The 144,179-nt window shown below is 46.3% G+C and overlaps 1 protein-coding gene across 1 annotated transcript; it reads right to left on the reverse strand.

Moving 5' to 3' along the window:
- Positions 1-27,975: 27,975 nt before the first annotated feature.
- Positions 27,976-102,476, reverse strand: SDC3 (syndecan 3). Its single transcript, XM_036744584.1, has 5 exons — positions 102,396-102,476; positions 37,530-37,647; positions 35,538-36,229; positions 34,218-34,497; positions 27,976-33,852 (listed from the first exon to the last, which is right to left on the reverse strand). The coding sequence occupies exons 1-5, from the start codon at positions 102,444-102,446 to the stop codon at positions 33,686-33,688; spliced, it is 1,308 nt and encodes a 435-aa protein (XP_036600479.1). The 5' UTR covers positions 102,447-102,476; the 3' UTR covers positions 27,976-33,685.
- Between the last annotated feature and the right edge of the window lie 41,703 nt (positions 102,477-144,179).

Raw genomic sequence — 144,179 nt, forward strand, 5'->3', positions numbered from 1 at the left:
CACTCTGGGTATCATTTTCCTGGGCTTTAAATACTACAACAAACTCAAAGTAATGGGTTCCCCAAACTTCACACAGCTAATAAGATCTTTCTCTCTGTCATCACTCCTTTAATTTGGAGCCATATGTGTGTGCATGTGTTTTGGGAGAGGAAAAGAGAGTATGCTAATGTTTCTGAGTCTGGGAACAAAAGGTGAACCTCTTTGATGGCCTGCGGGTTGGAGGTCACCTGATGGTTTCCATAGAAGGAGTGAAACCAAACAGCTAATGTCTGTGATGAATATTCCTGATTCCAAGTCCAGTGCTCTACTGTGCCACCTAGCTGACCCAATATTTCTGTGTCTGAGAACAATAGCTGAACCTCTTTGGGGATCTGTGGATTGGGGGTGACCTGGTGGTTTCCGTAGAAGGAGTGAAGCCAAAGATATGGAGCCAGTAATGTGAATGTAGCAGCTGCTTAGGCTTTCCCTTTGGATTTTCCTTAAGATTCTAACCTGGACAGCACCAGATGGGTAAAGGAAATTCGTGGGGCTGGGAGTGAATAGCCCAGAACTGTTAACATAAAGGGAATTTCCAAAAGGTGATGAATTATCATACTGAGCAGGGCATGTAACACTGAGCAACTGTGTTGCTTCTTGACAACACACCAGGCAGATACACTAGAAAGGGATACTGGAGAAGAACCACATGAATAATGAGCTTGTGGCATGCTGGGACTAGAAGATTCTTAGGATCTTGCCACCAAGGAGTGCTATGTCACAGGAGCAACATCTACCCCACATAGGCTGGGCTAGGTTTTTCCTTAAGAGATATTGAAAATCCTCAAGATTTAATAAGTCTAAGGGACTAAGGCTTGAATTACTGATGTAGCTTCCTGATGGCCCAAGTATAAGGAGTCAGAAGCCCTACTGTCACACTCAAAACATTCTTCTGTTCAGTATACCAGCATGCTTAATGCAGAGGCAGAAAAGGTAAACCCAAATGAATCAAGGCTTTCATGTGATTTTATGATTCTATGACATGACATAGAGATGTCTGCTAGAATATAGTAGAGTTAAATGAATTCTTAACTGGATGGATGGCCAAACCCAAATTTTAGTCATTAAATGGTTAATGTCAACTTGGAGGGAATGGAAGGCTACAGTAATCAGTATTTGGCCCTTTGCTTTCCACATTTTTTTAATCATGACTTGTATAAAGGTTGTTGTTTGTTCTTCACTTTCAAAGAGTACCAATGATATCACGATCTTGGGGTCAGGGAACAATGCACCTGGGTGATGTATTGACTTGTGCATGAATTATATTTAAGTGAGACAGACTTGCTCAAAGTCATAGGCCTCACTTTCTCTTCCAGAGTCATCCAAATCCATTTGCAAGACAAAAGTCAAGACAACTGGCAATGGCCCAGGTTTCCGTGGTTGCCCTTGGCTTCATTAATGTATGACTGAGCTCTAAGCACTCCACAGTGCCTGCTTCAGCCACCTTCATGGCCACTGAAACAAATTGTTCTTATCTGCCCATTCCACACAGGGGAAGTCTTTACATGCTTGGGTAGCCATACCCCTAACTCACCAACTAGGCTGATGCTTGTTGGTTACCCTTAACCTGGTTTAGTCCATTTGTGAAGGTGGTTTAACCAGGGTATGACCACTGTGTATGCTACAACTTCTTAGAGCCACAAGTGAGAGTTGGGTGACAGGTGGATTCCAAAGGTAAATGGGCAGCACTGAAAAGAGCTCAGCAAGCCCTCACACCAGAGGTGCTAGTGCTCCCTGATTCCCACACACACCCTAGAGAAGATAGATAGTGCAGTGGATACAACACCGGACCTGGCATCAGGAGGACCTGAGTTCAAATGTGACCTCAAACACTTAGTAGCTGTGTGACCCTGAGCAAGTCACTTAACCCTGTTTACCTCAGTTTCCTTATCTGTAAAATGAGCTGGAGAAGGAAATGAGAAACCACTCCAGTATCTTTGCCAAGAAAACCCAAAGTGGGGTCACAAAGAGTTGGAAATGACTAAAATGACTGTATGAAGACATAGATAGTATGATTCCATAATTTGCAGATGACACAAGACTAGAAGGGTTGGCTGTTACTCTAGATATCAGAAGTATCTTGACAAGCTAGAATGAAGAACTGCATATAATAAGAGGAAATTCATTTGAGATAAATGTAAAGATCTATGCTTGTATTAAAACAAACTCAACTTAAGTACAAGACAGGAGAGGCCTAAGTACATGGTGACTCATCTGCAAAAGATCTCAAGTGTTAGTAAACCAGAAGTTCAGGGTCACAACATGGTTCCATTAAGAGATATATGGGGGCCCTCTTTTCCTATATGCCCATCCTTTCAAGACTCTTCAAGCCTCTCCCTGAAGAGGCAGGGAAAATTTTAGGAAAATTTAAAAAATCTAACAAGAAAGACATCTGCCTAAGCAGATTTTTACCTTTACATTAATGGCCCTATATTTCTGGCTTCACTCCTCCCGTGGAAACCATCAGGTCACCCCTAAACCACAGACTCCCAAAGAGGCTCAGCTTTTGTTCCCAGCATGCCCTCTCCCTACCTTCAACACACACGTACACACATGCCCTTTTATATATATATATACATGCCCTTTATATATATATATATATATATATATATATATATATATATATATATATATATATATATACACACACACATACCTATAGCTCCAAGTTAAAGGAGTGATGGCAGTGAGGAAGATTTTATTAGCTGCATGAAGTTTGAGGGACCCAATGCTTTGGGTTTGTTCTAGTATTTCAAATGTCTTCCCTCACCCCTGAAGAAATAGTGAGCTGCTCACACATGACAAGCAGCACTTGTCCTGCCTAGGTGACCCTGGCCATGGCCCTTGGGCCTCTGGCTGCCACATCTGCTTTGTTTCTTACCCTGAACATAGGTACTCAAACATTAATCCTGAGATGGATGTTTCCAGCCTTGGAGGCAGCCTTGTGAGTTCATAGGAGTTCAGGGTGGAAGGAGAGTGTAATAGACATAATCAGGGGAACTCCCTCAGTCAGTCTTTCCCAGAGTACACCCCATTCAGCATTCCTGGAGCTGATTTCTTCCAGTGATGTATTTGTCCTGCCTCTTTCTGGTAGGCCATGTGTTGTCTCAGTGCTAAAAGCCTCAACACTTTGGAAATGATGCATCAAGCCCTGGATAGTATCTTGGTCCCACTATCACCTAGATAGCTTCAGAAGAGGTGTGTTACATCAAATCTGCCTTCGCCAGGCCAGAAAAAGTCACCCATTCAGCAGGTCTTAAAGACAGTGACCCTGATTTTCTTTCTAACTTTGTTTTCCTATTTGCCAGTTATATCAGAACCCTTCTAAAGTCTATCTCAAATTGCTCACATATGGCAGCCAGCACATGTCCTACACAAATGAGTCTGAGACTGGGCCTTGGACCAGTAGTTTCCTGCTTTGTTTCCAGGCTTAGAGGTGACCTTGTGAGTGTAAGAGTCCAGGAATTCCTGGCACCCTCAGGAGCTGATTGGCAGCAGGAGGAATGGTCTGTAACCATTCGTTTCTTGAAGATGACCATGGACAGGAGGAGGATCCACAAGTCTTGGCCTAGCTTGTCAGAAGACATGATCCTCCTGAGAGATATTCAGATAACACAGGGTGAAAGTGAAGGTGGAATGCCGATCAATTTGACAATCTCACAAAATCTCTGACTTTTTTATATTTTAACGCAGAAAACAGTTGTAGTTATGTTACTGCTCCTACTTGTTTAAGTTTTTTGTTAACGAGCACTTGTGAGTCTTTTATGTTAAATATGTTTTGGGGAGGAGGAAAGAAACAGTTGTGTTATATCTTAAAATAAGGAGAGACATCATGTCTAAAATGAAGGCAGTGATAATGCAATCATTTTCTTTAATCATACCACATTGGGACTACCATGTTCCCTCCTGACTCCTAGGTGCCACATTTTAGAGAAGATATTGACAAGCTACAGAGTACCCAGAGGTGGGCAGCCAATCTGGTGATGATACAAAGACCAGGAAGGTCACTTGAAGGAACCAGACATGTTTATCCTGGAAAAGAAAAGGTCTTGGGGGCAGGGGAAGGGAAAAGAGAAGAGGAGATCATGATTTCTCCCTACTGAAATTTCTCATGGCACTTTGAACATCTCTTACACTTATATTCTCCTTTATCACTTATATTTGTACACCTGACATTCCTATCCCCCTTCCCTATTATACTGCAAGTTCTCTAGGGTCAGGAATGCTGATTTAATATTTTAATCTCTAGCACCTAGGACAAGATATTGTATGCAATAGGCATTTAATAAATATACACTGAATTGAATTGAATGTAATTCATTTTACTTGGGAATGGTCCTGCCCAGCCATTCCCCTTCCCTAACTTCTGTTCTGCCTTCCTTCTGCCATCATCCTTCGTGTACTTCTTTGCCTGCTCCTCCATCTTTCCTTTACCACCTCCCCAGCCCATGTGAGAAATGGATAGAGCCTCCTCGGTATTCCATTGCCACAGAAACTCTGGTTCCGTTTGCACAGTAGACTCTCCCAGTTACTTTTAAATGAAATGGTCAATGTTGCCCATCCCTCCTTGGGAGAAATTGTTGGGGAGGACAGGTCACACGCAGCTATCTGGATAATTGAAATTGCCCATTACTGTTATAATACATTTCCATTCCAGGTTTGTATCTGTTTCCCAAATTCCTCATCCTTTTCCTCTTTCTGTCCTAGTGGTCTGAATATTCCAATGACAATATTCCTTTTTCCGTTCCATTCCATTTTCCATCCCATTGGTCCTCATATTCCCCACCCCCCTCCTTGTTTCCTGGATTTCCTCTTATAAGTACATCTTCTTAATATACAACGCTATCCCATGCTATCTAATCCCCCTTTACATGTTCTTTTCCTTTGGCATGAGGAGTCACATGCCATGCAGGGGCTTCATCCCTCTAGTTTCAGTGCTACCTGTGATCAGATTTGCCCCCTAGCATTAGCGCTTCTAGTTCATTTTGTTTGTATGCCATACTTCACTCGCTTGTATAGAAAGAACTAAGTCCATAGTCTCCTTTTTCTCGATTTCACTCCTTTGAACTTCTTAGTGTCTCTACTGCTCCTCTAAACTGTGGCTATTCTCTAGGGATCTAGTTTGGTGCATATACATAAGCAACTTTTTATGTCTTTCTTGATTTTCAACTTAAGCCTCTTTGATTAGATTTGTTGGACTCTAGACTAATATATTCTTATTGACTCTTGTCAGGTGCCCTCCATCCCTGGCCAAGAACCTGTCACTCTTTTATTTTAAGCCATTGTCTCTTAAGCCAATTATTTTTTTAATTTAATTTAAGCCAATTTCTCTTCTCAGACACTCAGACACCAGATTCTTCAACAACTGTTCATTTCTTAAACCCTCATTTCACTTCTGAAACCTTTACCTGTAATCTACACCAATGCTGAAAGCACCACAGATGCCCCTAAGGCCTTTAGTTTCTTGCTCAAGATTTCATAGTCTTTAGCAGCACTTCCTAGCTTCCTTCTGGCAGTTACATTTATGCCCAAGGAAATTGTAGGAGTATATGGTAGCCACAAGTCTCAGGAGACTCTGTAACACCTTAGATCCATACCCCAGAAAGACGGTTGTTGTTCACTTTTCAGTTGTGTTGGCCTCTTCACGACACCATCCGAGGTTTTCTTGGCAAAGTAGAAGTTTTCCTTTTCCTTCTCCAGCTCATCTTACAGAAGAACAAACTGAGGCAAATGAGATTGAGTGACTTGTCCAGGGTCACGCAGCTAGTAAGTGTCTGAAGCTACATTTGAACTCAAGAAGCCCAGCATCCTGTGCACTATGGTGCCACCTAGCTGCCCTAGAAAGACAGTAGCCCTTCCTATTATTACTGCTAAGATCCCTTCTAATTCTCACATTCTCTGACACCATGATGCTGTATACTCTTTGAGGCTGCTAATTAATGCAGTGGATAGAGCACTGGGACTGGAGATATGAAGACCTGAGTTAAAGGCAGCTTCAGACATTTACTAGCTGTGTGACTTAACTTCTCTTAAGTCACTTAACTTCTCTCTGCCTCAGTTTCCTCAACTGCAAAATGGAGATAATCATATCATCTAAATCCCCTCCCAGGGGTTGTTGTAAAGATCAAATGAGATAATGTTTGTAAAGCACTTTAACACAGTGCTTGGCACACCACAGGAGCTATACAAATGCTTGTTTCCTCCCTTCTGCTACAATCATCAACATACATTAGCATTTGCATGGTAAAGTTTGCTAAAGACTTGACAAATATGATCTCATTTTATTATCTCTATTTTACAGATGAGGAAACTGAGGTAAACAGAGGTTAAGTGACTTGCCCGGGGTCACAAAGCTAGTGAGTGTCTGAGATAGGATTTGAACTGCATATACCTAGGGTCAGATTCAGAGGCTCTCCTACGAGGAGGGAGATTTAACTGAATCGAAAGTGAGCAATGACTATGGGAGTGAAGTGGAACACAGCGGACTTCCACAGAAAGGGATGGAGCGGAGTTAAGTTGAGAAAACCACTCAGTGTCCACACCAACAGTATCCGCATCACCGTTTCCCTCCTCTCCCCCTCTGGGACCGCCTGGTGCTGCTCAGGAGGATCTGTGGAGATGAACCAGCCAATGTTGACACTGCTGGACCCCCACCACAAGCCCTGCATCAGGCGGGAGAGGGAAGAGCAAGTGAGCGCTTGGGGTTGTCTCATCAGGGTGAAATCATCCCCCCGATTCTCATGAATATCCCCCTGCCTCTCTGCATGCCAGCCCTCAGGCTCAGACCCAGTGCAGCCTGGCACTCTGCCTCAGCCTCCCAGGAGGCCACCCACTAGAGCTATTCCCAGTCCAACCACAGCTGCTGTCTGCAGGACTCACTCTGCTCTTCTTAACGATTGCTCTCCATCACTTGGGTACAATACATAAAGCACTTTGCTATTCATTACCCCATTTGAGCCTCTGGGAGTACCTCTGGGAAAGAGACCTCCATTTGACAGATGAGAAGACTGAGGCACAGAGAGGATACACAACTTTTTGATGAGTGCAGGGCAATTTAGTGGCCAAGGGGATGCTAGCCCAGGGTTCTCTCTCACATGAAATGAAGTCCAGCAGGACCCTCCACTCCAGAGCTCTTATGTCTTTCCCTGATGAGCTGACCACTACCAGTATGACCCTGGGCAAGTCATTTAACCTCTGTCTCAATTTCCTTATCTGTAAAATGGGGAGGATAATAGCAACCCCCCCCCCCATGGTTGTGGTAAGGATCAAACGAGATAAAGTGCTTTGTAAACCTTTGGGTGCTACATAAAAATGCCATCTGGGGTTTTCTTGGCAAAGATACTGGAGTGGTTTGCATTTCCTTCTCCAGCTCATTTTACAGATGAGGAAACTGAGGCAAGCAGGGTTCAGTGACTTGCCCAGGGTCACACAGCTAGTGTCTGAGGCTGAATTTGAACTCAGGAAGATGAGTCTTGCTGATTTCCTGCCTATGGCTCTATCCACTGTACCATCCAGCTGCCCTTATGTAAATGCTGGCTGTTATTATTATGACCAGCCCAAGACCTGGGTTGGGGAATAAAAGATCAGGATGAGGCTTATTGACCCGTAGAGAGATTGTTCTAGAAGGAAAGCTGGCCACTTAGCACCCTCACCACCCTGATCCTCACTTAGATGGATGAAAGGGAAGGAGAGAGGGGAGAGAGACACGGGGAACTGAGCAGACAAGGCAGTCAGGCCCAGGGACAGGAACGGCAATGGGGAGCCCCAGCTGAGGGGTGGAGCAGGGGAAGAGCATAGGAAATAAAGGAGAGGTGGGTAGAGTTTGGGAGCCTGGGGCTAGGGACCAGCACCTCAGCAAGGGGTGAACTGAGGATCTTTGGACCGGATTACCTGGCTTGGGGCCAGCCCTGCCTCTCGGTCAGCTATTGCAGCGCTGTGGGGGGGACCATTGGCTGAGAGATTGGAGTTTTTTCCCAGTTTCTACAACAAGGAGAGACTGAGAGAATGCCCCTTTCTGCCATGAAGGCCACAGGTGTTTCCGAAGATGCCTCCCCCCCACCACCCACCCACCCAGACTCTCAGTGACTTTGGTCAGGGACATCTGCAGCAGGACCATTATGGTCAACAAAGCATCCCTAAGTTCAGACTGTGGGGGCTCCTGGGAGGTACGAGACAAAGACAGCAGGAAACTGCTGACTGGGCTCCAGTGGAGGAGGCTGCTGGACATCTCAGTTCTTCAGGCACAACTGAGGAGCTTTTGTGAGCCCCCCCGCCACCCGCCTGCTTCCTCTCTTAGCCAGAGGTTTCCAAGGAAACCACCAGGACCATGAGCCAGGGCCAGGAAGTCCTGGCCCAGGGCCCAGGCTCCTCCTGTCCCCCCAGCGTGGAGGCACAGAGAAGGCGAGGGTGCAAAGGAGACCAGTGAGGGGGGAGGGGAGGGACACAGGGGACAAGAGAGGGGAAGGAGACAAAAATTTTAAAAAGGCAGCGTCTCATTCTCCTTCACCCATGCCAAGCTCATTCCCACTTCTGCATGTGCTTTTATCATGCTGTTCCCTTGCTTAGAATGTCCCTGCCCCTGCCCGTGCCTACCCAAACCCTACCCATCCTTCAGGCAAGTTAATCGCTACTGTTTTAGCCTCTTTCCTTGACGCAGAAGAGTTCAGACAAGAAGAATAGCACACAAGTGGTTAACAGGAAATTGAATCTCCAGATGAGCCCGAGAAAGAGCTCCTCATTAAATTCAAGTCACCAGGCCCAGACAAACAGCCTCCCAGGGACGGCAAGCGCTGCTGCTATAATGGTTGGACCACTGTCAGTGATATTTGAGGAGTTATATAAAAGAGGAGAGGAACTGAGTGACTGTGGATCTAATTTTTTAAAGGGGGAAGGAGGATTCTGACAACTTTTGGCCCATGTACTGGTAAAAGCCTAGGATGGATTATCAAAGGGATGGTTTGTCAGACTTCTGAATGAGAAGCAGTGATCACAGGAAACTAGCATGGGTTCACAAAGAAGAATAAATCACGCCTGATCAATCTCATTTCCTTTTGAGGCAGAGTTGCTCTCCTGGCCCACAGCAAACTGAAGAGGGAGCAAGGTTAACATGGCATCGGAAAGTAATGTTTTCTCCCATCCCTACTCTGTCCCTTAGCTATACAGTTCTTTAAGACTCCTGCCTCCTGGAGAAGAGTGGAGAAAATGTGCCCTCCTTCCTTCATTACAGAGGTGGGGACCTATGGATGTGGAATGTTGCACTTTTGATGCATTGGTTTGTATTTTTTCTGCCTTTTTTCTACTTAAAATGTTTGTTACTGTGGATGGCTTGCTGGAAAGCAAAAGAGAGAGGGACATATTCTGAAGGCAATGTGATTCTAAAATGAAATAACATAAAATAAGTTTTAAAATTTTTAACAGATTTCTGCCTTGCCCTGTGTGTTTGTTTGCCCCCTATAGCCTGGTTTGACCTGGCACAATATCATTTTTACCCTTGAGCCAAGACCTTTTGCTCCAGGAAGAGCCTTTCCTCCTCTCCCCTAAACACTTCTTCATTGCCCTAATCACCAGCAGGAGGGAGATGTTTAGGGCCACCTCATCTCAAGCCCAAGTCAAAGCAAAGGTCTTCCCTGCCCGCAGTGCAAATCATGGCCAAGCTGCCTGCTGCCCTTCATCCCTTCCAGCTGGGGCTTGTGATGCCTCACACTCCAGACCTCCACCAAGCTGACTGCAGGCCAAGGAGCTCTCAAGCACAGAAAAGCGATTGGCTGTGCAGGAAGGTGGAGTCCGTGGCCCTGCCTCCCAGCTCTAACTTGAGTTCCCCAATGCCTCTCTTTCTCCAGGATAGTAGGGGCTTTGGATCAGTACTTCTGATCCAAGGTGAAGGTTACAGTTACACACACACTTGCACACACACACACCCCTCTGCTCCACCCCCCAGCCCAGGCTAACACAACCTTCCTATGATCCCACTTGATAGGACAGGCTGCTGAATAGAGGTTTCACCGGGGGAGGATTAGTCCCTAATGAATAACATGGAATGCCTAATTTAGCAACTGGCAGCTGGGTTGCACAGTGGATAGAGTGCTGGTCCTGGAGTAAGGAAGACTAATCTTCCTGAGTCAAATATGGCCTCAGACACTTACCAGCTGTATGACCCTAGGCAAGTCATTTTACCCTGTTTGCCCCAGTTTCCTCATCTATAAAATGAGCTGGAGAAAGAAATGGCAAACCAGTCCAGTATCTTTATCAAGAAAACCCCAAATGGGGTCAGGAAGAGTCGAACATGACTGAAATGACTGCACAACAGCAATGTGTCAGGTAATTAGCTAAGCAACAAGGATACAAAGATAGAAATAAAACAGTCCCTGCCCTCGATGAGCTTACATTCTATCAGGGCAGGGTGGGGGGAACATGTATGTATGTAAGCATTGGATTCAGAGTCAGGAAAACCTGGATTCAAATTAGCCTCAGTTACTTGTTAGCTATGTGACCCTGGGCAAGTTGTTAAAGTCAGCCTCAGTTTCCTCCCCTGTTAAATGGGGATAGTAATAGCACCTACTTCCCAACGTGGTTGTGAAGATCAAATGAGGTAGTGTTTATAAAGTGGCTTGCCAACTTCAAAGTGCTTTATAAATGCTAGCTACTGATACTGATTCTGGCAGTTAGATTTTCCAACCACCTCTGCCAATGTTATGGTATTGGTGTGATAATGTATGCCTCATGTCACACCACCAGTCCGCCTCCCCTTTGCTAAGAGGCAAGCTTCACCGTCAAGTGCTCTGAAGTCAGGATTGGCCACTGCATAGTCAGAGTTCAGAAGTCTGCAGATGGTGTTCTTTCCATCACTATGGTCATCATTTAGCCCATCTCAGTTCTGGTTACTTCTCTTTTCACTGGTTAACATAACCTTTGCAGTTATTCACTTTCAGCTGGACCAAGGGTTTCTGCCTCATGAGCAGGCACAAGGTGTCAGCCTTCCAAATTGGCAGGGTTCCCTCCATCTCTGATGGGCTCCAATATCTCCACTTGTGCCTGCACATATACATGTTGCCCCCCCAACCCCCACCCCAAGATTGCTGGGCAGCATTCTGTGTCTATCTTAGTAGCCTGGCAGCAGGCCACCCTAAGTCTGTCCACCATTGTATAGTCCAGAATTTGGAACAGCTGCCAACTCCACGTGGTATATTCAATGTTGGTATACTAAATGATGTGAGGGATGTGCCTCAGCTAAGGCCCCTATGGGCTTAGTGCAGTCTCTGCCCTCTCAGCTCCATCCCAAGGTATCAAGTAACCTCGGATGTGTTTGAGGGAAATCTTCCTTCTCAGGCCTCACATCTCCAAGAAATTAAACCTCTCTGGTGCATCATGGCATCATGGAAAGTATACTGAATTTAGAGTCAGAAGATCTGGATTCAAATTCCATGTCAGATACACTCTAGCTGGTTGAGGAGGGTGGCACAGAGAATTGGAGGGATCATGCTTGGAAGTGTGGCCTCAAATGGGAGGAGATGCTGAAGACTTTTGAAGGGAAGACTTTTGAGGATGACCCTGTACAACTGTCCCCTCCCTCTGCTGCTGGGGATGCTGGATTTGTCACTGTCAGTTCACAACCTGAAGCCTTTTTATATATGCCCCAGGAACTGTAAGGCAAACTGACACTCAGTAGAGTTTGGCAGCGAGGGTGAGCCGCCAGAGCAGAGGTGAGTAGGTTTGGGGCCACCAAAAACAGAGTGGGACTGAGAGCCCGCTATGAGCTGAGGTTCTAAGCAAAGGGAAGTGACTGCCAGATGAAGCTAGTGCAGTAGCTAGGCAGGCTGCTTCCTAACCACCACCCCTCTCCCATCCCACCACACTACACCCCTCCGCCATTCCAGGAGGACGAGGAGGAGGGTGTTGGAGTGGAACAATATGGCTTCGAGTTGGGAGTTCAAAGCTGATGGTTGCTAGGATAGGTAAATGAGAGTTATTGCTGACTTCTCATTGGTCATCCTGGTTATTATGTTTTATTACTTTAATTAAATATTTTCTAACTACACACAGAGTCTGAGTAACTAGGAAGCACAGTGGGGAGACAGACAAGAGCAGAGTAGTTTTCCTAGTAGAATAAGGACTGGAATTTAGACCTGTTTGGGTAAATCTACACATAAGCACCCTGGATTAAGGAGATAGGAGACTCACAAAGGACTGAAGCTAAAGGGGAAAAGGCTGTATGGGTGTCAGAGAGAGCTTGGTGATTATCTCAGAGGATCCTCTAGTGTTGGATGGTGCACTTGGCAGGTGGGGGATGAACCGTTGACTCATAGACCCTGTTCCTTACTATCGAATGTTTTGCTGTTCTTGTTCTATTGTTTTCAGTCATTTCTGACTCTTCATGACCCCTTTTGGGGTTAGTTTTCTTGGCAAAAATACTGGAGTGATTTGCCAGCTCATTTTACTGATGAGGAAACTGAGGCAAATAGGATCAAGTGATTTGCCCAGGATCACACAGCTAGTAAGTATCTGAGGCCAAATTTCAACTTAGTCTTCTTGATTCCGGGCCAGGTGCTCTATGTACCTCGCCACCTAGCAGCCTCACTATTAAATAGGGTCAGGTTCATAGTACCCCATGGTAACCATGCATAAATAAGTACAATACAAGGGAGAAGGTGAGCAGGACAAAGGAAAGCCCCGATATCTTGTAAGAAAATGTGGAAAATAAGATAGCAATTCCAGCTGGGGGCAGGGGTCAGTTAAAGGGTGACTTTATGGAAGAAGTGGTACCCAAGCGGACCTTGAAGGAAGAGGTGTTTCAATAGGGAGGAAAGAGGGGAAGGCCATTCTGAGCATGGAAACAGCCCTCATGAATGAACACACAAGTGGGGGAGAGAGCAGGGAGTAGGGAACATCCAGTAATCTTGTCTGGCTAGGACAGGGTTCCCCATCCCTGGGCTAGGAAGTAGAGTACAGCAAGGAAAGGTAGGTGAGAGCCAGACTATGGAAGGCCTTGGATAGCTGGCTAAAGAGCTTGTATTTTATTCTAAAGATATTTTATCCCAAAGGTTTTTGAGTAAAGAGATGACATAGTCAAAACTGTACATTATGAAGACTATTGTGATAGCTTTAGGAGAGAGGAAAGACTGGAAGCAGTGTAACTCATTGGCAAGAGCTGATAAGGGCCAACACCAATACGGTTGACAGTGGATATGGAGAAGAGGAAATGGACAAAAGAGAGGTTTAGAGGTAGAATGGATAGGACTGAGCAACTGATTGGATTAAGGGGATCAAGAAACAGAGAAGAGTGAAAGATTACTCCAAGATTTCACTACGCTGGAAGGACCAACACAAATAAGCAAGCTGAGAGGAAGTATAGATTAGGGAGGAAAACGAAGAGTTTAGTATCAGTCATGTTGACCGGTGATCTTGATGTAGGTGTCCAATGGGAAAGTGGAGATCTGGTCCTGGAGCTCAGAAGAGAGTCTAGGGATGGGGGGTAGATTGCGGAGTCATGTCAATGCACAAAGGTGAGTACCATGGGAGAGCCGAAGTCATGGGAGATTTCAAGAAAGAGAGGATAGAAAAAACAGGAAAGAAGGCTTGGAGACAGGGCTTTAGAAAACATCCAGAATTAGAGGATGATTAAGGGACAAGCATTTATTATGTGCCAACTATGTGCCAGCTCCCAGGCTAGGTGTGGGAAGAGAGGGAAATTAACCAATCCCTGTCCTGAAGAAGTTTATATTCTACTTGGGGTATTGTTTTTAGTTCAAGGGGATGGGGAAGAAGGGAGGGAAGTATGTGCAATCATGTCAAATGCTACAGAAAGATCAAGGAAGATAGAGTCTGAGAAAGAATCTTTTGAATTTGGTAATTTTGGATTTATCTTGCATTTATTCAATACATATTTATTGTGTTTATATGTGTTTTTCAAAATTATTTGTTTATTTTAAATGTATATTTATTTGTAAAAATAAATATAAACACAAATATAAACAAATAATACATATATTAATGTATTATGATTATTCTGTATATATGTATTCTGCATATACTCATAAATTATATTATGTCTCCCCAAAATTAATGTAAGTACCTTAAGTTCAGGGACTGTTTTGTAATTTTTTTTTATTTTCAACACTCATTTTTTGAAATTTTGAGTTACAAATTGTTTCCTTCCCTCCTGCCCCTCCCCCACCCACTGAGAAGACAAACAATATGATATTTATCATAAGTGTGAAGTCATGCAAAACATAGTTCCATATTAGCCATGTTGGAGGAAAAAAATAAAGTGAAAAATTATGCTTCAATTTGCATTCACAGTTCATCAGTTCCCTCTCTGGAGGTGGATAGTATTTTTAATCATAGGTCCTTTGGAATTATCTTGGATTGTTGTCTTGATCAGTGAAGCTAAGTCTTTCATGTTACAGCACTGCTGTTACAATGTATAATATTATCCAGGTTCTCATTTCACTTTGCATCAGTTCATATAAGTCTTTTCAGATTTTTCTAAAACCATCCTGCTCATCATTTCTACATTCCATCACAATCACATACCACAACTTATTCAGCCATTCCCCAATTGAGGTGCATCCCTTCAGTTTTTAATTCTTAGCCACCATGAAAAGAGCTGCTACAAATATTCTTCTACATATAGACCCTTTTTTCTTTTCTTTTTTGTCTTTCGGATACAGACCCAGTAGTGGTATTGCTAGGTCAAAGGTTATGTATAGTTTTATTGTCCTTTGAGTAGAGCTCCAAATTATTCTCTAAAATGGTTGGACCAATTCACAACTCCACCAACGATGCATTAGTGCACCTATTTTTGTACATCTCTTCCAGCATTTATCATTTTCTGTCATGTTAGCCAATCTGATAGGAGTATAGTGGTACCTTAGAGTTGTTTCAATTTGCATTTCTCTAATTAATAGTAATTTAGAGCATTTATCAATTGGGGAATGGCTCTTATTTTTATAAATTTGGCTTAGTTCCTTATATAGTTGAGAAATGAGGCCTTTATCAGAGAAATTTATAAAAAAAATTTTCCCCAGTTTCCTGCTTCCCTTCTAATTTTGGCTACATTAGTTTTGTCTGTGCAAAAGCTTTTTAAAATTTCATATAAACAAAATTATCCATTTTTCTTCCTGTGCCCTCTCCATAGCTTGTTTGGTCATAAATTCTTTCCTTATCCATAAATCTGACAGGTACATTTTTCCATGCTCCCCTAATTTACTTATGATATCACCCTTCATGTCTAAATAATTTATCCATTTTTATTTTATCTTGGTATGCAGTGTGAGATGTTGTTCTATGCCTATTTTCTTCAACACTGCTTTCCAGTTTTCCCAGAAATTTTCATCAGATAGTGATTTTTTTGTCCCCAAAACTTGGATCTTTGCATTTATGAACACTAGATTAATATAGTCATTTAAAATCCATGTATTGTACATCTAATCTATTCCATGGACCCACTACTTTGTCTCTTAGCTGGTAACAGATTGTTTTGATGATTACTTCTTTTCATATAGTTTGAGATCTAGTACTACCAGGCCATGGCCAAGGACTATTGCATTTTTGATTTTGTATTGCCAGGGCCTAAAACAGTCCCTGACACAATAAGTACTTAATAAATGTTTATGGATTGAGTTAATTAAGGAATTACCTTGGAAAGAGGTTTTTTCAATGAGTAAGGTAAAAATTGAGGTTTCAGGGTGTTAAGGAATAATTGTCAATGAGGAAATTGATACAGCAAACTGAGACTATTCACAATTAAAGGGACATATAGAATTGGACATATAGATACATAGAATGACAATTTGATAATGTATCAGGGCGAAGAGAAGTTTAGAAGGGGGAGGTTGTTTGCTTTTTAAGGACAGAGGGAAGCTTGAGCCTCTGTTAGATGATAGTTTGTTTCCATCATAGTGGAATAAAAGCTGAACATGAGTATTGTATTTAGTCCAAGGTATCAATCAATCATTCAATAAACATTTATTAAGCATCTATTATCTGCCAGATACTCTGCTAAGGAAAAGCAAGCTAAGTCAGAGTTTGTCCCAAGAAGGACGACGGGGATGTTGAGATGACTGGAGACCATCCCGTGTGAAAAGCAATTGAAGGAACCGGGAATTTTTAGCTTGCAGGGGGGAAAAGTCTTAGGGAGATGTCTGATTCGGGTATCTGATGGGCTATCCCAGAGAATGGGAATTAGGTTAATTCTTCTTGGTTCTAGAGAACAGAAAGGGGAAAGTAGCAGAGACACAGATTTGTGAACAATTGGCATTTTTCAAAAGTGTAATGGCTGAATGGGCTGCCAGCATCAGAGTTATTAAAGCAGAGGCTGGAAGACCACTTGAGTGTGTTATAGAGAGGATTCTCCAACTCTCAGATGCTGTCATACAATATCGAGGGCCACTGGATGTTAGAGGTATCGAGGTGGCCCAGTGGAGAGATGGTTAGATCTAGAGTGAGGAAGACCTGAGTTCAAATCCAACCCCAGACACTACCTCCACCATACCAGTTGTGTGACTCTGGGTAGGCCCCCTAATTCTGCCTCAGTTTCCTCTTTTGCAAAATGGAGATGATAATAATGGCATCTACTTCCCCCTGGGAGGATCTTGGGATGATCAAATGAGATGATATTTGTAAAGTGCTTTGCAAACCTTAAAGCACTATGTAAATATTCACATTTTAATGATTATTAATGCTAATTATTGCATAATTATCTAATGTAATAATTATGAATAGTAATCATTACATAATTTATATTGGTACCAATTATTACATAATAATGAATCACCTAGTTAATTATTACATAATTAGTATACAATTATTACGTAATTGGTATTTATAATTATTATGTCAGATAGCATCAAATCAGAGATTTAAAAGTGGAAGGGACCAGAAAGCCATCTAGTCCAAGTTCCTCATTTAACAAATGAGAAAACTGAGGCCCAGAGAAGTCAATTTGCCCAAGGTGACACAGCTCATAAGTGATCAAGGTGAGATAGTAGCCATCATAGGCATATGGCTTTGTGACTTCTTCCACCAGGGCTTAGCAGCTTGGGTTGAAGGAGATGGTGATGGTGACCCATTGTTGATGGTTATCAGGGAAGGAAGAAGAAAAGGACAAGGAAACAATGGTTTTAAGCCTGAGCCTGCAGTGGGCTCCCTTCTTCAGTCATTTCAGTTTCCAGATACACTAAGACTCCCAGTGAGGGCAGAATGTGGGGCCTCTGAAGCCTCCCCTTCTACTCCCAGGCACCTGAGCGTCCCTGCCATGCCTCGTGATTTTAGAGGTCACCCACTTAGAGCGACAATAAACCCAGGCCACTGTCTTCCTGCCCTGCTCTGGTTGGAGGCTGCATCATGAATGGGCTGCTCTACACAACTCCATGCAGTAGATGGAGAGAAGGCCAGCAGCCTTGCCAAAAGAGATGCAGAGAAATACTGGAGAAGTCTCTTCTGGTGACACAGAGCCTTTGGCCACCGCAGGGATGATAGGACATCCCCTGGTAGGCTTAAGCACATGAAACTTGGATCCAGTCCAAGAATACAGTTGGTGAGCAGCTGCTCTCCAAACCAGAGTCAGACTGACCCCCATCTATCACCCTTTTGTTACTTCCTCAATGGTTCTGATCTTACTATAACCATATTAGTGGAGAGAAGCCATCATGGCATAGCAGGTAGAGAGTAATGGACTTGCAGTTAGAAACACCTGAGTTCAAATCCTGTCTCTGATATTAGCTGTGTGACTGTGGGCAAGTCATTTAACCTCTACCCAGATAACTTCCACTGAGGGTCACAGCAGGAATAATGATAGATTTGGAGAGAGCTGGGATTCAAATCCTGGTTTTGCTACTTACTACTTATTAGGCAAGTCACCCTACCACTGGGCCTTCTCTTCCTCATCTGTGAAAGGAGAGGCCTGATCTCTGGATGGATGATCCTGTGTTACAATCACCTACTCAGACATCAAAGGGATAAGATCTGTGTTGGTGGAGGGAGTTCCCATACCAGGAGTTTCCTGAGTTAACACAGTTACAGATCCCTTGATGGCTAAGTGTAAAGAGCTCTGACCAGGGAAGCAGAATTCCAACCCCTTTCACAGACCATGGGTAAGTCACAACCTGTCTGAGCATCGGTTTCCTCCCCTACCAGGTGGAAATAATCCTCACACCACCTACCTCATAGAGTGACTATGAGGAATGGGCCCTGGGGTGCACTAGAGAAGAGAGAGATAGCATCCTTGTTATCCCCATTGTTCACCTGCCTGTCCCCTCTCCCCTTTGAGACTCTCTGAGTGATAGTGTCTTACTCACCTTTGTATGTACCCCATGGGGCCAAGCATAGCCCTTTGCCACCCCCTCCCAGCCAGTTGGCATTCCAGTAAGTGTCTGTGAAATGACTCAGAGGTAATCAGTGAATGGTTGGGGTAAATGGAGAGGCAGGTGGAAGTCGAGAGAATGTTCTATTTGGAGTCCAAAGACCTAAGCCCAGATCCCAGCTCTTCCACCGTCTAGGTTACTAATCATTTCATTTCTCTGATCCACAGTTTCGGCTGTCTGTCAAATAGACTGGACCACATGATCTCGAAAATCTCTTCTAATTCGACATCCATTGGTCCTATCTCCCTAGCCCATTCTGCCCCATCCTTCCATGGTGCCCTCTGTAGTACCAGTTCCATTGTTAATGAGCTGCCTTTCATATCAGAAAGGCCCTTTTCCACTGAAAATTACATTGTATCTCTTTTGTATTTACTTATATGTGTACTGTTGTTTCCCCCGATAGAATGTAAGCTCCTTAATGACAGGAATTACTTTGTTTTTATCATCCTCTCTCCACCACCTGGCACAGTAAGTACCTAATAAACACTTGGTGCATGAATGAATGAATGAATGAATGAATGAATGAATGAATAAAAGATGAAAGAGGCAACTGGCAGGCCAACACAGGACCAGCCTGAACCTCTGGGGCAAGTGATGGAGCTACCTGCCTCGCTCAGGGGCCGGTGACCAGGGTGAGACCAATCAGGGCCAGGGCAGCCACTGAGTAGTTATGTTGGCATCAAGGTCCAGGATGACATGTGGAGGCCATAGCCAGTGAGGAGACCAGGTCACAGAACAAAATTCAGAACAAGAGACCACAGAGGTCATCTAGCCCATCTATTGTATGTAGGAAGAAATTGAGGCTTGGGGGAAAGATTTGCCTAGAACTACGGGCCTAAAAAATAAGTGTCAGAGCTGGGATTTGGAAGCCAGGGTCCTTGTCTCTATACTACCTAGTCCTGGGAGACAGTGCAATTCCCAGATGAAAGTCAGTCTCAGTTTTCCTTTACTAGGTCTGGGTCTGGTACGCAGCCAGAACAAGGCTGAAGCAGGAAAAGGCATGAGGGCTCCTGGCCTTTTCAGCTGGGAGACAACTCATAAAAACTGGACTCATAGAAACTCATCTTTTTCTCCACTTTTGTATAGTGTTTTCATTCCTTTTCTTTCTTAATCAAAGCATCTAGGAGGGAGAGGAAGTGATAGGATGCCTATCTTGTCTTGACTTAACCATAACCATGTCCCCAGAAAGAGGGGACATGATTGGGGCCGACAGAAGGGGAAATGCCGGCGATGGCAAGCTGGGAAGAGCAGAGACTGTTCCTTGGCTGCCACCTGGAGCTCCCTTCACTGGGGCCCTGCTCAAGCCCACCAGCTGATGAGATGGAAAATCTGAGGCCCGGGAGCTTGGGGGTCTGGCTGGGAATGAGTCTCCAGTTCCAGTCTCCGCCTTTCCGGCTGGGCTAGACCCCCTTTAGAGGCCCCAGCAGGGGCTGCTGTGGTTTACTGTGGAATGTCTGGAGCCCCACATCTTGCCTGCTTAATGTCTGGGAAAACGTCAATCGCTCTGGATGGGGTGGGGAAGTATGGCGGGTTGCAGGGAGGCAGGGGAGAGGCACAGACAGAGGTGTAGAAAGACACGATTCAAAAGGGAAGCGGGATGTGAGGCAGAGAGATAAACCCAGAACAGCTGAGAGCCAGAGCAGAAGGTGGACAAAGAAGAGACAGAGGGATAGAAACGTGGAAAACAAGTGAAAGTAGAGAAGCATTGGTTTGAAGGCTGACCCAGGACTGGAACATAGTATAGAGGCCTGGCTCCTGGAGCCCTGAGCAATATGTTTCCAGGGACTCGGCTAATTATTGCCCCCTCATCCTCTGTTTCCAGAGAAAAGTCCAGGGAAGATCCAGGACTCCCATGCTGGCTACAGGATGGTGTGCCTGGTAATGCATTGTTCATGTTTAAGTCAGAGGGCAGGAAGGTGGTGGGAGAAACGATAGTATGAAGGAAAAGGAACCTTGGAGAAAGGAATGGAGAATTTTAGGACCAGAATCTCTGACTAGACTGAAAGTCAGAGAACCTCGTCTTGTCCCACATCTGACACTAACTAGCTGTGCGACCTCAGGCAAGGCAAGCCTTTGGGTCTTTTAGTCTCTGGGTCTCTGCAGACTTAGGGGATAAATTAAAGCTTATCTAAGGTCCCCTCCAGTTACAATAGTCTCTATGTCTATGATTTGGAGGAAGAATCCCATCAATAAAGTGGTGGAAAAGGGTGTATTAGAGGACAAAATCCTGCCCAGGAGCCTCTCCCTGTGACTGTGTCCCACTCAGGAACCAGCTAGATGCAAAGCAATGATTCCTTTTACTTTGGATGAGAATTGCTTGTCTAGACAGATGTCCCACTTTGTTCCAAAGGAGTTCTGCCTCCCATTCCTTTGGCATGAGTTAAATGTCTCCTGGGACTAGGGGCTAAAGAGATAGGAACACCACCATCAGTTCTCTCACTAGTGCTCCAAATTAAGGCACAAAGGAATGGAGATTAGTAGAAGAAGGGTGAAAGACAAAGAGATGAGGGAGAGGCAAGATGGAAAAAGGAACGTTACCATTCCCTTGGTATATCCTGCACTTAGATATCGAGGATAGACCCATAGTAAGCCCATGGAAAATATCACCAGTGCCAATGTTGGTGACAGAAGCCCTTTGTAAGGGTTCATCTTCTCTAGTTGTCATAATTAAAGAGTAGGAGGCACCTCAGAGCTATTCTCTGGCAAGAGCCAAAAGTCTGATGTAGAGCCAAATATTATCACCAGCCACAACCCCTAGTAATCTGACCCACCCACATTAGTATCCCAATTCCTTCCTGCTGCTCAAAATGTGTTTCCCAGTCCCCATCCTTTCATGAGAGGCATGGTCTTCACATAGCCATGTATCCAATGTCCATATTCCCACCACAGGGCATGCACTGCTTAACACCTCAAGGAATTCTCAAGTGTCAGAAACAGACTAGATGATCATAGTTTGACTTTCCCAGTTCCAAGCAGCAAGGTTCTCATTGAACAATGTCAGCCAGGTCCAGTGTCAGTTAAGGCCAGCCTTACACCTAGGCCAAATGAGCCCCCAACTGCACAATGGGACTGGAGAGGCAAGCTTCCCCTGGAAGTCTGAAGATCAACTTTCACAATTTTCCCTGGGCAGAACTCAAGCTAAGATGATTGAACAAAACATTCCAGCTCAGGGGTGGGGGAAGGAGAGTGGCATGCTTGATTCTGCTCATATGGGAGAAAACAGGCAAAGTGAAGGTCAGATCAGTTGGGGAGATTAAGCCAATAAGCCCTTCCGAAAGGTATATTGAAGGCAGGAGTTCCCCATAACCCCCCTGATGAGAAGTGGTCTCAGATACTATACAATCTTGACTGCTTAGAACCCTACACCCCAAAACTAGGAGGGCTCAGTGATAATATCCTATCCTGGTGACCACCAGCGGGTACTCACCTAACCATTCTGAGACCTGGTTCCCTCATCTGTAAAATGGGAATAATTATAGTACCTACCTCCCAGGGTTGCTATGATGAGGATCAAAGGAGAGAACATATGTAAAACACTTTGCAAACCTAAGAGCATGATATAAGTTATATTTAAATTGCAGCCCAAGCTCACACTGCAAGGATTAGAACCCAGGACCCGGGCCACCCAAGTTCAGAACTTTCTCCCATATCATAAAATGTGATGAATACTTTAAGGAAGGAAGGTAATTATTATCCTCACTTTACTAATGAGAACACTGAACTAAGGGAAGATGAATGACTTGTCCATAGAGCCTTCCATAAGAAGCCTTGCAGAAAGTCACAGGATTACCAGGATCATAGATCCCAAGCCAGGAGGGACCTCAGGGGCCATCTCATCCAATCTATTCATTTTAGAAATGACAAAACTAAGGCCAAGGTAAATTAAGTGACTTGCCCAAGGCAACACAGACAGTATCATGTAATCTCCCCCTGCTCTGAATATTCCTATAGCAGGTTATCATTATCAAATCAAAGAATATTACAGCTGAAAGGGACCTTACAGATGATATAGTTCAACCATGTCCTGTTTTAGAGGTAGACACTGAGGGTCAGAGTGGCACATTGTCTTGGTCAAAGGCACACAGTAAGTTGCAACCTCACAACTTGAGCCTAGATCCTCTGAATATGTGTGCTTTTGTCCACGTGTTGTCTATAGAGGAGATTCCTGTTTGGGTACCAGTTGGATTAGATAAACCCTGAGGTCTTTCCAACTCTGAGGTTCTGTAAAATGTATTAAAGGAATCTTGAGAGCATCTGAGGCTGTGTCCTATGGAGTCACAAAGGATAAAGAAATCCTTCCCTAGCTTTCCAGTCCCCAGTATTAGTCTCCACTCTTAAGATTATGGTGGTTGACCCACTGACTAGCTCAGCACATCAACCCAGGCAGGACTCTATCCCTTGTCCCTGAGATCAGAGTGTCACCATTGTTCAAGCTATGAGTTGAGATGATTGGCCACACCAAGCCATGAATGTTTTGTGCCCTGATCAGTGAGGGCAGAGAAAAGCAGGACATGGAAGTCAGAAATGACCTCATAGCCACCTAGGGTCAGAGCCAGCACTAGAAACCAAATGTGCTGACTGTCTTCTGTTTCTTCTACTACGTGATATGTTCAGATAATAATAATAATAATAATAACAATAATAATAATAATAATAATAAACTAAAACTTGAAGATTTATAAAATGCTTATTTAGAGTTGGAAGTGACCTTAAAGGTCTAGTCCAACCCCTTCACTTTACAGAGAGGGAAACTGAGACCATGAGAGGTCAGATTAGTTGCCCAATGTAGGTAATAAGGGCAGAGTAAGATTTGGAACTCAAAACCTGTGGCTCCTAAGTTCTTCACTTCCTCCTACATCACAAAGTCTCACAACTGCCCACGAAAGTAGGTAATAGATATTCCCATAAGTGTAACCCACTTTTTGCAAGGAGCCTTTCGTGGTCCTTAATCTTAGTGCTTTTCCTCTGAGATTACTCCCAATTTATCTCATCTACAGCTTGTTTGTACATAGTTGTTTGCATGTTGTCTCCCCCATTTGACAGTAAGCTCCTTGAAGGCAAGGACTGCCTTTTGATTTTGTTTCCCTAGCACTTAGCACAGTGCCCCATTCATAGAGGCACTTAATTGACAGGTTGACTGACCAAATGAAGGCTCTAGGAAGTTAAGAGCCTCCTAAGCAGTCATATAGCTCAGAAGCATCATAGTAGGCAAGATTCCAACGCTGGCCTCTCCTGACTCCAAGTCTATGGCTCTTGCCATTATGCTACCAACAAGCATGACAATGAAGCATGATGCGAGAGAGGCGATGACCCCATCGTATTCAGTTATGGTCAGAAAACATCTAAAAAACTGGGTTTAGTTCTGGGCACCATATTTTAATAAAGATATCTGACAAGGTGGAGCAAATCCAGAGCGACGTACCTGGGCAACGGAGGGAACTAGAGACCATACCATATGAGGATGAGTTGAAAGAACGAACAATGTGTTCCTCTGGAGGACTTAGGAGAGACCTGACCATTGTCTTCGAATATTTTGGAGAGCTGTCAGGAGGGGGAAGAATCACACCCCCCAAAAAAGAACTAGAACCAAAGGGCAGAAGGTAAAAGAAGGCAGATTTCAACTCAATAGAAGGAAGAAAAAAACTTTCTTACCAATTAGACATTGTCCGTGAATGGGAAAGAATGGAGCAACCCAGAGAGGTCACTGTTAGAGAATGACCTCCCAGTTACTGAGGGTATCCAAGTAAAGGCTGGGAAATAATGATAGCTGGCATTTAGAGAGAAAGTGCTTACAGATATGACCTCATTGGAACCTCACAACAACCCTATGAGGTAAGCTCCATAGGCATCATTCTTCCCATTTTACAGATGAGCAAATTGAGTCTCAGCAAGGTTAAATGACTTCCCAATGGTCACACAGCTAGGAAGTGTCAGAAGCAGGATTTAAATTTGGGTTTCTCCTAACTCCGAGATCAATACCCTTTCTGGTACACCACGATTCAGCCATAACATAAAGAGGATTCCTATACTGGGTGGGAAAATGGGACTTGATGACTCAGTTCCCTTAAAGTTCCTATGATTTGGAAATTAAACAAGACCCCATCCTACCCATACCCTTTCTCCCATGCTCAGCCCCCACACTAGGTCCTACCACAGTCAAGTCTGTGTTTCCAAGCATCTCAAGTATTTTAATCGTGGCTCCTATCATTACCATTCCCCTGGACCATAGCAGCAATCTTGTAATGGGTCTCCTTATCTTTATCTTCTGGCTCCTCCAATCTTCCGAGCCTATTTATAGCTTCTGTAACATTTCAAGGTTTACAAAGCACTTTCCACATGTTCATTTGATCCTGACGATTACACTGTGAGATAAGCATTGCATGTGTTACTCGTCTCATTTTACAGGTGAGGAATTTGAAGCTAATGGAAGTGGTGGGACTTGCCCATGGCTGCAGTGACCAAAGTGAGATTTGAACATGGATCTTCACTTCATAGCCAGTCATCTTTCATTCTGCCACAGCTGCTTTCCCTCACACCCGAGCCACACAGATCTTCCTCATGTCTCTCCAGCAATGTTTTCCCTGTTCATTTCCATGTTCAAAACTCTCCATTGGCTCCTTATGACCTACGGAATCAAATTTCTCTGCCTGGCATCCAAGGCCCTTGTAGTCTGGAGCTATTCTATCTCACACTAATCCCCCTTTGCAAATGGGAACTACTTGACAAACACACACACACACACACACACACACACACACACACACACACAATACATCCTACATCTCCTCTCTTGGGTTCAAATCAAAGCTCTGACTCTTATTAGCTGTGTTGGATTCTTATTAGGGAGGTCACTTCACCTTTTTTGACTACCCATTTCCTCATTTGTAAAATAGGGCCAAGATGACTTGTTTTCTATTATGTTACAACTTGTAATATATTGCATAGATTTTTTGATATAATGTTTTTCAGTTTCAGTTTAGTTTTCTTATACCAACACCATGAGATAGGTAATGGAAGTATTATTATCCCCATTTTACAGATAAGGAAACTAAGCCTAGGTTAGATTATGTTCAGTCTCCCTACCTGAACATCCCACCTCCTTTGGTGGTTATGTCCTTAATGATACCACCACTTTCCATATACAGTGTTCCTAATGTCTGGACACATAGGAAATGTGGAGTTATTGCATTAAGTTCATGTGAATCTTGCAAAGTGCATCAACTTTTGCATCACAAATGATGGAAATCATATTGAAGATGTTATTTGTTAATATTCCAATTAAATAAAATGTTGTTGAAAATTTCATTCATTTCATTTCTTGAAAATATGCATTTCTGCCTATGTGTCTAGACTTTAGGAACACCTTGTACAAGTCACCATTGGCAAGATGCTACTACTAACTTCCATCCACTATACATCTTTCCTTGGGTTATCTACAACTTGGATTCTTCTGAGATTGTGGAATCCATGTTGAACAATCACATCATACTCTTGGTGTTAAAAACATGGACTGGGGGGGGGGGGGAGTGGGTGGATACAAGTTGCTTGGGGTCATCAAGAGCATTGCTTAAGTTCCCAAATGGGATCCAGCCTAATTTCTTCCTCCTATACAATTATGGATCCATCTCATTGTTCACAAGTAGCACCTATCCAAAACAGACCAGGGAGTGGGGAGAGACACAGAGAAAGAGAGAGAGGGGGAAGGAGGGAGGGATGGAGGAAGGAAGGAATGAAGGAAGGAAGGAAAGGAGGGAGGGAGGGAGAAAGGAAGGAAGGGAGGGAGGGAGGAAGGAAGGAAGGAAGGAAGGAAGGAAGGAAGGAAGGAAGGAAGGAAGGAAGGAAGGAAGGAAGGAAGGAAGGAAGGATATACTAACTCAATAGCCAATCTATGTTGTAATAGGGGTAACATGTTTTTCATCCCCTTTACATTGTGGCTGGAGGGTTACCTAACTCTTTTGAAAACATGTGGTTCTCATTTGAGACGTTCTAGCATTCCAGAATTCAGTGTGATTAGCACAATAAAATCTACAAATAGCAGTGCTAGGAGAACCTCACAATGAATCAGGAATCCCTAAACATGCTCTATGCTTGACAAACATCTTAGGGGCACTTGATTATCGTCCAATGAGATCATGGAATACTATCTCTGTAGGCTTTCTGTCCTAGGATCTTGCATGTTTCTTTTAACATATACATGGGGGAAAACATGGTTTGAGGAGAGCCTTTAAGGATGTTTTTTTTTTTGCTCTACTGAGTCAGATGCTCTTGAAATCAAGAAACAAATATCAAGATATTATATTCTCTATGCATTTGTTAGTTGGATGGTCTTAAGGTGTGATCTGCCTGATAAAAATCAGCTACAAAAAAGCCCATTTCTTTCTCACACTTTCATTAAGGCTACTTTCAGGGCCTGTACAAACCATTATCAAAATTTATTCTATACGTGAGAAAGCAGGTATATGACGTTAGTAGTTGCTCAAAGCTCCTTAATTGTTTTGGGTGAGGAGAAGGAAGTAAGACTGTCTAGGGACTTTTCCACTTTTGGAATTTTCCCCTCTTTTCCCCCAAGTGCTTTTAAAATTATTTTGTCTGTAATACAGCTTTATTCTGTATCGTATTTGGCCATATCCCGCCATTCACCCTAACTTCATTTTTTTAGTTTCACAAAGTACAATCAGGCACAGTGAAGTCCAAAAGTGGTATTCCCACTGTGTCACTGATGAGGATATAGATGCGGAAATGAAGGCATACCTGTTCACCTCTATTTATTGGTCCCCTTACTGTTTTAATTTTTGAAATCTCCCAGAATGTACAGTTTAGCTACATCTAAAACCAAGTTCTCAGTAAATTGTATCTCGGGGTGATATTGCTTGTTATCTTTCTCTATACTATTCTGTAAATGAAGTTGTGCTCTATAGTCAGAGTTGTCCTTGGCTACAAGTCTTCAGCTAATGTAGTTTCTTGGGTCCTTCATCCACATCATGGTGACTTTTGCCTTAATTAAAACCTAAGAAACAGCAAGAGTCAGAGTCCATGTTCTTTTTGTCCATTTCCCACTTTTTTTAGAACCAATGACTTGATTAAGCAGATCAGAACAAACTTCTGTGAATTCACGCACTGACTTCTCATCACTGATTCTGATCTTTGTTCTATGCAGTTCATCTTGAAATGAGCATGTTGGTAGCCTTTAAAAGTTCCCTGTCTAGGCATTGTCTCTGGAGTTCTATTAATTTCTTGTGTGTGTGTGCGTGCATGCATGCGTGTGATATGAAGCTTGGTACTCATCACATTCAACTCTTTCCAACTCTCTTGAAGAAAGCATTCATGACATAGGCTTCTGAGTAATCTACAATACTTTCCTTCATTCTTTGAACTCCAACCAACATTTCTGACACTGTTGCTACTATTCTCCCCTGTGCCCATCTTTGCACTGAAGTCACTGAGTATTAATGTATAGGTGAACAGTTGCAAGGACCTCAACAGCTTCTTCAAACAGATGGCAGTCCCTAAGCAGCGATTCTCTTCACAGCTGTTGGTTTGCCGATTCTAATCACAAGCACTGCAAAGTGAGATGACCAAGTATTCTGTGAAATCAATGCCTTTATTTAGCTCTCCAAGAACCTAGAAGCCATTCTACTAATTACTGCAACTATCTTATATCATCTATTTTATTTATAGCAAGATTAATATGGGTATGCTTAATAACCTGCATTTATATAGCTCTTTTCGGTTTACAAAGCATTGTTCAGCACATACGATTACCCCCACTTTATAGAATGAGGCTCAGTGAGTTTAAGTGACTTGCCCAGGGTCACACATCTAAGTGTCAGAACAAGGATCTGAATCCAAGTGTGGCCTTTGTCTAAAATTAGCATCCTTTCTCTTACAGCACACCGCTTCTCAATCTTAATGAACAGATTACTCTAATAATTAGAGTATCAAGTTTTGGGTCATTAAACAGAAGTTGCACACAAGCATTAGTTTACAGAAAAGCTTGAAAACTGAGTGATACTCAGCATCTCCTGCCCACATTCTCCACCACCCATCACTGAAGGAGATGGAGGCCACACAGGACCTCATTTTTGCTTTGGGTGTCACTATGGCCAAAAATATCATTGTCTAGTAGCTGGTCTTCTAGTAATGAGCCTTTCACGGTAGAAGCAATGCTACATAGTGGAAAGAACCAGACTTAAAATCTTGGCTCTTACACTTGGTGCCCACATGACCTCAGCCAAGTCCCTTCATCACCTCTCCAGGTCTCAGCTTCCTCATTCTTCTACCCATCCTTTAAACCTTAGCTCTAATGCCACTTCCAGGAAGCCTTCCTTGATCTCACCAGTTGAATACAAGCTTTTCCTCACTTCCCTTTGTTGCACTTTTCAAGGTTTACCTTCTAGTTGGAGTCAAAGCCCCCCAGTAGATTCTTAAACTCCATGGAAAGGAGTGTTCTAATCTTTTCTCTTCCCCAGCAGTTAAGGAGTACTCTGTAATGAATCGGTGCTTAATAAATGGTTGTGGAACCCTAATGGTTCTCAGGAGATAATTATTTTCCCTTTTTTTCCTCAGGCTCTTCTAAAAGCAAAAGTGGCACTGGTGGTCCCAGGGTGTTGCCTTAGAGGGAGGAGTTGAGGCACATGGAGGCGACTTCCGGTTAGGCTGGCAGGGAGATAGATGTGAGGTCAAGGCCTGGAGAAATGATTCTGATGCTCACCCCACTCCCAGCCAGGGAGCATCCTTTCAATGACTTATTTTATTTCTTCTTATAAATGGGCACAACACAGAAAGAATTAAAAATAATAATAATGGTACCATTACAGGATTGGGCCATGAGCCCAGGCCTTGAACTAGTTTCCCCCCCACATAACAGGGGAGGGTTCAGTTGGTCTCTTTCTCCTTTGTTATTCAAAGGTTTTGGCCATAAACTCAGGACAAAAACGGTTAACAAACAGGTTGAGTGGGAGGGATATAGATAGGGTGGGGGGAGGGGGTTTCTGCTCTCCCCTTTCTTCCACCTGGATGCACAGACAATTGTCCCTCCAAGCCCCAGGCCCAGGGATGGTTCTGTAGAGGGAGAGCCCTCAAAGAGGGGTCTGCTGCATGAGACACAGTTCCTGTTAAAAATATTTACATGCATTCACTATTTGGGGGGAGGGCCATGGTGCCAGCTCCAGCTCAGAAGGCTTCTTCAGGGTGAGCACCAGAGTCTGGAACTCTCAGAAGCTCTCAAGACTGGGGCCATGTACCCTGAGATCCTCGGTCCCCAGGTCTTTTGGCGATCTTGCTATTTGTAAATCTATACAGGCTTCTTCAATTCCTATTTACAAGGAGAGCAGCCTGGGGTCACTGCCCCATGAATGGGGAGAAGAGGAAAGGGTGGCTATGGAAAGCAGAGGAATATATGTCCTGAAATTGTGGATGAGATGCCCTGAAACAGAAAGGGTGCCCCCTAGGAAATGCCGAGGGGCACCCCAAAAAGCAGCTTTTTCCAGCAGCTGCCTTGCTAATAGTTGAGTCTAGTGGGGACAGGAATGTCTGCTTCCTGGCAGGCCTCCCAACCCAAGTTCTCAGCATCTCTCAGGCCCTGAATCCAACACCCACTGACTCACAAGGGGGCCCCAAGCTCTGGACCACAAGGCTCTCCAGCCCAATTGGCTTTCTCTTCCACCTTCCTTTTCCTACTGGGCACTCCACTACGGACCATTCCTGTCAGTTTCCAAGGACCCCTAGAAATGGGAGAAATGGGTCACCAAAGATGGCCTCATCAGGGAGCATTGTTCCTGGGGTTGAGGGGCCCAAGGTTGTAGAGTCAATGACCCAATTCCTTGAGGGTTTCCTCCAGCCCCTAATCCATCAACTCTTCTTACCTAGAAGAAGTTCTTAGGCTATATGAACTCCTCTCTAACTAGACTGCCCTCATTACAGACATAACTCACTCTGGCAACCAGCTGCCTACAGCTTCTCCCCTGTTTCCCCACTCCTAAGATACCCTCCCCAAACCAAACCCCTGCCTAGAAATGGGGTCAAGGTATAGGGTGATTCATTCTAACAGGGCATATCATACTCATGGTCAGATAAAGGAAGGGGAGGTCCCAGGAAACACTAACGGTAGCTTGACCCCTCTCCACACTCTCTCCACCAGTTTTCTGGGAGTAGTATTACCTCATCTTTATTTCTCAGGGTCCCTTCCCATTTTTATCCACAAGGCTACATGTCAATTCAGCCTTGGGAGCCAGTGGCGATGTGGCAACTTTAGAGACCAAAGAGGAAGACTAGGAAAAGGTCACTAGTATAAGGACCCAAAAGGGGCAGCTGGCACTCAGGCAATACTATTCCCTGAAACTCTACCCTCAAACACTTGGGGACCAACTTTTTCCCAGCTGAGCTCTGGCACTCCAGTGAGCTCCTAGCCTGAGGAGGACTGGCCCCACTAGACATCTTGGAGATGACACTAGACCCTTTCTCAAGCCCTGCCAACCTTGACTCTCCTCTTCCTATGGACCATGGCCCTATAGGTGGGTGGTTGGGGAAACAAGACTGATGGAATAAGGTGAGTACCAGTGCTAAGAGTGGGCAGGCCATGGATCTATTTAAAAAGAGGTTATGGATAGGAGTCTACAGGAGGAGATGGACCAATATCTAGAGACCCTTCCACACCTCCCTCCTGGGATCTAGCCCATCAACTCAGGCTTCCATCTGGGCCTCAGCCCAGACTTTTCTCCTTGTTCTTGTGTGTCCCCAGATGCTACAAGCCTCTCCCCATTCCCCATCTGCACACTTCAAAATTCACCAAGGGAATGGCCTGCCTCTGACTGGGCTGGGAGGAGCTGACAATGCAAGGGGGATGAGATAAATGGGACATTAAAGGTTAGGATGAGAGGCGAATAGTCCAAAAACCAGAATTCCATCCCTGGAATTCCTTTCAGCCCCTCCTCCCCCAGGAAAAAACCCACCTCCCCCAAGTTTGAGCCAGCCTGCAACAGGCTCCATGCCCCTGAAGGAAAGTGCATCCATCGAGAACAGATTGGCTCCAGCGTGAGGCCCACAGGTGACGATGCTATTCCAGTTTCTTGACTGTCAGCATTGGACGGCTCCCCTTGGAGCCCAGGATTCTGGTATGGGGGCCTCCAACAGCAGGTGCTCTCAAGAGATGGTGGGTTTCTCAGTTCTCTCAAGGAGGCAGAAGATACAAACTATATGGGCCAGGCTTTGTCTATGAACATGGCACCCACTCCCAGAGTTACAAACAAGGTCTGAGTATGGAGATGGCTGGGGCAGGGACAAGGAAGAGTGGATCTCATAAAACAGGGAGCCCACTGCCATCAGAATCTCCACCAAGCACAAGCTCTGGGGCAGAGACCTCACAAATGGCTCCTGGGAGCCCTATGGAGAGAAGGTACCAAAGGGCCTTGGGACGATCAACAGTCTCCCATAGGGGTTTCCAAAAAGGAGGTCCAGTGTCCACATACAAGCCAAGAGGCAGCAGGGCTGGGCCAAAGGCTAAGGGCTGCTCGTGACTCTATCCAGGCAGGCACTAAGTGGCTTCCAAGAGTTGGCAGACACATAGGCCCATGAACTGGGTGATATGGTAGGAGCCAGCTTCACGTAGGAAGTCAAGGGCCTGAGGCCATTCCTGGGAAGTGGATCAGTTTCAGTGGAAGTCCTTCCTTCCCCATCTCCATGCCCTTCCTGGAACCAACCCCAGTCCATGAGGGAGGACGTCTGGAACTGGCAGACTAGAAGCACCCATATGACTCCACCGCAGCAGTCAGGCCCTTGGCATCTGATTCCTAGGTCCACCAGGAGCATCCCCTTCCTTTCAAATTCACAGGATCATCCCTAAAGTGTGGCCTGTCAGACCATTCTTCCATCCCACCACCCACCCTGGCTCTTCCCACTGGCTCCAGGTATCCAGGGAAGGGGTAAATAACCTGCAAGAGCAGAAAGAGCTAGAAGGCAGGCATTAGAGCCTTCAGGGAAAAGCAGCTTCTCCACTCCCCCCTTTTCATCTTTTCTTTTAAAAAGAGATTCCCCAGCTGTCTGACCAGAGCATGTGAGAACATGTGGCTGGTGGTACTGACTCAGGGTATATCAATGACTCGTGTGTGGAAGAATCCTGTTGGGACACATGATAGTATGGCTGGTGGGCCTGGTGTATGTGACTTCTGTGACTGTCTGCATGCTGGGTCATGTGAATGATATACGTGGCTGATTGTGACAAAATCGTGTCTGGCAAATGCTACCCCTTGGGTGGCTGCCGTGCCTCGAGCAGAATATCTCTGCCCAGACACTCCCCCCACCCTCACCAGCTTGAGCCACAGAGAGAGTCTGTGCCCAGTCCAGCAAGGGAGATGGGGGAGGGAGAGAAGGAATGTCTCCCCCTCCTCTGGAGAAGGCTTAAGCCAGCCACTCTCAGGCACTCTTGGCAAAGCCACAAGCTTGTTAACCCTGACGCTGGTTGGCACTGAGAGGTAACTCAAGGTTAGGTCTGAAAGAGCCCCAGGAGCAGGGGGAAGAGGCAAGGGAGGGTGGAGAGCCTCCAGGCTCCCCACTCACTCCCCTCTCCCACTACCACCCCTCTTCCATTTAGACTCTCTCTTCCTCTTCCTCTTTCCTCCCCCCAACTTCAATCCAGCACTGTCCACAGGGCTCACTTGCCATGGCCAAAAGATGTTCCGCCCAAGAGATGGCATTGGCTGCCATGGGTCCCTAAAACCACTAAGCTAAGGGTTCACGGCCCCACGACAAAAGGTGCCCCGCTGCCAGTCCAGGAGAAATCTCCCAGTCCCGATGAGAAGGCCATCAAGAGCCCAAGGGAGAGGAGAAAGCAATTCCCAAGTCTCACCCTCTCATTTATCAACCAAAGAAAGTTCTGTCTGACTCTTAACTTCTCCCACAGATAGGAATCTGGCCCAAAGTCCCCGGAGCCCCAGCCTGACTGGCCATTGGCTCCTCTGGAGCCCAGCTCTGGCCTGAAAAGTGGGAAGGGATGCTGATCAGAGCCCCTCTAGGAATAAGTGGGGTCTGGGGTAGGGGGGAATCCCAGTTCTATAAATGGGAGAGGGGAGGCTGGCTGCCCCCTTTCCAAGGTCCTGCCCCACGCGCCAGAGAGAGGGCATGAGGGTTCGTGGACAATGTCTCCCTGCACCAGCAGTAACTTGGGTCCAGTGCAGCAGAAGGATTCAGAAGACTCATAGTTCTGTCCAAGGGGTAAGCAAAAAGGGGGAAGGAGAGGAGAGGAAGACTGAGGAGAGGGAAGGGAAGAGGAGGCAAGAGGAGGCAGCAAGGTCCCTCTAGGCATAGAACTCCTCCTGTTTGTCCGGCTTCTGGTATGTGACGCTGGCCTGCTTCGGTTCCTCCAAGGTATAACTCCCTTCGTCCTTCTTCTTCATGCGGTAGATGAGGAGTGTGACCAGAAAGGCAGCAAAGAGGGCTCCGACCACCCCACCCACAATCACCGCTGCAGGGAAGAAGGAAGGAGCAGGGCTTAGGACTGGGGCCCGGGAGGCTGGAGTGAAGGAGGCGGGAGGTCAGGGGCTCAGGGACTGGGAACCCCAGGTTCTGGTTCTTGCTGCCATATCCCCCCAAGTGCAGTAGGGACCCCCTGGTTTGAAGAGGGACCCTGAAGCCTGAGCTAGTGAGGATCCCCAGGGAGAAAAGGGAAGAATGTGAGTGAATGAATAATGAGCGAAAGAATGAAACACTTAGTGAGCACTTTTAAGTTCTGGGGACACAAGGACTCCATCCAGCCATCCTTCTTTCTTCTCCTCACTCCTATCTCCTGTCCCCCCATTCCCTCCACCCCCGACCTTAGCCAAGCCTTACCTACTAACACTTCCTTCCTCTCAAGGATATTCTTCTGAGGCAGCTGGGCTGCTGAGTTGCCCAAGTCGATGGTGTTATCAAACAGGCCTGGCCCAGGCTGTCCGTCCTTGGGCTTTATTCCTGCTGAGGTGGTAGTGGTCTTTTCACCCACTGCCACCACTTCATTGTCCAGCTCTGGCTGGGTGATCCCCTCTTCTGGGGGCTCCGAGTCCCCACTGGGGAATGGTACCTCTGCCTCCACTTCCCGGTTTGTAGCCAGTGGGGCCTCTGGGGTAGGGGTCTGCAAGGGATGGAGAACAAAAAGGGAAGACTGTGGGCAAGGGCCTCGCAGGATTGGCTCAAGGCTCTGTCCTCCCCCCAGCCAGGAAATCTTCCACTAGGCCCTCACCTCCCCATGCCAACCAGGAAGGACAAGTTCTCTCTCCCCACCCCGAAACCTACAGACACCCCCTGTGCCAAGCAGAAAGAACAGAGAGGAAAGAGAAAGGAAGGAGAGGAGAAGGAGGAGGAGAAAGGGAGAGAAAACAGCCAGGAAGAGGGGAACAAAAGGAGGAAAAGAAAGAAGGTACATGATGGGGTGATATTCTGTCAGATTCTGTTGTAAGAAGAGGTTCTATTTGTATCACTGAAAAGTGATATTGATGTAAAAAAAAATACACAATGAACCATTTTGAAAGGGAAAAAAGGAAGTCAAGAAAGGGATGGGGAGAAAAGAGAGGAAAGCAGGAGGGCTAAGAGGGACAAGAGATGGGAGAGTAACACAGGATCACAGACTGGGAGTCAGGAAGGTTCTTAGGGGCTATCCAGGCCAACAGTAGGGGACCTGAAACCTGCAAAGGCCAGGTAACTTGCCTGAAGTCACATACATGGTAACTTACAAAGCTGGGATTTCAAACCCAGCTCCTTTGGATCCAAATCCAGCAGAAAAAAGAATAGGAGAAGGAGGGATGGACGAGAAGAAGGACAGAGGGTAGCAGAGGGAATGGACCAAGGAAGAGTCAGGGAAGCCCATCTGGCAAGCAGGGACTGTGCCCATGGCCAGGTGGCAAACGCCATGCAGACAACAGCAGACATGTGTTGGGGCCCCATCACAGTGACTGGCGGGAGCCCTCCCCCCAGAAGAAGAGGCTGTGGAAATATCAGCATCCTCACCAAACAGCACTGGCTTCCCAAAAAGAGCCCGCCTGTTCGCCCCCTCCCCGCTCACCATCTTTAATCCAGCCCAACCCCCATCCCTTATTCTTTTATTCCAAAATCTCTCTCGATTTGGCTTTTTCTAAATCCCTATTTCATCTCTAATCCCCAACCCTGTTCTCCCACCTGTGGCACCTCAGTGGGCACCAGGGCATCAGATCCCAGAGCTACAGTGCTCTTCTCGAAGACACCTGGAGGCTGAGAGGTTTCCGGCTTCGGCAAGGTGCTTGGTGTGGCGGTGACCACCAGCTTCGGGGTGGGGGCCTCTGTGTCCAGGCCAGAAGCCACTGCAGAGAGGGTGAGTGTGGCAGGGGCTGTGGCCTGGGCTGTAGCCTGAACTGTGGCCTGGACCGTGGCTGCCACCGTAGCTGGCGGAGGAGGCAGGAGCTTGGGGAGGGCCGTTGTCTGAGAAACTGGCACGCTGATTGTAGATGGGGGGTATGTGGGGATGCTAGCGGTAGTCGGGATGATGTTAGTGGTAGCAGTGGCAGTAGTGGCCACGGCTGGGGCCACAGTGGCCACAGCTGGAGCCTCGGTGGCCACAGCTGGGGCTGCAGTGGTCACAGCCTCTGTGGCTGTGGCTGTGGCCACAGTGGCAGCAGCGGCGGCAGCAGCAGTGGGAACCACTGACACCTTGGTCACTGCCAAAACAGTTGTGGCAGGCTTGGGGGTGGGGCTCTCCGATGGCTGCATCTCAAAAGGGGTGCCCATGGGCTGGATGGCACTTGTGGGCAGCACAGCTGGGGTGGTGGACAGGGCAACAGCTACATTGGTACTTATCCGCACAGCCTTCTCAATCCCAGACTCCTGCTCAAAGTCTAAAAGGTTAGAAGAAGAGAGTGGAATGTGGAGTTAGTGGAAGCCATGGCTTTTGGGGCAGGGGGGTGCAGAGAGGTTTGGCATTTTCTAACCCACCTTTCAATTCGGTCTCCCTTTTGATAGTATTGCAGAGAAGGGAATATGGTCTTTTCCGAAGGGTCCCTACCAGGCTGAGGAGCTGATAATGCATTCCTGGGAAGGGCCTGCTCCCTCCTCTCTGCTTACCAAAATTCAACCCATCTATCCCCCAAAGCCAGACCCCCACCTCTTCCAGAAAGCCTTCCCTGATTACCCCCAGTAAGGCTGCACTCCTACTGAGCCTTTTTCATTCTTTCCTGTGTGCCCCATCACTCAGTGGGCGCTAGGCACCTACTGCCTGCTATGTTAACCTTTCATGGGCAGTTTATTTCTTCATCTAAAGTTTAAGCTCGTAGAGAGGGAAAATATCTATACCTGGAGACCTAGACTCCAGTTCCAGCTATACCACCAACACTGTAAGTGTAGGCAGCTATAGGTGGTGCTGGGCCTGGGAGCCAGGAAGACAGACCCAAGTTCACATCCAGCCTTAGACACTTACTTAGACACTTACGACAATCGCACCTTAATGAGCATCTAGGAGGCACAGTGGATAGAATGCCAGGCCTTGAGTCAGGAAGATTCACCTCCCTGAGTTCAAATCAGACACTTACTACTTGTATGACTCTAGGCAACTCACCTAACCCTGTTTGCCTCAGTTTCCTCCTCTGTAAAATGAGCTGGAGAAGGAAATGGCAAACCACTCCAGTATCTTTGCCAAGAAAACCCCAAATGGGGTCACAAAGATTTGGACATGACTGAACAACAACACAGGGTTGCTGTGAGGACCAAATAAGCTATTTATAAAAGCATTTAGCAAACCTTAAAGTCCTATATAAATGCATGCTATTGGCCTCATGATTTCTTCCATGTGAGGATGTAAAGAGCTAGTTTCCTCGTCTGTAAAATGGGTCTACTAGCTAGTTCACAGGGCTGTGGTGAGGCTCATATGAGGCTCTTTGTAAGCTCTAAAGGTCTATGTCAGTGTCTGTTACTGCTATCTGCATCCCTCACAGCACCTAGCACAATGCTAGGCACACGGAAGGACACACACAGCACATGTGTGCTGACTGGCGGAGGGGATATGGCTAGGAGCCAGCAGCTTCCTAGACAGGCCAGGCTGAGGGGTCCCCAGCAGCCCGGAGATGGCCACAGCAGGAGGAAAAGGAGAAGGAGGAAAAAGTGGAGAAGAAGGAGGTGGAGGAGGAGAGGGACTGAACTTACAGCCAGAGCCAGAGCCCGAATAGTGGTCATCTAGCTCATCATCTGGGAAGGAGTCGTCATCCCCTGATCCCTCCAGGTCCACTGGCCTCTCAAAGTTCTCACTCCGCCATCGCTGAGCCTAGGGAGGAGCAGAGGGACAGAGCTCAGCACCAAGGAACCAACCAGGCAGTCAGCGGACACCCAGGAAGGCCAGAGGCCACACAGCCACATACACATGGTAAAGAACCAGGGCCTGGAGCCACCTCTCTGGCCCAACTGAAAATCTCATGGTACCCAGAACAGCAGACCATTGTTCAACCCACACACATACACTTACGGCAAGGATACCAGGGATGCTGCTCAGCCCAGGCCTCCATGGGCATGGTTCAGCACCCTGATTGGGTCAAATTTGCTTCTCACCCAATTACATACAATCACAGGCCCTCATGCTTTCCATGACCAACTCCCTAAGAACAGGTCACTAGCTCAAAGGATTTACTAAGCCCCTATTACACATCCCAAATCCCTGTGCTAAGCACTAGGGTTAAAAAGACAAAAAAAATAAATAGTCCCTTCCCCCAAAGAGCATATACTCTAATTCAGCAAACAGCATGTGGAAAAATAAATAAATATAAACTACTTCTTCATCCATAAAGTGCAATCTATAAAAATGTAATTTTAGGAGGAAGTAGCAACTGGAGATGACTGGGGGGGGGGGGTTGGGGGAGATTAGGAAAGGTCCTGTAGAGAAGGAAGCATTTGAGCTGAGCTTTGAAAGCAGTGAGACAGGATGGAGGGAGACTCAGGCTTGGAGAAGAGATAATTCAAAGCCACAGAGGTGGGAGATGACAACAGCGAGTAGACCAATGAGGAAAAAACATGGCAGCACTGTACCAAGGGCATGGCAGACAAGGCCAAGAAGTGGGAAGCAAAGGGGTGATGAGGGAAACTGGAAAGGAAGAATAAGGTGGGGACCAGAACCTTGAAAGGAAAGAAATTTCTGGGCGAAGAGAAATAGGAGACCCCCAAAGCTCTTGTTGAGAGGGAAAAAGGAAGAAAGGAAGAGGAAACCCAAGGAGACAGGATGGACAGCAGGCATTTCTCCCTATAAACCACACTTCTCCCAGAAGATCTCACAATACCCAAGACTCAGGACTTTCCAGAGAAGCTGTTGCTTTCCCATGCCCCCCTCACCCTCTGACAGCAACTACGAGAAGCCAGAGCACAGCCTGGGCAGTCTGCCCAAGAAGGCAAGAAATATCTGGACTGGCGGTCAGTAGATGACGACATCTGGACTGGTCTCTCTCCATTTCTCCGGAAAGGCACTGATTATGGACTCCATCTCAGACAAGTGAAGGGAGTAGAGAAGGGGAGGGAGGAAAGCTAGGGGAATCCAGAAGGAGAACTTGGAGCCTGGTGTTCATAAAAACTTGGGAGGTAACACCCCCGCATCCTGTTCTCATCTTTCCACTGACTACATCCTCCAGTCCAGCCTGAATCAGGGAGCTGGGGCAGTGGTCTGGGCACAGTGCTGGCAAAGTGGAGGGCAAGGATCTGATCCTTCTATGGTCCCCTCCACCCCACACCAATTGACAAGACTGAACCCTAACCATAGATACAAACAAATCTGCTCTTCCCAGGTCATTCTGCCCCCCAGTTTCAGCCAAAGACTGGGCCATAACCCTGAGTAAAGTCAAGTCCTGTAGTCAAGTCAATACCTAGCTGGACCCTGGTCCCAGAAGGAGCCCTAACCATTCGGGGAAAAGACCCTCCTGAGGGCAGACTAGGCCCTAATGCTAGACCAAGATTCACCTCCTAGGCTGGAGATAAACTGAGATCTTCACCATGGACCCCAGTGGTCCTCCAGCCTATCCAGGCCACAGACTGACCTCTTACCTATCTAGACCACAGACTAAGGCCTAGCCCCAGTCACAGTTAGAGCCCTAATGCCAGAAACAGAATGCACCTAACACCAGATCAGACCTTAACTGAGCCCTAACCCTAGACACAGACTGATCCCCTGCCCTGCACACTGAAGCTGGAGTCAAGAGGACCTAGCATCTGTCCCTCATTACCTGTGTGACCTTAGAGAAATCTTTCAGTCTCTCTGAGCCTCAATTTTCTCATCTGCAAAATAAGGTGATTAGATTAGATGAGGCCTCCAAGGTCCTTTCCCACTTCAGATCTATGAGCTCACAATTCCCTATACCAGACACAAGATTAAGCCCTATTCTTACTAGCTGTGTGACCCTGGGCAAGTCCTCCTCTGTAAAATGACGTTAGAGCCTTAAAGTTTGTAAAGCATCCTATGTATGTCATCTCATCTGAGCCTCACAACAACCTTTCTAGGTAGATGCTATTAATATCCCAATTTTTAGATTGGGAAACTGAGGCACAGAGAGGTTAAGGGTCACAAAGCTAGCATATGCCTGAGGTAGGAATTTGAACTCAAGTCTTACCAACTCAAAGTCCAAGGCTCTATCAACTAGGCCACCTGCCTGATCTGTAAAGTGAGGGATTGAACTTAATGACCTCTAAAGGTCACTTCTAAATCTAGCATCCTATCACCTAAATCAAAGACTGAGTCCCAAACCCTCAACTCAGACTGAGCCTTAACCCTGATCATACAATGACACTACCACACGCTGAGTCTGGATACAGAATCATCACCCATTCTAGCCACATGCTGATGCTTGGCCTGGGATAGAGTAAACCACTCTAATCCCTGCATACAAACCCCTAAGACTCTCTACAGACTGAGCAAGTATCCTAGCTAGGGACTGAGACCTCCCCCCAGAACCAAAAGTCCCATCATTCATCCAGTAAATATGATGATTGGCCCCACAGGAGAGAGTGGAAATAGCCCAGGGAAGGGAAAGGAAAAAGCATTGATATAAAGCCTACTATGTGCCAGGAACCATGCCAAGCACTTCTTACAAATATCATTTGATTTGATCCTTAGAACAACCCTGGGAGGTAGGTGCTATCATCCCCATTTTATAGTCAGGGAAACTGAGGCAGGCAATAGTTAAGTGACTTGCTTGGGTCACAGAGCTATTAGGTGTCTGAGTCCTGATTTGAACTCGGGTCTTTCTGACTCCCAGCTCTTTATTCCCCCCACACCTGGAGTCATAATTCAAAGAAGACACCAAACTGCCAAGGTCCAGGGCATCCTCCCCATAGGTGAGAGGATGCATTAATTATCAGTAGCTAGAACCAAGTCATAAAGCCTCCCTACCCCACTAAAGGAAAGAGTACTATTTCATGAATTCACTCATTCAATAATTTACTGACAGCTTGCTAAGGCTGTAAAACTCTTTCATGTTTTGATGTCTGGAGGAGAAAATGAAAATATATTACTAGCTGTTCCACATGCCTCCAGCTGCTCACGCCCTCCCTCCCAAACTACCCGGTATTTAACTATGCAGTAATTCTTGGTATTTATTCTTTTTTGTGAAAGCACCTGTCTTCCCCCATTAGAATGAAAGCTCTTTGCAAGTAGGAATTGTTTCACTGTTTGTATTTGTAGCCCTAGTACCTAGGACAGCACCTAGCGCACAATTGGTACTTAAAAGCTTGTTAAGGGGGCAGCTAGGCAATGCAGTGGATAGAGCACCAGCCCTGGAGTCAAGGATCTGAGTTCAAATCCGGCCTCAGACACTTGACACTTACTAGCTGGGTGACACTGAGCAAGTCAATTAATCTTGATTGTCTTGGGAGGAAGGGAGAGAAGGAGGGAGGGAGGGAGGAAGGAAGGAAAGCTTGTTAATTGATGGATAGGGAAAATGCAAGGAGATGATCTTTTCTGGATGGGGGTAGCACAGGATGTTTCATGGAAGAAGTGTCCATCTCCAAACTATATGCCCCTTCACTGGCCACACCCCAGGCCTTCATCTCCCTCTCTAGGTTTACCTGTTTTCTTTCAAGACTCAGCTCAAATCCCACTTTCTGCAATAAGCCTTTCTCCACCCATCTCACCCCCACCCCCCACCTCCACCAATGTCCTCCATCTGGGATTATCTCTCATTATCCTGCATGTATTTTGTAAAGACCCTGGTTATTTACATGTTGTCACCTCCATTAGGGGCAGCTAGGTGGCACAGTGGATAGAGTTCCCAGGTAGGAATTCAGGAGGACTCTTCTTAAGTTCAAATCTGGCCTCATACACTTACTAGCTGTGTGATCCTGGGCAAGTCACTTTACCCTGCTTGCCTTGGTTTCCTCATCTGTAAAATGAGCTGGAGAAGGAAATGATGAACCAGTCCAGTATCTTTGCCAAGAAAACCCCAAATGGGGTCATGGAGAGTCAGATATGACTGAACTAACTCCTCCATTAGAAAGTGAGCTCCTTGCAGGCAGGGACCCAGTTTCTTTGTATCCCTAGGGCTTGGCACAAAGTGCTAAGTAAACACTTGCTGTTGATGGTGATGATAATTAATCAATAAACATTTAGGAAGCTCCTACTATGTGCTAAGCTCTGGGGATGACACCATGCAAACAAATATATACAAAGCAAATTATATATGGGATAAATTTGTTGCTGTTATTCAGTCACCTCAGACTCCTCATGACCCCATTTGGGAATTGTTTCACTGTCTGTATTTGTAGCCCTAGTACTTAGGATAGCACCTAGAGCATAACTGATACTTATAGGCTTGTTAAGGGGGCAGCTAGGTGATGTTGAAATGAAAACCCATTTGGTGTTTTCTTGGCAAAGATACTGGAGTAGTTTCCCATTTCCTTCTCTAGCTCATTTTACAGATGAAGAAACTGAGGCAAACAAGGTAAAGCGACTTGGCCAGGGTCATACGGCCAGTAAGTGTCTGAAGCCAAATTTGAACTCAGGTCTTCCTGATTCCAGGCCTGGCACTCTATCTACTGGCTGCCCCAATGCGGGATAAACAGAAAATACTTAATAGAAGGAAGGCACAGAATTAAGACGGGTTGGGAAAGGCTTCCTATAAAAGGTGGGATTTTATCTGGGACTTAAAGGAAGCCAGGGAGCTCAATAGTTGGAGTGGAAGAGGGAGAGCATTCCAGGCACAGGGGAGAGGCAGAGAAAATGCCCAGAGTCAAGAGATGGAATGTCTCCTTCATGAAACAGACAGAAGGCCAGTCTCACCGGACTGAAGAATATGTGTTGGGGAGTAAGGTGTAAGAAGACTAGAAAGGTAGGAGGGGCTACGTGATGAAGGACTTTGAATGCCAAATAGAACATCCTGTATTTGATCTTGGAAGTAATAGGGAGCCACTGGAGTTTACTGAGTAGGGGAGTGACACAGTCAGACCTGTCTTTTAGGAATATCACTTTAGTGGCTGAATGGAGGATTGACTGGAGTAGGGAGAGACTTGAGGCAGACAGACCCACCAGCAGGTTACTGCAATGGTACAGGTGTGAGGGGATGAAGGACTGCACCAGGGTGGCAGCAGTGTCAGAGGAGAGGAGAGAGGCTACGAAGGTGAAATAGACAGACCTTGGCCACAGCCTGGATATGGGGGGGGGGGTTGGGGCGCGAGTGTGAAGAGTCCAAGATGACCCCTAGTTTGTGAGCCTGAGGGACTGGGAGGATGGGGTTGCCCTCTACAGTAACAGAAAAGGTAGGGGGTTGGGGGGGGAAGAAGTTTAGGAGAAAAGATAATGAGCCTGTTTGGGTTTAAGATGTCTTATCATTTAAATGAGGCCTTGAAGAATGGATAGGATTTCAACAGGTGGAGAGTGGAGGGAGGCCAAGAAGGAGTAAATGTATAAAGTAGGAAAGAGAAGTTTGAGTCCAGGGAAAGAAGAGCAGCCTGAAGGATCGGAAGGCATGGGAAAAGTCTGATGCAGACACAGAACGCTCAAGGGCCCACCCCCAGGTCTTAGACACACATACAAAGGTGGAGGCTGAGGACAGAGAGCTGAGTGTGAAGACAAAATGAGGTTCCAGGACCTGTAAGAACAGTATCAGGAATGCCAAAGCATCAGAAGGAGGAGAGGCCTGTGGGACATAAGGGCAGCAACAAAGGTGGGGTTGGGGTTGTTGTTTTTTTTCAGCAGGTCAGAGACCACTGCCTCAGGATAGCCAGACAGCAGAAGTCGGAGCAAGCTCAAAACTAAACCAACCCAACCCTTCTCATCTCTCACTTTGCCTGTTTTCTCCACGGATTGGAAAGTATAAAACAAACACACGGTTAAGTGATTTCTCCAGGATGAGCGAGGAGCTGGGAAGTGGTAGCCAGCTGCCCTAAAAGGTTTCATGTCATGAGACCTCCACCAGCGGCAATCCCCAGCACTGAAAGAAAGGGATGTGGTTGCTGAGCCATTGCCAATCATTGAAAATTGTAGAGAACAGACAAGGCCCTGTGGGTTTGGCAAAAGGCAAATGGAGGCCTGATTTTCAAGAAGAGGAAGAGGGTGGGCTCTTCAGACAATGAGCTAATAGCCTGATTTCTATTCCTGGCAACCCACTCGAGTCCGTTATGAAAGGGGTGCTCTCTGAACACTTCTGAAAGCACTTAGAGCCAGTATGGGTTCATGAAGAACAGATTGTACCTGACTAACCTCATTTCCTTTCCTGTTGGACTCAGTCACTAGACCGACAGAGCAAGAGAAGGGCATGGGTGCAGTACACTTCAATGTCAGTAATGGTCCATCAGCCATATCCTTGTGAATGAGAAAGAGGAAAGAGGAGAGACAGATACAGATGGATACAGAAGGAGGGGGCACAAGGAAGGAGACAGAGAAAGATGCAGGCAGACAGACAGAGATGGGGGGGGCAGGGAGACAGAGACAGAGGGAGGACAAAGAGATGGGGGGGGGGGGGGGGAAGGAGGGAGAGAGAGATGGAGGAGGGAAGGAGAGGAAAGATAGAGTCAGAGCCAGAGAAAGACAGAGACAGAGAGAGACAGGTAGATACAGAGACAGGATACAGAGACAGACAGGAAGAGAGGGAAAGAGAGAGATAGACAGAGCCAGAGAAAAAGAGATGCCATCCTGATAACAACCACACAAATGAAGAGAACAATGAACGGTAACTAGGCTCAGGTTAAGTGTAACTTGGGCACACAGCCTTCCCTGCTGTTAATGAATGGTAAATTCTAACAGTGAAGGACAGCAAATCCCACTCTCTTGTCTCGCTCCTCCCTCTGTGTGTGTGTGTGTGTGTGTGTGTGTGTCTGTCTGTCTCTCTTTCCCTCTGTCTCTTTCTCCCTCTCCTTCTCTCCCTCTGTCTCTCTCTCTCCTTCTCTCTCTCTCTTCTCTCTCCTCTCTCAATGTCTCTCTCTCCCTCTCCTCTCTTCTCTCTCTCTCCTCTCTCTCTCTTCTCTCTCTCTCTCTCTCTCTCTCTCTCTCTCTCTCTCTCTCTCTCTCTGTCTCTGTCTGTCTGTCTGTGTCTGTGTCTGTCTGTCTCTGTCTCTGTCCAACTTACTCTGCTGAGCTTTTGCGGGGAGCCTGGTACACTTTGTTGGGATGTGTTCATATTTATCTGCAGTGTCTGAACCCATCAGATCTCTGATTTCATTGCCATTGGGGACTCCCAGTGAAGAACCTCCTTCTCCCAATCCTGATGTGCACGTGCTCGGCACCCTGTAGTCCCAGAAAGTTTCCTAGGGGCACTAACAGGTTAAATGGCTTGACCAGTCACACAGTCAGTGTGTATCCAAGGTGACACTTGAACCCAGCATGCTAAGGCTGTGCCATGATGCTATTCTAGGTACTATTGTTATCATTGTTCAGTCATTTCAGCTGTAACTGACTCTTCATGACTCCATTGTCGGCTTTCTTGGCAAAGATCCTGGAGTGGTTCGCCATTTCCTTCTCCAGCCCATTTGACAGATGAGGAAACTGAGGCAAACAGGGTGAAGTGACTTGCCCAGGGTCACACAGCTAGTAAGTGTATGAGGCCAGATTTGAACTGAGGAACAGGACCTAGAACATTGTAGTTACATTTATTAAAATATTTGCACACTATCTGACTTAACTGAACCAAAGAGTGGTGCTGGGTGAATAGATGTCACACTGGAGAGATCCCGGGGAAGGGACCTGCTCTTGCTGCATTCTGGTCAACACTTACATCAACAGTTTGGATGAAGGTATAGATGGCTCGTCAAATTTTAGAAGATGAGTAGGGTAACACACCGAGACAACAGAATGAGGACCCTAAATATCTGGGCCAATGACCAGCCTGTCCTTGACGTTAGGAATTCATTTCTAGTGAAATACTGGCAAACAAAAGAGAGCCTGGGTTCAAGCACAGCCTCTGAGAATTCCTACTTTGGGCTGGTCATTTACCTTCCCTGGGCCCTCATTACTTCAACCATCAAATGAGGAGATCAGAATAGATGGCACCAACATCTTTTTCAAGCTCCTGGATCAATAATCCTGTGATCCAGAGAACTGATCTACAGAATAGAGTAGAAACAGGATAGCAGCACACACAATGACTCCATCCACATAAATGAAAAGAACAGAAAATGGAAACTGAGCACTGGGTGATTCTCATCATCCAACTAGGCCTCCAAGAAGAGAAGGAAGAGTGCGGTGCCCTCCTTCCCTTTGCAAAAAGGGGCAGTTAAGGGCATGGAACACTGCACAGACCACCGCACTGTGTGAAAGGGCTCAAGCTGCTTCATTTCCTCTCTCAATCTCTGTCTCTCTGTCTCAGTGTCTATCTCTCCCCATCTCTCCTGTCTCTCCCCTTTCTGTCTCTATTTCTCTCTGTCTTTCCTCTGTCTCTCCCCTCTCTATGTCTCTCTTTCTCTGTCTATCCCTATCTCTTCTATGTCTCTGTTTCCTCTCTCTCTGTCTCTCTTTCTCTTTGTCTTGTTCCCTCTCTGTCTCTCTGTCTTTCTCCTGTCTCTCTTTCTCCATCTATCCGTCTCCTCTCTGTTTCATCTCATCCATCTCTGTCTCTGTCTCTCTGTCTCTCTCTCTCTCTGTCTCTGTCTCTCTCTCTGTCTCTCTCTCTCTCTCTCCCTCCTTCCCTCCCTCCCTCTTCCTCCTCTGCCTCTCTCTTTCTCTATCTATCCCTGTTTCCTCTTTGTCTCTTCTCTCTGTCTCTCTGCGTCCCTCTCTGTCTCTGTCTCTCTCAGTCTCTCCCTCTCTATTTCTAGCTAAGTGGGGAGAGGATATATTTGGAAATGAAGTAAGGCACCATAAAAACAAAAGATCTCAATAAAATTGTTTAAAGAGAACAAAAGCGTGCTCCTACACTTAGGTTGGAAGAAACCACCTGTAGCAGTACCGGATGGCCAAAGGAGAGCCCCTGTGAAAAAGCCCTGGGCAGTTTGCATGGACCACTCCATGGCAGCTCCAAATGGCAATGCCAGCTGAGCCTTCCTGCACCAAAGCACACTGGGTGACATCCCCACTTCCAGAACCCCTCACACCTGATGAGCTGGTAGTCAAGGGAAGAAACAAACAGCCTGAATAATCACTGGCTGAAGCAACTGGGGATGACGAAACTCGGGGAGAACATGCGAACTGAGCAACCCATTGACTTGGAGATGGGAAGGCCCCGAGTTCAAATCTTGTCTCCAGTACCTACTGTGACCTTAGGCAAGTTATTCTGGGCCTCTGAAAAATTGAGGAGGGGGGAAGGTGGACTCAGTGACTTCTAAGATCCTTTTCCAGCTCTAACTCTATGATATCATGATCTCAGCAGTGAGGACCTGGAGTGGGAGGGTGGCAGCAGCAGGAGGAGAAAGGGAACAAATGATGATTTGATTATCGCTCTAGAGCTGGCAGGCATCTCAGTGGCCAGCTGGTCCAACCCCCTCACTTCACAGAGGAGGAAAGTGTGACCCAGGGAAGCGATATCATTGGCCCAAGGTAGTAAGGGGTGGGATCTGAACCCAGGTCTTCTGACTCTACCACCAGACTCTCTTTCCAATATACCAGCCCACAGTGTTTGCCACCTCTTCCAATGATATGGCAGAGGAAGAATCAAGAGGGTCCAGTCATTTGACTGGCTAGGAGATTGGGGAGGAAAGAAAAGATGGCACCTCAGGAGCCTGAGATCATGGCCCCAGAGGTGGAAGGGCCTCCAAGCTTCAGAATGTGGGAACCTGTATGAAGAGTGGTACCACTCACAGAGACCTCCGATTCAGAGAGATGTCCTAGGGGGCAGTGGAAGATGCTCCATCGGGGTCCTATTGAGTTTGGCTGGGCTGGCCCCCCCAACCCCCATTCTCATTTCTACTTCTGTTCCTACCATTCGCTCCCGCTCCCACTTAATGATAGGTAAGGATCCTTCCAGTGGAAAATTCTTAGAGATTCCTCAGTGGCTGTGTTTTCCTAATCCTTGAAAGGTGTTTGTCACAGAAGGTGGCAGAGGAAGGAGAGCCCTCCCATGTCTCTTGAATGTTCAGCCTCTGAACCGAGTGTTCACAAAGCCAGACTAGATCTTTGCTAAGGTTTCCAATGCAGCCAGGCTCTCTCTGAGTCAAGCCCAAGGGCTAGGGAACCCCAAGGCAAGACACAGCAGGATCCTACCAAGCTTAGCTCTCTCCAAGCGGGGGATGGGGAAAGGGGTCCTCACAGGGGGCAAGGGGCCAGGAAGTTATTAACCCTGAAAGAGTCCAGCTCCCTTCCCTCAGGCTCAGTAATGAATTAATCAGTATTTACTTGCTGGAAGTGACTCATGGAGTGGAACAATTAGCATAATTGCTCCCATGACTAATTGCTTTGATTACTGGGACTTCCCACTTTGGAGTCATCCCGGGAGCTGGAGGGCTCCCCACACACACCTTTTATAACCAGGGTCCTGGCCCCAATGTCCACAGTGGGATCCTGAGGCTGAGGAAGAAGAGAGAGGAAAGGACAGTCCTGGGGCCCCCAGTTCTGAGGTTTCTCCTGTCAGAAAGTATGAAATGTCAGAGCAGGAAGAGGCTTCAGAGATGATCTAATCCAAGCCCCCCGCCTCAATTTACAGAGGAGGAAAGGACACCCTAGAAAGAAATGGTGGCAGCAGCAGGCCCCAGCTCTCCTGCTAACCAGGTCAGAGTTCAATGGACTACCCTACCTCACTGCTCCTTTACCAGGAAGGGAGGGAGAGAGCGATAGGCTAGCAATGCAAGGCAGAAGGTGGCAGATTCATCAGTGTTTGGGGGGATTTCTACATTCAGAGCACATAGTCACAGAGAGAAAGACATACTACACACACACACACTCATACACAGAATGACAAAGAGATACTTTCACTATGACATACACATGCTGCATATGGTCACACACACACACACCCTACACAGACTTGCAAAGATGTACTCACACAAAGACACAACAGGCTGCACACAGGCACACAAAGGTATACAAAAACTCATAAAAGCCCACTCACACACATATACAAATACTGAACAATTCATAAGTGAATACCACACACAGGTGAACCTAAACTTACATAATCACAAACAAGATAGATGCTCTCAAGTATACACACTTGGAGGCACATGTGGTATGCCCCTCTATACAACATATTGGATGTGCATTCAGTGTATTCATGTGTGTATGATGGAGAGAGAAAGACAGAGACAGAGAGAGAAACAGAAAGAGAGAGACAGAGAGAGAAAAAAGAGAGAAGAGGAGTGAGGGAGGGAAAAGAGAAGATAGAGAGGAGAGAAAGAAAGGGAGAAAGAGACAGAGAAAAGAGAGAGAGAGAAGAAAGGAGGGAAAGAGAGAGAGAGAGGTGGGGGAAGAGGAAAGATGGAGAGAAGAAGGGAGGGAGAGAGAGAAGAGAGACAGAAAGAGGAGAAGGAGAGAGAGAGAGAGAAGAGGAAAGGAGGGAAAGACAGAGAGAGAGAGGTGGGGGAAGAGGAAAGATGGAGAGAAGAAGGGAGGGAGAGAGAAGAGAGAGAGAGAGAGAGAGAGAGAGAGAGAGAGAGAGAGAGAGAGAAGAGAAGAGAAGGGAGACAGGGAGAGACAGGGAGGAGGGAGGCTGCAGGGAGAGAAGGTATTTAACAGCCATGAGTAGCAGAGAAAAACATCAAGCCTCCTATGAATCAATCAGTCTCCACTCAGGTAGCTCTCACCTAGATACTATTAATCCCCATCCCAGTAGCCCCTGACATGACAACAGTTGCCATGACGACCATCTCCTCCATCCTAATGACTGGGAGCTGAAACTCCCCACAGAGCTGAGAAGGAGACTACGAAAAAGGGAGAGATCAAGAGCCAGGGGACAGAAAGGGAGGATGAGGGACAGAGGAGAGACAGAGGAACAGGAAGGAAGGTCAGCAGGAAAGAAGAGGGAATGAGAGCAAAAGTGGGTCAGAGGAATAGAAGAGAGAAAGGAATAGAGGCAGGGCCACAAAGAGCCACACACATCTCTCTCCTCTCCTCCCCCCCCCACCCAAGAGAGGGGGGAATGGACAAAGGCATCAAAGGGGAAAGACATGGGGGAGGGGGGAGGGAGGGAGACAGGGGCAAGAAAGGAGACAGAGGGAGAAAAAGGCAAGGGGGAGAGAGATGGAGGGAAAACGTGAGAGAGAAAATGGCAGAGACAGAAGTAAAGCAGGAGAGACAGAAGGTAGAAAAGGGCCTAGAGAGCGGAGGGTGGAAACAAAAAGGCAAAGAAGGACAGAGGGGTGGAAGGAGAGAGGGAGGGGGAAGAGGGAGTTCTCAAAGGACAACAAAAGGCACAGGTAGGGACTGAAGAGAGAGGGAGGGGGACATGAGGACGGAGAGATGGGTGAGAGTAAGGGACAGAATGTGGAATGGGAGAGAGCAGACAGAGATGAGACAGGAGGGACAGACAGACGGAGGAGGGCAGTGAGGGATGTGAAGGCCCAGATGGGTGACATTGGCTGTCAACCTCTCTGGCCTCAGTTTCCCCATATGAAAAAATGAGGCAGGACTAAATGACCTCTGAGGTTCTTTCCAGTTCCAGATCTATAACCCTGTGATACTCTGGCAGAGGGATGGATAGATGGAGGAGAGAACAGGAAAGAGATGGAGGAGAATTAAAGAGAGGATCAGGAGGAACTGGGAAGGAAGGGACAGAAGAGAAGAGAGAGACAGAACAGAGGAAGGAGAAGAGGACAGGTCACCGAGGGAAGGGGAAAGGACAGAAGGAGGGAGTGAAGGCCAGAGGGAGGGGAGGGATGGGCGGGGGGGGGGGGGGGGGGGGGGGAGCTGTGTATGTATGCATTTGTGTATGTGTGAAACAGAATGATCACACATCTTAATTTAGCGCCACACACCCATCAAACAAAGATAAAATAAGGCAAGAAGAGGTGCCAATGGTTTTCCAAATCCCTATCCCATGGGCCATTACTCCCCAAACAAGCAGTTCCTTTAAGCATGAAAGGAAGAGATGCAGCCAGGACTTGGGAAGGGGGGTGGGTGGAGGGGAGGGCAATGAAAAGGGCAGAGAAAGTGGAGAGCCAGGAACAGGAACAGGGAGCAATGATCATCAGGACCAGTCAGATGCAGGCCAAGTTTCTTTAAAGGCCAGGAAAGTGGGAAATAAAAGAATGACAGAACGTCCGTGCTGGAAGGGAGCTCAGAGCCCATCTTGGCCAAGTCCTACAAGCTGGTGAGAATCCCTTCCTACAGTAGGCCCAACAAAAGCACTTCAAAATAATAGCTCATATTTTCCAGGGAAGTCAATAAGCATTTATTGATCACTGACTGTGTGTCAGGTACTGAGCTAAGAGCTGGACATACAAATCAAGCAAAAAGAAGTACAGTCCCTGCCCTCAAGAAGCTTATATTGGAGCTGGAGAGAACCTAGGCCTTCTAGTCCAGCCTCCTCATTAGCTGCACTCAAGCACCCTCCCCATCCATTCTCTCATTTGGCCTCCACAACAAGCCCCTGAGGTCTGGCCTCATTGTCCTCTTTATCCATGAAGATACTGAGGTTCAGAGAGGTTATGTGACTTTCCTCTATGACAAGATCTCAGAGCTGGAAGAGAGCTAAAAAGGTATTTAATCCAGCCTGAACCCCAGTACAACACCATAGAATGGCCATCCAGTCTTTACTTGGAAATAATAATAAATATGCCGGATCTTGACCCCAGACCGTTGACTGTGCCCTTTCCACCACATCATGCTGAAAGGCCAATGTCAGTCTGGGTCCTTGAAAGGCCATCTAATCCATCCCCCAGTCTCTAGACAATATGGTGCCAAAGCCTGGCCATGGAGAAAGGATGTGGCTCAGGCTTCAAGCTGCAATCAAGAGAGGTGGGCAGAAGCCCAGGAGATGCTGGGGTGGGACTAGGGAGTAAGACATGTGCTTTATCAGCCTGGGTCCTAGCCTGGGCCCTAGCTTCGGCTGCGAGACTAACTACTGTGCAAGTTATTTTATCCTCTCAGAACCTCAATTTTCTCATCTGTAAATGATCACGTTCTCTACCTCACTGGGTACTGCCCAATGATTATAATAGATGGGACACAAGGGATAGGAAGCCACTTTGGAAACTCCTCCCACACTTAAGAGGTCAGGGTCAGGCTAGGCCAGACTTTAGATTCCAAAAAATGCCATATGAAATAGTAGAACTTCTCACTTAATTTGCACATGTGATTGAATGGATAAACCCCCAAACGCCCCAGGAGTACCTGCCCCTCCCCCCCAAGTTCCTCCCCTCTCTGCTCTTTGGAACTGAACATTAGGCCCCTTCACCAGATAACAACCATACCACTTCCCACCCTCCTACTCCCCATGAATATCAGTCCGCTCAAGACTTCACACATTTCTCAGCATACCCAGCTTGTTTACCACGTACAATATGTGAACACACATACCAGCACATAAGACCTCATTTCTTCCCTTCACCAAGCTGACTAGTTTCCCAGTTCAATAAGGTCCTGTCTTCCACCTTTGAATCCCTTGCCCCCTTGCCCTTCTGATGTTCACATCTTGGGAAATCTTAACCAAGTCCTACTTCCCCCCACCCCCCATCTTCTTTCTCTGTTCCTAACCTCATCTACTGAACGCTATGGCAAGTCAGGGAATCACATAGAGAGGAGTCCACTACAAATCTGTTATCTAACTTCAAGTGGGCCCTCCAGGCTAAACCGTAATCCTTTTATTCATTTCTGATTAATTCACTCTAACACTCCCCAGAGAACAGCTGTTCTCTCTTCTTAAGCCCCAATCCCAACCCCGAGCCCCCCTCTCTACAGAGGAGCTCCCCACCTAGTTTACTGAGAATGAGGCCATCAGTGGGAGAGCCTTGTCTTCGTGTCTCAGAATGCCTGCCTTCACCCCCATCCTCTCCTCCTTCATTCCAGTTTCCAAGGAAAAAGTGGCCCTTGTTCTTGCCCAGGCTAACCTCTCAGTGTGCAGCCTTGAATCTATTCTTGTTGCATTTTCAAACTCATCATCGTCATCAGCTCCTTTTCAGGTGCCTGGAAACATGCTTAGGTCTTGCCTATCCTTTACCCAAACCTTCTCTTGACCCTGTCAACCTCTCAAGCCATCATCCAACCAGATCTCTCCTATTTTGACTACCAAACACTTGGACTCACTTCCCTCCTCCTCACTCCCCCAACACCTTGCAGAGTGGCTTCCAACCCACCACCCTACTGAAACTGCTATGGAACCTCTTCATTGTTCAGTCCAACGTCTTTTCTCAGTCCATATCCTGTAGTATTCTTCACTGTTGACCAATCCCCCTGTGTGGGCACTCTCCCTTCCTCCCTGGGCTTCTATGAGATTACTCTCCTCTGGTTTCCCTCCTTCCGATATGTACATTCTTCCTTCTGAGGCTCCTTCACTGGTTCATCCAACGACGTGCATCCATCATCCCTAATATTCTGTCCTTGGCCCTTTTTCCTTCTCTCTTTATATTCTCTATAATGATCTCATCTCTCTCATGGCTTCAATTATCACTTTTCTGCACATGACTTTTCAATTTGTATGTCCTACCCCAATCTCTCCCCTGGAGTTTCACATCCAAGCAATTGCTGGGCACCTCCATGGAGATGTCCTTCTGGGCTCTCAAACACAACATGCCCCAAACTGAACTCCACATGCCAGTATAGAGGAACACATCCCTCCAGAAGCCTCTCCTTCTTCCCAATATCCCCATGTCTGTTTTTCTATGGTTCTGCGCACCATCAATCTCTGGGCTATCCAGGTTTCTACACACACACACACACACACACACACACACACACACACACATTACCCCTACCCTCCTCTCTCCTCACATCTCCACTACCCTAATTCACGACCCTGTTACCTCTCATCTGGACCACTCACTGTCAGTCTCCTACTTGCCCTTTCTGTCTTTAGTCTTTCCCCTCTTCAGGTTACCCTTCACAGAGCTGCCAAAAAAATTTTTCCAATGTACAAGTCTTACCGTTCCATTCCCCTGCTAAAAAAAAATATTCAGTGGCTCCCTATTGCATAAAGGAAAAAATGTACTTAAAATAAAATTAACCTGACACTTAAGGGCTCCCCATCTTAAGACAGCTAAATGGAACAGCAGACAGAGTGCTAGGCCTGAAATCAGAAAGATCTGAGTTCAAATCCAGCCTCTGACAATTACTAGCTGTGTGACCTTGGGCAAGTCCCTTAATTGCTGTCTGACCCAATTTCCTAAACGATAAAATGAGGATAATCATAGCGCTTACCTGCCAGAGTTGTTGTGAGGATCAAATGTGGTAATATTTGTAAAGTACTTACTTAGCATAATGCCTAGCACATAATAGATACTTAATTAATGCTTGTTTTCTTTCCTTCCCTTCCTTCCAAATCTGGCTCCAACCCACCTTTCCAATGTGATTTCACAACACCCCCTTTCACATATTCCATGTTTCCGTGACATGGATGACGTGAAGTTCCCTAATGTTGACCCACGGTGCCTGGAATGCACTCCATCACTTTGATCAATCCCAATCCTTTTCTTCCTCCTAGGCCTTGTTCAAGGGCCACTCACTCCATCAAGCCTTTGCTGACACCTCTGAGCTCCAAGTGGCCTTTCCATCTTCAGATTTTCCAACAGCACTTTTCATAGATCTCTCCTTTGTCTCTACCACGATTTAACTTTATATTTTTTATTGCTTGCCTTCTCAAGGGGTGGGGGAAGGCCAGGAGAGAGGGAGAAAATTCGGAACTCGAAATATTTTTTTAAATGAATGTTAAAAAAATGTTATATGTAATTGAGAAATATTTAACAAAATATATTAACTTATTTTATACTTACTAACTGTAATTTATACTAACTATACTTACTAATTGTAATTACTTTATATTTACTCATTGTAATTGCTATACTGACCAATGATACTTACTAACACGTATGGATGACACATCCTGTGCGGTAAAGGGCTGCACCATCTTTCACATTTGTACCCCCAGGCCCTAGCACAGTACCCTGCACAGAGCCAATGCTTAAGAAATTTTTATTGAAATAAACCGAACATTAACATAATCCATTGTATGAAAGAAACGATGTTGCCCTAAAAGGAGACTTGGGTTCGAATGCTGTATATGTCGCTTACTAGCCATGCGACTTTGGACTTGTCTTCTCTAGCCTCAGATTCCACATCTGTAAAATGGAAGGATTGAGCTAGAGGGTGGAACCTCTTAAGTCCCTTTCTGGCTCACATCTGTGATCTTGAAACATACACATACTGTACACACCCTGACAGCTCTACACAGTGTTACATATGAACCCTGATGTGCACTACACATGATACATATTTATACACATGACCCGTAAGATGTACTCTCTACATACACCCCGCAACCCTAATACAAAAATAGCTACACACATAGAGAGAGAGACAGATAGAGATACAGAGAGGCAGAGACAGAGAGAGAGAGATACACATATAACACACATCCTTCCAAATGCATGCATGCCTAGGCACCTTCCTGATACAAATTTAACAGATACTCAAACTCACCTGTGCTGCAACACACACACAGCTGCTACAAATAGCTACATTTACACATCCCTGCAAATATGTAACAGGCAAATTCTAATGTCGTCTACAGGCCCATCCTGATCCATGAGCCTAGGTACCCAGATCTCCTCCAGGGCGGGTCAGAGAGATAACCAACATTTGTGTTCAGGAGCAGGAAGGGACACTGATGGAAAAGAAATGTTTATCTACATTACGAGAACCTGAACACACACACACACATTACACACACAAACACACACACACACACACACACACACACACACACTCCCTTGCACTCCTTCCTGGAGATCCAAATCCAGGAATCTATCTTTCTACCACTCTTTCCTGACATCTCCACACCCTCGGATTTTAGGACACTGGAGAGGCCAGGGACCCTAGGTCAGGGCAGGGTTCAGACACCAGGGTTCTCATTCCTGGCCCTCAGAGGCCCTGCATACAGCTCACCTCCTAGAACATCCTCCCCCTTACCTGCTTTGCTTAGTGTATCTAAAATCCTACCCTACCTGCAGAGGCTCAGCTTAGCCCCACTCCCCCAGAAAGCCTTCTTTCTCTCATCTCACCCCATCTTGCTTTTCTCTGAACTCCTCTGCACCTCCTGGCTCTGTCCCACAATTCAGTTTGGTCCTTAATTATTCCAATTCATATGCATGCTGTGTTTTTTTTATCTCCTGGCAGGGGTGTGAGCTCCTGGAGAACAGAAATAGACTTCACTCCCCAGGTCTCCGGTCCGGAGCCGGCTGTGCAGGGCGCCTCATAGCTCAGGGGGTACCTGGTACCTGATTCAGTCTGACCCAGCTTAAAGTGCCTTCCCTACCCCACCCCCATCCCCCATCCTGAGGACCAGGGCTCCCCTCCTGCTAGCACCCTTTCTACCCCCCACCCCAGGCACACAGGTGCTGAGTGAGATCAACAGGAATGACCATAACTACAGTTCCCGACCTGATCTCAGAGCAATTCCCAGCTTACAAAATGCTTTTGTCGTCAGTCCCTAATTTGGTCCTCACCCCAACCGGAGAAGAGGATGATGATAGATATTTATATAATACTCTGAAGTCTGCAAAGTGCTTCACAAACATGATCTCATTCAAGGCTCACAACAACCCTGTGAGATGTGTCCCCATTTTACAGATAAGGAAACTGAGAATCAATCGACAAGCATTTATTAAGTAGCAATACTGTACTAGTAGGCAGTCAGGTGACACAGTGAATAGAAAGCTGGGCCTGGAGTCAGGAGGACCTGAGTTCAAATCCAGCCTCAGACACTTATTAGCTGTGTGACCCTGGGCAAGTCACTTCACCCTGTTTATCTCCATTTCTTCATCCATAAAATAAGCTAGAGAAGAAAATGGCAGCTAGACAGCTCAAGGCAGCTAGGTGGCTTAGTGGATAGAGAGCTAGACATGGACTCAGGAAGACCTGAGTTCAAATCTGGCCTCAGATACTTATTAGCTGTGTGACCCCGGGCAAGTCACTCTAACCTCTGTTTGTCTTAATCCTAGAGAAGGAAATGGAAAACCACTCCAGTATCTTTGCCAAGAAAATCTCATGAACGGTACTGGCATGCTATGGTCCACGGGGTCATGAAAAGTAGGATACAACTGAACAACGACTGTGGTAGTGGGCGTGGGGAGGGGCGCAGGTAGAAATACAAGAGTGATGTAAGAGGACAGTCCCTGCCCTCCAGGAGCTAACATTCTACTGAGAGGCAACATGTCTGTAGAGAAGTAAGGTCTATGATAGAAAGAAAGGCCTGCATACCCCCCAAATATTTATAGCTGTACTTTTGTGGTGGCAAGGAACTAGGAACAAAGTAGACGAACATTAATTAGGGAATGGCTAAACAAACTGTAATACGTGAATACCATAGAATATTACTGTACTGTAAGGAATAATGAATTTGATGAAGATAGAGAAGCCTGGGAAGATCTACATGAACTGACGCTGAGAGAAGTAAGAAGAACCACAATGATGGAAATAGAAAGAACACCACAAAAACAATGGAAATTGAATTCTGTAAAATGATAACGACCAAGTTTGGTCCCAAAGAAGAGATGATATAAATCGAGAACCTTTTTTTCTTTATAGAAGTGGGGGTCATAGGTGTGGAACACTGAATATAATGTTAGACTTTTAGATTTTAGTTTTGCTGAATTTTTTCCCTCTCTTTTTTATTCTTTTTTATACTCACACACGTAAATATCTTTGAATTTGAATTCAGCTCTTTGTTTCATTTCAGAAGCCTGGACCACCTTCTTCAGGAGATGAGAGGTGGGGGAAAGGGGGACTGGGTAAGAAAGGAAGCCCATAGGGCCAGAGATTGAGGGCTGGACCTTTGACATTATCTAATCCACTCCCCTTATTTTAGTGATGAAGAAATAGGTTCAGGGAGGCTTTTGGGGAGGAGTCTGAAGGATTTGAGATCCACTCCCATTGCCCTTTCCTCAGGGTGACAGGAGGGGAGGCTACCCCTTCCACCATGTCCCAGAGGGATATCCTTAACTGGTGAGCCAACCCAGAGCCTACACCCCTCCTTTACCACTGCCTCCCCTAATGCACACACAGACCCCTTCTGTAGTCACAGACCTATAGGAGGAATGCCAAGATGATCCAATGCAACCCTCTCATTTTACAGAGAAAGAAACTGAGGCACAGAAAGGGGTAAAGTCAGCAGAAGGCCTAAGTCTGGAACCTGTACAGCTCCTTCCTACTTGCCCTGGGCTTTCCCTCTCCAGCCCAGGCCTAACACACAGGTATATTTTGGCAGTGGTGTGATGGAGGAGGGGGAGGGAGGCCAGACAGCTGCAAGGCTGGGAATCCAGATGTTCCCAGAGTCCTCTAACAGACAGGGCCAGGCAGTCTGGAGCCAGCTGGGGCCAGCCGTTGGGGACCAACAATGGAAATGAGGGGGAAGCCTAGGACCCCACACTCTCACTCTCTTCCCTGCCCCCTTCCTCTCAGCCCTGAGGATGGAGACTGGTCCCAGCTCCTCTTCCCACTGACCTCTGCCTGACTCCCATCTCCTTTGCTGAGCTCAGCCGAGTCCCTAGCCCATAAAACAGCCTCTCCTATTCAGCCCTGACAGGCAATAAACAGGGACGGATACACACACACACACACACACACACACACACACACACACAAATCCTAACACACCAAACTGAACACATACCCCAACACACACACACAAACGCCCAAACACACTCACTTCTAACCCACACATGAATATTTCAACGTACAAATGCACTGTGACAAACCCTCTGGGCCTCGGTATCCTCATCTGTAAAATGAGGAGGTCAGCTTCCATCTCCACATCTGTGACCCTATATACACCAACATCCTTCTCCCAACATACACCCTCAGTGGAGGTACACCCAGAAGCAGAGACACCAAAATATTCGTGAACCAGTAGAGTTCCCTAAGCACCTCCCTCCAAAAGCCCCATGCCCTTACATGCCTAATACTGAGATGAGCCCCAGAGAGAAAGCAGGTCCGACATACAGACACCCAAAGCCATGCACCCACACTAACACACACGGCCACTTTATATCTGCAAACCCCCCAGGACACACACATACATGACAATCCACACGTGGACAATGGAGCCTTAGTCTGGGAACCAGCCCAAGCTTATAAGAAGGACATCTGGACTTGGAGAAACCCAGTTCTAATTCCAACCTGGACACTTCTAAGTTACATGACCTGGGGAAGTCATTTCTCTCTAGGATTCAGGATCTCCTCCCTTCCCTCTCTCTCTGGAAAATGAAGTGATTACATGGTTGGATTAGACTCAGCTGGGGGGGGAACCTGTAGCCTCAAAGCCAAATGTGATCCTCTAGGTCCTCAAGTGCAGCCCTTTGACTGAATCCAAACTTCACAGAACAAATCCCCTTAATAAAAGGATCTGTTCTGTAAAACTTGGACTCAGTCAAAGGGCACTTGAGGACCTAGAAGGCCAAATGTGGCCTCAAGGCCGCAGGTTCGCCACCCCTGGATTAGAGCACTCTAAGGTCCTTCCATGTCTAAATGTACAACTAGTGGATAGTGTGCTGAGCCTGATGTCAAGAAGATCTGGGTTCAAATCCAGCCTCAGGCACTTACCAGCTGTGTGACCTTGGGCAAGTCACTTCACTGTCTGCCTCAGTTTATTTTCATCTGTAAAATGGGTTCAATAATAGCACCCATCTCACAGAGTTGTGAGGATCAAATGAGGTAACTGTAGAGCCCTTAGTACAGTGTCTGGCACATAGTAGGTGTCATATAAACGAGATAATTGTAGAGCCCTCAGCACAGTGTCTGGCACATAGTAGGTGTCATATAAACGAGATAATTGTAGAGCCCTCAGCACAGTGTCTGGCACATAGTAGGTGTCATATAAACGAGATAATTGTAGAGCCCTCAGCACAGTGTCTGGCACATAGTAGGTGTCATATAAACGAGATAATTGTAGAGCCCTCAGCACAGTGTCTGGCACATAGTAGGTGTCATATAAACGAGATAATTGTAGAGCCCTCAGCACAGTGTCTGGCACATAGTAGGTGTCATATAAATGAGATAATTGTAGAGCCCTCAGTACAGTGTCTGGCACATAGTAGGTGTCATATAAATGAGATAATTGTAGAGCCCTTAGTACAGTGTCGGGCACATACTAGGTGTCATATAAATGATAGCTGTCGTTATCGATCTGAAAACCTCCCTGTAGATCCCACAATCCCGGCCGGGTTCCATCACCTTTAGCCCCTTCTCAGCGTTGGTGAGTCCCATCGGGACAGAGCAGAGGCCAAGACCTTCTGTCCTGCCCTGTTCCATCCTGTTCCTTCATGGCTTCACTATGGGGTCCACCTACTCCTCCCCTCTCTCAGTTCACAAGGCCAAGGTCACCACGTGACGGGGAGGGACGGAGGGCCCTCTTCTGCCTTCTCCAGCCTCCCTCCTTAGACGCTGGCCCTCTTTCCAGCTCCTCACCACCTGCCTGGCCCCATCCTTCTCTCCCCACTCCCAAACCCCAATAAAACACAATCTCCCACCACTGCCAAGGAGGCTAGATGGGTTCCCATGAGACTCTGGGAATGGGAGTCCCCATGGCAACCAAGCAGGACCTCCAAGAAATGCCCTCCTTCCCTACCACCCAGTTCCATGACTGCCTGGGCAAGCAGGAAAGAGGCTGGCAGGCAAGAGCTGGGGCCCATCCCAAGCAGATGGAGGGAAGAGACGGGGGGAGGATGCAGAATCTCCTACCACTTCAGAACGCCAGCAGTCTGTAACTCCTCAAAACTTCAGACAGCTCACTCGTATACCAAGGAGCGCTGGCTGACTCCAGGACCAGCCCAGACCCCTCATGCAGCATACAAGGGGCAGGTCTAAGGGTCCTTAGGGGATCTTCCTATCCATAAGTACTAATATTTCCGCAAGACAGGTCAAGTAGAAAGACTACTGGAATTGTGAGAAGGGCCCTGGGCTCTTCCCTTCCAAGGTGGGTGACCCTGGGCAAACCCAAGCTGGGCCTCAGCTTCCTCAGCTATAAAATGGACACAGTAATACTCATAGGACCCACCTCGCAGGGTCATCGGGAGGAGCAAATGAGTCCACGTACACAAAAGGCTTTGTCGACCCTAGCGTGTTACAGGAATATCAGCTGTTGCTTTTATTTATTGGTTGTTTTGAGGTGGTTGGGGTACAGGTTTGTGAGTTCATCGAGGCAACTCTCTCTAGCAATGCAGATCAATGTCCACTGTGCGATTTATCTTCTTAGACAGTGGCCTGGGGCAATGAGTAAGTGACCCGCCCAGGGTCCCATAGTCAGTACACCTCAGCAGTGGGATCTGAACCCAGATCTTCTTGACTGCGAAATCAGGTCTCCAGTTACTCTGAAGGAAGGAAGGGAAGAGGGAAGGAGGAAGGGAAGAAGAAAGGGAGGGTTGATTTAGCTCACTGTGCTCCATGCTTTATAAATATCATCTCATGTGATCCTCACAACAATGAGGTAAATGCTTTTATCCCCTTTCTACAGCTGAGGAAATTAAGGCAGACAGGGATTAAGTGACTCGTCCAGAGTCATATATGAGAATGAGAAAGTACGTGTGAAGGGAGAGAGCCAAGACGGGTGAGACACACACAGTGGCTAGGACAGAAAGGGAGACACACGGCCTCATGCTGCATCTGGTCTGAGCCCGGGAGCCAGGCACACCCCCTCGGCACCCAGGATCCCTGCACAGAACTAATCATGCCACAAACACTCCTAATAAAATCAAGTATAATTAATTCCGCTGAGTTTTCTTCCCCAAAATTAGCCAGACCACAGAGCTGCCCCCTGGTGCCAGGGCCCCCAAGGTACCAGCCCAGTCTGTCCTGAGGCTGTGGCACAGGCAGGTTAGTGGGCACTGCCCAGTGTGCCCAGCCGTGAGTTGGCGGGGGTGTAGGAGGCCAGAGGGGGAGAAGGTGACATGAGCACCACAGAATACATCTGCCAGCTGAGTTAGAGCCCTTCTAAGCCAGAGAGGATGACCCACTTTTCCCTTCGTCCCCTTCCACGAACACCCTGGCAGCTAGCCCAGCATCCTCAGGACCAAAAGCCTCTGACTGGCCTGCCAGCCAGGCTCTTGTCTCTGCTCTGGCTCTAGCACCAAAAGGACCCCAGACCCAACTCCACTGGATCTGGAAGGGAGAAAGGGAGTGAGGTGAACTGCCCATGACCAACAGTCAAACAGAGGCCCAGAGAGTTAGGGTATTTACCCAAGGTCACATAGCAACTTCACTGATAGTCAGGACAAAAGCCCAGGCCTCCCACGTGGTCAGCATGCTTTATAAACTATAATCACTCTACAAATCTCAGTGCTGATGAGAACAGAGGTCATCCCACCTAGGAGCCCCCAGCTCAGTCTCCAGGGCCCAGACACTGCTGATGAGAGGCAGCTGCCACTGCTACCCCCCTCCTCCCTCCTGTGAGAACACAGTGCCCTGCACGCTCATCAACTCCATCCCAGAGACCCTAAACGAAGCCACAAGAATGTGTCCACACACTGCCAGACTCCCCAGGGAAGCAAGGCCCAGTCTGGGCTCCTAGGGTAAGAGATGGGGGCCAAGCAGGAAATAAGTCAATGGAGCTGACACCCTGGGAGTACCCCGCTTGGAGAGACTTGAAGGTGAGGGGCATGGGGGAGGAGAGAGAACACTCTCTCCAATGCTCCTTACCACTCTCTTGGCCCCCCTCAAGCTGGTTGCCCAGAACTTTGGGAATAGGAGGAGGGGTGGGGAGGCTTGAGTAAGCCCTTTGGGAGTGGGGGGAAGGGCAGAGGCAAGGGACGGGGAGGAGGTGTTAGTTGTGCCCCCAGGGGGCCGCTGCTAAGGATGAAGGCTGAGGGTTGGCTTCAAGGCTCCCTGATGTAAGCAGCCCCTCGAGCCCCAACATCTGGGAAAAGAAGGACCCCAGGAGACGGGGAAAAACAGTCAAAGGTCCCCACACGGGGCCTCAGGGAGGGGGAGCAGCTCAGGGAGCAGCCACAGCTAGGACTTGGCAGGGGCCTCTGCAGTGTCAGCTGACCCCAGAGAGACCACTCTTTTCTCTCCTGCACTGTTTCCATACAGATACAAACATTGTTTTCTCCTCTTCCCAGCTTCCCCTTGGGCTCAGATAACAGAAAACACTTATCTGGGCTGCTCTGGCTGCCCTGAAGAGAGAGCTGAGAGCACTTCCCAGAGCGGCTCAAAACCTGTATCCTCAGAGTACCACCTCCATTACCTCTAACTGCCATCACCACTGCCTATATCCTGATCACCCCATCAGCACTCCCTCTAACCCCCCATCACCACCAGTACCCCCATCACTACCGCCTGTACCCCCATCACCATGATCTCTGACCCGTCATCACCACCGCCTGTACCCCCATCACCACTTCTGTCTCCCCATCACCACCCCCTGTGCCCCCATCACCACCACCTATATCCCCATCACCACCGCCTGTACCCCCATCACCACCACCTGTATCCCTATCACCACCGCCTGTCCGCCATCACCACTGTCTGTCCCCCATCAACACCACCTGTCCCCCATCACCACCACCTGTATCCCCATCACCACCTCCTGTATCCCTCTCACCACTACCTGTATCCCTATCACCACCACTTGTATCCCTATCACCACCTCCTGTATCCCTATCACAACTAACTGTATCACCATCACCTCTGACCCCCCATCACCACCCCCTATGCCCCCATCACCACCACCTATATCACCACCACCTATATCCCCATCACCACCACCTATAACCACCTGTGTCCCCATCACCACCACCTCTAACTCCGCATCGCCACTGCCTTATCCCCATCACTACCACCTGTATCCCTATCACCACTGCCTGTATCCCTATCACCTCTGATCCACCATCACCACCACCTCTGACCCCCCATCACCACCACCTGTATCCCCATCACTATTACCTGTATCCCCATCACTGTGGCCTATATCCCCACCACCACCACCTCTAACCCCCCATCACCACCACCTCTATCCCCATCACCACTGCCTGTATCCCCATCACTGTTGCGCGTATCCCCATCACTGTGGCCTATATCCCCACCACCACTACCTCTAAACCCCTATCACCACCACCTCTATACCCATCACCACCGCCTGTATCGCCATCACCACTGCCTGTATCCCCATACCCATCGCCTCTGACTCCACCATCACCACCACCTCTATCCCCATCACTGTCACCTATATCCCCATCACCACCACCTCTAACCCCCCATCACCACTGCCTATATCCCCATCACCCCTCCTCCAGGAAGGCCTCCCTCATCACCCCCTCCCAAGATGTGTTCCCTTCTTTGTCTCACCTCCCACTGCATTGTGTCTGACATCATCTGTACCTTCGACCTCATATGATCACAATACAGATTGCCTTCTCCCTATTACAGGTGTGTCTGGACACATCTTACCCCCCAATAAGCTCTTCAAAGGCAGAGGCCAGGTCTTCACTCCCCATGGTTTCCAGCACAAAGTAAACAGGAGCTTAGGAAATATTCATCGAATGAATCACCATCACCTCTGACCCCCCATCACCACCACCTCTGACTCCCCATCACCACCCCCTGTGCCCCTATTACCACCATCTATATCCCCATCACCACTGCCTGTATCCCAATCACCATTCCCTCTAACTCCCCATCACCACCACCTATATCCCCATCACTACTGCCTTTAACCCCCTCCATCACCACCACCTTATCCCCATCACCACCACCCATATCCCCATCACCACCACCTGTATCCCCATCACCACCACCTGTATCCCCATCACCATCGCCTGTATCCCCATCACCATCGCCTGTATCCTCATCACCATCACCTCTGATCCCCCATCACCCCTGCCTGTATCCCATCACCACTGACTGTATCCCATCACTACTCCCTCTAACCCCCATCACTACCACCTACCTGTACCCTCATCATCACCACCTGTATCCCCATTAATACCACCTATTCCCTAATCATACCATCATCACTCCCAGTTGGCAGTCACTCATGCAAAAGTGTTCACAACCGTCCACAGAAGCAGCTAACAACAAGGAGGAGGGGAAAGCCAAGGACTATACACACCCCCCCATCAGGTGTCAAGGCCCCATATTCTCCCTCAGCTTCCTCCCCTCCAAATCCTCCAAAAAGAAATAAGGGTCTAGGGGCCCCTCCCCTTGCACTGAAGCCTGGAGCCCAGCCAGGGTATACCAACCCACTGGGAAGAGGCCAACATGACCCTACCCACCCCTCAAGGCCCCTGAAACAGTCCTAGCCCCAGCCCTAGGCCCAAGGATGGGCCCTGGAATGAATGGAGGGAGGGCAACTGGATACCAATAATGAGCCTTTTTCATCTCAAAACCATGCAAGAGGCCATTAGTCTGGACACTCTAAGAGTAAAAAGGTGGTTACAAAGATCTCCAATCCCTAGATCAGATCCATGACTGAATCCACAGTGAACATCCAGTCCTATGCTAAAGGCTGTAAGAAATCCCTTCACTCCCATCTCTGCCCTGCCAGGCTTTCAAGGCCCAGTTCAGAGCCCCTCCTCCAGGAAGGCCTCCCTCATCACCCCCTCATTGAATGAATAAATGGACTAAGGAATATTAAGACTCAGTTAAAGCCTTTAAGGAGGTTACAAACCACAGGTAGAGATGACAAGGTAGCTTAGTGGACTGAGAAAGATTTAGTGAACTTCAAATCAGAAAGACCCAGGATCAAATCTTGCTTCTGACACTGGTTGTCAGAAACTATGGACAAATGGACAAATCACGTCACCTTTGTGAGCCTCAATCTACTCACCTGTAAAATGGAGGTGACACTAGCCACCTATTGTGAGGCTCAGATATTACTAGGTGGCACAGAGGAGAGAAGTGCCAGACACAAAGAACACCTGAGTTCAAATCCAGCCTTACACACTAGCTGTATGACCCTGGACAAGTCACTTAACTCTATTTGCCTCAGTTTCTCCATCTGTAAAATGAGCTGGAGAAGGAAATGACAAACTCCTCCAGTATTTTTGCCAAGAAAACTCCAAATGGGGTAATGAAGAGTCGAACACAACTTGAAATGACTGAATAAGCTTCTACCTGCATCACCTGATCGCTCTCTCTGGGGTACCAGTGAGCCCCTAGCTGAGAAACCAAGTAACTTTTTCTTTTCAGTCCCCATCCTCCCTGACATCTGTGACTTTTGACACGAGGGACCACCCCATCCTGGAAGATACTCTCTCCTTCAACCGGTAAATCAGCAAGCAATCATTTATTAAATGCTTTCAATGTGCCAGGTACTGTGCTGAAGATACAAAGGAAAAATGACCTTTCACCTCAAAGGAGTTCACAAGCTAGTTCACTTCGGGGTGCCTAGGTGGCACAGCAGATAGAACACTGGCCCTGGAGTCAGGAGGACCTGAGTTCAAGTCCAGCTTTAGACCCTTACTAGCTGTGTGACCCTGGGCAAGTCACTTAACTCTGATTGCCTCAAAACAAAAGTCTAGTTAGCATCAACAAGACCACACTCAGCTGATTTTCCTTCTACTTCTCTCCACTCCTTCCTCATTCCCCTCTTTCGTTAGATTCTTTCCTCATCAACAATTCTCACCCAATTCAATACCCTTTAATGTGGGTGCAAACAGGATTTAGAGCTTAAAGCCTAAAAGGTCATCAAGCCCAACTCCTTTATTTTACACATGAGGAAACTAAGGCCCAGAGAGGTTAAGGTACTTGCCCAACGTCACGCAAACATTCATCCAAAAAGCCAGGATTTGAACCCAAGTACTTTAAATCCAGCCCTCTTTTGACAGCACCATGCACTTCCTCAATGGGTCTGTCCTGAGTCCCCTGCTCTTTTCTCTCTACACCATCTCCCATTGGCAATCTGATTTACTCTGAAACACCCCCCCCCCATTTTCACCTCTACGTGGATGACTCTCGAATCAGTGTCTCCAGTCCTAACCTTTCAACTGAACTAGAACCTCACATCTCTCACTGCTCATGGAACATCTCAGCAGCCCACCAGCAATTCAAAATCCTGCCTGCACAGTTGAGTTTATTCTCATTCCACCAAACCAGCCCCTCCTTCTGATTTCAGGGCTTCTATGTGTGACACTGACATTTATCCATACTCCCATGATCATAGCCTTGGGGTCTGTCTTCATTTGTCTTTGTGTCCTAAGATCCATCCCAGCTCTGACATTATATTAGCTATTCTAAGAGCCCTTCCATCCCTGACATTCAGTGTTCTAAGGGCCCTCCCAGCTCTGACATTCTCTATTCTAAGGCCCCTCCCAGCTCTGACATTATCTGTTATAAGGGCCCTTCTATCCCTGACATTCTGTATTCTAAGGCACCTCCCAGTTCTGACCTTCTGTGTTCTAAGGGCCCTCCCAGCTCTGACATTCTCTGTTCTAAGGCCCTCCTAGTTCTGACATGCTGTGTTCTAAGGGCCCTCCCAGCTCTGACATTCTCTGTTCTAAGGCCCTCCCAGCTCTGACATTCTCTGTTCTAAGGCCCTCCTAGTTCTGACATGCTGTGTTCTAAGGCCCTCCCAGCTCTGACATTTTCTATTCTAAGGCCCTCCCAGCTCTGACATCCTGGTTCTAAGGCCCCTCTCAGCCCTGACATCCTATGTTTTTAGGGCTCTCAAAGCTCTGACACTCTTGGTTCTAAGGCCCTCCCAGCTCTGACATTCACTGTTCTAAGGCCCTCCTAGTTCTGACATGCTGTGTTCTAAGGGCCCTCCCAGCTCTGACATTCTCTGTTCTAAGGGCCCTCCCAGCTCTGACATTTTCTATTCTAAGGCCCTCCAGCTCCCGTCTAAGGCCCTCTCAGCTCTGACATCCTATGTTTTTAGGGCTCTCAAAGCTCTGACACTCTTGGTTCTAAGGCCCCTCCCAGCCCTGACATCCTGTGTTCTAAAGGCCCTCCCAGCTCTGACATCCTGTGTTCTAAGGCCCCTTCCAGCCCTGACATCCTACTGTAAGTTCTGAGGACCCTTTGGGCCCTTGACATTCTATGAGTCCTTGATACTAACTGGGCTGGCAAGAGAAAGAGAGAGCTGGAGAGCCCTGGGCGTGAGAGGTGAGAAATGAGTAGAGAGGCTTTGGGAAATTGTATATATAAATATGCAAATCTGATGCAAATCAGCTTGCTGAGTCAACAGCTGCAGCCCTTCCTGACACTAGCTGGTCTTGAGGCAGGGAAATCATTGCACCTCCGGGTCTGACAGGGAGCAGAAAACAGGCTGGGAGGACAGAAATGATGGCCAAGGAAGGCAGGGGAGGCAAAGGCTCTCTATCCCCTCGCCCCGGCCTCTGCGACCAGGTTCCCACAGCACCAATTGATGGTAGCCCCTGACCCCACCAAGGGAAAAGGGAACCCACCCACATACTCAGAGATAAGGCAGGAAAAGAGTGCGATCTGCCATTCCTGCTGCACCCAAAGAAAACACTCTCCCCTAGCTCTCCCATCTGGGCTTCCCCTCCCCCACCACAGAACAGCCTGGTGGAGTCATGGAGGCAATTCTGGGCTTGAGTTTTCAAACCCCACCTCAGATTCTTAGTTAACTTCTCTCAACCTCAGTTTCCCAACCTGCAAAATCAGTAGATTGGACTTGATGGTCTACTCTCTAAGGTCCTTTGCAGCCATGGAACATCTATGGTCCCCCATTACAGACACTATGAACAGCTTCAGTCAAGCAGACATAGAATGCTGGGCTGCACATTGAAACCCACCCACCCAGGCCCAGGTGCTTTCCCAAGCACAGCCATAACTGAGTCCACCAGGAACAGGGCTTCCTAAGAGATCCTCCAGTCTTGGGGGGAGGGGGAGAGGGAGAGGGACAGAATCCAAGCCTCCAACAAGGGGTGGGGAACCTTCGGCCTTGAGGACTGAATTTTGGTCAAAAGGCCAAACTTAAGGATCTAGAGGGCCACATGTAGCCTCAAGGCCACAGGTTCCCCACCTGTGCTCCAAGCCCTTTCTAAGACTTCTCTTTTTTTATTCCCTCGGATCCTCCTCTAGGTTTCCCTACCAGACTCCTCTCACTTTACCCTGACCCGAGTCCAACCTGAGGAGGACCCCCTGCAAAAACACAGCTCTGCCATGAACCCCTGGATCTATCACCCTCTTTGGAAATCCCAGAGGATGTATCCTGACCCCTTTCAAAGGGGACTAAACACAGCTGCGCCCACACACATACACACACACACACACACACACACACACACACACACACACACACCTTAGACACAAAAGCAAGAATAACAAAAACCATACATAGGGAGGCAGTGCCCTGGAGCAGAGATGCTCTGAGCAGACCGTAAGTCAGCAAACAGACAGAAGCATCCAAATGACATCCCCACTGAAAGAATGGGCAGGAGAGGAGGCCCCAACAAGTCCCACCAGAGCCCCACTGGTCCTTCCCCTTCTGATTCCACATCCCTACTTCTCCTACTGCTCCTCCGACCCGCTCCTCCCCAGGACCCTCCTCAGTCTTCCTCCCCACTCGTCTATCACCCCCGCCCCCAGTCTCCAAAGCATGCTCAGGACAGCCGCCACCGAAGTAACTCTCCTAAAACACAGACCTAGCCCCATCACTCCCCTGCTCTACAAACCCCAGTGGCTCCCTGTCACCTCTAGAATCAAGTACAAAAGCTGTTTTATTCTGAAAGCCCTTCACAACCTGGCTCCAGCCTCAGACTTTACTCCTCTTCATAACTTCCAACAAACTGGCCTTGCAGCTGTTCCTCCCAACCCCATCTCTTACCTCCATACCTTTGCTTGAGAGCTGGGACTGTTTTGTTACTTATCTTTGTATCCCCAGAGATTAGGACAAGATCTGGCACGCAGCCGGTGCTACAGCATCACAATGCTATCACTTATAAAGGGCCTACTAAGTGCTGGTGCTGTGCTAAGGAGGAATCAGCTGATTTGAGATCATGATTCCAGAACTGGAGGCAGATGGGGGGTGGCAGAAGGTGTTATACACAGAGGCTGAGGTGAAGTAGGGGCAGGGAATAATGTGAAGCTTGGCTGGGGCCTTCCTGAAACCCTGGGCCAGATGAGAGTCACCAGGAGGACTGGAGGAGGGGGGGAGCCAACATTCCAGAGACGGAAGGGTTAAAACCTCTAGGATGTGGTCCCTGGTCTGTATGGCAAGATGGGGGCAGGGAGGGAAGTGTGCCCAAAACAGCATTGGCAGTGCCTACATCGCAGGGTGGTTAAGAGGGATGCATTTTAAAAGGGCTTCAGAACCGAGATCAATTACTACTCAAACCCACAGCCAATGGCCAAGGGCCAGGCAGGAATGTCATCCCTAAAGACAACCTCAAATGGTCAGAGATGCTTCCAACACCCCAGCTTCCTCTAATAGCTGGCCCAGAGCCTGTCTTTGAGAATTTATCTACCTTTTTCTGCTTGGAGCTGATACCCAACTCCTAGGGGTAAGCCTTGCCTCGTCCGAGAAGGATGGCCTGGCATTTGTCGTAAAATGAACTGAAGTCTTTATTTCATTGTTGCAGGAGAGGCCAGGATAGGTGAAGGCAGAAAGGACTGTGCGTGACCATGTGTGACCATGTAGTCAGTCACTTAATCTCTCTGAGCCTCAGTTTCCTCAGCTGTAAAATCAGGGGGTTGGACTCAGTGGCCCAGGATCACACAGCTACTGAGTACCTGAGGCAGGATGTGAACCTAGGTCTTCCCAGCCTGGCTCTCTAGACACTACCCCAATGAAGGTCTTAATGAGAAGACTGGATGACTATTGGTTAGGTGTGATGCAGGAGAATCTTGGGAGGGGGTGGACTAGATGATATCTGGGGTCCCCCTCACCCTCTTTGAGACGCTATGATTCTGGGAAACCGGTGCTGTGCCTGAGGCGGGAATGCCAAGACACTCCTCCGCCACCCCCCACCCAAAGCTTCCACAAAGTCCTTTCTGTCTCCTATTTCTCTTCCCAATCCAAGGAGCCCGAGGCCTGACGCCAGCATCCTGGCTGGAGCCCACGCCATCTCTTAAGGCCACCCAAACACAGACTCTCCCTGCCACGGGCATATGGACACACCACTGCCTCCACCCAAGGCTGAGGCCAGGGTGAGCACAGGCCATTTCACCCATCATTGGGTCTCTATGTCCTAATCATTCGTGACTTTGTCAGGCCTGGGTTGTGACCACCAGGGTCGATGGCTCACCCTTAGCAGGGGTGCAGCAGGGGAGGAAATAGAAGCCTCCTAAGATGAAATGCCTCTCTGGGTCTCAGCGTATTCACCTAATAAAATGGACAGAACACTACTGCCTCTCATAGGGCCATCAAAGGAACCAAAACAATGAGATGACCAAGTTTCAGGCATTCGAGAGGTGCTCGGGCATATCTCCCATCCCCCAGTCTCCAGGCCAGCTCCCTTTTTAGGAGCCTCTGGAGAAAGTACCCAGATGGGAAAACAGAGCGTGAGACATGGAACCAAGACCTGTGTTCAGATCTCACCTACTACATACTAGCTGTGTGACTTTGAGCAGATCACCTGACTTCTCTGAGCCTCAGTTTCTCTAGCCACAAAGTGAGGGTAAAAATACTCGCAGTCACTACCTCAAAGGGATTTCTGTAAGGCTCACATGCAGAAATTTTTGTAAAGCCCTTCACCAACCTTAGGATCTATCCGTTCTTATCACTTGTCAAGGTTTGTGGTGAAGATCTATTGAGAAAATAGCTACGGAAGTAAACACAATCCCTGGGGGCAGCTAGGTGGTGCAGTGCACCAGCCCTGAAGTCAGGAGCACCTGAGTTCAAATCTGGACTCAGACACTTGACACACTAACTAGCTGTGTGAACTTGGGCAAGTCACTTAACCCCAATTGTCCTGCCTTTCCCCCCTCCAACACACACACACACACACACACACACACACACACACACACACACTCCCTGGACCTAGAGCTAGGAGGGGCTTCAGAGGCCATCCAAGCTAGGGCTCTAGGAGGAAACTGAGGCACAGAGTGCATGACAGTATGGTAAATCTAAAGCTGGAAGGGACCTCAAGGGCCAGCTAATCCCACCCCCTCATTTTACAGGGAGGTGCCATGACTCAGGCTCAAGGTCATGCAAGCAGTTAATGACAAAGGCTGGATTTGAATCCAGGTCCTCTGACTCTAAATCCAGCCTTACTTCCAGTGCCTCATGTTACACATTAGGAAGTGTGGCTATTGTCAATGATGGGTGAAATGGCCTGGGCTCACTGTGTAAATGTCATTTACCACCATCATCATCTTCACCATTACTCAGTTGTACATCCTGGTTCTTCTTAAGCTTAATGCTGTCACTCTGAGATATTTATCCCGCCCACAACTTGTTTGATGAGAGCTGTTTGCATGTTGCCTCCCATTAGACTGTAAGCTCCTTGAGGGCAGGGACCATCTTTTACCTTTCTTGTATCCTCCGTGCTTAGCACAGTGCCTGGCACACAGCAGGTGCTTAATAAATGCTTGTTGGCTTGACTTGACTAGCTATCGTTACAACTGGAAGTCCTCTCCAGCCTCCTAATTCTGTTCCTCTTCAGCCCATTTTTTTTCTCATCTCCATCCTCTGAGTGATCCTAGCTAGGCAGGGAAGGGGTGGCCCTCCACTGCAGGCCCCCCAGCCTTTTGCTTAAAAGGATCACTCAACTCTTGCTCCATTTCTTCCGGAAAATGTCCAACTTGCCCTTGGTCCCCTGCCATGGCCCCTGCTCCTCTGCTTCTGTAGGGTTCCAGGATCCACCCCCCACCCCCACCCCGACCTCTAGCCTGGCCGCTGCTCAGCAACCATTCTCAGAATCCATTTCTGCTTTCTGTTCTCAGCTCAAAGGCCCATCTGCCCTGAGGTTACCACATGGAAATTGAGCTGCTGGGCCTTTTGTTTGTCTGGAAAGGTGATCAGGGTCACTCCTGTCCCCTCTGTCAGTCTGGTGAAGGTGAAAGGCCCAGGAGGCAACCAGAGACCCCACACACACATACATCTATACACACACACACACACACACACACACACACACACACACACACCCAACCACCTCACACAGCCACAGAATACACAATGTCAGATCTCGGAGGAGCTTTAGGAAATAGGAAATAGAATAACAGAGAGGGAAGAGACCTTAGAATACAGAATGATAAAGGGGCCTCAGAAATAGATGTCTAGTCCTTCATTTCTGAGAATGTGTAGAGGGCAGTGATGTACCCAAGGTCACATATGAGCTTGCATCCCAGAGGTAGCCTAGAACCTGGTCTTCTGACCTCCAGCTCCAGATTTTCTCACTGTAGGATGCTCCTTCTGAAGGTTCAAAGGTGACCCAGGCCAGCTTCCTGCCTGCAGACCAGAACAACAGAGTAATATGGAAGGCCTACTCTCTTCTTTGGAAAGATTTCTGAAGCCATCAGCTTCCATAACCTCCCTCAGTGGGCCGAACAATCCCCATGACCAGGCAAGGCAGTTTGATACAACTGGAGTCTGGGCACCTGGATTCAAGCCTTGCTTGGAAGCCTGTGTGACCTCCTGGGCCTCAGGCTCCTCATTCATAAAAAAAAGGGAGTGGGAGTAGCTGGCTTTTCCATCCCTTCTAGATCAGAGATCTGATGCTTTCTCCTGGCTCATGTCTCACTCCTAGAACTTGGGTCCCTTTGCAGTTAGGAAGCTAGACACCTTCCTAGTAGAGGCAGCAGGTCCCTTAGGAGGCCTCAGGCAATCTCAAGGGGGGAGGGGGGTGCTGTTCTTAGCTTCTTCTGTGTCAGGGACCCGTTGGGCAGTATCTAGTAAAGACCAAGGTCCCCCTTCTCAGAACAATGTTTTTGAAAGCTCAATATAAAATACATGAGATTACAAAGGAAGCCAATTATATTGAAATATACTTATCACGATATTAAAAGCTCCAAGTTCACATATCCCCTAAAATCTATCCATAGACCTCTGGGAGTCCATGAACCTCAGGCTAAGAACCCCTGGTCTAATACAGCCTTTTATTTTACAGATCAGGAAACTGAGGCCTAAAGAGAAGACATGACTTACCCAGGGCTACACTGTGAATTCATGGCAGTCCTGAGGCTGTTACTCAGTGAGGGCCGGCCTGGTCTCCTAGACCTGAGGATTCTTGCCTCCCTTACCATGTTATAGTAAGGGTCAATGGAGATCACATATGCTCCTTAAAGTGTACAGACAGAGGGGGAAGGGGCCTTAGAAATTATCTGGTCTGGGGACTGTCAACCTAGGGTCCCTGGACCCCCAAGGATCCTTTGGATAGATCTCAAGGGATCCAGAAACTTTGATGAAAAAGGAAAGAACAATTTATTTTCACTCTCATCTAACTGAAATTCAGCATTTTCTTCCATTATGAAGGGAAACTACAAACATTATTCTAAGGATGGCTCCACCAGACTGCCAAAGGGATCCATGAAGTATGAGCTCGCGCGCATGCACACACACACACGAATGTGCACACATGCATATATATACACATATATGTACGTGTGTGCATACACACACGTACATATGCACATACACACACACATACACACATTAGGAACCCCTAGATTCTAGTCCAATGTCCTCATTTTACAGATAAGGAAACTGAGGCTCAGTGCCCAAAGTCACCCAGGAAGTGGCTGAGATGGGATTTGAACCCAAGTCCTCTCACTTCAGATCTCACTATCTTTGTGTGCTTTACAGAGAGAGAAGGAGGGGAGGTTGTGTTATTATTTACATTTGTTTCTCTTGGACAGGATTGGCGCCTACTGGGGGTAGGAACCACGTCCTCTCCCCCACAGCATCTAGCACAAGCAAGGCTGACTTCTAGAATCACCGTGTAGGAAGAGGACCAGAGTGAAAACTTAGCCTGTGGAGGTCCTTCTCCAAGGTCCCAGACTGTCCCTCTGACTGCTCCCCCCTTTTACCGCTCCTTCCTTAGCCCAAGCATCCAGGTCCCAAGGGGAGTCAGCTCAGCTTGTGGCAAACCAGTCTCTCCTTCACCCGGTTCCCCACTTCCAAAGCAAGTGCTTACCTTAGAGCCACCAGGAAATGATTTGCCCAAGGTCACACAGTTAACAAGTAACAAAAGCTGGGCCTAGAGCCAGGATCCCTGGCTTCTACCCTGGTGCTCTCTCCACTACCATGCCCGGGGTTCCCACCTGGGTTCCCAGGAGGAAGCTGAGATCAGGCTGGATCACAAAGGGGAATATGGAAAGAGTTGGGGGGTTCAGGCAGGGAGACAAAGCCCACGGACACTAGTCCCGGCCACTCTCGATGGCTACTACTAGTGAGCTGGATAATCACCTCTAAGGAGGCCAGGTCAGCAGGTCTGCCCCACCCCCACCTGGTCTGGGTCCTATTCCTGGGCTCAATCAGCCTCATGGGGATTAGAGGAGGGAGGGAGGAAGGCAGAGAGAGGATTAGAGCTGGGATACAGCTAGCCAGAGCCTTTGAACATGGGATCAGAGGCTGGCTCCCCCAAACACAGAACCATGGGGACCCCACAGATGCTGGGACACCTGTGTCTCCTCACTCCCCTAGCGTATTTGTGATGAACCAAGGAGGTAAATGAAGTTGTGGAGAGGCCTCTGGTGGTGTCTGTGTTTGCTTAGCACACCTTCAAGCTCCCCAACCAAGGGCTGGGATCATTTTTATGTCTCCCATCTACCCTCCACCCACCCCAACACCTCTCAAACACAGCAATCAGCACAGAACTGCCTCAGTAAGCTTTTGCGGCTGGCCCAGGTGGGGCAGAGGTGGGTATACACACATGGGCACAAAGGGGGAGGCCTTTACCTGGCAGCTGGGGGTATGTGGTATCCTGGTCTCAGCAGCCACAATGACCCAGTCACCAAGCCTCTGTCCTCTCTCCACAGTTACACACAGTTCACACAATCACACATTCACCCAATCCCCACCACTCCCTACAGACACACACACACACACACACACACACACACACACAGAGCCATATCTCCACATATAACTACAGTTCTCCATATATACACTTTCCTTATCTCACATACATCTAACACTTCTCACAGTCCCCACAGATACAAGCTCACCAATACTCCAGTCACACATACAAACACATATACATACATGCTGCCCTACTCCATACTCATCCACTCTGTCTCCCTCTCCTCTCTCTCACCATCTCTCTCTCTGTCTTTCTGTGTCTCTGTCTCTGTCTCTCTCTGCCTCTCTGTCTCTGTCTCTCTGCCTCTCTGTCTCTGTCTCTCTCTCTCTGTCTCTCTCTGTCTCTCTCTCTCTCTCTTTCTCTCTGTCTCTCCCTCCCTCCCTCCCTCCCAAACACACACACAGATGGTGGATAGCAGTTTGAGGGGAGACATTAGAACAAGAAAGCCAGTCCAGGACACGCTTAACCTCCCTTCAGGCATTCAGTTTTGTGATCCGTGAACAACTAAGGCCCTGTAGAAATGGGAACCAGCCACTGGTATCAGCATGGTAATGATTCCCATGTAAAAGTCCTCCTCGGATAAGAATCATAGGCTATGGGGGTGATCCTGGAATTCTCCAAGACTGTGTGCTCCTGGGGCCGAGGAAGTGGAAAGGACAGTAGTTCTAGAATTAGAAGCCCTGGATTTGAATGTTGCTGCCGCTGCTAGATGGTACAGTGGATGAGAGGGGCGAGCCTGGAGTTAAGAAGCCCTAAACTGAAATCTGGCCTCACTTACTAGCTGTGTGACCCTGGGCAAGTCACTTCACCTGTTTGCCTCCGTTTCCTCATCTGTAAAATGGAGATGATAACAGCACCTACCTCCCAGGGTGGTTGGGAGGATCAAGGCAGCGCCTGGTACATAGTAGGTGCAATTAAGGAAGTGCCAGATAGGAAAACAAGCTGAGCAGGGCTCCTATGGCCAAATCGAAGTGGAGGAGGCAGGATAGGGATGGCCGGAGGGTCCAGCAAGATCCTCCCCTCCCCCCATGTGAGGCATTTCCTTAAGGATATTTTGAGACCTATTTTCCCCAAAGGAGCAGCCCAGCTGGGGAGGTCCATCCCCAGGGGGGCAGAGATTCCTTCTAATTCTGCCCAGTTATGTGGGCAAAGGGATGGAAGAGCCCCAGGTATTATTCTCCCCATTTTACAGGTGAGACCATAGAAGGTGAGGACAGAGGTGACCGGCAGCACGCTAAGCCAGGGCTTCCCAATTTCAAGTCCAGAGCTCTCCTCCAAGAATGCAGAGGCCTGAGCTGCCTCAAGGGAGGGGACCCCCACCCCCATCTTCTTGAGGGCTGAGGTGGAGGGTCTCTGCAGGTCCAGAAGGTGACCCACCCCAGCCTACTCCACCAGGCCCGGCCAAGTGTTTGGGACAGGAGCCATGCCCAAGCCCAGCCGTGGCCCCCAATCCACACAGCAGCCCCACCCAACCATCCTGGGCATAGCTCAGCTCAGTTCAGACACAACAACCCCAGCAAACTTGGAAGGCCTCTGCCCAGACAAGGAACCAGGCCAGGAGACATACCATCCTTTCAAAGAGAATTAGAAGGAAAAGGGATAGAGATATACAAAGGAAGAAAGGAAGCACAAAGAAAGGAAAGGAGAAACAGAGAGAAGGAGGAATGAATGAAGAGGGATAGAGAAAGAGAGGAAAGGAAGGAAAGAGAAAAAAAGGAAGGAAAAGAAAGGAAGGAAGGGAGACAGATCCAAGAGCAAGGAGAGATAGAGACAGAGGGTGGAGGAAGGAAACAGAGAAAGAGGAAGGAGAAAGAGGAGGAAAGGGAAGAGGAGGCAGGGCTGAAAAGCAAAGAAGGGAGAGCTGGAGGAGGGGGAAGAGGCTAATAACACATCTCTGCCTCCAATAGCTCCATCCTACACACCACTGACAGATTAATCTTCCTAATGCACTGCTCTAATGATCACAGAACCACAGAGTGTCAGAGCTAGAAAGGGCCTCAGAGACCATCTACTGTAACCAGAGGAGGAATCCCCCTTGTAACATCTAACCTCTGCATAAAGACCTCCAGAAGTGGAGGAGGGGCCACCCCCTACCCCCACCCCCACCCCCAGGCAGCCTCTTCCACTCGGGAACAGCTCTCTTAGCTTTATCAAACACGGAGCCTAAATCCTCCTCTTTGTAACTCTCGTCCATCATCCCTAATTCTGCCCTCTGGGGCAAAACAGAAAACAGGCCTAATCCCTCTCCCTATGACAGCCCTTCAAAGACTCCAAGATGGATACCGGCCCCCCACCCCCACCCCAGTCTTCTCTTCTCTGGCTTGTCAACATCCTTCCTGAAATTTGCTGCCCACAACTGAACCCAAGAGTCGAGAGGTGTTCTGACCAGGGCAGCACACAGTGGGACCATTTCTTGATGCTGCCCCTTGGGCCTATATACAGGTGTGGGGAACCTGCGGCCTTGAGGCCACCTGTGGCCCTCTAGGCCCTCGAGTGCAGCCCTTTGAGTGAATCGGGTTCTGTCAAACAGCCGCACTCGAGGACCTAGAGGGCCATAGGCTGCCTTAAGGCCGCAGGTTCTCCAGATCATATTACCCTTCTCAGTGGCCATACCGCACTAATGTACAAATGTAGAGACATCTCCACTTCAAATGTTCATGTGGACTATGGGTGCTGGACCTGTGGTGAAGCCTTCTGAGCTCATATTGGTCTGATCAGCCACAGTCGGACACACTGTACCTTGACCCCAACACAGTGATGTCATTTTTGGTCCTCTTTGAGAATGAAGGATAACAACCAACCAACCACAACTGTTGACTCACATTGAGATTATCTGTTGTTGTTCAGTCATGTCCAATTCTTCATGATGCCATTTGGGGTTTTCTTGGCAAAGATACTAGAGGGGTTTGCCAATTTCTTCTCTAGCTCATTTAGCAAATGAGGAAACTGAGGCACACAGGGTTAAGTAACTTGTCCAAGGTCACAAAGCTCGGAAATGTCTGAGACTGGATTTGAATTCAGGTCCTCGTGATTCCAGGCCTAGGCACTCTACCCACTGCAACACCTAGCTGAGATTGGAGGACATTAAACCCACTCCACTCCTATTTTTTTCAGACACACCAACATCTAACCACAGTTCCTCCCTTGTCTCATTTCTATTAAATGCAAAAGTGTCTACTACCATGTGCCAGGGCATTGTTCTGGCCCAAGGCAGAAATGCCACAGGCCCTCCCCTCAAGGAGCTTACATAACTCACACACAAAAAAGTAACCTTGGAGTCTATACAAAACCATCCCTTACTTTGGTGGATGGCCGATGGCTAGCCAGTATGCTCCCTGGTAGACTCCCAATGTCAGACACTGGTGGCAAACCTATGGAAAGACATGGGGAAAAAAGGCTGCCCTGTGTGGGCAGACCTGAATGGGCTGCATCCCCAGAGGGAAGATCTACAAGATCAGAGATTCCCCCGGAATATTGTGAGAAGACCAACTCATAGGAAGGCAGATAACACTAATGGAGACAGGGGAAGGGGGGAAGGGCAGAATCAGGGAAGGCTCATAAGAGATTTGGGGCTGGTTATCGAGCCCAACCCCCCACTTAAATGAGGCCAAGAGAAGTCCAGGGACTTACCCAGGGTCACCCATCTAGCAAACGCAGGCCTTGTGTGGAATAAAGCATCCAAGCTGCTCCTTGTGAAGGAAATTAGGATTGTATGAGGCCCAGAAGAGGAGGCTGTGCACTCCACACCCAGCAGATCACAGAGTCAGGAGACAGCAAACTGGAATGGAGGCTGTTTGACAACGGAGGGAGCAGTGAAGTGAGACGGGGAGGGTAGGTAGAATATGGGGAAACCATATTCTAGACCTGCAGAGTGGGCTTTTTCTTTAATCCAAATATAGGACTTTATATTCATCCTTATGAGATTTCTTACTAGATTCTGCTGTTAGAGGGTGGGGCCGACCTAAACGGGCTGCGATCTGCTTCTGAAACTCAGTTAAAATTTGGTAGGGAGGCTTACTCTAATATCTAGTTCTTATCACACTTGACTCTCACAACCACCCTGGGCCCACCAGAATCAGGAGGACCCAAGTTCAAATTCAGCCTCAGGACTTACTAGTTGGGTGGCCCTAAGCAAACTACTCCACTATCTGCCTCACTTTCTTTATCTGTAAAAGGGGGGGGGATAATAATAGCCCCCGCCTCCCAGAGGTGTTGTGAGGCTTAAATGAAAGGCACCTGACATATATTGTTGTTCAGTCATGTCTGACTCTTTGTGACCCTGGGTACCAATGCTGCGATTTTCTTAGAAAAGAAACTGGAGCTTTTGGGCATTTCCTTCTCCAGCTCATTTTACAGATGAAGAAACTGAGGCAAACAGGGTTAAGTGACTTGCCCGGGGTCATAAAGCTAGTAAATACCTGAAGTACAATTTGAACTCAGGCCTTTCTGACTCCAGGCCCAGCGCTCTATCCACTGAGCCACCTAGCTGCCTTCAACCACATACAAAGTAGGTACTATATAAATGCTAGCTATTATTACTATTAATATTACTAGCTAATCTTTCAGTCTGGAGTCATTCACAAATGTGAGAAGTCCAGATCTAGAATCTAGATCCTTAAGTGCGGCTTTTTGACTGAATCCAGATTTTGATTTGTTCGGTAGAATCTGGATTCGGTCAAAAGGCCGCACTCAAGGATCTAGAAGGCCACAGATTCCTCACCCCTGATCTATGTTCTCATCCAGGTCACTGAAAACACAGGACCGAGGACTGACCCCTGCAGCACTCTACTGAAGATCTCCTTCCGAGGTGACGCTGAGTGACCAGTCATCACTGCGGTGCTTTGAGTCTGTCCATCCAACTAGTTCTCAGAAACCAGCTAATTTTGCTACTATCTGCCCCACTTCGCTTTGCTACTACTTTGCTCAAATCCAAGTACACCCTGTGTTTATGGAATTCCTCTCTTCTGCTAGTCTGGGCAACCTGTCAAAAAGTGAAATGAGACTCTTCTGCCATGATCCCTACTTGACAAAGCCAAGCTGGCTCCTGGTCATCATTACAGCACTTTCCAAATGCAAATAAACCATCCCTTCCATGATACATTCCGGGATTTTGCCAGAGATTAGAGTCAAGCTCACCAGCCTCTATAAGTCTGCAGGCTTCTCTCACTTCCCTTTTCAGAAAATTGGGGCATCCATCTGTCTCCATTTTGCTGGAGTGTCCTCCTGTCTTTCAATGCTTCTCCTGTTCTCTACAATCTCCCGAAGACCTCTAAGAAGGGTTCAGCTACCTCATCCACCACTTCTTTCAGAGCTAGCGACAAATTAACTGAGAACAATGTGATGCCCTCTTAGCACATCCCCACTTAGTTTGTAATGCCAGCTCCCTGTTAACCGTCTTTGTTCTATCCTATCCCAGTCTAAAGATTATACTCCTTCGGGCAGCTAGGTGGCGCAATGAGTAGATCACTGGCCCTGGAGTCAGGAGGAGCTGAGTTCAAATTCGGCCTCAGACAATTGACACATTTACTAGCTGTATGACCTTGGGCAAGTCACTTAACCCCAATTGCCCTGCCTTCCCCCTTCCCAAAAGAAAAAAAAAAGATTAAACTCCTAGGCAGAGAAAGCAATAAGGCCAGGACCCGTGATTTTATTTGTACACAGAGATCTCCCGGTGAGGAAATTCCTCTATCAGTGGAGGTTGGCATCTTTTCTACCACATAAGAGTCTTAGAAAGTTGCCCCAAGCACCGAGCAGTGTCCTATAGCCAGTGTGTGTTAAGAGTCAGGATTTGAGGGTAGCTAGGTGACACAGTGAATTGAGCACTGTCCCTGAAGTCAGGCGGACCTCAGTTCAAATCCAGCCTCAGACACTTACTAGCTGTGTGACCCTTGGGCAAGTCACTTAACCCTGATTGCTTTAAAAAAAAAAGAGTCAGAATTCAAACCCAGGACTCCCTGGCTCTGAGGCCAGCTCTCTATCGACTACATCATTCCGCCTCTCTAAGGAGAGAGGGAGAGAGCACAGCAAATGAAGATGGGAGTACCTTCTCCTTTCAGTCATCCATGACTGCTGTCCCATTCCTTGGCCTGCCTCTCACTTCCAAAGCAGCTTTTCCAAAAGCTCTCTTGCTTGTCCTTGGAATTCACGGCAGCTTCTTGCAAGACTGCGGCATTCTCTTGTCATCATCCTGTTCCTTTTGTTTCCACTTTCTTTGCGAGTCTTTTTGAAATCTAAGTAGGTCCCCTGCTCCAAAACCTTCTGTGGCTGCCCACAGCCTCTGGGATCCAGTCCAAACCCCTTCTTTGCTCTTCAAGGGTTTCCACATACATCTGCCTTTCTTGCCTTGTGTCCCCACTGGTCCCCTTCAAATACTCCACAGCCCAGACAAACTATCCTGCTCACGACCGCCCCGACCTGGGCGAGCCTCCCAACTGTGTGCGTCTGTGTGAGCCACCCCTCCTGGCTGGAATGGTCGCCTCATCCCTCGCCCCCTCCCCACACACGCCCCACACCTTAACCTGGGGGAGTCCTTCCCTTTCAGCAAAGGTCCAGCTCCGGGCCCTCCTCCCAAAGCCTTCCTTTACCACAGGATGTGACGGAGCATGGAAAGGGCCTTACTGCTCAGCCAATCCAAGCTCACCATTTTCTAGATGAAGAAGCTGGGGCTCTGGCAGGTTGAGATTTGCCCACGATCACAGAGGTAGCACAGCTGGGACTCAGTGCCATCCTGCTGACCCCACATCCCCCATTCTTTCACTGGCACCATGCTCCTTCCTCCCAACCGAAGCAAGCCTTCTCTCCCAAAGCCCTCGTGCCCCCCTGGCCTTCCCTGTGCTACCAGCATCTTCGAACTTTGAAGCTATGAGCACATGAGCCTAGTCCCTTCCCCCAGCCCCACCCCAACTAGACCAGAAGAGGCTTAAAGGCATTTTGATCTTCGGATTCCCAACACCCAGCACAGGACACAGTGTGCTTAATACAGGTGAAGTGAATCTGTTGGAAGTGAAATTGATGAGAGGGAGAAGGAAAATAAGAAAAGGGAAGGAGGAAGAAATAGTGAAAGGGGAAGGGACGACAAAGGAATGAGATGAGAGCAAGAAGGAGAAAGGAAGAGAGAGGAGGAGGGGAGGTGAGAAGAAGAGAGAGGAGGGAGAGGGGAAAGAAGGAGTGAGAGGAAGAGGGGAGAGGAGGGAGGGAGAGGAAAGGGGAAGTGAAAGGAAGAGAGTGGAGGGAAGAAGGGGGAGTGGAAAGGGGAGGTAAGAGGAAGAGAGAGGAGGGAGAAGGGAAAGGGGAGGTGAGAGGAAGAGAGAGGAGGGAAGGAGGGAGAGTGGAAAGGGGAGGTAAGAGGAAGAGAGAGGAGGGAGAGGGGAAAGGGGAGGTGAAAGGAAGAGAGAGGAGAGAGAGGAGGGAGGGAGAGGCGAAAAGGGAAGTGAGAGGAGGGAGGGAGAGAGGAAAGGGAAGGTGAGAGGAAGAGAAAAGAGGGAGGGGGAGGGGAAAGGGGAGATGAGAGGAAGAGAGGAAAGGGGAAGTGAGAGGAAGACAGAGAAGGGAAGGAGGGAGAGGGGAAAGGAGAAGTAAGAGGAAGAAAGAGGAGGGAGAGGAGGAAGGGAGAGGGGAAAAGGGAAGTGAGAGGACGGGAGAGGAGGGAGAAGAGGGACAGCGAGGAAGGAGGGTCAGGGGAAAAGTGAGGTGAGGGGAAGACAGGAGGGAGGGAGAGGGGAAAGGGGAAGTGAGAAGAAGAGGGAAGATGGGGAGGAGGTGAGAGAAAGAAGGAAGGAGGGAGATGAGGGAGGGAGAGGGGAAAGGGGAGGTGAGAGGAAGAGGGAAGGAGGGAAAGAGAAGGTGAGAGGAAGAGAGAAGAGGAAAGAAGAGGTGTGAGGAAAAAAGGAGGAGGGAGGGAGAAAGGAAAAAGGAGGTAAGAAGCAGAGAGAGGAAAGAGGGAGAGGGAAAAAAGGAAGTGAGAGGAAGAGGGAAAAGAAAGGAAGGAGGAGGGAGGAAAAGGGGGAGAGGGAAGCAAGAGGAAGAAGAAGAAAGAAGGGAGACAAGAGAAGAAAGGAAGAGAGAAGCAGGAGGGAAAGGGAGGAGAAAGAGAAGGGAGAAGAACAAGAAGAAGAAGAAGGAGCAGCAGCAGCAGCGGGAAGGGGAGGAGGGAGGGGGAAGGGGAAGGGGAGGAGAAGGGGGGAGCAGAAGGGGGAAGGAGAAGGGGAGGAGGAGGAGGAGGAAGAGGAGGAGAGGAGGAGGAGGAGGAGAGGAGGAAGAGGAGAGAAGGAGGAGGAGAGGAGGAAGAGGAGAGAAGGAGGAGGAGAGGAGGAAGAGGAGGAGGAGGAGGAATCAGAGAAGGGGGAAATGATGGAAAATAAAGGAATGCTGATAGGCCCATTCTCAGCCAATAATGGCTCTAGAAGCCTAAGGCAGCCCCTGCCCTCAAGGTGCTACTTGGGAAGACCAAACTCACCCTGGTAAGTCAGTCAACAATTCCTCTCCCTCCTCTCTCTTCCTCTCACCTCCCCTTTCCACTCTCCCTCCTTCCCTCCTCTCTCTTCCTCTCACCCCCCCTTTCCCCTCTCCCTCCCTTTCCATCTTCTCTCTTCCTCTCACTTCCCCTTTCCCCTCTCCCTCCTCTCTCTTCCTCTTACCTCCCTTTTCCACTCTCCCTCCTTCCCTCCTCTCTCTTCCTCTCACCTCCCCTTTCCCTTCTCCCTCCTCTCTCTTCCTCTTACCTCCCCTTTCCACTCAAACACCTCCTGTTTGCTAGGCCCTGGGATACAAAGACAGAAAAGCCATCTCTGCCCTCTGGGAGCTGATAATCCGTCAGGGATGAGAACAGAAACAAAAAGAGGGCTCCAGAGAACTGCCTGTAGTCAGTGTATGCATGTTTTAATGGCCCAGGATGGAGAGGGAGGAGAGGGCTGGAGCAATCAGGAAAGGCTTCCTGGAGGAGGGGGGCTTTCCGCTAAGCCTAGAGGGAAGACACAAGGCATGCGGGGAGCATGGCGGGCAAAGGGTATTGCAAGTGTGGGCTATGGTCCCGGAGAAGCCGTGAAGACACAGCATGATGTAATGCCACTGTCACCAAGCCTGCCCTGTCCCAGGAGTGATTAAGTCATGGTGCGCTCAGACCCACAGCACCTCAGGATCCAGGGAGATGGCTCATCCTTCCCTGCAGTGCACCTGCACTCCCCGGGGACTACCACCGAAGCTTAGTTATTTATCTGTGCATCCCCAGCCCACTCTCAGTGTCTAAGACTCAGTCTTCCAAGGAAAAGGCAGTGAATAAAGGCCGAATTCTAGGGAGGCCCAACAGGTGGTGGGAAGACAGGAGGATGACAAATTCCAAGCCCTGGCGGGCCCTGCCTCCCCTCCCTGCCAACATTCCTTCCCCTCCCACACACAAAGGCTTCCTTGGAGAAGTCTCATTTGTAGGCCTCGGCTCCCTCCAGAGACAAAAAAGAGGAGCCTTCCTATAGCCCATGTCCTATAGCCCATGTGCTATAGCGCATGTCAGGTGCTTGGTCAGCCCTAAGGCCCTCGTGGCATTACAGCATTCCTCCTTACCTCCCCTCCCCCGGGGCCTCTAAGGCTACCCAAACCCTACCAAGCTCAAGCCTGATCTGGTCTAGATGATGAAAGAGGCTTCCTTGAATGCTCCAGACTGGGAATCAGGAAACTGGGGTTCAAATCCTAGCTCTCTCAAATCATTTGGCTATCTTGGACAAGCCCTTTCCCTTCTCAAATGACTCAGTTGTAAAATGAAAAGGTATGATAAAATACTCTCTGAGGTGCTCTCTGTCTAAGATGTTCTGCGTTCTGACATTCTGTGTTCTAAGGGCCCTTCCAGCTCCAACATCCAGTGTTCTAAGGGCCCTCCCAGTTCTGACATTCTGTGTTCTAAAGGCCCTTCCAGCTCCAACATCCAGTGTTCTAAGGGCCCTTCCAGCTCCGACATCTAGTGTTCTAAGGGCCCTCTCAGCTCTGACATCCAGTGTTCTAAGGGCCCTCCCAGCTCTCACATTCTATGATCCTAGGACTGTCCTCTGGCTAAAGAGCCAACACTCAGTTAGCACTTTCAGTTTGCAAAGGATTTCGCATATATAACCTCACCTGAGTCTCACAACTACCCTATAAGACACAGGTTGTTCTCATCCCCAAATTATAGATGAGAAAATGAGACTCAGAAAACTTAAACCTGTCCAGGATCACACAGCTAAGTGACTAAGGCAAGATCTGAACTCAGGTCTTCTGATATGGAGTCCTGGACTGCCACCACTACACCCTCTAACTGCCTCTGGAACTAGCAATCTCCTTTTTACCTTTCCTATAGCACTTTCTTTGTAAGGGGCAACTAGGTGACACCATGATGCATACATAGAGTATTCAGCCTGGAGTCAGAAAGACCTGAGTTCAAATGTGGCCTCAGACCCCAGCTGTGTGACCCTGGGCAAGTCACTTAACCCTGTTTGCCTCAGTTTCCTCATCTGGAAAATGAGCCGGAGAAGGAAATGGCAAACCACTACGGTATCTTTGCCAAGAAAACCCCAAATGGGGTCACAAAGTCAGACACGGTTAAACACCTGGGTTCAAAATATCAACTATATAAGCATAAATAGGGGGAGTGTGGCTAGAGGACGGCTCAAATGGAAAAAATCCTTAGAGCCACAAGGTCACTGAACTGACAATACAGCAGACACTCAAAAGCTAACCTCATCTTAGAGGCATTAATAAAAACAATGTTCCGAATGAGGGATAAGGGGAAGACCTCATCTGGAATACTATGTTGCATTCCAAGCAATGCATCCTGGGAAAGGTGAAGATGCTGGAGAAGAAAGCTGGCCAGGATGGCGAGGGTGAAGGCCAGGCCCAATGAGGATTGGCTGAAAAGATTGGGGATGTTTAACCAGGAAAGGGAGAGGCAGGAGAACTGCCTTCAAATACCGGAAGAGCTGTCCTATGGGAGAGGATGGGAGAAGATATCTAGTCCTCCATCTGTTGGACGCCTGACCCCGCTGTCATGTCCTGGACAGTTGAAGGGACTCCACCTGGTCTGCCCGGCTTCTGAGGCCAGAACTTGAAGCGATGGGTCGTAGTGGTAGAAAAGGGAGATTTCATCTGGGGGTCTTGAAGAATTTCCTAACGATTCATGCTGTCCAAATGTGAGATGGGCCACCTCAAGGGATGATGGATTCCCCTTTCTTGGACGTGGTCAAATCAAGGTTGGATGGTGACGATTCAGGTTCAAGCAGGAGTCAGGCCAGACTGACCTCTGAGGCCACTTCAAGTCTAAGAGGCTAGGAGCAAGTATACTCTCATCCCTTCCCTCCCCTCTGAATGCCTTTCAACAGAGGATCCCAAAGAACCCTTTAAAAACAGATTCCTCAATCATGACCTCAACCTGGTAGGGCTGGGAGCAATAAGCAGGCATATACATTCATCACATCTACACATATACTCACATATATACAGCATTACCATAGCCTGGAATGCTTCCTGGTTTGGCCATAAGGCTCAATCAGAACAACCAAAACAAAGAAATATCTATGAAGCCCCTACTGTGTGCCAGGCATTGGGCGAAGAGCACTGGGGATTCAAAGAGAGGCAAAAAAAAAAAATAGTCCCTGCTCTAAAGAAGATCCCAATTGAATGGGGAGACAATATGAAAGTAAATAACCATGTAGGTAATACATACATATACATATACATATGTGGTGTGTAAATGGTTACTGTGCATATATATTGTATTACATGGTTATATATACACAGATCATACAATAACTGTTGTTCAGTCACGTCCAACAGGGTTTCCGGAGGCAAAGATGCGGGAGTAACTTGTTATTTCCTTCTCCAGTATATCTAACAAATTGAAAATAATCCCAAAGAGATTGTGATTTTATGTGTATGTGTGTATATATAAATATACGTACATACGTGCATATACACACACATACATACATGTACATATATGTATATCTGTGTAAATGGTTATTACACATGTATATCATTATATACCATACACGTACATGTATATGATAAATTGAAAATAATCTGAGATTATACGCATACTATGTACGTATAGTTATTGTGTATATATAGGATTACATGGTTACATATATATCTTACACACATGGTTATTGTGTACATGTATTATCACGTATCATATATGTACATGTATGCGATCAATTGTAATCAAAGAGCTTATGTACATACCATAAATGTATATGTATACAGTTATTATGTTGGATTCTATATATAATATTGTATTATATGGTTACATACACAGAGAGACAGAGAAAGTGTGCGTATGCGTGCGTGTGTGTGCGTGTGTGTGTGTGTGTGTGTGTGTGTGTGTGTGTGTGTGTAAAATGAAAATAATCCCGATGAGAAAGCACAAGCATTACATGAGACCAGGAGGAGAGGCTTCTTGTAGAAAGGGGTGGGGGTGGATTTTTGCTGGCACTTGAAGGAAACCAGGAGGCAGAGACAAGTCAGGAGAGAATTCCAGGCCTGGGGAACAGCCAGTGAAAATGCCTGGAGTCTGGAGATGGAGTGTCTTGGGTGAGGAACAGCAAGGCGGTCGTGGATGTTACTGGATCCCAGAGCATGTGGAGGGCAGTGAGTTCTAAGAAGACTGGAAAGGGACCAGATTGTGAAAGGCTTTAAAAAGCCAGAGGATTTTATATTTGATCCTGGAGATAACAGGGAGCCACTGGAGTTTAGACCACATCAGACCACTTTGGTAGCTGACTAGAAGATGGACTACAGTGAGGAGACCTCCGGAACTTGGAACATTCCACCCCCTCCATGTTCCCAAAGGGAAGGAGAGCAGCTCTGAATCTCCCAGGACCCGGGCTGAGCTTCCTACAAAAGGCACCCAGCCCCCACACGGCCCAGTTCTACACCAGGATCAGTTCACCAGGCCCTTGGACTGGAGGAGAGGAAAGGAGACTGGAAGAAAAAAATCACCCACTGGCCCCCTGGTACCCTCAATTGAATTGGCAATCAGCTTGTTGCAATGACTTTTTTTGAATTTTTATTTTTTTTCTCAACTTAATAAACAGCGAATAAAATGATCATTTCCATACACATGGTGGAGTAGAACGGAAAGAGAGGATTGCATGTGAAGCCGAGAATCTCTATTATGTAGAGCTTTGCAATTAGATTTTCCACATCCCTCCCACCCTAGCTGATTGCTTTTAAATTACCCTCATTAAGGCCCAGCCTGGCTGTCGGGACCAAAGGCTCAGGAGGGGAGATAGAGAAGCTTGGGGTGCCCAACCAGTCTAGTAAGTGTAGAGGAGGGAGGTTTGGGGCCAAGGTCTCAGCCGTCACCCTGGGCCCGAAAGACTGAGGCTAATGAGGAGGGGGGCCTGAACCTGCTGCCCTCCCCTCCCTCTGATTGTCCTCATGAAAAGCCAAGCCAAAAGCAACCTCAGGGGAGAAAGCGTAGGCCCCAATCTCTGGGGGCAGAGATTTCCTAGTGCCCCCCCAAAAAAGCACTACTTTTAACTTCAAATTGGGTTCAAACCTTTTGTCTAAAAATACTGGCTCTAAGACCATGGGCAAATCACTTCACCTCTCTGAGACTCAGTTTCCCTCTGTGTGATTAATACTTTGTCTACAATACAGGGTTACTGTGTGGGAGGTGCTTATTGAGACCTTAACGTGGTAGCTGTTTTTACTTGGCATTTGTGGTTCAGCGGGCAGACCAGCCCCAGCATCCCTTGGGCCTGTGGTTTTCCAAAAGTCTATGATTAGGTCCCTGATGGTCAAGGCTTGGCCCCACCTTCCATCCTACAGAAGGCCACGTTTCAGGCTACTCTCTGCTTAGCCCATGGGGCTGGGGGGAGAACAGGAACGTAGGGAACATCAGGAGATATTTCAAGGTTTGGGGGAAGAGACCTGTCTTGTGGAGGGACATACAGCCTGCTCTCCTGTTGGGCCGAGTTGTGCCAAGGGAGGGGCTTGCCCACACCCCAAATAATCCCAATATGCTATCTTTAGGCTCGGAGTGCAATTAAGAGGGGCAGGAATGGAAAGGTGGGGCTGAGATGGGGGAAGGCCACACATCCCCTCTGCTTCAGCTCCAGGCTACAGAGGGGCAGCCTAGACAACATTAAAACTCTCTTCCAGCTTCTAAGGAGGTTACTAGAGGTCACCTAGTCCAGCTTCCTGGCTCCAGGCATTTAGCCTGGGTCTGTTGAGGAAGGGTGGCATAGGAGAAGCAGATAGGGCACTGGGCTTGGAGTCAAGTTAGACCTAGGTGCCAACTCCACCCCACATACTGGGATATCCTGTGTGACCCTGAACAAGGAATTTCTCTGTGACTCAGTTTTCCCTTCTACAGATGAGGGGGTTGGTCTCCATGGTCTCCAAGGTCCCTTCTGGCTCTAAATCTTTGGGCCTATGATGTGTGGGACCTAATGGCCCTTGAGAAGAAGACACCCCACAACCTCAACAATGAGTTCCATCCATCTGGGAAGGTGGCAAGTGCTTGTTTAGGTATAACCTCAATCTGGCCGTTATAGTTTTACACCCAGGCCAACCCCCTTGCCCTTGGGAGGAGATTACTCAAAGCTTTTAAAGCCTTCAGGGCCCCTGGGGTCCCTTTAGGGAGCACCTTCCCCTCTACACACAGTTCCCCTTCCCCTCACCACTCTCTATCCCAGGGGTGGGGAACCTAAGGCCTCAAAGCCACATGTGGCCCTCTAGGTCCTCAAGTGCAGCCATTTAATTCACTTGAGGACCTAGAGGGCCTCAAGGCCGCAGGTTCCCCACCCCTGTGCCTATCCCAACTCCTAGAAATACCCAGGCTTTGGCACCTAGGTGACACAGTGGATAGACTGCCAGGCTTTGGAGTCAAGAAGACTTGAGTTCAGACCCTTACTAGCGATGTAACCCCGGGCAAGTCACTTAAACTCTGCTTGCCTCAGTTTCCCCATCCAAAAATGGGGATAATAATAGTCCCGACCTCCCAGGGTGGATGTGAGGATCAAGTGAAATAATATTTGCAGCGTGTAGCGCAGTGCCTGGCACGTAGTAGGAGCTTTATAAAGGTTAACTACCGTAACCAGTACTGTTATGACGATTCTTATAGCCTACGGAACATTATCAGTAGGAAGAGGGCCTGAAAACGTGAAGGCGGCGCTAGAATTCTCACAGATCACAAGAAGTGACGCGCATCACATGCTTTAAGGTTTGCGAAGGACTTGACATGATTCTCTCGCTTGAGTTTACGTGATATATATTCTGCACATATTTATGTATGTGCATATTGTCATGTCATATTGGAGAAGGAAATGGCAAACCATGCCAGAATCTCTGCAAAAAAAAAAAAAAACCCGAATGGGGTCACCAAGAGTCAGACACCACTGAACAACAACCAAACGGTGTCTGTTAAAAGAAGTTCCTCGAGGGAGGACTGTCTCCCTGTGTCTTTACATCCATCCCCATCACCTCCAACAGTGCCTGACATATAGTAGGTGCCTTATAAATGCTTACTGATTAATATGAATCCCTCAAACCTAGCACATAGTAGGATATGGGCTATACCTATTCCCAGCACAATGCCTGGCACATAGTAGGTGCTTTATAAATGCTTGCTGATTGATATGAATCCCTCAAACCTAGCACAGTGCCCAGCACATAGTAGGTGCCTTATAAATGCTCACTGATTGATATGAATCCCTCAAACCTAGCACATAGTAGGATACCTGCTATCCCTATCCCCAGCACAATGCCTGATATATAGTAGTTGCTTTATAAATGCTTGCTGATTAATGTGCATCCCCCAAAACCTAACACAGTGCTTGACATATAGTAGGTACCTTATAAATGCTCCCTGATTAATACGTATCCCCCAAACTTAGCACATAGTAGGCTATGTGCTATATCTGTCCCCAGCACAGTGCCTGGCACACAGCAGGTGCCATCTAAATCCTGGTTGACTAAGCCTCATAAGAAGCCTGTGAGTCGAGCATTACCCTTATTATCTCCATATTATAGATGAGGATGCTTTGGGGTGAGGAAGGTTCACCACACAGCTGGCGTCAAAGGCAAGATGTGACCCTCGAGGTCCTCCTAACTCTACTAGGGCCTCCTATTTAAAAAGGCAGCCCTGACATTTTGAGAGCACCTCCAAGTTCATAGAGTGTTTCAACGGTGTCTCATCTTCTCTCCCCAACACCTCTGGTAGGTAGGCACCATGAGAGTTATTATCCTCTTCATACACATGACTAACCTAAAGCTAGGATGGGTTACATTCACTGCGCATCCCGCCCAAGCCCAAAGACCCTCTAAGCATCAGAGGCAAGATTTGAACCCAAACCTTCCTGACTCCCAAGTCCAGCGTCGGACTCACTGAGTCATGCTGCCTGTCTTCATGGGTAATATTATGTGGAGGGATAATGATAGAAAATGAGGCAAGGGGAAATGGAACTGGGTGAGGGAGTATGCTGTTTGAGGGGATGTTATCCACGTGGGAGAGCCTGAAAACCTGGGGGGCTGCTTTCCTTGTGGGAACATCCGGGAATGTGGGGGGTGGAGGATCATTATCTCTGCCAGAGAAATGGAGAATGTATAGAGAACATTATTCAAATGGTAGAGGGCAGGAATGTGGGAAGGAATGTTATGGGGGTGAAGCTGTGATGGGGAAAGGTTTGCCCAGCCTAAAAGAGCCAGGCCATGGCGGGGGTGGGGGGCAGAGAAGAGCTGCTGGGACCGGGGATATTGGAGCCATTGAAGGATTAAAAAGGACATTAAATGCCAAATTCCCAAGGGATCAGCCCTGAGAGAAATCAGCCCCTCTTCTGCCCGATTCCCAACCAAGTCCCAGATTCCCTCCTATCTGTATGGCAACCCACCATCCCAGAGGTATGGCCTACCTCTAAAGACAGTCTAGCCTGGGGTCCCCAGTGCCCTGCCCCCTCACTATTCCCTTCCCCTATGTGGGGTGGGCCAGGGTAGCCATTTCTAGACATGTAATTAGAGGGAAGAAAACAGCTGGGTGAAAGCCCAGAGCCCAGGTGGCAGTGGAGCATCAGACCACAGACCCCCCACCCACCCAGCCATGTGGCGCCTAGCTCAGAGTAGGGCTCAGATGTGGCTTGGGCCCTGGCCTCTGACTCTCAGCTCCCTGGGGATACAGGAAGGATGACTATAGACCTATCCAGAATCCTAGCAAGGCCTCCTGAAGGCCTGCCTTTATAACAGCCACTGCCCCCCCACATCCGTGACCTCCAGGGGTGCCCCAAATACCTGTAAGGATGGAGTCCAGACTCCTCTGTCTGACATTAGAAGCCCTTTACAACCCTACCAGACTCAGTCTTGATGTCCTCACACTTAAAATGGAGGGCTAGACAGAATGGCCTTAAAAGGTCCTTCCAGCTCTGAATCCTACAAAGTTGGGGGGTTAGACTAAGCGTCTCTTCCAGTTCTTACATTCTGTGTTCTAAGACCCCTCCAAACTCCGACAGTCTGGGTTCTAAGGGCCTTCCCACATCTGACATTCTGTGTTCTAAGGGCCCTCCCAGCTCTGACAGCCTGGGTTCTAAGGCCCCTCCTAGCCCTCCCATTCTGGGTTCTAAAGTCACTTCCATCTCTGATAATCTCTGTCATATCTCTACAACTTCCTCTCTCAGTCTTCTCTCCCCTATTCAAACTCAGGACTCCAATCAAACCAGTATCCTCCTGATCTCACACAGACACACACACAGACACATACAGTCACACACACACACACACACACATTCTCTCTCTCTCTCTCTCTCTCTCTCTCTCTCTCTCTCTCTCTCTCTCTCTCTCTCTCTCTCTCTCTCTCCTTTGCTCAAGCTATTTGGCCAAATACCTTCTGCCCCACCTCACACCCACCCCAATCCCTGCCTTACCAAGTCCTACCCATCCTTCCTCCAAGAACCTGCTTTAACCATTTTGGCCCACACTCCTCTTTCCCCACCCTGTCTTCCCTAGCACTTAGCTAGATACAGTTGGTGGTAGAGCCTAGGCTAGAACCCACGGGCCGATACAGCAGACTCCATCACCACCACCACCATCCCAAGCTGCATCCCCTGGGCTGACTTGCAGTGGGAAATCAAAGCCAGTCTGGAAGCCTGACTGTGGTCCCATCTTGCCTGAATCCAGAGGGACAGCCCAGCTGGTCTCTAAAGGAGTTATTCCCAATCCTTTGCACCTCCTGCTGTGGAAGGACCAGAGTCACAATGCCTGGAGGTCCCTCCCCGTGGGTCCCTCCCCAGCTTTGTTTCTCAATTTGGAACCCTAAATAATTACTCTTTGTCCTTGTGACTTATGTCACTGTCTTATGTACGACTCCCTGGGTGAACTATGAGTTCTCTGAAAAGAGTGCCCACGTCCTCCTTGGCCCTTCTCCTTCTCCCTAGCCTCAGGCTGTCCATACAGCAAACATTCGGTAAATATTTAATGCTGGGACAAGAATTGGGATGTGGGTGGGGGGAACTAGGGCAGAGAGCCCTGGGCAAAACTTTCAAATCCAAAGTAAGCATCACTTTGGGTTCAATGGATACTTGTTTGGAGTCCCTTGGTAACTACTACTCCTGGCTCCTCATTCCTCTTCTGTTCAATGCTTAACAAATAAATAAGAATATATCCAGCACCTACTGTGTGCCAAGCATGCAAAAACAAAATTCCCCTGCCCTCAAGCAACTAGTGAAGGAACTTCACAGCATGTATACAGAGGAATAAACATACACAATATAGACAAGGCAAATACAAAATAATGGGGGAAGGGAGGGATGGTAGAAATTGCTGATCGCTGGGGGGAAGCAGGAAAGGCTTCCTGTAGGAGGTGGTCTCTGAGAGGAACCTTGAAGGAAGCCAAGGATTCCAAGAAGCAGAGGGGAGGTGGGAGAGCATTCCGGGCACAGAGCATGGAGGCAGGGGAAGGAATGTTGTTTACATGCTAGGCAAGCAGGCCAGTTTGCGCTAGAACACAAGAGTACATGAGGGAGAGAAACAGGAAGTAAGAAAGAGAGGATGGAAGTTGTAAGACTTCAGGATTCTGATGGATGCCATCGGTCAATCAGGACTTCAGAAGCCTGAGGGCGAAATGTGCTTCGATCTCTCAACAGAGAGGTGGGAAGCTACAGGTGCAGAATGTGGCATACATTGTGAGAGCCATATTGATTTGTTCATTTGACTATATTCATCTGTTATGAGAGGAATATTCAATTTTTTTGCCAGGGAGACAAGAGGGGTGTGAAGAGTCAGTAAGGAACGACAGTGATATTTTTTTAAAAGCATCAATAAAATATTTTTAAAAAGAAAAACAGATTGGGGATAAAATTATAAAAGGTTTTAAAGAGAAAGGAGATCTGGGGTAATAGCAACTAGGCATGTTCCCACTCAAGCTCTTGGAGGATTCTACGCCCTCTAGAAGCCAGTTGTCCTCATGCAAGAGAGCCCAGAGAGAGGCCCCTGAATAATGCCGGCCCTCCATTTATTCCCTGAAGAAGCAGCCCCCCACCAATCCATGGGTAGTGGGAATGAGTCCTCAGCAATCTGTGAGGTTCAAGCCCCCAAATATGGACAGTCTGGGAGGGGGGCCTGCATGGTGGATAGCCAGAGTGGGGTTAGGACTTGGGAGCTCCACACCTTGTTTGGGGATGGAGGGAAAGACAGGATTCAGAGGCCTAGGGTGACCTCTCAGGAAAGACAGGCCAGCCAGAACCCAAAGACCCCTTTCCCTCCTACAACCTGGCTTCCAATCACAACCCAGCTTTCATTCACACACATACACACACGTATCAACTACCAGTTTTTTCCAGGGCAAGAGCCAAGAGTTCCCCATCCCACAGAGCCCTCAGTGACTCACTCTGAGGGTGCCTTGTGAGTCCTGAGAGAGGATGGAGTTAGAAGGGGCCTGACACCTCGTAGTTCTCACCTCATCGGGCCAGAGCAGGCTAACAGAGAGACCAGGCAAGGCAAACGAGAAATAAATGGTCTGCTTAATTTTGTAGGACAGCGGAATCTGTCTAGACACAGAAAAAAAAAACTTAGGAATCTTAAGAGCTTTGAGAGAGCCCTTGGAATAGAGAAAATCAGAGCTTGGAAGGACTTCAGGAGGTAAAAGATTGTGAGTTCCAGAAGAGGCCTTAGAATAATATATAATGTCAAAGCTGGGACATAGAATATCTGAGCTGAGAGGGGACCATAGAACATAGAAGACAGAACTCGGAGGGACAGAGCTCAGAGGGACCTTAGAACACAGACTGTCAGAACTGGGAGAGACTTTAGGAGATAAAAGACTGTCAGACCTAGAAGAGGCCTTAGATTAGAATATAGAATGGTAGAGCTGGGAGGGCCCTTAGAACACAGGATGTCAGGGCTGGGAGGAGCCTTAGAACACAGAATGTCAGAGCTGGGAGGGCTCTTAGAACACAGAATGTCAGAGTTGGGAAGGATCTTAAAACACAGGATGTCAGAACTGAGAGGGCCCTTAGAACACAGGATGTCAGAACTGAGAGGGCCCTTGGAACACAGGATGTCAGAACTAGGAGGGCCCTTAGAACACAGGATATCGGAGCTGGGAAGGCTCTTAGAACACAGGGGGCAGCTAGGTGGTGCAGTGAGTAGAGCACCGGCCCTGGAGTCAGGAGGACCTGAGTTCAAATCCGGCCTCAGACACTTGACACATGTACTAGCTGTGTGACCTTGGGCAAGTCACTTAACCCCAATTGCCCTGCCAAAAAAAAAAAGAACACAGGATGTCAGAGCTGGGAAGGCCCTTAGAATACAGAATGTAAGAGCTGAGACATCAAATATCAGGGCTGTTAGGGATCTTAGAACACACAGAACATTCAAACACAGAATCATAGAATCTTAGTTGTGGAAGAAATATCAAAGGTCTAAGACATACCCAAACCACAAATCCTCTCTAGAACATCCAAGAGGTCATGGAAGCTCTTCAAAAAGTGCACCTCCAAGTTCTCCTATCCTTTTTTTGGATATTTCTAACACAGAAAGTGAGAGCTCCCTGGGAGGGACCTCAAGGACCATTTAGCCCAGCCCCTCTGTACGTGCCACCAGAATCCAGGCATTCAGGTTGTTTTGATGTTATTGCTGTTACCAAAGGCTGTAGGGAGGATGTTGGACATGGTGGCAAAGTCAAAGGATCATAGGGAACCAGAAAGGACCTTAGAGGTCATCCAAGCATAGCTCCTTCATTTTGCAGGTACAAAGCTCAAACAGGCAGCAAGCTTCCCAGTGTCATGTGGTTAAGAAGTATACGAACTGGGACTTAGAGCAGGTTTCTCCTGCTCCATGTCCAGCATTCTGTCCCCTCTGTCACAATGCCTCAGATCATTGGCCAGACATCAGAAGACATGGGTCCTGATTCTGATGCTGGGTAACCTTGGCTAAGTCCTTTCCCCAAACTGGGCCTCAGTTTTCTAATCTATAAAACATGGGGGGTGGGGGAGGCTGGATTATTAGAGGACTTCTAGGGTCCTTTCTAGCTGTAAGTCCTGCTTGAGAGGCATTCACCCTTCATCTCTGGCTGGCTTCAGCTTGAGAAGCCTTGTCATCCCACCTCCTCCAGGAAGCTTTCCTTGACTGTCTCAGTCCTAGGGTCTCTGACCCTGGAGCTGGAAGGGATCTCAGAGGCCCTCCAAGCCCAAACTCTTTATTTTAAAGATGAGGAAACTGAGGCCCAGAGAGAAGGGACTTGCCCCAGGTCACATACTCAGTCAGAATTCAAATCAAAGTTATCTGACTCCAAATCCAGTAAGCACTAGCTCTCTCTCTCTCTCTCTCTCTCTCTCTCTCTCTCTCTCTCTCTCTTTCCTTTTACCTCCTGCTCCCCTCTTCTCTTTTCCCTCTCCCCTCTCCTCTTCTCTTTTCTCTCCTCTTCTCTCTCTTCTCTTCTCCCTTCTCTTTTCTCTCCTCTCCTCTCTCTTCTCTCCTCTTCTCTCTTCTCCTCTCCTCTACTTTCTCTCTTTTCTCTCCTTTCTCTTCTCTTTTCTTTCCTCTCCTCTTCTCTCTCTCTTCTCTCCTCTTCTCCTCTCCTTTCTCTTTTATCTCCTCTTTTCTTCCCTCTCCTCTCTCTTCTTCTCTCTCTTCTCCTCTCCTCTCTCTTTTCTCTCTTCTCTCCTCTCTTTTCTCCTCCCTTCTCCTCTCCTCTCCTGGTCAGCCAGTTGGGGAGCATACTTCTAGGCCTCAGAAATCCCGGCTCTCTGATTCATGCTGGGTGACCTCTGACCAGTCAGTTTACTTGTCCATGGGGTTAGTTAACCTCTGAGGTCCTTTCCATCTCAGACCATATTCTCTGTTAGGGAAGTTGTGTAATGTGATAGCATGAAAAGGAAACACAGGACCAGGGTTCAAAACTCTGCTGCTTAAAATCACCTGAGTTTTCTCATCTGTAAAGGATTTAGACTAGATGAATCTATCTCTAAATCTATCAAGCAATCCATAATTCTAACTTACTGTAGCCTAATTTCCCTTCCAGCCCTAATATTGTGATTCTGTGAAGATTGCTTTATAAATATTCACTGACTGACCAATGCTCCCCTCCTCCCCCCACGCTGGTGCTTTTCTGAATCATAACTATGTAACAATGGAATTGTCTGCTTTGTAAGGTAATGAGCTTCCTGTCACTGGGGTGTTTGAGCACAAGCAGAATGACCATTAGACTGTAAGCTTGAGAGCAGAGACTGTCCCAGTTTTCACCTTTGTGTGTATATTGCTTAGCACAGTGCCTGGCACACAGGAGGCATTTAATAAATGCTAGTTGACTGGCTAACCAATTTTCTGGGCTGCTATAGAAAGGGTTCCTTTATTGGTGAGATACTGGACTCTGAGATCCCTCAGTTCTGTTCCCCACTCCAAGACTAAGATGCTGACCCTCCTTCAAGGCAGGTAGGCGACCACAATGAACCTGGATAGCCAGCACAGGAACCTCCTTCCCCAGATTGACGCCACTTCCAGGAGCATAGAGGGGTTACCCCGTTTCTTGGTCTCCCAGCAAGCCTGTTACTAAATCAGGTCAAAACAAACCATATCCTGGCTTTAAGTGACCTCCAAGGAGAGGGATTCATTCTATAGCTTTCTCTGGGCTAAGGTGCTTTTGAGCCAATATCAATCTCACCTGTGGCTTACTTCTTGTTTTGGCTTGCCTGGGAAGCTGAAGAAGCCCTTTGGCCCCCTGGATCCCAGGGGGTGCCCCCCAGTCTCTGCCAGCCCCACGGCACACATTCAGAGTACCTTCACATATGTAAAGTATCCTTCAAGGAAGGGAATGCAAATATTTGTTGTCCTTAAATCATGTCTGACTCTCATGACCCTATTTACGGTTTTCTTCACAAAGATTCTGGAGTGGTTTGCCATTTCCTTCTCTCGCTCACTTTACAGATGAGGAAACTGAGGAAAACAGGATTAAGTGACTTGCCCATTGTCACACAGCTAGTAAGAGTCTGAGGCTGCATTTGAACTCAGATCTTCTAGACTCCAGGCCAGCGCTCTATCCACTCCACCAGCTAGCTGCCACAATGCAAGTATTATCTCCCTTTTATTGGTTGAAGAAATAAGGCTCTCTCCCACCTCTGAGAATCCCTAGCTTCTTTCAAGATGCAGCTTAGATACCCATTCCTATGGGAAGCCTTCTCTGATGCCCCCAGAGGTCACGAATTTAAAGCTGCAAGCACATTTAGGGATCAGCTTGTACAATACCCCCCTTTTATAGATGGGGAGAAGAGGCCCACACAGCTGATGCCATTTATCCAAGGTCACACAGCTAATAAGCAGCAGGGTTGGGACAGGAACCCAAGATCTCTTGATTCCAGACACAGCACTTCCCTGTAATACATTTCTTCCTTGAATTATCAAACATCATATGACCCAGCAACTCACACAGTGCCTTCCTTGCACACAGTAGGCACTCCATTGCATCAAACTGAATTGGAAAGGTGAGATCATTTGCCCTGGATCAGTAAAGTGCTAGAGTATGCTCTAGAATTCAGGTTTCCTGACTTCAAGAAAGTCACACTCATCACAGGGAACATGTAGATAGCATTTAAGGTTCCCAAAATGCTCTCCAAATATTAGCTCATTTGATCCTCACAACAACCTGGGAAGTAGGTGCTATTATTATCTGTATTTTACAGATCAGCATACTGAGGCTGGGAAGCTAGGATCACACAGCTAGTAAGTCTGAGACAGGTTTTTCTGACTCAACTCAAGTATTCTGCCCGATACTTCTGCCCAGTTCTGCCAGGCTGTGTCTGTTCTCCAAACAGATTACTAATAATGCTTGTCCTACCTACTTCATGCCTATGTCATAGGAAAATGACATGAGACACAAAGCCCTCAATGTCCAGCACAAGAGAACAAACAATGATGGCAGTTTTCAAGCATTAAACCAATATGAGACTCTACAGATGGTAGCTCCTGGAACTTCTAAGAGTCCTTGGCACCCTGAACTTCTGCAGGATCTCGTTCCTATTGCTGCCGCCCTCCCATCCACAGCCCTGACCTCCCGTGGGGCCCAGGGGAGAATGGGGAGAGGATCTGGATAAACCACATATGGGTGAGCCTTCTGCAAGACCTAAGCCCCCAGGCCTTAAAACATGGCATTCTAGTAACCTCCTCCTTCCTAACTCCCCAAGGAAAAGAGTGACGATGGCTACCCACCCCCAACCACTGTCAGCCCTATACCCCACCCCCAGATCATTTCACAACTTTGGGATTGGGGGGGGGGAGCAGGAGGAGGAGAGGAGAAGAGATCTTAACTCTTGCTCCAGGGGGGTCTCACAGCTACAAGCCATCCCAGATTAAGACTAAGACACTGTCAGCAAAGAGACCTATCAATGGTCTCCAGCCCCTCCTGATGTATTGACCTTGGACTGCGCCCCCCCCCAACACACACATAAGGCCTCCTCTATCCCAGGGGAGAGATGGCCAAGACCACGGAGGTGGCTTCCTCACCAACCTCTTCCTGTGCCTCCCAACACAGGTTCAGCCAGCCAGTAGTTAAAATAGAACTCCCCAGCTCCCAGCTCTGTGCTCTACAAGGCCCATATCATATGCACACACATGTGTGCTCATGTGCATGCACACACACAGGACACAAACACACAAACAGTCCTATCAACTCAGATCACTATCTCACACCCCTCACAGTCACACATTCAGGTCACTAACACACAATCATACATACCCCTAATGGTCACATGCAACCAGGTCACTATCACTTGAGCACACACACACACACACACACACACACACACACACACACGCCCCTCGTGGTCACACATATACAGTCACCAGCACACACACCCATCAGCCTCTCTCATTCACACATACATACCCTCTAATACATACACACCCATGGCCCCCACACATACAAATCCCAGTTATACTCCACGTCACTCTCTTACACACACCCCAATTACACATATACACCCTTCACCATCATGCATCCAGGTCACCTTCACACACACACACACACACACACACACACACACACACCCCTAATCACTATCACCCATACCTGGGTCACCCTGCCTACCTACTCCATCTCCTATATACATCTCCCATACATGGTCCATCACCATCACATTCATGTCTGACCCTAATAAACCTTATATGCCCCAATACCCTCACACTGGTGACCCTCAGAGAGTGAGAAATCCGCTTCTCCAAAGAAGGACACAAAGGAATCCCCTGAGACCAATGTTTTCTGTTCACCTGGAAATGGACAGTGACCAGAGAGGCACAGATACCGGGACACACCCATATATAGAGACACTCAGCAGCAGCAATACCCAGATGCCCCTCTCCCCAAACACAGTGGTCACACCCACCAGCCTTCTCCCACTATAGGATTAGGGCTGTGGTAAGAAGGGTGGCAAGGTCCAGTTCCCAGCAGGGCCTCATTTGAGAGGCAAAGGGGAATGGGGAGGGAGTATAAAAGCTGCACAATTTAGGGTCAAAGTGGTCCCCTCAAACCACAGGCAGAAGCACCTGGAGTATATGTGTAAAGGGGAGCAGAGAAGGGGGACCAGAGGGAGGGACTGTGCTAGACAGGCCCTAATCAGGAGATGGGAAGGAGAGGGGAGGAGGCCCTAAGGAAGAAGGGTTGGGGAACAGCAGGAGGGAAGGTGGAAGAAGGGTCAAGAGCAGGGGAAGAGCATGGAGGAGGGGAGCAGGAGGAGGAAGAGGAGGAGGACGCTGGCTGGGGAGGGAGTCAGGGAGAAGGATACTGGAGACCCAGGGCTGGGGAGAGGGTCAGGGAGAAAATGAGGAGGAGGAAGGAGGTATTTGAAGAGGAGAGAAAGGGGACACTTGGGGAGGGGAGGACAGGGGCATTTGGGGAAGGAGCTGGGGAGGAGGATATACTTTGGGTAGTGGTCATTTGGGGAGAGGGGAAGGGTGGACACAAGAGGGAGGGAGGACACTAGGGGAGGCGGGAGACGGACATTTGGGGAGAGGGGGAGGGGACACCTGCGGTGGGGGAGAGGCGGGCAATTTGGGGAAGGGGAAGAGGATTAGAGGGGAAGGGAAAAGGGGGGAGACACTGGAGGAAGGGGGGAGGGGAGATCCTTGGAGGGCGGAGAGGGGACTCTGGGGAGGGGTCTCCGATCTCTCACTCACCCCGGCGGCGCGTCCCGCCAAGAGGAGCAGCAGCAGCGGCGGCAGCAGCATCCCGCGGGCCCCAGCCCCGGCCCCCGCTCCCGCGCCGGTCCCAGCCCCGGCCCCGCTCCCGCTCGCGCTCCCGGCCCCGGCCCCGGCCCCGGCCCCTGCTCGGTGCGGCGGCCCCGGCTTCATGGCTGCAGACTAGGGGCCCGGCGGGGCGGGGCGGGGGCTGGGGGCTGGGGGCCGGGGGCGGGTCCGGCGCCTTTGTTCCCGAGGCGCCTCCGGGGGCGGCCCGGGGCGGAGCGCGCGGGGAGAGCCCGGGCAGGAAGGGCGGGCCGGCTCGGCGCCCGCAGGGGCTGTGGGGGGCTTAAGCGCCCGCGATCGGGGCCGCAGCGGGCTCGGCTCGGGCTCCCAGCTCCGGGGGCTCGGGCTCCCGGCTGCGGCTCCGCTGCGCTCCGGCTCGGGCTCGGGCTCGGGCTCAGGCTCTGTTGCGCTCCGGCTTCGCCTCTGGATCGGGCTTCGCTGCGCTCCGGCTCGGGATCGCGCTCCGCGCCGCTCGCTCAACCCCAGACCCAGCTCCAGCCTCAGCCGCCGCCCCGCAGGAAGCGTGCGCCGCCGCCGCCGCCGGCCCGGGGCCGCCCCCACCGCCGGGGAGGAGTCGAGTTGGCGGGCGGGAGAGCCGGGGGGAGCGCGGGGAGCGCGGGAACGCCAAGGAGGGGGATGGATGAGGGAGCGCGGCCCCCTGCCGAGAGCTGCGGGCAGCGCCGCCCTCCCCAACCCCGCACCGCGCAGTCCGCCCTGCGCCCTAGAGCCCGGAGCTAGCGGGCGTCCCCTCCTCTGGCAATGCTGGACGACAGCCCGCTAGATTTAGGGCTGGAGCCTGTCACTCAATCTACCAGCTCCAGCCCTTGCCAGGCCCTGGGGGGTACAAAGACACGTCACGCAGTCCTCTGCCCCGAAGGAGCATACGTTTATATAGCTGGGACCTGGAAACCACCTTAGAGATCACCTGGCGCAGCCCGAGCACTTTATAGAAGTCACGGGCCCAGGATTTGTCCAAGGTCAGAACAGGGTATTCGAACCCACGTCCTGTGATTTCAAATATGTAACCAACTGGTGTCTTGTCTCTAGGAATGTGAGAAACGTCCACTTCTCTGGTAATGCCAGTGTCCATTTCTTTCCGGAATTTTGATGCCCAAGTCTTTGGGAATCCTGGTATCTCATTCTTGGAAATACTGTGGTTGGCTTCCCCGGGAATTCTGGTGCCCAAATGTCTCGAGATTGGTGGTACCTCATCTCTAGAACAGCTGGAGTCCACTTCTCAGGAAGGATGGAGAATTCTGGTACCCAAGTTATCCGAAAGGCCGGTGTCTTGGGGAATTGCAGCACTGATAGCCCCGGAGGCCAAGGATCACATAAATTGGGAGAACTGGGAGGGGCCTCAAAAGGCTCTATAGCCCACCCTGTACTTGGTACCTACTGTATCCTCTCTACCTCATGCTAGAGAAACTGTCATCAGGCCTCTGCTCCAAGACCCCCAAACAGGAAGAGCCTGCCGCCTCTTGAGGCTGGACATCTCATTTTTCTAATTGTTAAGACATTTTCCTGATATTATCAAGCCCAGATTTTCTTTCTGCCACTTCCAGTCAGTCCTCCAGGTTCTAGCCTTTTCCCCTGTGACAGATAAGCCTTTCAAATACTTGGAGAGCCATCATGTCCTGGGGGAGGTTGGGAAGATTTCAGTTCAAGTCCTTCTCCTCTCTTTGAAGTTCAGCCAACCCCTCCTACTTTTTCCCCTCCCCTCAATTCGACTCCTGACCTCCACGATTCCAGAGCTCTGAAGATCACCTTCATGATTCCTTCTCCAGCAGCATCAGTTCAAATCCTCCTACTTCTCTATCAACTCCCTTGGAAGCTGGTATCTCCACCCGGAAATTCTTACGTCTGAGAGTGTAAACTCCGTGAAGGCAAGGACTGTCTTTTGCCTCTTTTTGTGTCCCCCTCACTTAGCACAGTCCTATACACAGTAGGGGCTTAATATATATCTATCGAATGAGTGGAATTGAATTATTTCAATTATATTCATGGGCTTAAGAGCACCAACAAACTTGGCAATGCTTTGAGATCCCTGGGAGAAGGGGTCCTTTTGAAGAAATCTCTCCAGGCCCTGCTCACTGGTCCTAGTTTAGAATATCTTTGGAGGAAAAGGCTACACACACACACACCACTTGTATAAGTGGAAGGTATAATAGAGGTAGTCAGTAGAAGATTTAGCAACCAGCCTCTGGACCAAATCAGCAACTTACCTGGAATGACCTCAACTCAGAGCCTGGGAGCTTCATCATGAATCCCAAGAGAAACATCCAACAACAACAGGAGAGAAAGACAGGCACATGGCATCCAAACCTCACATAGATACTGGTAGAATTTTATCCATAGGACCAACAGGAGAAGGGAAAACTTAGGGTCCACATATCTTCACCTCCTTACGTCTGAAAGGCTATCAAGGCACCAGGAGCAGGCTGATTCACAGTCCTAGGGCTGGAAGGGACCCAGAGGCCATTCATTCCAATCTCTCATTTTACAGATAAGGAAAGGGAGGAGCAGTGACCTGGATTAATAAGCATCAGAGGCAAGATTTGAACCTAGAACTAGAGTTACTTCTCTATCCATCATACCACATTCCACCACTACCCAAGAAGGTGGTGTTGCCTAACCTTAATCACTGAATGGACTTTGCCTCAGTCAAACTGAGACCTGCTAAGGACCCTGGCTTTAAAAGGCTAAGGTCTTCCACTGCATCTGGGGCCATCTCCAGTCATTCTGATGTGTATCTGGCCACTGAACCCAGATGGCTCCAGAAGAGAAAGCGAGGCTGGTGACTTTGCACAGCCCTCCTCACTTAAATCCAATTGACTTGAATGTCATGGCATCACATTCCTGATGTCATGGTCCTCTTCAAGAACAAAGGACAAATAGCAACAAGTAGGAGCAGGGCTGACCTTGCTCACAGCTCTGAATTTATTCATCCGATGAACACTTATTAACCACATGCAAAGCTCTGGCGTTAGATGCCAGGGGAACCATACCTATGATCTGGTGCCTGCCCTCATAAAGGTTATAGTTGAGTAAAGACACAAACCCAGAGATTGCTAAAATGCAATATCACAGGATAAGCACATTGGAGCCAAGCAAAACAAAACCATGTGTGAGGTCCAAGGAGGAAGGTCATCTCAAGTCTCATGTACACTTTCCTTCCTCTGGGACTTAGCCTAAGATTACATTCCAGGGAGGCAGATTTCCGCCCTCTGAGAGATTTACCAGGAAGTCTTCTTCCTTTCCATCAGAAGAGTCCCAGAAACAAATGTGGTTGCTTCTGAGGGTAGTGAGCTCCCCAGAAAACAAAGGTGGGTAACTGGCTACCTATCATGAAAAGTGGGGTGGGGGAGAGGACAAAAGGTCAAGGCCCCTGTATTTAAATGCAGTTCTGTTGCATAGGGTAGAAGGCTGGACTGGATGACCTCCAATGTCCCTTCTAGCGCTGAGATACGGCTTTCTACCTCTGAGATCCAGAGAGTCAAACACCAGTCCCTCACTCCCACTGCTCCAGCTGCTAGTCCAGAGGTCAGTTTATGGAACTGGACTGGAAGAGGAGAGAGCACCACCTGCTGGTAACCTAAATCCCTGCCCTGGCTGTAGCCAGAGAGTTCAAAGTCAAAGAAGTTTGTTGTGGAGTCATTTCAGTCATATCCTACTCTCTGTGACTCCATTTGGGGTTTTCTTGGCAAAGATACTGGAGTGGCTTGCCATTCCCTTCTCCAGCTTATTTTACAGATGAGGAAACTGAAGCTAACATGGTTAAATTACTTTCCCAGGGTCACACAGCTAACAAGTGTCTGAAGCTAGATTTGAACTCATCAAGATGTGTCTTCCTGATTCCAAGCCCAGTGCTCTATCCTGTGCCACCTGGCTGCCCCTCAAAGACATTTAGAATAGATTTGAGCTGGAAAGGATTTCAAGGGCCATCTAGCCCAATCTCCTCCTTTAATAGTGGAGGAATGAGTCCAAGTGAGTTTTAGTGACTTGCCCAAGGCTACACATGTAGCAATTGACAAAGCCAAGATTTGAGTCTAGGGCATAACCTCCAGGTATAAGGAGGATGATAATCTCCCCACCCTCTGCCCTGGCCTCACATGAAGTATTCTGTCCTATTCTGGCCACATGATGTAGGAAGGATGTTAATGAGATGAATATCACCCAAAGGAGAGTAATCAGAATGGTGAATGGCCTTGGCTTCATGACATCTAAGGAGAGGGGGAAGAAATTGGGAATGTTTAACAAAGAAAAGAGTCAGTATTTGAAAGGCTGTCACACAAAGCAACCTGAGGCTTGTTTTGTTTGGTAGAAGGGGGAGCAATTAGTGGAAGTGACAAAAAGGCAGATTGAGGCTCCTCTGTCAAGAAAAACCTTCCCAACACTGACAGTTGCCCAGACATGGAATGGCTCACCTTTAGATGTGTCACAGGCTCCCTATTCCTGGAGGTCTTCAAACAGACCGCTTCAAGCATGACCACTTGTCACATATGTGACAGTGGGTTGACTTTTGTGATTGGATTGGACCACATGGCCACCAAGGTCCTCCCATCTCTCCAATTCTGTGATTCTGTTCTCTGACTCCAAATCCAGCATGCCCCCTTTTCTCCCCTGGCACGGCCGCCACCCTGGTACAGCCCCTCATCACCTCACACCCAGACTGTTACAATAGCCTGCTACTGGGCCTCCAGTGCATCCTCCACGCAGCTGTCAAAGGGATCTTCCTGAAACACAGGCCTAACTATGTCACCTTCCCACTCAGTAAACTCCAGTAGCTCCCTGTCATCTCCAGGATCTAAAATAAACTCCTGTTTGGCATTCAGAGCCCTGCATAATTTGCCCCTCATACCTCTGCAGTCAGCTTTCTCCCCTCCACATCCCCCACAATCCAGCTATTCTGGCCTCTTTGCTGTTCCTCATACAAAACACTCTCTCCCTGGACTCTGTGCATTTTCTCTGGCCATCCCCATGCCTGAAATGTTCTCCCTCCTCATCTCCATCTCCTGGCTACCCTGGCTTCTTTCAAGTCCCAGCTAAAATTCCACCTTCTCCATCCACCTTAATTCTAGTCTCTGTCCATTATCACCCATGTATCTTGTCTATAGCTTGTTTGTACTACATGGTGCTTTACATGTTGTCTCCCTCATTGGACTATAAGGTCCTTGAGGGCAGGGACTATCTCTTGCCTTCCTTTGTATGCTCGGAGCTTAACACAGTGCCAGGCACATAGTAGGAGCTTAATGTTTGTTGACTGACTGGATGCACTATACTTTCACTGGACTCCCTTCTATTCCCCATCCCCAACATTCTTCCTTCCAGAACCTCCCTTCCCCACCCCACTGCCCACTTCCTCAGTACCTAGATTTCTGTGTCTCCTAAGAAACTGAGGCTCTGCCCTCACCACCTCCACCCAGATATCACTGGGAATGAATGAGAGGAAGCCAGATCTCCTTAGCACTCCCTTCCTCAGTCTCTCAATAACTCCACCCAAGCCTCCCTTCCCACCCAGCCCTGTACCTTTGTTCCTCTTGAAGCATCTCCATTTCCTGAAATCTCACCATCCCTCCCCAGCTTCTCCTATGTCAACAGACCCACCAGGCTTCCTCACCCTCTCTACCCTTCAAGGTCTCTCTCCTCCTTCTCTACCCCTCCAACTTCCCCGGCCTTACCATTGCCTCCAATCTAGCCATATTCCCTGGATTCCCAGGCCTTCCCACATTCCCAGACTTCTCCAGTGTCCCTCCAAGACTTTCCCACATTTCAGGCCTCCTCCTGGAGCATCCTAGCACAGTGGGAAAAGTGCTGGCTCTGAAGTCAGAGAGCCTGAATTCAAATCCTACCTCCTATGCTTCCTACCTATGTGACCTTGGAGAAGTCACAACCTCCTTAGGCCTCGTTTCCTTCAGTTAAATGAAGCAGTTGGACTAGATAGTGGGAGGTTCCTTCCAGCTTTGGATCTACTGTATTGTCCTAAGATCCTCCTCTCCACTGCCTCAGACCTGTTTTTGTCTGTTGTCTCCCCTATTAGAATATGAAGATGTTTTTGCCTTCCTTTGTATCTCCAGAACTTCATACTGTGCCTGGCCCATCAAATGCTAGTTGACTGACCGAAGACCTACTTAGTGAAAAGTGAGGGGCATCCTGGCAGAGTAGCTCCAGAGCGGGCCTTGGAGTCAGGAAGACCCTGGTTTAGTTCTTCCTCCATCACTTGCTAGTGTGACCCTGGGCAAGTAATTCTACCTCTCAATGTCTGCTGAATAATTCTCGAAAACCCTAAATGATAGAATAGTTTCCTTTTTGCATTTGTGGAGGGAGTTTTTACATGAGGCTTTCTAGAATTCCATACACTGATGAGATATATCTGTTAATGCTAGATTCAGAATCAAGAAGACTTAAGTTCAAATCCTGCCTCAAACACTTACTAGCTTTAAAGTCAATGTGAGTCAATATGTTTACAACTTCCCAACAACAACCAAAAAAGCTAATGAGACACACCAAGAGAAACCCAGACTCCAAAGTAAAGGAAATGTTAACACCACTAGCCTCTGCCCTAGCCAGATACTTGAAGTAACATATTTAGTGTTTTCCAAAAAAGACATCAACAAACTGGAACACATCTAGAAGAGAGAGACCAAGGTGGAAAGGGAACAGGTAACATGCCACACTGAGAGAAGATATGGTGGAGGGGCATAGTATAAGATCCTAGGCAAGTAAGTTAACCTCTCTGTGCTTCAGTATCCCAAACTGTCAAGTAAGGATAATAATAACACCTACCTCCCAGAGTTATTGTGAGGATCAAATAAGATAATTGTAAAATGTTTTGCACACCTTAAAGCACTACACAAATGCTAGCTATGATTTCAATAATGGTGATAATGATGATGGTGGTGGTGGTGGTGGTGGTAATAATGATGATGGTGGTGATTATTATGGTGGTGTTGATGATGATGATGGTGATGTGATGGTGGTGGTGATGATGACAATGGTGGTGGTGGTGGTGGTGGTGATGGTGGTGATTATTATGGTGGTGCTGATGATGACGATGGTGATGTGAAGGTGGTGGTGATGATGATGACAATGGTGGTGGTGGTGGTGGTGACAATGATGGTGGTGATTATTATGGTGGTGCTGATGATGATGATGGTGATGTGAAGGTGGTGGTGATGATGACAATGGTGGTGGTGGTGGTGGTGATAATGATGGTGGTGATTATTATGGTGGTGCTGATGATGATGATGGTGATGTGATGGTGGTGGTGGTGGTGATGATAGTGATGGTGAAGATGATGATGGTGATGGTGATGATGAGAGCTGTCTTCAAGCACTTGAAAAGCTATCATGTAGAAGAAGGGTATGGCATAATTTTCTTGTCCCTAGAAGACAGAACCAGGAGTAATAAATGGGAGTTACAGAGAAGTTTATTTCAGCATTGAAAAAACTTCCTAAAAATTTGAGCTCTCCAAAAGACAACTAACTGCTTTTGGAGGCAGGTAATGAGCTCCCTATCACTAGTCATCTTTGAGCAGATACCAAATGAACACTTGTAGGAGATGCTGCAGTGGGATTCCTCTGTAGATACAAATTAGACATTTGCCTATCTGAATCACTTTTATTTTCTTATACTTTCAGTCTATAATTTGAAAGAGCAACATCTATTTTATTTTCGAGAGGTTTTTTTTAATATAATTGATTTATTTAATTAGTTTTCAACATTCACTTCCATAACATTTTAAGTTTTAAATTTTCTTTCCCTCCCTCTCCTCCTCCCTCCCCAAGATGGCATGCAATCTGATATATGCTATACTTATATTCATATTAAACATATTTTCACATTAGTCACAAAATCTATTTTAAAGTGTTCGAACTGTGATGGGGGAGGAAGAGAGAGGAAGCACGAAGTCTCTTAGGTACCAGGTTGGGATTGAAGGATTAGCAGGGGGAAATTTACAGCATTGGACATCAAAGACAAACATCACCTACTTCACTGTTTTTCCTAAGGCCCTGCACAGGGAGGGCCATTTTCCACTTCTGTCAGACCTTCAATACTATAGGGCTTTGGAAATAATATAAACAAAGGTTTAGAGAGCATCATGATGAAGTGGAAAGAGGCCTGGAGCTGGAGCCAGGCATCCTGAGCTGGAAAGTGAGCTCTGCTACTCATTACCTATAAAACCCTGGGCTCACTTTCCTGATCCATGAAACAAAGGGATTGGACTGGATTATTTCGAATTTCTTTTCAAGTTCTAAGTCTGTTGATACTAACTACTGGAGGATAGTTGGCATGTTCCCACCTCTATCTAGAGGTATGCTGGAGCCAGCTCTGAATGGCACTGAAAGCCACTGTTAAATTTTCAGCATGAGCATTTACACCTCAGAAATCAGCAAATGCCACAAATCATTACTTGATTGTCTAGATTTAAGAAAGAAATGGAGAAAATGTTAAGAATAGTGCTATTTGGAGGGGGCAAGGGAGGAAGGGGAAAAAATAAGTAAAAAGTGCACAGCAGAGAACAAAAGAACACCTACAAGGAAGCAAAGGAAAGCTGGGCAGCTTTGAAAACAATGTGTAGTATTAATTATATAGGTTTTCTTGAAATGGAAAATTATTGTTTTATTGTGAACCCTCTCTTACGTTCTACTGTATATGTCAATGGTTTCTTTCTTTTATCACTTTGTATTTAAGTTTCAAATAAATAATAAAATTTGCAAAAAAGAATAATGCTCATCAAATTTAAAAGTGTGTTGTGGGTACATTTTTTCCAGAGAGTTGGTTGTTAAACATTTGCCAGCACACATATATCCCCATGTCTCCTCTTCTGCAGTATCTTCTTCAACTAGTACTCTGCAACATGATTTCCAAGCATAGTCACCTTCCTCTAAACCTACTCCAGTTGTTTGCTTCCCTCCAAAATGCGGTACCCACTCTAAATGTAGTATAACCAAGGCAGAGGGCAGTGGGACAATGGACTCCCACACACTGATACCATATATGTATTAATACCATCTAAAATCCCATTTATAATTGGAGAGCATCACCATGAAGTTAGCTGCTAAGAGATGCATTCTTTGGCCATGGCAACCAAAACAAAAGAAATGGGGGAAAAATATCCCACATACCTGTGCAACCTCATTAAATTTCCACAGTGGTAGTGGCACAGTAGTGAGAAAAGGGAAGAGGATGCTAAGAATGCCGGTGTTTTCAAATTGTCTACAAATATTACTTTAACTATCTGTCATCAGAAGTGTATGAGCAAAAAAAATAGGTGAATTGGCCATGTGATGAGAGCAAAGGATGATAGGTGGACAGTCTAAGTGTACCATTGGCCTCTTCATGATGTTAGGAGAAATCAAAGCTTCTCCCCAAGAATGTTCAGAGGACCCCTTATGGTAAATCTATGAGAGGACATTGAGAAGAGGTGTCCCCCAGGGCTCTGTCCTGAGCCCTTTTCTCTTCTCCTTCTATACTACTTCGCTTAGTGATCTCATCAACGCCAGTGGATTTAATTATCATCTCTATGTTGATGATTCTCAAATCTACCTATCCTGCGCCAATCTCTCTGCTGACCTCCAATCTCACATCTCTGTCTTTTAGACATCTCAAACTGGATTCCAGTAGAGATCTTATTACCTTTCCCCAAAATCTTATCCCTCTTCTAACTTCCCAATTATTATTGAGGTCAATGCCATCTTTCCAGTCTCTCAGGCTCCCAACCTAGGAGTCCTCCTGGATTCCTCACTGTCTCTTACCCCCATGTCTGATCTGTTGCCAAGGTCTGTCTATATCACTTTTTCATTACCTCTCCAGTATGGCCCCTCCTCTCCTCTGACACTGCCTCATCCCTGGTACAGGTCTTCATCCCTGAATACCTTGATTATTGCACTAGCTACTGGTAGGTCTACCTGCCTCAAGTCTTTCCCCACTCCAATCCTTGCTCCATTCAGCCACCAAAGTGATATTCCTAAAACACAGGCCTGACTATATCACACACACACACACACACACACACACACACACACACACACACACACTCAATAAACTCCAGTAGCTCCCTATTGCCCCAGGATCAAATACAGAATGCTCTGTTTGGCATTCGAAGCCCTTCATAACCTAGCCCAATCCTACCTTTCTAGTCTTCTTATACTTTATTCCCAGCCACATACTCTTCAATCCAGTGACACTGGACTCCTGGCTGTTCCACGAATAAGATCCTCTATCTTCTGGCTCTGGATATTCTTTCTGACTGTGCCCCCTGTCTGAAACACTCTTCCTCCTCATCTCTACCTCGTGGGTTCCCTGGCTTCCTTTAAGTCTCAATTAAAATCCTATCTTGTATGGAAGGCTTTCCTAACCCCTCTTAATTCTAGTGTGTGCCCCTTTATAAATATTTGTAAAGTGCTTAGCACAGTGGCAGGCTTATAGTAGGTGCTATATAAATGTTATCGATGATGATGATGACGATGAAGATAGATAGAATCTGTCTATCCTATCTATCAGCACCTACTGCATGCCAGGCACTGTTCTAAGCCTTTACAAATATTATCTCATTGAGCCTCATAATAGCCTATAAAATATCTCTATTTTATAGATGAGGAAACTGAGGCACATAACAGTTAAGTAATTTTCACACAGCTAATAATTGTCTGAGGTCAGACTTGAATTCAAGTCTTCCCGATTCCAGACCCAGCCTCTATCCCTTGTACCACCTAGCTGCCTCTCTCATATCTTTCCTATATGCAGCTTGCACATATTTGTTTCCTTGTCATCTCCCCCATTAGATAGTGAGCTCCTTGAGGGCAGGAACTGTCTTTTGCCTCTTTTTATAACTCCAGAACTTAGCACAGTGCCTGGTACATAGTAAGGGCTTAATAAATGTTTATTGACTAAGAAGAGCAGGCATGAATGCATTGTGATCTGTATCACTGGAAGGAATCTCCAAATCAGTGAAATCACAAATCCATTTAAATATCACAGCTCAAGGTACTTTGGCAATAGACAAAGAAATAACACAGAACCTGAGAAAATAGACCATATCTATAACAATATTCTTACTGTGAATGAATGGATGAAGTGAAAAAGCATTTACTAAGAGTTTACTATGTGCCAGGCATGATACTAAGCACTTGGGATGCAAAAACAAGAAAGCAAGACAGTCCCTGGCTTCAAGGAGATGATATAATCATGGAGAAAAACAAGATATAAAGGGGAGCTGGGCAGGGGCAGGGATGGGTGGAGTTATGTTCATCTGCAGCTAGATAGTTTGGAAATGGCCAGGAGAGGATGTGGAGACCTGGTTCCTGATAAGATAAAATGAAAACTCACCTAGGTCAGGGTCCCTTGGGAAGAGTCTAGGTTCTGGCAGGAGAGGGTTAAGGAGGTTGGCCAAAGTGCAGGCAGGAGGATTTGAAAATGACCAGCTGAGAAGTCCTAAAAACACTGCAGCTAAGTGGAAGGGGGTTCTCAGCTTTGCCTTTGATGAATAAATAGAGGTGTTGGTTTTATCTTGTGTTTGAGAACAAAAAGAAATATCATTTTCATCGAATCATAAATTTAGGGTTAGAAGAAACCTCAGAGGCTGTGGGGTCTATTTTACAGATGAAGACACCAAGGCCCAAGGAGAGTGCATGATTTGCCCAAGGTTATACAGCTAGCAAGCATGAGGGGTAGGATTTGAACCCAGGTTCTCAGACTCCAGAGCCAACATTCTTTCCACTGTTCCACACTCGGCTAATGTTGCCTTGCAGTACTCACCATGAACATAAGCAAAGCGACCATGACATAGAGAGTTGCAACTGATGTTGCCACAGGTAGAAAGATTCTAGGAAGTACTTGACAAGATCCTCCAAACCACATTGACTTTTTAACTTCAATATGAAGAAGGGCCTATTGAAAGGCAGCCAAAAAGAAGTATGGTGGAAAATATTGTTCCAAGTTAAGAAATAAAAGTGGCTAAAGGCTTGTAGGATACCCTCCGGGGGGGGGGGGGAACCTGAGAGCTCGAGGCCACATGTGACCCTCTGGGTCCTCAAGTGTGTCCCTTAGACTGAATCCAAGCTTCACAGAACAAATCCCCCCTTAATAAAAGGATTTGTTCTGTAAAACTTAGACTCAGACCAAAGGCAGGACCCAAGGACCTAGAAGGCCACACACAGCCTTGAGGCTGCAGGTTTCCCACCCTTGCTCAAGACTAACACCCATGTGTAATGCATGTTATCTTAAAGAAGACAGGAAGAAGATGCTGGACATGCTAAGTGCCAAAGAACACCATTTAAAAACTCAATTGGTTATTTAATAGCCGGGGGAAAGCTGGCTTCTGATGTGGAAGTTATTTCAATATCAGCTGCCTGTGTGCAATCAGATCATTGATTGGGTAGAGCAAAGGTCAAAAGTACATCAAAATGGAATAGTCTAGAAAGTAAGATCCCTCTTGGAAAGGGGGATTTTTCATGCATTTTCTTTGCATTCTCTGTGCTTAGCACAGTGCTTTGCACATAGTAGGTGCTTAATAAAGGCTAATTTATTGACTGATGAGAAGACATACCACACAGTTACAACAGCTCCAACTTGACCTGCTGAAACAGTATTAACTATGAAAAATAGAAACTGTAGAAATGTAAGGATACTGATTCTATCACCCCTTCCTGGAGAAATAGAGCCAATACAATCGCTACAAGGAGGGAGCCAAAAGAGCCCCCAAACTGCTTAGACCAGCAAACACTCGATCTGCTTGCCAAGTGGAAAACCCCAGCAGACAGCTAAAATACAAAAGTTTCTATAAAGCTTCAGGTTCTCAAACAATAGGTATGAAATTCACTTCTCTGCCAGACTGTACTAGAAGGGACAGAGATTTGGGCTGAGATAAGATCTAGCTTTTGAACTTGTAAAATTCTGCTTTTTCAATTCTTCTGCTAAATGATTAACCGTTTTCTTTCATCTGCCCTCCACTCTCTTCCTTGCTGAGTTAACTGTCATTGAATTTATGGGTGGAAATCAAGTTTAGTTGTGGAGACTTACCACAATGCCCCCTGGCTGAGGAAAATCTCCTCAGGGATCTACTTCCTCAAATGGAAAAAAAAAAATTTTTTTTTGAATGACACCGTGATAAAGAAACCATTTTAGTTTCATCCCATCACTCTGCCCAAAGGGCAATCAAACTGCATACCCTTTGATCCAGCAATACCACTACTAGGGCTGTATCCCAAAGAGATCATAAAAATGGGAAAAGGATCCACATGTACAAAAATATTTATAGCAGCTCTTTTTGTGGTGGCAAAGAATTGGAAATTGAGGGGATGCCCCTCAAGGAAAACATTTAAATATGAAAAACAAACAGGCATATGAGGGATTCAGTTAGGGAATGGCTGAACAAGTTGTGGTATATGAATGTAATGGAATACTATTGTGCTATAAGAAATGATAAGCAAGCAGACTTCAGAAAAACCTGGAAAAACTTACATGAACTGATGCTGAGTGAAATGAGCAGCACCAGAAGGTTGTACACAGTAACAGCAACACTGTGCAATGATTAAATATGATTGACTTAGCTCTTCTGAGCAAAGCAATGATCTAAGACAATTCCAAAAGACTCATGATGGAAAATGCTCTCTACATCCAGAGAAAGAACTATGGAGTCTAAATGTGGATCAAAGCAGACTATTTTCACTGATTGGGAGGGGGGGCCATTTGGCTTTTTCTTTTTGTTCTGGTTTTTTTTTTTTACAACATCACTAATGCATGATTGCATATGTATAACCTGTATAAGATTGTTTGCCATCTTGGGGAGGGGGGATGAGAGGAAGAGAGGGAGAAAAAATTTAAAATGCAAAATCTTATAAAAATGAATGATGAAAACTATCTATATGTGTCATTAGAAAAGATAAAATACAATTTACTCAGAATAAAAAAAATAAAAAATTTCATCCTATCAATCTTTCTGTTCTGTATAAATAGCATCAGCTGTGCTGGTGAAAGAATTCTGAAAGGGTGTTGCCCTTTGTCCATTTCCCCACAGCAACGCATCATGGCTTGATCTCTTTCTCTGACCTACTGCTATCAAAACAGTAAGATGATAGAAGTTTATGAATAGAGATCTCACTAAATAGTGAAAAGCTATGGAAAGGAAAGCAAACCCGAGGAAAGATTGACATTAGACCCAATTAAAACAGGTTATTTCAGGAATATTTGTGGATCAAACTGGGAGGGTGGCAACAAACTGATGCGAAATGGAACTGATCTGCTAGTGTTTCTATAGAAATCTAGTCTCATCATTGACGATGGAATCATTGCATTTGGACTGTAGCACTCCAGGGCCTAATGTGATAGAGGAAAAACTGGAAGTGATAGTTAAAGAAAATAGAATTAGAATAAGTGACTAGACCTGACCAAATACACGCAGAAGGACTCCATGCTACCAGGTCTGGGGAACCTGCAGCCTCGAGGCCACATGTGGCCCTCTAGGTCCTCAAGTGTGGCCCTTTGGCTGACTCCAAACTTCACAGAGCAAATCTCCTTAATAAAAGGATTTGTTCTGTAAGAGTTGGACTCAGTCAAAAGGACCTAGAAGACCATGTGTGGCCTAGAGGCTGCATGTTCCTCACCCTGTTAGATATAACATAGGATTAAAGTCACTCAGATTAATTTTTTGAGATACTTCCAAGAGAGAGAGAGATTCCAAGGGAATAGAAACTATCAGAGTTGGTTTTAATACCATCACCACTTAAAATTAAAAAGACAGTTTCATCTGCCTACTTTTCTCTCTAGAAAATCTTTAGAAAATGGTCCATGCACATTTTGGAGAGCTCCTTGATAAAAATATGAGAAGGCAACAGGAAGTCTTTTTTTTATAAATGATTCTCTACAGCACACCCGTAACTATATAACTGTCACCTGAGAGATGCAGAAAATATAACATCCCTCTCTGTTCACTGTTTATGGACTACAGAAGAGCAAATGACCATTGATAGAAAAAATATACATTTGATAGCTCTCTGTAACAACAATGTTACTTGCAGCTACTGTGGCTGTGTAAGGCCAATAATACCAGCACACAGGAGGGCTCCTAGCACACATTCTTTAATGTGCTTCTCTAAGGAAAGCAACTTTAAGGGGTTAAAAATCTGACTTTAATTTAACATACATATATCATCACTTTGTTCAGGGGGAAAAGTCAGCACCCTGAACTTCAGAGAAAACACAAACAAAAATTACAAACAGAGAAAATAACACAAATCAACAGACAGGCTTCTGTCTGACCAATGCAATACATACATCGTTACCAGAGAGAGAAGCACCAACATCTGGGTTTTCAAAGCAGGGTGGGGTGCTCCTTAACAGCTACCCAGAGTCTCCACACAAAACTCTTCCAATGAGTGAACCCCCAAAGCAAAATCTCAACTACCACAGTTCTAAGAGTTCTCAATTCTCAACACTCAATTCTGAGTTCAATGGCTCTCCTCTGGGTATATATACCCTTCTTCAGGGCCTGAGGGCTTCACACTTCTCATGACCTAACTAACAAAAGGGTGTGGGCCTTCCTACAAACAAAGGGAAGACTCAATCAGAAGCACTTGTTTGCCTTAGTGCTGAGAAGCACTCCAAAAGAAAAAACAGTAAAAAGTCCCACTTTGCTTGCCCTTACACTCTCCCATTCCATGTGAAAATCAAACAATGTTTCCCATGCATATATTAATGTCATATAAGAGACAGAAGCAATCACAAAGATAATTTTGTTCAAATCTACCTATGACCCATCAGGCATCACAAACTCATGTCCAAAACTTGTCCCTCCTAGTAATGTTCCCATTTCTGTTGAAAGCACTACTTTCAAGTCGTACGAGTTCATAATCATGGGGTAATATGTGAATATGGGAACCTTCACTCCCTCACTTTCAATTGCTGCACTTAACACAGCACTTGGCACATAGCACATGTTTAATATATGCTTATTGACTAACTTGTCCAGTCTTGTCAATTCTATCTTTGCAACATCTCCTTTCCCTGTTCCCTTCTCCCTCGCCACTCACATGGTCACCACCCTAATTCAGACCCTTGGTTTCTCTTGCCTGGACTACTTTAATAAGCCCCCAAATTTGCCTCCCTGCTTCTTTTCCCCCCTTCTCTAATCCATCCTTCTCAGAGATGCCAAGATCCACTTCCAAAGACACAAATCTGTCCATGTCACTCTCTGCTCAAAAACCCTCAGTGGCTATTTATTGACTCTAAGAGAAAATACAAGTTCCTCAGCCTGGTGCTTAAAGCCATTCACAGCCTGGTTCCAACCTGCTTTAACAGCATCATCTCACAGTAATCCCTTTCACACATTCTACTTTCCAGCCAAATTGTATTGCTGACTGCTCCCAGAATTTGATTTTCCATTTACCATGCACAAGCCCTCACACTGTGTCTAGAATGCACTCTTTCCTTGATTACTTCTCAGAATCTTTACCTTCTTTTAGGTGAAGTCTTCCATGAACTTCCCAGTTGTTAATCTGTTGATCCCCAATACACTTAGTATTTATGCATGTGCTTACGTATGTTGGTATGTGTGTATGTATGTACATATATGTTGTTTCCCCTCCAGTGGAATGGAAGCTCCTCAAGGGCAGGAACTATTTCCTTTTTATCTGTGAATCCCCAACATCTAGTACCACACTTTGCATATAATAGGATCCTACTAGATGCTTTTTTGATCCTCTGATTACCCTGTTTATGGAGGAAACTGCATGAATTGCTTTGAACCTGGAACACCACAAGGTCTTTTCAATGAGATTCACATGCACTCAAAAGAGATTGGCCTAACAAATCACACAGGAAAAACCAAGTGGATGAAGAAAGACTATTCCTCATCAGTACATACATCTTTGACAGGGGCTGTGGATAGATGATGGGTTAGGCCCAGAATTGATCAGAAATAAAGTGAGTTTAAAACATCACACTTGAGAAACTGGAAGATACCAAGCTGTGAACTGATATAAAAAGAAACATCTGTTTTTAACAATGACTTTAACAATGATTGTCTCCAGTTGGGTCCTCCAGATGCTCCTGATTAAGGCCAAAATCCTGCTGATTACATCAAGACATAACTATTCTTCATGGGGCAGTTAGGTGGCCCAGTGGATGCCATGCCTTGAATCAGGAAGGCTCATCTTTATGAGTTCAAATCTGGCCTCAGACACTAGCTGTGTGACTCTGGACAAGTCACTTAACCCTGTTTGCCTCAGTTTCCTCATCTGCAAGATGAGCTAGAGAAGGAAATGGCAAACCACTCCACCATCTCTGCCAAGGAAACCCCAAATGGAGTCATAGAGTCAGACACAACTGAAGAACAACAATTCTTCCAGTGATCTTGTATGACTTCTAGTCATGGAATATCATAGTCTGTCAATCAATAAACAAACATTTATTAAGCACCTGCCATTTTGTAGGCATTACTCTAAGTTCTGTGGATACAGAGAAAGGCAAAAACAATCATCCAGGTGAGTGGTGTCAAACTCAAGGACCTGGCCTGCATGCTGCCCCCGAAACTCAGCCAAAACCAGATTAAAATGTAATTGGAAATGTTTAACAAAATAAATTTTAAAATACAGTAAAACATAGCTAATGTGGTTTTCTAAGTCTGTATGTGGCTTATAGGGATCCAATTTCTATTTGAGTTTGACACCACTGATCATACCCATTTGCTATGGATGTTCCTCAATGCTCTGTCCCGGGCTCTCTCTCCTTTGGTAATCTCATTAGCTTCCATGAGTTCAATAATCACCTCTACACAGAAGATTCTCTAACCTTAATCTTTCTCCTGAGCTCCAGTCCCATGTCTCCATTTGAGACATCTTGAATTGGATGCTCCATAGGCATCTCAAACCCAAGCATGCCTAAAATAGAACTCACCATCTTTTTCCTAAAACCCTCCCCTCTTCCCAACTTTTGTATTACTGTTGAGGTCACCAACATCCTCTCAGTCATCCAGGCTCACAGTCTCATTATCCTCCTTGACCCCATGCCAACAGTTACCCTGTTGTCAAAGTCTGTTGTCAAAGCTTGTCATTATTTCCTTCACAACATCTCTAATAGACATCCCCTTTTCATCACTCACACAGCTGCCATCTTGGTACAGTACCTTGTCGCCTCTCACTTTGACCATTACAATAGCCTTCTAATTGATCATCCTGCCTCAACTTTCTCCCCTTTGGTCCATCCCCCATATAAGTGCCAAAGCAAATTTTCTAAAGTTCAGGCAGGTCTAACCATGTCACCCCACTATTCAATGAAATTTAGAGGCTTCCTTTTTACCCTGAAAACCAAATATAAATTCCTCAGTTTGGCATTTAATGTTCTTCACAAACTTCACAAACTCTTCTAACTTTTCTAGTGTTCTCATACATTACTCTTTTTGTGTACCCTAAAGTCCAGTCAAATAGGTCTTCTTATGGTTCCTTATGCATGACATTCCATTTCTATGCCTTTACATAGGCTGTCCTCCATGTCTCAAATGCATTCCCTCCTAACTTCCACCTTAGAGAATTCCTAGTTTCCTTCAAGATTCACCCCAAAGATTACCTTCTATAATGAAGCCACTTTGACTCCCCCCACCCAGCTGTTAATATCTTCCCACCCCCCAAATTACCTTGTATCTGTTTTGTATATGTCTATGTAACACTGCTTCCACCCATATCTGGGATGGTTTTTCCTGAAGGACAACCCTGTACTTTGTGTAAGGAAACATGACTCCTGATTGGCTGAGAGAAACCTGCTATACACCTGCATAAGGGAGATTGTTGGAAGATACCCTATGGAGAAGTATCTGGAGAAAGATGGTAATGAGAAGAAAACATGAACATTTGAGTAGCTATAAGGACCCTCAGAGCTGTAGACTCATAAAGGGAGCCATATCCCCATCATTTCCCCAACTAAGTCTTCAAAAACCTAGAGATACAGAGAATGGTTTCATCTTAGTAAGATCCTTCATTCTCTCAGTAGTTGAGCTAAGATGTTTTTAATCACGCCCAGTTGAACAGTTCCTTTACTATTGTGTATTCTTTTGTCTATTCTAATCTATATAACATTTAACATCTCTCAGAGACATCCCCTTTTCTCCACTCACACAACCACCATCTTGGTACAATACTTTGTTAGCTCTCATTTTGATCATTACGGTAGCCTTCTAATCGATCATCCTGCCTCCACCCTTGAAACCTGATTTCTGTTCACTGTTTTTTGGATAAAGGACCTTACTCACTATTTTGAAAGTCTTTTTGTGTAACCAGCACATGGATGAAAGGAACAAAGCCGGTGATGTTAAGCTAACTGCTACCCTCCTCTTGAGGGTGATCAGGGAAAGGCTGCATCCATGGAATTGCAGATATTCAAGGGGCGGTGGGTCAATAGATATAATTCTAACACAATATCCCTCTTAGAGGTTGGAAAGGTATGTAGCAATAACACAGCTATGGTCTTCCTCCTGCTCCCCTCAAAGGCATAAATTGCAGTCTCCCTTGGAGATGGGTGGGCCAGATGCCGGATCAGATATCTATATCATAGCTGACCCAGTGATTTTTGCATATTCATACTGCATTCACATATGCCTTATACTTATATATGTATATATCATTTTTCCCCACTAGACTATAAGCTCTTGAAGGAAGTGTTTCACTTTCATCTTTATATCCCCAGTACTTGGCACATTGTAGGTGCTTCATAAATTATCATTTATTGATCCATTGATTGATTGGCCATGATACTCCCCTGCTCAAAAAGCTTCAGTGGCTCCCTCTTCAGTCAGATACTCACTGAGAGACTGTAAGGAGGACAGAGTTTTTATCTTTATTTAGAAGAGGTTTGTGTGCATCTGTGAGTAATGATGGCTTTCACCTGTTTATAGTTCCCTGGATGCCCTGAAAGCCCTTACTTGGGTGTGGGGATGGGAAGTTAGCAATCAGTAAGGACCAGGTTTCAAAGACTTGTCCTATCTGCCTTTGGAGGCTCTGCACCTAAAAGCTGGTAGTGAAGAATAGAACATGTAGCATCTCATGAGTCTATTGGGAGTCTAACCTTGGAAAGTGTAGAGGCAAAGGGAGAAGGCTGCCACTTCTAGAGGAAGTAGGCAAAGTCTGCTGTGCAACAGATTTTAAATATAAAACTTAGCCTAGCAGAAAAAGTTTTATCATTTGGGGACACTGAGGAGCAAGAACTGAAGGAGGGGCTCCAGATGGAATAATCCTGGGATGCAGACCTAGCCAAGCCAGGAATTCTAGAACCTGGAACAAATTTAGTAGAGGGTTGGTAGGAGGAAGGCTAAGGTACCACCACTATTAGTGTCTCCCTGTCCTGGTTTATTTTGTGTGTATTTCATATAAGCTTGTCTAACAGAGGTAATGGATTGGGGCACCTCCCAAGGAGCTGGGCAGACATGCTTTGGTTCCATGGGGAAGAACATGTGTGCTCTGGCCCCTTACTTAAGGACATGAACAATCAGCAGTTCCTGATTGATCCTCTTGTGGCTTCATGACTGCAGGCTTGGCAAGTGAGCTAGGAAGAGTCGCTCATTATGTGGGCTACAAGAACTAGGAGAGCCAGCTTCCAATTTCTCTTGAGCTAGTCTCTGTGTTAGGACATGGCCAATACCAAGTCTCTCCAGGAATTACAGCAAGAGAGCCAAGCATGTGCCCCTCACCGTGGAGCCAACTCACACATGCCCAGTTCCACAGGAAGTTCTCCAGTCTAGTAAATTAGGGGATTCCCTGAAATATCTGTTATATTTATCTTCCTCCATAGAACAAGTTGCTAGAGGGAAGAAGCTTTTTTTTCATTTTAGTCTCTGTATCTCCAGCACCCAGCACAGTACCTGATACATATTATGTCCTGAATGTCCCAGTAAATCTGTGATCTCATTAATTCAGGAGTTCCTTCTAGCAATGCAGATCACACCCCCTCTGTGCCTGCCCATCTGTCATAGATAACTTTTGTCCAGACTCTCCCAAAAGTTCTTTGCAGTGGGTCCATCCCCAATGTGCTAAAGACCTTCCTCAATTTCTCCTAATGCAGCAATGGACCATTGACCTCTGGCTCTTCCTCTGTCATTCTTTTCTCTTACTGTATGACCAACAGCATCTTCTCTTCCTACTGTACAATTCCTTAATAACACCCTTTAGTCTTACTCTTCTTTGATCTTCTTTCTCTTTGGGTTTCTCTCTCTCTCTCTCTCTCTCTCTCTCTCTCTCTCAGATGGGACATTCTGCCTTTGAAAATCTCCCTCTAACACAAGATAAAACATAGTTACATAACTCAGATCAAAGTTCAGTTAACATAATGATTTGCCAAATGGAACAATAGTCATTTAAAATGTTAGGCTATCCTGAGAGGTTTTTTTCTCCCCCCAAACTGTTAATTCCAGGTAAGGTCCTCTGGAGAGAGGTAATGACCCTAATTAGATTAAAGTAAACTCTCAAACTAGTTACTACCCTCATCTTAACTTCAGGGAGAACAGAGTTCCTCTCTGATCTCTTACTTATTTTTGGAAATGAGTTAGACTTTGCAAAGGATATTAAAAATGATCTGAGAACTGATCCAACCATTCTGGAGAGCAATTTGGAACTATGACCAAAGGGCTATAAAAAAATTGTGCCTACCTTTTGACCCAGAAATACCACTACTAGGTCTATATCCCAAAGAGATCAAAGGAAAAGGACATATGTACAAAAATATTTATAGCAGTACTTTAGTGGTAGCAAAGAATTGGAAATTGAGGGGATGCTCATCAACTGGGGAATGGCTGGACAAGGTGTGGTATATGACTGTAATGGAATACTATTGTGCTAAAGAAATGACAAGGAGGACACTTTCGGAAAAATCTAGGGAGACTGACAGGAACTGCTACAAAGTGAAATGAGCAGAACCAGGAAAACATCGTATACTTTAACAGCAATATTGTAAGGATGATCAACTGGGAATGACTTAGCTACTCTGCTCAAGATTATGATCCAAGACAGTTTGGAAGGACTTGTGATGAAAAATACTATCCACCAGGGGCGGAGCCAAGATGGTGGCTGGAAAGCAGGGACTTGCTTAAGCTCTCCTCCAGATCCCTACAAACACCTATAAAAAATGTCTCTGGACAAATTCTAGAGCTGCAGAATCCACGAAATAGCAGAGAGAAGCAGGGCTCCAGCCCAGGAAAGCTGGATGGTCACTGGGAAGGGTCTATTGCATGGAGCTGGGAGCAGAGTGGAGCACAGCCCAGCGTGGGCCGAGGCAGGACCTACCAGACTGGGAGCCAGGCAGAACAGGTGGTAGGGCCCTGAATCATTGAGTTGTGTCAGTTACCAGACTTCTCAACCCACAAACACCAAAGACAACAGAGCAGGTTAGTGGAAAAAACTGCTGGATGGCTGGATCTGAGTGAAAGGAGTGCAGGGTGGGCCCTAGCCCCAGGGGTGGCAGAGGTGGTGCAGCTCTGGGGCTGCTTACAGAGCTCCAGCTGTGGGTTGCTTCCAGCCCCAGGCCCACCTGGTGGGAGGAATTAAGTGGCAGATCAGAGCAGGAGTGTAGAGCCTGCTTGGATCTGGGTCATGGTCCTGGCTGGCAGTTCTTGGGGGAGGAGGAGAGCTGGTGTGGCAGAGCTTACTGGGTAGAACTAGCTCTGAAAACAGCAGCACAGCCCCTAAAGCTTGGGACAAAGTACTCTCTACTTTACAAGCAGTAGTGCCCTGACAAAAAGCTGAAGGGTCAAGTAGTTGGCTGGGAACATGACCAGGCAGTGAAAACAGTCTCAGATTCAGACTCAGACTTTGCAATCTTTTTTGGTGACAAAGAAGACCAAAACATACAGACAGAAGAAGTCAACAAAGTCAAAGAGCCTACATCAAAAGCCTCCAAGAAAAATACGAATTGGTCTCAGGCCATGGAAGAGCTCAAAAAGGATTTGGAAAAGCAAGTTAGAGAAGTAGAGGAAAAATTGGGAAGAGAAATGAGAGTGATGCAAGAAAGTCATAAAAACAAGTCAATGACTTGCTAAAGGAGACCCCAAAAAAATACTGAAGAAAATAACACCTTAAAAAATAGACTAACTCAAATGGCAAAAGAGCTCCAAAAGACCACTGAAGAAAATACTAGCTTAAAAATTAGATTGGAGCCAGTGGAAGCTAGTGACTTTATGAGAAATCAAGATATTATTAAACAGAACCAAAGGAATGAAAAAATGGAAGACAATGTGAAATATCTCATTGGAAAAACCACTGACCTGGAAAATAGATCCAGGAGAGATAATTTAAAAATTATTGGACTACCTGAAAGCCATAATCAAAAAAGAGCCTAGACATCATCCTTCAAGAAATTATCAAGGAAAACTGCACTGATATTCTAGAGCCATAGGGTAAAATAGAAATTGAAAGAATACACCAATCATCTCTTGAAAAAGATCCCAAAAGGAAAACTCCTAGGAATATTGTTGCCAAATTCCAGCGTTCCCAGGTCAAGGAGAAAATACTGCAAGCAGCCAGAAAGAAACAATTTGAGTATTGTGGAAACACAATCAGAATAATACAAGATCTAGCAGCTTCTACATTAAGGGATAGAAGGGCTTGGAATATGATATTCTGGAGGTCAAAGGAGTTAGGATTAAAGCCAAGAATCACCTACCCAGCAAATCTGAGTATCATGCTACAAGGCAAAATATGGATTTTCAATAAAATAGAAGACTTTCAAGCTTTCTCAGTGAAAAGACCAGAGCTGAATAGAAAATTTGACTTTCAAATACAAGAATCAAGAGAAGTATGGAAAGGTAAACAAGAAAGAGAAATCATAAGGGACTTAATAAAGTAGAACTGTTTTGTTTATATTCCTATATGGAAAGACTATATGTGTAATTCATGAGACCTTTCTCATTATTGGGGTAGTCAAAGGGAATATACATATATATAGACAGAGGGCAGAGGGTGAGTTGAATATGAAGGGATATCTAAAAAAATAAAATTAAATTAAGGGATGAGAGAGGAATATATTGAGAGAAGTAGAGGGGGAGAGATGGAATGGGGTAAATTATCTCACATAGAAGTGGCAAGAAAAAGCAGTTCATTGGAAGGGAAGAGGGGGCAGGTGAGGGGGAATGAGTGAATCTTGCTCTCATCAGATTTGGCTTGAGGAGAGAATAACATACATACTCAATTGGGTATCTTACCCCACACGAAAGTAGGGGGAAGGGGATAAAAAGGGGGGATGATAGAAAGGAGGGCAGATAGGGGGAAGAAGTAATCAAAAGCAAACACTTTTGAAAAGGGATAGGGTCAAGGGAGAAAACTGAATAAGGGGGGACAGGATAGGATGGAGGGAAATATAGTTTTTCACAATGTAACTATTTATGAGAGTGTTTTGCATAATGATACATGTGTGGCCTATGTTGAATTGCTTGCCTTCTTAGGGAGAGTGAGTGGGGAGGGAAGAGGGGAGAGAATTTGGAACTCAAAGTTTTAAAAACAGATGCTCAAAAAAAGTTGTTTTTGTATGCGACTGGGAAATAAGATATACAGGCAATGGGGCATAGAAATCTATCTTGCCCTACAAGAAAGTAAAGGGGAAAGGGATAAGGGGGAGGGGAGCGTGGTGACAGAAGGGAAGGCTGACTGGGGAATGAGGCAATCAGAATATGTGCCATCTTGGAATGGAGGGAGGGTAGAAATGGGGAGAAAATTTGTAACTCAAAATCTTGTGGAAATCAATACTGAAAACTAAAAAATATTAAATTCAATAAAATAAAATAAAAATGAAAAAAAGAAAAATGCTATCCACCTCCAGAGAAAAAACTGATAGAGTCTGAGTTCAAATTGAAGCATATTTTTAAAACTTTCTTTATTATTCTTGGATGGGTTTTTTTAAAATTTAGTCTGTGTTTATTTTTTTGGAACATGGTTAATATGGAAATATTTAGAGTGACTAAACATGTATAATCTATATCAAATTGCTTGCCTTCTCAAGGATGGAGGAGGGACATAACTTGGAACTCAAAATTTAAAAAAGAAAATGGTAAAAAAATTATTTACATGTAATTGAGAAAAAAATAAAAATTAAATATTATAAATAAATAAATTGACAAATAAATAAAGGGATATTGGACTAGGATACTAATTAAGTATGGACAGAGTTCTTATTCAGGTGGGACCAAGTATATCAGACTAAAGTACTGTACTCATATTCTTTTGTAAACTGTGGCCAAAAGAGGAAAGACACTCTTAAGCTTTCACTGAAGAACTTTAGTATCAATTATGAGACATGGGAGACACTAGTACAGGACCACCCAATCTCATGTGTCCACATCAAAGAAGGCATTGTACTCCATGAGCAAAGCAAAATCAAAGTAGCACAAAGGAAACATGAGAGGCACAAGCCGAGTTACATCTCCATCCCAAATGTTTGAACAGACTCTTTGTGCCCAACGTGTGGTAGAGCCTCCCGAGCTTGTATTGGAGTGATCAGCTGCAGTCAAACACACTGTAGCTTGACCCTACAACGTCATCGGTCCTCTTCTAGTAGGAAGGACAAACAACAAACTCCGGTGGATCCTCCTACCTCCAAGATGAAATATAATATCCTCCCTTTGGCTTTTGAAGTCCCATAACCTGGCCCCCTTCTACTTTTGGGTCTTTGTAGAACCTATTCACTTCCATTTACTCTGTGATCCAGTGACACCGGCCTTCCTGCTATCCCTCAGAATAGACACTCTATCTCCTGACACCAGGCATTTTCATTGACTGTCTCTATTACTTCTCATCTTTGTCTCCTGGCTTCCCTGGTTTCCACCAAATTTTAGCTAAAGTCGCATCTTCTGCATCAGCCTTGTTTCCCAATCCCTATTAATTCCAGTGCCTTCCTTCTGAAATCATCTCCAATTTGTCCTGTGTGTATCTTCTTTGCACATAGTTGTTAGCAGGTTGTTCCCCCATTAGACTGTAAACTCCTTGAGAGCAGGGGCATTGACGGTAAATGATAACTTGAAAAGGCTACAAACCAAGACGGAAGTAGAGGGAGAGCTGGTGCATGACTTTTTGTTCTCAGATGATTGTGTACCCAAGGCAGCCTCTAAGGCTGAAATACAACAAAGTATGGATCAATGTTCTGCTGCTTGTGCCATTTTGGCCTAACAATTAACACCAAGAAAACACAATTCTTCACCGCGCAGCACTATGCCATCTACACACAGAACTATCAGTTACAACAAATGGAGAAATTTGGAATGCTGTGGATAAGTTCACTTACCTTGGCAGTATGCTTTCCAGGAATATACACGTAGATGATGAGGTTGACACATGCATTGCCAGAATTAGCTCGGTGTTTGGGAGGCTCCAAAGGAAAGTGAGAGAGAGAAGTATTAGACTGCCTACCAAACTGGAGGTCTATAGAGCCATTGTGTTGACTTTATTGTTGTATGCCTGTGAAACCTGGACAGTATACCAGCACTATGCCAGGAAACTGAATCACTTCTATTTGAATTGTCTTAGGAGGACTCTGAAGATCACCTGGCAAGATAAGGAACCAGACACTGAGATCCTTTCTCAATTTGAACTGCCAAGCATTCAAACTCTACTGCAGAGAGCACAGCTTCGATGGGCAGGACATGTTGTTTCAAATGCCAAGCATATACTTGCCTAAAAGACTATTTTATGGAGAACTCACACAGAGCAAGCATTCACAGGGAGGTCAGAAGAAGTGATACAAGGACACTCTCAAGGTCTCTCTGAAGAATTTTGGAATCAATTGTGTGACATGGGAGACACTGGCAAAGGATCACCCAGTATGGTGTGCCCACATCAGAGAAGGTGCTGTGCTCTATGAGTGAAGCAGAGTTGAAATAGCTCAAAAGAAACATGTGATGCACCAATTTAGAGACATCTCCACTCCAAATGCTCACATAAACTATTTGTGCCCAACCTGTGGTAGAGCCTTCCGAGAACAAAGGACAAAAACCAACCGTATATAATGTGCATATATATGAGATATTTCCTTCACGTATTTTCATATATATGTGTGTGTGTGTGTATATATGGAATGTATAAATACTTGTATATACATATTTACATATATGCAAGAGCTTTTATTTTATATATTTTTCCCATATATATGTATGTGTTTGTGTGTGTTTATGTATAAGATTTTGTCTTTTCTGGCTTTTGCCTCTTTGTGGTTTATACACAGTAGATGGTGGGTTAAAGGGCGGGCTAGTTTTATTGACTTTTTTCCCTGGCTGTCCCCCATGCCTGGACCTGTTACCCTCCTCTTCCACACTTCCTGGCTTCCTGCACGTCTCAGCTAATGTCCCACCTTCTGCAAGATGCCTTTCCTGATCCTTTTAATGCTAACACCTTCTCTCTGTTGATTATCCCCAATTTATCCTGTCTATAGTTTGTCTGTACATAGTTGTTTGCATGTTGACTCCCCATTAGACTGTGAACCCCTTGAGAGAAGAAAATGTCTTTTGTTTTTCTTTGTATCCCCAGTGCTTAGCACAGGGCATAGCACATAGTAAGAGCTTAATAAATGTTACTTGACTAATTTTGTAGTATACTTATGAATTCCTTCTTCAGGAAGAGAATGGGAAAACTCTAGATGTGACAAGCACAAAAAAAAAAACAAATCACGAAACAAAAGCTGACAATATTTGAGTGGATGGGAAACCCTGAGTTACCAAAGTGGGAGTTGATATTCATTTCAGGATCAGCTGTCAGTGTGCAGCCAGCTCATCGATTGGTTAGAGCAAAGGTCAAAATCAATACCTAATTAGAAGAAAGGATTAAGATGAGGAGACACTGTGTGTAATTACAGCAGCTCCAGCTCAACTTGTTTAAACAAGCTGTCAACTTCGAAAAAGCTAGTCCAGGGGCCACTTCCTCCAGGAACCTAAAACCAAATCCCTTCCCTATCACCCCCACCACCACCACTCCCAGTTCGCTCCTCAAGAAATTGCTAGTTTGCATTTAATTTTCTATACACCTGTTTCCTGCCCCCTCTACCCCCAACAAAATGCACACTCTTTGAAAGCAGGAAATATTTCCTTTTTGTCTTTAGATTCTGAACACCTCAAATAGTACATAGTAAGCACTTAATAAATGCTTATTGAATGAATGAATGAAAAACAGGATATGGACAAGAATAACATCACTGATTTTAACCATGATCATTTCTTAGAGAAACTTAACAACGAAATTTAACTCAACTCAATAAGCGTTTATTTGAATTCACAGGTATAACAAAGATCACTCTCCCAAATTCTCACTTGGTTAGCTCCCCAGAGTAAGACTAATTCTCTCTCCTCATGGCTCTCAGAATGGTCCTGGGGAGGAGGAGGGAGATTTCTCTACTATTGTTTTCCACTCAGTATCATTTGACCCGTTAAGCTTCTCTTGAAATTCAACTTGAGAAAAGACCTCAGTGTTCGTCCATTAGTACCCCCAACATCATTTTGACTGGTTGATAACAAATTAATATCACTGATATTGAATGAAAAAACACCAAGCAAGGACCAAAAGGTTTCCCCAAATCAGGGCACACTCTCCTCTACCATCTTGATCCCTAAGGAGATTGTGCACAAACTTCAAGTAGCAACTGCAAAGCTTTCCTCCTACCAAGTTTATATCTGGGAACAACATAGTCTAAGGACAAGTCTCTCCTTTCCTTGCCAGTGTCTCTCTCAACTGCCCAATCACTTTACTGCTGCAGCTGGGTCAAGCAGGTTGCTCTCCTGGGCTTGGCTGTCCTGGCTGCAGCAGACTCAACTATGAGCTTCCACCACTGGAACTCTGATGGCTCTTGAGATCATATGAAGCTCATGTAGTCATTCCACCTCCAATCTTCATTCATCCAGGGTCAAGGAAAACTCAACACCACTGTAACAAAAGAAACAAAAGGGCCAGATGACGACCAAGTAGGAAGGGATCTCCCTCTACCAGAGTCTTACAGCATTTCTTCCTCCTTCCTTGAAAGCTTCACAAGAGAAAATTTGAGTTCTTTTGCTGGAATCTTTTCTATGCACACTTAGTTCCAGCTCAGCAGCTAATTGAAAGACTTTTCAGCTACACACAATAAGCCTACAGGAAACAGTCACAGAATCCTCCAGGGCCCCTCCTGCATTATATATAAACAAGCAGGCTCCTCAAGGGTCCCAAGATGGATGTGCAGTAGGCAGGAAAAAACTGCGCATGCCCCAAGGACTGTGCCCCCACTGACTAGTCTCCCCTCCCCCATTACATAAACACCTATTACTTTGTATCAGACTCTGTATAGGTGCTAGGGCTACAAAGACAAAAAATAAATAGTTCTTGCCTTCAAAAAACTCCCATTCTATTGGGATATAAAACAGTCACCACAAATATTAGGTCCAAAGAGTCTAGAAAGTAGCTTAGACAGTAATGCTTGATCTCTTTGCTAAACAGAAACACTGTAACCAAAAGAAGCATTTGAGTATACATTCATTTGCCGAACATTACCAGAAATACCACCTTACAAAAGAATAAAAAGTAATTGAGTGGAAAATAAGAGACCTTGGCATGAGATCCAAGGAAGACAGATTATCTTGAGAACACTTATAGATGAAACCAGAAGGGAGGGCAACAACTTGACATGAAATGAAACAGATCCACATCTTTATAACAATTCATCAGCTACAGTGGTAAAAAATCACCAAGTTTAGAACCCAACACTTTAATAAGCCATGAGGTTGAATGGCAATGGTACTTCAGAGCATCAGAGAAACTAAGGAACCTCAAAGGGCATCTGGTCCAGCCTATCCCTGAGCAGAAATCTCCCTACCATATTCTCTACAAGGAGCCAAGCATCTTCCACTTGACAACCTCCAGGGATAAGGAAGCCACTCCCTCCAAAGGGCATGCCCTTCCACTTACAGACAGCTTTTATTGTGAGCCTGGGTTTTTTATCTTATATTGAGTAAAAATCTGTCTCTCTGTAACTTTCACCCACTACTTTGTCCCCTGAGTTCAAGGAAAATGAGTCTAATCCCTTTTTCAGGGACAGCCCTCCAAATACTTAACAATCACTGTGCTATCTCCAAGTCTTCCCTCCAGGGCTTCTTAAACTTTTTCCACTTGTGACCCCGTCAGGGCTTCTTAAACTGTGGGTTGGGACTCGCAGTTTAAGAAGTGCTGTGCTGCGTGAGGTTAGCCACCTCCACCTCTTTCAACCAATCCTGCTGTCCAGTCTGCTCAGCTTGCTGATCATCCTAATCTATGTGTGTTCCAGCTTGTCCATGCCATTCCTTAAAGATGGTGCCCAGAACTGAACACAATACAGACACAGAAGTGGTCTGACTAGGGTGAAGATTCTCCTATTGTTCTAGGCTGCTGAGATCTAATTCCAACATCTTATGAGTTAGCTATTCCTCCTTGGTTTGTATCATCTGATAATTTGATAGGCATGCCTTCTATTTTGAATGTTTTAAGAGAGAACTAGTGGAATCTCATAAGTAGAATCTTCCAACACAAAGACACAGAAAAGCACATTCTGAGTTTCCCACAGAGCTGGGAGTGGCATCACCATTGTTCCAGTGACTGACCTCAAAACTTCACAGTCATCTCTCACTTGAGAAGGGGTGAAAGGACAAGGAGGAAAATGGGGTGGAGAGGAGGAGGTCATGGGATTACAGGATTTCGAGCTGAGATGCGTTAGAGGTCATCCAGTTCAACCCCCTCATTTTACAGATAAGGCAACTGAGGCTGAGAGAAGGGAAGTAGGTTTGCCCACTGTTAGGCAAGCTGTAAAAGGCAGAGCTGGTGCTCAAAACAAGGTCTTCTTTCTCCATGTCTGGGACCCTTCCCACTGTACCACTGTGGGAGAAGAGAGGTGACAAAAGAGATGAGAAACAAACACTCAGGGAGAGATGGGAACATTGCGCAAGGTTAGACAGACCGCCCTCATTTATTGCCACTGACAGCCCTATTCATCCCTCGGAGGATGCCCCAAGCCCCTGCTTCACCACTCTTCCCCAAATTTCTTTTTATTTCTCACTCTTCAGACAGCCCTGGAACAGCATGAAGGGAGCCTGGTCTGTAATGATAAATGAGATATATTTTTAGACTGTTTTTCTCAGGAATACAATTCCCAATGCAAAATTTATTCTCAGGGATGTGCTATTTACCCCAGAAACAACTTCCCCTGCTATCCCTAGAAGAGAAAACCCCTCTGATACTTCTCTCCAATTCTCAACTATCCACCTCTGGCTCTATTTTCACAAATGACAGGCAGTCCATGGAGTTAGACTACTCCTTCCTTTTCCTCAAGACAATGAGATATGGGGGTGAAGATCTGGATTAGGCTGTTGTCTTCTGGGATCCTAGTCTGCTGGAAAGCTTCAGAAGCAGTGGGAATTTAACAAGCTCTGAAATCAAAGGATGCAAGTTCAAATCCTATCTCTCACACTACCTGTGTGATCTTGGGCAAATAGCTTAACCTCTTTAGATCTCAGTTTCCCCATCTGTAACATGAGGTAGTTGGCCTAGATCACTCAGACAATAAGCATTTATTAAATACCTATGACGGGGATGGCTTCTAAGGTCCCTTTCAGCTCTAAATCTAGGAATATGATACCCCCTGTTCATATTTCCTGATCTATAGTAGATCAAATGATATTGCCAATGTAACCCTTGGTTAGACTTCTATGAGACAGATTTCTTAAAAAAAAAACATAGTAAGTCTGTGCTTAGAAGTGTAGTTAGGACGTGGCTCATGCTTATGACCCAGTCAGAGAACAAAACTCTCTAACAATGACCTGGGTGGGAGGAAGGGGGGTGGGGGGAAGATTCCAGCCCTGAGCAAAAAGAGGTCATTCCTGGGTAGCTCTCAAAGCCAACTCTTGCCCTCGTGCCATGAACAAAAGGACATCCTCTAACAAGGTAAGCATAGATATTTGTGAGAAATAATATTATATTCATCAAATATCTTCTTTAACAGGTTTTTTCTTATACAATTAAGTAAAAAGGAGGCAGGGGCAGGACTGCCCAATCATTTCTCCTGTCTGTTTTTTCTCACTGTTCCAGAAAATTCAAAACCAAAAGCAAAAACCAAACAAACAAAACAAGTAACACATCTCTCACTTACACATTGTGCCTCACGGTCTTGAGAAAAGGTACTCCAGAGGTTATGGCCGCAGCTACCATGGTGGTGATGCTGCCCCACAACACCTCCCACCTCTCATTCTTTCTCAAACCTTTCAAAACTCCAAAGCAGTGATTATGAAGTCCTGAGCAAGAAAACAAAGGCTTTGGGGACATGTGTGGTATTTTCATCCCTGCTTAAAGGTAGGGAAGATTTGGGAAGTGAACAGTTGGTTAAGAAGATGGCTTCTGAAATCAGGCTTTGAATTTCCTCACCAGCATTTCAAATAAAGGAAATGATGGGCTTTGAGCCAGGGATAGACTCCTGTCCAAAGACAGCCTGAAAGAATTTATTTGCTCTGAGACTTAAGGATCTTTGTAGAGAAAAGAGCATGGTTCTGAGAGTCAGGAAATCTGGGTATGAGTCTTGGCTCGGCTCCTAACTAGCTACGTGAGTTTAGGCATGTCACTCAAACTCACTGGGTCTCAGTTTCCCTCTCTGTGAAATGAGAGCATCAGACTAAAGGACCTCCAAAGTCTCTTCCAATCCTAAGGCCCCGTGATCTATGAGCTCACTATTTCACTACAGATGGCCTTAGACACCCCCTCGACTCTTAGGGGAGGGAACTGAGGCCCATTTCTATCTGCTGGCTGCTATCCTACTCCCTACAGACATGTCCTCATCTCCACTTCCTTAAAACCACCCCCAACTTGATCCATCTATCTCCACTAGTGATCATGCCATCTTTGTCCTCCCTTTCATGGCTAAAGGCCTTGAAAAAGCTGTGTATAGTAGGTGCTTCCATTTCCTTTCCTCTCGCCCCCTTCTTAACTCTCTACAATCTGGCTTCCTACCTCATCATTCTTGGAAACTGTCTTTTGTCTTTCTTTGTATCCCAAGTCAGTAAGCATTTATTAAGCACTTAGTATGGGCTAGGAAGTGCGCACACACTAGGTGCTTAATAAAGGCTCTCTGACTGGTTGACTGATCAGAAATGGCAGGTGCCTGGCCTAAAGTCACACAGGGAGCAAGTGAGTTAAGAAAACATGTGGCCTCCATGATAGATTACTAGACCTGGAATCAGGAAGACCTGGGTTTAAATTAAACCTTGGAAGCTTCCTATCTGCGTGACCCTGGTTAAATACATTAACCTCACTCAGCCTCGGTTTCCTTTTCTGTTAAATGAGGATATTAAGAACTGTAGCACTGGCTTTGATGAGCCTAGAAGCTACTACAACCCTCAAAGACTCCATTTACTTGCCAGATGGAAAAAAAAGTGTTATGGGGGTGTTGTAAGGATCGAAGAAGATGATTTACATAGAGCTCTTATCCAACTTAACCAACCTTAAGTACTATAAAATGTCCCCTGTTATTACTATTATGACTATTACTAACATGCCCAGGAGTCTACAGTTAGGATGGATCCGCCTTTGTGCCTGTGTTCAAAGGTCACCAAGTCAATGGTATTCCCTTGACCTGGTTGGTGCTCAGCCTATTTCTTTAGGCAGCAGTGCCCTCTTGTGGACAAGATTGGTACCTACATAAAGCCTCTTTCTGCCACGTCCCACTTCAAAAGACCATCTCAGCCTCCTTCTCCCTTCCCTTTTTTTTCCCTTTTTTTTCCCTTTCACCCAGAAACATAATCTCAGGGAATAGCTGGGCCTCACAAAAGAAAATGGGGAGAGTAAACCGCTTTCTAGGCCTAAAGGATGATGAGGTTGCCAGATCTCTGCTTTATCCCTACTCACCCACCCTTGTAACCTACAGAAAAGAAAGTCTCTTCATTCCAATCCATCTTCCACTCAGCTGTCTGATTTTCCTAAAGCAATATCTGATCATGTAACTCCGAACTCCCTACTCAACAAACTCCAGTGGCTCCCCTTAGTTTCTAGCATAAAATGTAAAGTCATCTAACTGGCATTCAAAGCTCTTCATAGCCTGCCCTCCACTACCTTTCCAGTCATCTTATACCTTACTCCACGTACTCAGAGATCCTATGAAACTGGCCTCTTCCAACTGCAGGCATTTTCACTGGTGTAATATCAGTTAAGCTGGGGCTTTCTTACTGTTTTAAAATGATTAAGTGTCTTTGAGTCTTACTAGGTGCTAAGCCCCAGGCCCAAACCCCTATTAGGTGCTAAACCTATGTGGGTGTGGATTGGTAACTAAGGTGTGGCCCAAGGTGGGGCTAAATGAGGCCTGATTAGATATTTGCTCCTAAGTTTGCCCTAAACCCCTAATTACTAGGTGCTAAGCCTATGTGGGTGTGAAGCTTCCAGGGTCCTAAGAGGAGGTGCTAATTCCAGAGCCAATCATAGCAGATGACATCTGAAACATTATAAGAAGAGAAGACAGAGCTATGTGCTCAGGGCTCTCACTCTTGGTGGTGTGGTGAGGAGACTCTGGGCAGCTGTAGTTAAGAGCCCTCCAGCTTGCTCGGATGTCTGGACTTGGTTTTCTTAGTAACTATGAATTGTATTTGGTCTGTTTGTAATTTGTATTTGCTCTGAGGTTTGGGGTGCTGGCTTTTTCCCCTGAACTAAGTGAGTGATGTTTGTATGTTGGATCTAAGTAAGCTTCTTAACCCCTTAATGTTGCTTTCCTTAGTAAAGCAGATCAAAAGAACCTGGCCTTTGGCAGCATTCTTGTTGTTGGGCTTGTGTTGGTCTTTCACCCCCACAATAGCTGCTAGCTGGATTGTTGAAACAAATGGCTGTTCTGAAACAGCTTGAAGACCTCCCCCTCTTCCTCTCTGCCTCCTGGCTTTGCTGGCTAAATTCCCAGCTAAAATCCATCCTACAAGAAGTCTTTCCCAATCCTCCTTAATGCTAGTTCCTTCACTCTGAGACTACCTACAATTTATCCTGTATCTAGCTTATTTATACATAATTGTTTGCACGCTGTCTTCCCCATTAGACTGCAAGCTTCTTGAGGACAGGAACTGACTTTTGCCTTTCTCTGTGTCCTCAGTGCTTAGCACAGTGCCTGGCACATAACATGCAATTAATCAACAGTTATTGACTGACTGACTAAACTGATATCATAAAATATATGCAGACTTTTTTAGCTCTTTTTGTCCTTCTTCCAGTTTCATATTTAGATAATCTTGCAGTGACTTTGGTCCTGTAAAGGAGTTAGTCTTTGGCAAGGTGGCAGGGGGGTACAACAATGAGGTATTAAATTAATTTTCAGAATGCAGCCAGAATGGTAATCCCTCTATGAGGTCTAAACATGCACCTTGAATAAATTTGAAAGGGAGTAGTGCCATAATATGATCAACGATTTGGTCATACCCCCAGGTGGTTTTTGAAAGTGAGTTTAGTCAATCCAGAAAGAAGTTGGGCTCAAAGAAGAAGCCAGATCCTGACACTTAGAAGTTGATGAGCTGGAGCAGGGGAGGCCATGAGAAGCTGCATGATCTGGAATACTAGAAGCATGGACAGAGGAAGCTTCTACAAGTAGGACCAGGACCCTGGAAGATTGGCTGTGTGGGCCAATCAGACCCATGAAGTATCAGAATAGATGCTGTATTGTTTAATACCACCACCCACCCACTAAACTACAGACCCCAAGGCAGTAATTCTGTATATCTTTTCTGCCTTTGGCCTCCCTCAAGGAGCCCTGAAGCCTTTCTCTTTCAGTGTGAGGAAAAGTCTTTTTAACTCTATCTTTGTTTTATACATTCTTTTCATCTTTATAAGTAGTGCTAACTACAGATTTTGCTCATCTAGATGTATTTATTAGGAATACAACTGGGAAAAAGTAATCAGGGCAAGGCTTACCTAGAGGAGAGAAAAACAGAAAGATCTAATACTGAGGTATTTTGCCAAAGAGCTATCTCTTGTTGGGGGCTTGGAGCTAAGAAATGTAGAACAAATTACAGATCTTCTAATACAACTTCCTAGAGGACAGAGAAAAACATTTATACCAGGAAATCCATCTATACAAGATATCAGTAGTAAGGTCCTCTTCAAGAAAGGATGAACAACAACAAGCAATAAGGTAGGAGGGAGAAAATATGAGTGTCTGGTCAACCCGACTCACCACTCTGTTGCTATTCTTGTTTGGCTCTCTTACCTCACTTTCTTTGAACTGGCTTTTCCTTCTTGTCCTCAATTCTTGCTATTTTATGAGGTGATGTTACTCATAATATTCCAGCATCCTCCTCCATCAGATTTAATGACTTAGTTTATATACTAAAATGTCCTTGGCTGCCTTATCTCTCCAAATGGCAGGGAGATAAAGTATTTGATATCTGCAGCAGTCTTCTTCTCCTTGTTATGCCAACTGATTTTCATCAGTCAACCCTCTTTAGTAAATGGTTGTAATCTTTCTCAATATCTATTCTTTGGTCCATATCTCTCCTTTTTCAAAAAAAAAAGTCAACTATTCTTTTAAATAAGTCGTTCTAGCATTGTTTTAATTGTCCACCATGTATTTTTCTCATTTATATTCTTCTAGTTTTGTATTAATTTTGACCTTGATTAATAATTTGTTGGATAGATAGTTGATTTAGAGTGATTGTCACATCAGTCATGAGTTTTTCCTATCTGTTAAAATGTAATCAATTCCATTTTATATTGTTATTTGAGGTTTATTTTGTCCAGTGTCTCTTCCCACTATTTTTGAAGAATATATTAATGAACAATGACAAAAAAAAGTATTAACAAGAAAATAGTAGTGAGTTTTCTTCATAGCCCATATGCCTTTACACTTTCTTGTTTCTTATTCCTTTTTATCGGTTTTTTATGTTTCTTTTTAACATTCATTTTTTAAATTTTGAGTTCCAAATTCTTTTTCTCCTGATCCTCCCCCACCCATTGAGAAGGCAAGAAATGTGATATCTATTATATATATGAAATCATGCAAAATGTATTTCCATATCAGCCATGTTGTGAAAAAAAGAAAAATAAAGAAAGTGAAAAAACTATGCTTCAATCTGTGCTCAGACTCCATCAGTTCTTTCTCTGGAGGTGGATAGCATTTTTCATCATAAGACCTTTGAAATTATCTTAGATCATTGTATTGCTGAGAATAGCTAAGTCGTTCACAGTTGATCATTGCACAATACTGCTGTTACTGTATACAATGTTCTCCTGGTTTTTCTTACTTCACTTTGTATAAATTCATATAAGTCTTCCCAAGTTTTTCTGAAACCATCCCTCTCATTATTTCTTATAGCACAATACTATTCCATCACAGTCATATACAACAACTTGTTTAGCAACTCCCCAATTAATGAGCATTCCCCCAGTTTCCAATTCTTTACCACCACAAAAAGAACCATTATAAATATTTTTGTACATATAGGTCCTTTTCTTTTCTCTTTGATCTCATTGGTGCCTAGTAGTAGTATTTTTGGATCAAAGAATATGCATAGTTTGATTGCCCTTTGAGTATAGTTCCAAATTGTTGTCTGGAATGGTTGGATCAGTTTACAACTCTACCAATAGTGCATTAGTACCCCAATTTTTCCACCTCCTTGCCAACACTTGTCATTTCCCTTTTCTGTCATGTTAGCCAATCTGATAGATATGAGGTGGTACTTCAGAGATGTTTTAATTTGCATGTCTTAATTTGCATGTTTAAATTGTGTGAGTTAGAGTATTTTTTCATGTGACTATTGACAGCTTTGATTTCTTCTTCTGAGAACTGCCTGTTTGCATCCATTTAACCATTTAGTCATTATCAACTGAGGAATGACATATTTTTATACATTTGACTCAGTTTTCTATATATTTGAGAAATTAAGCTTTTATCAGAGATACTTGCTGTAAAAAAATTCCCAATTTCTTCTTTCCTTCTAATCTTGGCAGCATTGGTTTTGTTTATGCAATACTTTTTTAATTTAATGTAATCAAAATTTTCTATTTTGCCTGTAATGATCCTCTCTATCTCTTCTCTTGTTTGGTTGTGAGCTCTCCCTTACATAGATCTAATGGGTATGTTTTTCCATGCTCTCCTAATTTACTTATGATATTACCCTTTATGTTTAAATCATGTACCCATTGGTCTATACCTTGTTGTTACTCAGTTGTTCAGTCATGTCCAACTGTTCATGACCCTGTAAACCATATCAAACCCATACTGCCCATGGAATTTTTTGACAAGGATACTGGAGTGGTTTTCTATTTCCTTCTCCAGAGGTAAACAGAAATTAAGTGAATTGTCCAGGGATGCACAGCTAGTAAGTGTCTGAGAACAGATTTGAATTCACGAAGATGAGTCTTATTGACTCAAAGCCTGGCACTCTATCCACTGGAACATCTAGCTGCCTTGGTCTGCATGCAGTTTATGCCAAATTGCTTTCTAGTTTTCCCAGCATTTTTTTCAAACTGAGTTTTTGTCCCAAAAGCTTGGATCTTTGAGTTTACCAAACATTCAGTTACTATGGTCATTTATTACCATGTATTGCGTACCTAATCTATTCCACTGATCCACCAATTCTATTCCTTAGTCAGTTCCAAATTGTTTTCATGATTATTGCTTTGTAGTACAGTTTGAGATTTGGTACTGCTAGACTGTCTTCCTTCACATTTTTTTCAATGATTCCCTTGATATTCTTGACCTTTTCTTCTTCCAGATGAATTTTATTAATAGTTTTCCTAGCTCTATGAAATAATTTTTAGTAATTTGATTGGTATGCAACTGAATAAGGAAATTAACTTAGGTAGATTTGTCATTTTTATCGTATTGGCTCAGTTTACCCATGAGCAATTAATATTTCTCTAATTGTTTAGGTCTGTCTTTATTTGTGTGAAAAGCTTTTTGTAATTGTATTCATATAGTTACTGGGTTTGTCTTGGCAGGTAGTCTCCTAAGTATTTTATATTCTCTGCAGTTATTTTAAATGAATTCCTCTTTCTATCTCTTCCTACCAGACTTTATTGGGAATATGTAAAAAATGCTGATGATTTATGTGGGTTTATTTTATATCTTGCAATTTTGTTAAAGTTGTTCATTGTTTCAATTCATTTTTTAGTTTAGTCTCTAGGATTCTCTAAGTATACCTTCATATTATCTGCAAAGAGTGATGTGTTGTTTCCTCTTTGCCTATTAAAGAGGCCATTCTTTACCTCATTTTTTACCTAGCCTTAATCTTACCTTTGCCTCAGTCAAACTGAGACCTGCTAAAGACCTTAGCTTTCAAAGGCCAAGGTCTTTGACTACATCTGGGACTATCTCCAGTCATCATGATTTGTATTTGGCCACTGGACCCAGATGGCTCCAGAAGAGAAAGTGAGATTAATGACTTTGCATAGCCCTCTCTCACTTAAATCCAATTCACTTGTATGTCATGGTATCATGGTCTTTCCCTCCTAGTTTTATCTTTTTTTTGAACTAGGTTAAAGAGGCCATTTTCTCTCTCTCTCTCTCTCTCTCTCTCTCTCTCTCTCTCTCTCTCTCTCCTTAATCATTGAATTGGCTTTACCTCAGTCAAACTGAGACCTGATAAAGACTTTCTTAAAAGGCCAAGGTCTTCCACTGCATCTGGAGCCATCTTCAGTCATCCTGATGTGTATCTGGCCACTGGACCCAGATGGCTCTGGAGGAGAAAGTGAGGCTGGTGACTTTGCACAGCCCTCCCTTACTTAAATCCAATTCACTTGCATGTCATGGCATCACCTCCCTGATGTCATGGTCCTCTTCAAAAACTAAGGACAAACAACAACAGCAGCACCAACATTGCCTATTCCTTCCAATTCTTTTTTTTTTAATTTAAATTTATTTATTTAACATATTTGGTCTTCAGCATTGATTTTCACAACAGTTTGAATTACAAATTTTCTCCCCATTTCTACCCTCCCCCCCACTATCACCCCCCTCCCCTCTCATCCCCTTTTCCCTTCCTTTCTTGTAGGGCAAGATAAATTTCTACGCCCCATTGCCTGTGTATCTTATTTTTTTAGTTGCATGCAAAAACTTTTTTTGTTTTTGAACATCTGATTTTAAAACTTTGAGTTCCAAATTCTCTCCCCTCTTCCCTTCCCACCCACCCTCCCTAAGAAGTCGAGCAATTCAACCTAGGCCACACATGTATCATTATGTATAACCCTTCCACAATACTCATGTTGTGAAAGGCTAACTACATTTTGCTCCTTCCCAACCCATCCCGCTTTATTGAATTTTCTCCCTTGACCCTGTCCCCTTTCCAAAGTGTTTGTTTTGATTACCTCCACCCCCATCTGCCCTCCCCTCCATCATCTCCCCCCTTTTATTTTTTTTTATCTTCCTCCCTCTTCTTTCCTGTGGGGTAAGATACCCAACTGAGTATGTATGGTATTCCCCCTCAGGCCAAATCTGATGAGAGCAAGGTTCACTCATTCCCCCCTCACCTGCCCTCTCCCCTCCTCCCACAGAACTGCTTCCTCTTGCCACCTTTATGCGAGATAATCCACCCCATTCTATCTCTCCCTATCTCCCTCTCTCAGTATGTTACTCTCTCATCCCTTAATTTCATTTTATTTCTTTTAGATATCTTCCCTTCATCTTCAACTCACCCTGTGTCTGCTCTCTCTCTTTTACATATATATATATATATATATATATACACACACACACACACACATACACATACATACATATACACATAGATATATACATACATACACATTCACTTATATATATACATAAACATATATATATATATGCATATTCCCTTCAACTACCCTAATACTGAGGTCTCATGAATCATACACATCATCTTTCCACGTAGGAATGTAAACAAAACAGTTCAACTTTAGTAAGTCCCTTGCAATTTCCGTTTGTTGATTACCTTTTCATGCTTCTCTTGATTCTTGTGTTTGAAAGTCAAATTTTCTATTCAGTTCTGGTCTTTTCACTGAGAAACCTTGAAAGTCCTCTATTTTATTGAAAATCCATATTTTGCCTTGGAACATGATACTCAGTTTTGCTGGGTAGGTGATTCTAGGTTTTAATCCTAGCTCCATTGACCTCCGGAATATCGCATTCCAAGCCCTTCCATTTTTTAATGTAGAAGCTGCCAGGTCTTGGGTTATTCTGATTGGGTTTCCACAATACTCAAATTGTTTCTTTCTGGCTGCTTGCAGTATTTTCTCCTTGATCTGGGAGCTCTGGAATTTGGCGACAATATTCCTAGGAGATTTCTTTTTGGGATCTATTTCAGGAGGCGATCGATGGATTCTTTCAATTTCTATTTTGCCCTGTGGCTCTAGAATATCAGGGCAGTTCTCCTTGATAATTTCTTGAAAGATGATATCTAGGCTCTTTTTTTGATCATGGCTTTCAGGTAGTCCAATAATTTTTAAATTATCTCTCCTGGATCTATTTTCCAGGTCAGTGGTTTTTCCAATGAGATATTTCACATTGTCTTCCATTTTTTCATTCCTTTGGTTCTGTTTTATAATATCTTGATTTCTCATCAAGTCACTAGCTTCTACTTGCTCCAATCTAATTTTTAAAGTAGTATTTTCTTCAGTGGTCTTTTGGAGCTCCTTTTCCATTTGGCTAATTCTGCCTTTCAAGGCATTCTTCTCCTCATTGGCTTTTTGGAGCTCTTTTGCCATTTGAGTTAGTCTATTTTTTAAGGTGTTGTTTTCTTCAGTGTATTTTTCAGTATTTTTTTGGGTCTCCTTTAGCAAGTCA

The sequence above is a fragment of the Trichosurus vulpecula genome, chromosome 2 (assembly GCF_011100635.1).
Source record: "Trichosurus vulpecula isolate mTriVul1 chromosome 2, mTriVul1.pri, whole genome shotgun sequence".
Lineage (NCBI taxonomy): Eukaryota > Metazoa > Chordata > Mammalia > Diprotodontia > Phalangeridae > Trichosurus > Trichosurus vulpecula.

Coding starts and splice junctions, on each gene's coding strand:
- SDC3 (XM_036744584.1), bottom strand. CDS start 102,446: ATGCTGCTGCCGCCGCTGCTGCTGCTCCTCTTGGCGGGACGCGCCGCC. Junction 37,648..102,395: donor TGGCGGGACGCGCCGCCGGG/GTGAGTGAGAGA, acceptor GCTCCTCCCTAG/GCTCAGCGATGGCGGAGTGA. Junction 33,853..34,217: donor GAGGAAGGAAGTGTTAGTAG/GTAAGGCTTGGC, acceptor TCTTCCCTGCAG/CGGTGATTGTGGGTGGGGTG.